The sequence below is a fragment of the Cryptomeria japonica genome, chromosome 9 (genome assembly GCF_030272615.1).
Source record: "Cryptomeria japonica chromosome 9, Sugi_1.0, whole genome shotgun sequence".
In the NCBI taxonomy this organism is placed as follows: Eukaryota; Viridiplantae; Streptophyta; class Pinopsida; order Cupressales; family Cupressaceae; genus Cryptomeria; species Cryptomeria japonica.
The window spans coordinates 282,848,170-282,992,348 of NC_081413.1; the positions used below are offsets into that span (position 1 = coordinate 282,848,170).

General features: G+C 35.6%; 1 protein-coding gene across 7 annotated transcripts; it reads right to left on the reverse strand.

The window, feature by feature from the left end:
• Window positions 1–58,691: 58,691 nt before the first annotated feature.
• LOC131042148 (TNF receptor-associated factor homolog 1a) lies at window positions 58,692–117,508 on the reverse strand. Of its 7 annotated transcripts, none has more exons than XM_057975474.2 (13): window positions 117,318–117,505; window positions 116,990–117,175; window positions 111,315–111,426; window positions 111,125–111,213; window positions 110,912–110,980; window positions 110,692–110,821; window positions 110,181–110,339; window positions 109,603–109,954; window positions 95,882–95,994; window positions 89,208–89,358; window positions 60,943–61,430; window positions 60,671–60,851; window positions 58,692–60,499 (listed from the first exon to the last, which is right to left on the reverse strand). In XM_057975474.2, exons 1-13 carry the CDS (start codon window positions 117,349–117,351, stop codon window positions 58,769–58,771), a joined length of 3,795 nt encoding a protein of 1,264 aa, XP_057831457.2. In that variant the 5' UTR covers window positions 117,352–117,505; the 3' UTR covers window positions 58,692–58,768. The 7 variants fall into 7 exon arrangements, 5 of the variants coding, with proteins under 5 accessions (XP_057831457.2, XP_057831459.2, XP_057831458.2 ...); XM_057975476.2 differs by having other exon boundaries at window positions 58,692–60,325; window positions 60,943–61,433; XM_057975475.2 differs by having other exon boundaries at window positions 60,943–61,433; window positions 116,990–117,150; window positions 117,318–117,504.
• Window positions 117,509–144,179: the final 26,671 nt, after the last annotated feature.

Genomic DNA, 144,179 nt, shown 5'->3' on the forward strand with positions numbered 1-144,179 from the left:
GTTGAAACCCACAAGATCCAATCCCACGCAATGCAATATTGGATGCTAGATGAGTTTCAAGGGTTAAGACAGCAAGGCTACCCTCTTTTGTAAAGAATGTGCATAGAAGAATTAAGCTAGGAATGCATAGAAAGTGACAAAGATTCGCTTATAAACTGAGATAGGAATACAGTATGAAGCTGCAGACCTGGAATTAGCAGTAAAATGTTGATACGGCGCTATCCTACAAATTTGAGCAAAATTTGTTGGGACGATGGCGCCCGGCGCCACGGTCCTCCGAAAAATCTGCGAAACGAAGGGGGATCTGTTCATCTCTGCACAAGGATTCCAGATCTTCAATCTCAGCCGCGTACCTGCAACCTACACACAGAAAAGTGAAGATGATTGGGGGGTTAGGGATTAGGGGTTTGCCTTTAGGTCAAACCCTGGTTTTGGAATTAACCAAGAAATGAGCAAGAGCTGTAAATGTAAATGACTGTAAAACAACTACTAATACCTTGTTCTAAGGATGTTTGTATCCTTATGTGCGAAGGTTTAGATGTTGTATGTTGTATGTTGTAGTAGTATGTGATCTCCTCTTCAATGGTTGAATCCTTGTCTTGAATGCAACACTTAGCCTTGAATGGAGACTTAGAAGGAATGCTTGAATGCTTGAGTATAGTTTCCACGCTTTGTACACATATCCTCTTCATATCTCAAATGAGAGAGAAAAATGTAGTTTATATACTTGTCAATTAGGGCTGATAGACTGATTTTCCCGACCTTAGGCCGACCAGGAAAGTTAATTTCTAAATTGCAAACAAAAAGACCCGAGACCCCTTAGGAGACCGGGCCCAAGATAGGACCCAGGGACCAGGGCACTGGGCGCTCTAGTCCCACCTCCCGAGACATCAGGGTGCAAGGAGGTTTAGGCCAGGGTACTTGAAAAATCTAGTTTTTGGTGTCGTGAGCAAGTTTCAGGGTCTCCATTCAGGTTGCGTGTTGCGTCGCCATCGTGAAGACCGAAATGCTGTCGAAATTGCAAGTGTCACAATTTTAGGACGCTACAGGTTGATCGCCATTTTTTTGTGGGTGACAAGGTGTTTTTGAGAGTACGTCCATGAAAGAGTCCTATCCATTATGGAAAAGGCTCTAAGTTGGTGCCTCGCTTTATCGGACCATTCAAGATTTTGGAGAGGATTGGTCCAATAGCTTATCATCTAGCCTCCCCACCCAACTTGTCTCGCATCCATGATGTGTTTCATATATAGGTTTTGAGGCCTTATTTCCCTAATGTGACACATGTTTTGGATTGGCATTCATTGCAGGTAGAGGATGGGCAGATTTATCTAGAGCCTGTATGCATTATTTAGCATCGGGGGCTGACCCTTAGGTATCGAGACATAGAGCAGGTAAGGGTCCAATGGGACCCAAACAATTATTCTTCAGTGACTTGGGAGAATATTGTGTGGATGAGAGAGCTATACCCCTATTTTTTCTCAGGCTTCCAGGAGTAAGCCTAGGCAAAGGGGGGGAGGATGTAGTGTCCCTCCTAGACTTGCATTTTATTTTTCATATCGATAGACTTATTTAGACTTATGATGGATGCTTGGATGGTTATTTATGACTCTTTTGCTATCTTAGATGGTAAAATTGATACTAGGAATCTATGTGGATTTATGATTACTCGATATGACTCATCATGTTTTTGAGATTTATGTGATTGATGATGCTAGATCTATTATATGATATGTGGCATTTTGATGATTCCTATGGGTGTTGGTATATAATATCACCTTGATGGATGGATTTATGTTATTCATGGATTTATATGCGATCATTGATCATGTGGATTATATGACTTATGATGATACTAATCCTATTTCATGATTATGATTCTATGTGATGTTTTGATTTTATTATGTGTGACTGTCTTTGTGAGTAGAGACAATGTCATATCTCTCATTGTGAGCATGATATGTCATTGCGATTCTCTATTACATGTTTGTTTATCATGATGTATATGTATCGTATATGTTATATTTAGTGTTAATGCAGGTTTGCAGGTACCAGACATCTACTCCACCTAGCTCCACAAGTCTTAGTGAGTCTTTATCCCAATGGCAAGTTGTCAGAGATGACATAGTTTCCCTCACACACTCTAGTTCTAAGTTGCGTACCTTGTTGATTGTGCCATGGCGCAAGTTGAGGTTAGGGTCTTCTATTGAGTTTGTTCCATTGGCGTAAGATGAATTATTTATTTAGTGTAGTGTGGTTATTGTTTATTTATTTGATTATTTTATTATGAGATTATATTTTACCAATGAGATTAATTTAATTGGTTATTGATTATTAATTGATTTAATCATTAAGCATCGGTAAATTATTAATTATTTATTTGTTTATTTATCGATGGTTTATTTATTTAATTAATTAATGTTGTTAATGAATTATGTTGATACAATTTTTAATGTTTATTTATTTATTTGATGAATTATCAATTATTTGATATTATTTATTTATTGTTGTTGAGTTTTATTTAATTGATAGTTATTATTGATTTTTTATTTAATGACTTTATTAAATTATTTATTGTTATTAATGATTTGATTTTATATTTTTATTTGGGGATCCTATTTTTAAGGCTTTATCCATTTAATTTCTTTAATTGATTTTATTAGATGAGGAATTTTTATTTAATGTGTTTTTATAAATGTTATATTATCGGTAATAGCATGTAATATAGTTTACCTACCATTCTGTGTGATTGGTTGATTTTTTTTGTGAGGAAAATTATATTGGGAGAATAATATATTTCTTGAAACTATACAAGTTAGGTAAATTATATAGTTTTTGGGAATTTTTTGATTGGTCGGCCATATATTATAGTTATATGTTTAATTTTTATTTATTCGGCTCTGTGCAATTTTTGTCAGGTTGAACATCCGACAACTTTCTGGATTTTTTATTTCATTTGGAATTTCGTTGAGGATTGGATTGAAGCTTGGATTGTTGAGACGATTTATACTTCAGATTTCCTACCAATTTTTGGATTGTGATTGCAGGTCAATGGAATTTTCCTTGAAGTTTTGTTTTCTAGAAAGATTGTCTTCCCTGTGACTATTATATTTGATATCTAAATAAAGTTTGGGAATTGGATTAAGAAATTTTAATTGCGTTGCTATATTTGGATTTTTTTTTGGTAATGAATCTCGAAAGGGAAAAGTTGCAGATTATTATTAGTTTTGAAATGGTTATTTGTCGAATATGTTTCCTGTGCATCCTTGTGAATGTCATTTTCTTAAATTTCTCTTCTTGCATTGGGTTTATTACTCATTAAAGGCTTGGAAATCCTTTTTTATGTCCTTGGTATCTTCTTTGTTTCATTTTTACATCGTCATTATGATTCCTTTTGGAATTGTGATAGTTAGGTTATTTTATGTGCATTCTGTGTGTATGATCGATCATGTAACCTTTCTTAAATCCCATAGGAGGCTATTTTATTTGTTTATATGATTTGTATGTGATTTTTTACTTTTTTGTACCTTCTAGGAATGATATTTAGTCAACTTGTGAGCCAGGGGACCAAACTGGGCATTTTTGACAAGTTGTCTCTATTTTAAGTCATATTTGCTTTCTGTTTCATATGCGATAAAATAATGATAATATGCACCACATAATAACTCATATGCAATAAAATAATTATCATATGCCCTAATTTTTGTGTCATATGTGCCAATTCGGGTTTTGTATGCATCATTCTGAGTATTTTGTAGTTTATGAAGTTTTCATCATATGGGTTTTTGTAGGCTGATTTTGGGGTCCTTCCAGAGGCTAAGTATGATTGTTTTGAGATTCTTAGAGTTGTTTATAATTTAATTTTTATGTTACTAATTTCTATTTATGCTCAGGTAAGAGGGTTCATACCTTTCCATTGAGGTGTTTATATGCGATGTTTCACTCCGGCAAGAGGATGTATGCCTTGCTGTTGAGGGTTGTTTTATTGCTCCAGTGAAATGTGTTTTGCCTCAATGTAGAGGATTTGACATGGATTTTTATTCATCATTGGATTATATTTATTCTTGGCTCTTCATTTGCATTGATTTGGTGAAGGTTCTTTCCATGTATGTGCTCATATGTGCTTCATTATGTTCAATTTGTTCTCATTATCGTGTGATTGGTTCTATATCTTTTGTGAGCCTTCATGATGTTGTTCTATTATATTTGGATGTGTATTTTACCATATGGTTATGGTTCATGGCTGGGGGAGTGGGCTCTTTCATGTGTAGGACCAGGGTCGTGAGCAATAGACTGCTTGTTTAGGGTCTAGACCGGTTGGAAGCACATGAAGAGTTTTCTATATGTAAATACAAATGATAACATTAATAATAATTGATTAGTGAGTTTGAGTAATTATGAATTAACCTAATCAAGATAATTAAATTTAGGATTATGATCTTGTGCCCCAATGATGCCCCGGGAGGTGGTTTTTGGATCTTGTATTGGGAAGACCGCTGAAGCGGTGTATCATTTTCTCTTGATTGGCTCCAAGATTGAGGCAAATTCCACATGAGGAAAGTACATGATGAAACTCTACCCCACCTTATGTGTCCATTAACCATAAGCCCTTGTTGATTTTTCCTCTGGACGTTATTTGCTTTGATTTAACCATATGATGCATTTTGATGTTGTATTTTCTTGTTTGAATCTTGTGAATTCATGTTGTATCCTTTGGTTGTTAGGTGTCAACTTAGGTCCTGAGTGTGAGTTGGAAACCTATATCATCTCCTAGTTCAGGGGGTAGTTTCTATTTGGTTCCACATGGTCGAGTGGTTTGATGCCTTCTTCCATTGGGATGTCTTAATTGGATGCTAGCGTGCGTGGATATGGTTTCTTGGATTCTTCTTCAGTTTAATACTCTTGAAGCTGATTTCTCTGTACATGGGAAAGAAGACATTGTATCATGGTGATTTGTATATGTAAAATATATGATGTATCTTGTACAAAGTATCTTTATGCATTTAGAAATGATATTGTAATAGGACTTGATGTAGAGATTAGGGAAAAGTACCTTGATTATTCCTTGATGTAAAGGATATTCGTTATGTAATAAAAATTATGAATCCTATGTGGAAAAGAAATGAAATAGCTTATGTGCACTTGTGTTGCATTTGTATTGATGAAAATATTTGTGCAATTTGAACCTATGGAATTAATGGTAGAAAATAATAGAGTGGTTGTCTTGATTTTATTTGAATAAATAGGTGTTATTTAGAAGGAATAGTATAGTCAACATAAGATGCTTTTTATAGGAAGAAATATGTGAATGAGTTATACATACATCTTAATGTTGATTGGATAATAGAATATGCTCATTTAGATGGATAAGTGTTAGGTGAAGATGATGTCAAGTGGTGACGTTAAGATACCCTAGGGAGTGGTTATGTTTGCAATACTATATTTGGAAAAATATGGTGATGTTTTAAATGCTTTATTTCCTCTTGAGTAATATAGATCTATGGTCATGTGCATATCGTTTTATGTGAATTCTCAATTAGTTGAGTTGCATTGATGTATTGTTAATGATAACTTAGAGTAATGAATGTTTTAAAAGAAATTATCTCCTTTTTGTTAGTAGATTTTAGTTTATTTTTCTAGGGTATTTTGGCGGGCATTACAGTTGCGCCCTTAGACTTGTGTGGTGTGTTAAAGTGCTTTTTTCCTTGTGCTTGTTCTTTGATATTTATGTTTTGAAAAGTTAATTAGGGCCTTTGAGGTTTTATATGTTTATGCTCTCTCTCTCTCTCTCTCTCTCTCTCTCTCTCTCTCTCTCTCTCTCTCTCTCTCTCTCTCTCTCTCTCTCTCTCTCTCTCTCTCTCTCTCTCTCTCTCTCTCTCTCTCTCTCTCTCTCTCTCTCTCTCTCTCTCTCTCTCTCTCTTCCCTTCTAAAATCATAAATTTTGTGCATCATGTGTGTATTCATTTCTAGAGCATACCTTCTTGATGTAACTATTTTTTATATGATGCTATGTGCCCTTGATTTACCTTGTAATTACTAGTGCTTACTCAAATGCTAAAGGTGGATTAGGTGTGTATAATTGATAATGTTATAGAGGAAATTGTGTGTATCTCCCTTAACTGATGCTATGTTCTTGTGACTAGCTGATTTCGTTGGAATAATGCATTGCTTTATTTATGAAAAGTAAGATGAAGTTCTTGTGTTCTTCATATGAATTTGACTTATTATAGATCATGACACATATGTGAATAAATTGCATGGAATGTATCTATATACATCTATTTAATGGTTGAATTATATTTCTCTCCCCTTCTTCTCCCAGCTTGATATGAAATAGAAGGATATTAACTAATGATGTATTTATATCGATTAGAACTATTTAGTGTTTATATATGTGATCATGAATGTAATAAAAAGATTGTTCATATAGATCTAACCTTTCGGTAAGGATTTAAGACTTCTAGTTGCATTTGTAATGTTAAGAGACCTTACGAAAGGTTGGATTTGCATGTTTCAAAGTACATTGTAAGTAACTACATTGTACAATTAAGATGATGTGTTGAGAAAATTTAATCATCCTTGCATGACCTTGCGTGATCTAGTGTGTGTGTGTGTGTGTGTGTGTGTGTGTGTCTATATATATATATATATATATATATATATATATATATATATATATATATATATATATATATATATATATATATATATATATATATATATATATATATATATATATATATATATATATATATATATATATATATATATATATATAAGTACATTGTAAGTAACTACATTGTACAATTAAGATGATGTGTTGAGAAAATTTAATCATCCTTGCATGACCTTGCGTGATCTAGTATATATATATATATATATGCATATAATGATTGATTGGGGACTCTCTCCTTCTTCTCTCTATTTGGATATAAGATTCATAGGGATTTTCTTAGGAGTGTAGATGATATCAAATAGAAGTATTGAATGCTTATTTATGAATTTGATTTGGCATGTATAAAAGGAAATTTTTTGGTTATAATTTATTTTGCATTAAAGGCCTAAATTAATGTATTACATCTATGACCCCATTTAAAAATAAGTTATGTAGAATATCTCTTGAAAATATTAGATTAATAGATGATGTTATAGTATGTGTTGAAAAAAAAAGTTGGTGCAATGCATGTAAAGTGTGCATAAGAAATTTCAAACCATTCCTTTGTGTTCCTATGTGATTTGAAAAGATAAAACTCTTTAGCTTTGTGAAAGATTTGCATGGTTTTGACGAAATGTTGTGTTTGATCAAATGAATGGGTTAAGCAATGGTGTTATCTCCTTACTGTATTTGAATTTCAAAAAGAATGTGCTTGCTCAAAGAATTTTAGTAGAATAGAATAATAATGAGATGAATGATGTTATAACATGTTAATAACTGACAATTTTCCATGAGTTGCAAAAAATATTAAGTTTATGAATGATCATTTTAAAGTGTTGATGGGAGGTGAGTTTGATAAGAATGTGTGTGTGTGTGTGTGCACGCGCGCATGCGTGCATGTGCTTGTATGAAAATGAAATTGTTACAAGTAAGGTCGTGGTAATTACTTCCATGATTAAATAAGCAGACTGATTGGTTAGTGATTTGTTAGGAAAATTATCATAGATGATAGGAGTGATTGTTATTGAAATTTAATATTAAATTTTGTTTAGCATTAAAGTAATGAGATTTGTCTCTTAAAATTAATGAGGTGATGTATGCATGAGTATTTAAATGACTTCATGAATGGTATTATAATTACCTGCATGCTATTCATTGTGCATTGTGAGCAATGGTATATAATCTGATGGTTAATTTTGAATCCAATATCTATTTTTCATTATAGCCATAATCTAGTGAATGTGATGCTCTTGTGTATTTGATATCCCAAATTAGCATTGGTCATGTATTGAGTGTACTCCTCATCTGTGTATGAGACACTATATCTCTGCTTTAAATATTTCTTCTTACATAAAGGATGATTTCATAAATTCTCATGTATAAGGAAAAGGATTGCATTGCATTATTGATGATAAATGGTTGCAAGTAAATAGAAACCATGATTGTTTTTATTGTTGCATAAAATTTTCTTAAGAAATATATATATAAATATGGCCTAATGTGTCTAGTGTACATTCTCTAATGCATTTAGGGCATTGTGTCTATAGGTGTTGTGCAACAATTACTCCATCTAGAGTGGTTGATATTGGTCACCTTGTTATGTAGTTATGGATGTGTTGGTTGTCTTTCCTTGAGTTATTAGTGATTTTTACCTTATGTAGGACTAGCCACCAAACTCTTCTTTCTATCTATTTTGTGGCACTTGTCACACTTTATTTATTGTTGATATTGTTAGCAATTTTTGTGATTTAATGTTGAACTTGATAATTTCCCCATTTTATTTTTTTGTTTTGATGTCTATGGTGGTCATTCTGAATGTTTAGTATTTTGGACCCGGGTTATGTGTTAAGTGTTATTTCTATCATGTTTATTTTTGAACCTCTGATAGTGATTCTAAGGGAGAACATTGCGAAGAAGCGCACTAGGCATGGTGGGCAATCAAATAATAAAAATAATAGTTGAGGAAATGAAGTATGTTTTTAGGGATGAAGTGAATTCATAATTTTTCTAGAGTATATGAAATATTAGAGAGAAGTGTGTTTATATTAAAGAAGTTTGAATAATATGCTATAGTTAAATGTTATTGGAATGCAAGTTTTCTATGAATGGTTATGTATGTTTCATGTATAATTGTTGAATAAGGATTCCTATGAAACATCTATTGGGTGAGGAATGCATTGAGTGTCTGTAACATGTATTGAAATTCTCTCCTCTTTAGATGAGACTATGTTGTGCTTCATTCTTAGCACTTTTGGTGTGGATGTTGAGATGTTTTATACGTCATGAATCTTGTTTTATTTTATGAGCATGGAGTATGGATTTTGGATATTGTATGATATCTTAATTGCAATAAAATTTGAGAAACTTATTCCGAGAAACATTTCACTCACATAGATGTGTGATGTGACTTCTTTGGTAATATAGAGGAGTTTTTACGTGTTAAATGGCATATAAAATGTATATCTATCCTCCTTATTGTGTATATAGATGTTCAAGGAATATTGCCATGCTTGCAAAGTATGATTTGTTGTGTTCTATGTTTTACAATTACCAACCTAGTGATTGGAATTATGATTGAACATTATATCCTACTAGAATGTTGTAGAAACGATGGTCTCTTGAAGGTATTTGAGTAAATTAGTATGCTTATTGTAGTTAGTGAAAAGTGATGTATCTTATTTCATCTATTATGCCATGCACTAAATTTGATCAATTGAATAATGTTAAGGAGAACTCTTATTGTTACTATCTTTCTTTGAGCTAAGAAAATGATTGGACTAAGATGTTTTTACATGTTGATGAATCCTGTAACAAGGAGATTAGTTATGATTCTTGTATTTATCCTAAAGGTATACTTTGGTAACATTCAAATAAAGTTTTAAGACTAACATGTGCATGTTTTCATATTAGCCTTGCAACTTCCAGGAGTAAGTCGAATCTTGGGGGGGAGGATGTAGCGCCCTTCCATGATTCATACTCTACAGTGGTTATGATCGATACTAACAGACTCTTCTCATGTCTTGATACTCCTTTTTTCATGCTTTGTCCTTTCATATTTTGAGATACTTCCTCGTATCAGTGGATACATTGTGATATTTAGGATGATTATATATTTACGGTTACTAGATGATGTTAGAGTTTACTATTTGCTGGACTTGGTGATAATGCATCTCTTAGATGATATGGTTTATGTTTTCTATCTATTATGTTATATCTTGTGCTAACCTTGATTATGATAATTCTATTGGATATGAGAGATGGTTGTTTGATTATAATATATCTATGTTTGCGGTGTTTACTATCTGAAAGTGTGTAAGGGATGATACCACATCACTCATCATGAGAAGGATGTGATGTTATAATTCTCTTTCACCTGACTATGTTGCTGCTAGGATATGTTGTTGTCATTGATGTCAACATGTTCCTGTGATTTTCTCACATGTTTGCAGATTGGGAAGATCTTATGATCGGGTTTTGCAGTGTTGTTTTGTTAATTATTGTTCTGCAGAGTTCAATATTTCCTTTGGTATATTTTGATTGATCATATATTGTGCTAATAATTTGGGATATTGTTTGGGATGGTCTTGTGTATCTTCACTTCATATGGATCATGATTTGGTGCTCTGCAATTTATCTTTCTTCGTGACAGTTGTTGATTGGTTGTGTTCTTGAGTTTCAGACGTTGACAGATGAATATTTGATAAGTGGTGTTGGCGGAATTGTTCCTAGTGATTCTAACATGCTTGTTGGTGTTTCCTAGTCATTTCCTATTTGTTCTGGTGATCTGCGTTGATCGTTGTGCAATATTTTATGGTTTCTATGAACCGATGATGATTTTTGTGTTATGCGATATTTTTGGTGGTGTAGCGTGTTGCGGTTGATCTTGGCATGTTTTTTCGGTGGAGTTGAGTGTTTGGGAATTTGAATTAGGTCCATGTTATGTCATGTAAATCATTATATTGTTCTAGTGGTCAATCTTTGTATCGTGTGATGTAATTTTGTAATTGTTAGTTGAGGGTTTAGCCGACCTTGTTGTCAAGGTTGATGAATTGTATAAATAGGTGATACATTCATGTAATTTAGGTGTCAAGGTAGTGTCTACATTATTAGTGATTTTTTTATGTGCGAACGAGTGATTCATCCTTTGGTGTTGTGATTGAGGAGAGATTGGTGTTGTTGGGAAGACATTTGTGCTTAACTGGAACTATAATCAGACATTTGGAGATGTTATTCTTTCAGTTCATTCCCTATGGATTGTAGTCTGAATCTTGTTGTAAGTCAATGAGACTTCTCTGAGGGTTGTAGCCTTCCAGTCTATTATCTTTTGAGCAGTGAGCTCTAGGCAGTGTGCCTAAATGCAGGTGAATTCCCTATTGTAATATTTTCACATACTACTGCAGAGTATCATCTTACTGTGGATAGGTTCCCACTGTGGTTTTTCCCTTAACCGATTTTTCCACGTCAAAATCTTGGTATTATGTCTAGTAATTTCATTTTGCTTATCTTTGTTGTTATTGAAATGTGATTAATTTTGTGAATCCGATGAAAATTGATTCACCCCCCCCCCTCTCAGTCTTCCTTATTTGTTGTTGCTAACAATTGGTATCAGAACTAGATCCTTTGGAAGAAGCTTAACCACTTGAGGAGATCTGGGATGGCAACTCAAGGTGTTATCTTTAAGAACAACCCAAGATTTTATGGAAGTAATTATTCTATATGGAAGAATTGGATGGAAGTGCACTTGAAATGTCTTCGAGAAGATTACTGGAAGATTACAAAGAATGCCTATATTGTTCCTCTGAATGGACCGACTACTCCTGATGAGATCAAAGAAGTTGAACATAATATTAAAGCTAAGGAAGAATTGCTTACTTCCCTGACTAATTATGAGATGACAAATGTAATGGGACTTCAGACTACACATGAGATCTAGGAGAAGCTTGAGATCCTGTATGAAGGAGACAAACAAGTGAAAGTTGCTAAGTTACAAAGTTTGAAAGGAAAATATGAGATCTTGAATATGGGAGATGATGAGTACACTCTTTCATGGCTAAGGTGAATGATTTGGTCCTAGGTATCAAATGTGTCGGTGGAACCCTTGAATAAGATGAAATTGTTGCTAAGGTGTTGAGTGTTACTACTTATCAAGTTGTCATTAGTTTTATATCCAAAGTCATTCTATATACTCTAGTTCATTACCTCTACCGAAACATTTAGTCGGTATGCACAGAACAGACGGTTATAAAAGAAAGTAGTCACAGAGCCTAGTATACACCGAGCTATCTTCCGAGTAACATTCCATGTCTACCAAGCAGAAATAATGATACACTGAGTTGATATACACCGAGTGAAATGTGTTACCAATTCATTGAATCTAGACACACATGGGAAAACGTGTTACAAGATCGAGGAACATAGAACCGTTATCACATTGGAAAATGCACTTAAAGATTGTGTATGATTTTGAGGTCATCTAACCAATGAAATATTTTATATAGTTATTCATTCGATAAATCATGTTTGTAAGATCAAAGCAATGAATCAGATCACTGACATAAGAGATCTATTTATACAGCATGGATTAAGGATAAAAGTATGACAGAGAGAGAGACATAGAGGTGTATGAAAGAAGACATGTGTGATACATAAGAAAGCACTAAGTGTTATGAGTGTTATAGAGACACAGAGGTCACCGAGAAGGATTTCAAAGAACAGTCAAAGAACAGAGTAAACAGAAGGGTTTACCAAGTTATTCTATGGGTTACTAAGGTATGCTATAAGCAAGGTAATCTCATTTTGAGAACATAGAATCTGCTATAACATTCCAGATGTAAAGTTGTAGATATTTGTAAAGATTTTATTGCAATATTTTGAAGTTGTAAGAGAAACCTTTAACAGGGTAAAAGACTCTAACAAAGAGTATAAATTGTAAAGCCTTTAACCAGTTGCAGCATTTAGTTTAAGTGTTGTAAAATCCTTTAGCAAGGTAGATCTAACGATCTTGATACTCCTAATAGGGTAAGCTATCAGAAATAGTTGAACATGTAGCTCTAACCGAGCAACCTTTATTATTGCAGTAGTGAAGTTGTGGGTACCATCCCCGCCGCAGTTTTTCTCTCTAACCAAGAGTTTCTGCGTAACCAAAATATATGTGTTATGGAGTGAATCATGTATGATTGTTATTTATTTGTTTTAACTTTATGTTATGTTGCAGTAGTTTTTGGTTTATGCATAACAGTAAAGATATTGGTGTTAAAAGGATTTGAAGTACTGATTCACCCCTCCCCTCTCAGTACATTATCTTTCCATATTGGGTCTAACATTGAGATCTTTTCATCCTGCTTATAAACATAAGGTTGGTGCTATTGATGAGATATGGAGTGTGACTATAGTGACAATAGATATGTTGGTTGGAATTATTGTTGCATTTGACCTGAGCGAGTTTGGAGAATCACATGGAAAGTCTGTGACAACATTTAGAGCATCAGCATTTGTATCTGGAAAGGAAAAGTATGATCCAAATGAGTGCAGAATATATAGGTATAAAAGAGAGAGAAGAGAGATGGAAGAGTAAGAAAAGGAGTTGGATGAGCTTGAAGCATTGATTGCCCAAAGATTACCTAAAGGAGTCGGTAAGTATAATGGAAAAGTGCCTTTGAAATGTTTCTCTCGCAATAAGATAGGATACTTTGCTTCTATATGTTTGGAAAGAATGACTAAGTATGAAAAGCATGATAATTTTGATAAGCATGATAGACATGAGAAGCATGAGAAATATGACAAACCTTACAAGTATAACCGAAAGTATAGGAATCAAAAGAACTATTATTATGTTGTTGATGAAGGTGTCACAGATGATGAATCTGGAGGAGATGAAGTTGTATTTCTTTCCATTAAGGAAGATGGACCTGTACCTATTGATTCCACAAGATGCACTATTGATGTCTTGTATGTTGAAGGTTTGAAGCATTATCTGTTGAGTGTTGGACAGATGGTTGATAAAGGCTATGGTCTACAATTCAAGAATGGAAAATGCAAAATCCTAAATGCCTTTGGTATATAGATTGCATCTAGCACTAAGACTGAAGGTAACATTTTTTATTTGAATGTCAGTGAGAAAAATTGTTTGATTGCTCAGATTGATGAAAGTTGGTTGTGGCATAGGAGAATGTGTCATGTAAATTTTGATTCAATAATTAAGATCTACTCTACACAAATCGTTAGAGATCTGCCTAAGATTGTTAAGTCGGCTAATCCTGTATGTAAGGAATGTCAGTTGGGTAAGCAAACAAGAATTTATTTCAAGAGCAAGCAGTATACATCTGATGGATTATTACATCTTGTGTATACTAACCTATGTGGACATACAAATGTTAGAAGTGTGCAGGGTGATAGATATTTTATGCTGCTAATTGATGATTATTCCAGGATGATGTGGGTTGTCTTTTTGAAGGAGAAATCAAAAGCATTGGATAAGTTCAAGATATTCAAAGCAAAGGTGGAAACTGAGTTTGGTTTGAAGGTAAAGTTTCTGAGATCCGGTAGAGGTGGAGAATTATATTCTAGTGAGTTGAATTCATTTTGTGAGAAGCATCGAATTAGAAGACAATTATTTTCTCCTAGAACCCCTCAGCAAAATAGAGTTGTTGAGAGGAAGAACGGAATTGTCTTGTATGTTACAAGGACTATGCTAATTGAAGGGAATGTTCCAAAGATCTACTAGAGAGAGGCTATTAGTATTGTTTCTTACACTTTCAATGGATTTCATATTAAAGGTGATATCATTAAGACTCCTTATGAGTTATGGTTTCGTCATGTTCCTACTATGAGATATTTCAGAGTATTTGGTGGCAAATGTTATATCAAAGGAGATGAGGATATAGGAAAGTTTGATGCTAGAAGTGATTAAGGAATTTTATTGGGATATTCTACAAAGAGAAAATCCTACAGGTGCTACAATAAGAGATTGAGAAAGATAGTAGAAAGTGCAAATGTGAAGGTGGATGAGAACCATGTTAAAGAAATTGGAGCATGTGGTTATGATGATGGTCAGCATGTTGTTTTAACCCTTGTTCATACTGGAGAACCTAAGTAGAATGATCTGGTAGAGACAGTTAACCCGGATGTTGTTGTTGTCAATGAAGGGGTGCAGGAACCTAATAATCCGAACAATCTGAAGACTCTAAGGTATGTAAGATTGAATCATTCTGAAAATCAGATTTTTGGTGATAAGAATAAAGGTGTGATGACTAGAAGAAGGCTAGCTACTGAAGAAGTATGTTTGATTTCTAAAGTTGAACCTAAATATGTTGCTAAAACTTGAAAAGATGAAAATTGGATGAGAGATATGGAAGAAGAATTAGATCAGACTGAAAAGAATAACACATGGGAACTTGTGCCTAGACCCAAGAATAAGAATGTTATTGGTACTAAATGGGTATTCAAGAACAAATTGAATGAAGTTGGTGAAGTTGTCAGAAATAAAGCTAGACTTGTTTGCAAAGGATATTCTCATAAAGAAGGAATTGATTATGAGGAGACTTTTGCTTTGGTGGCCAGACTTGAAGATGTTAGACTGTTGCTTGCATATGTTGCTTATAAAGATTTCAAGGTATATTGGATGGATGTCAAATCTTCCTTTTTGAATGGTGATCTTGAGGAAGAAGTCTACATTGAGCAACCTGATGGATTTTCATTGTCAGATGATGGAGACATGGTATGTAAACTAAAGAAAACTCTTTATGGATTGAAACAAGCCCCTAGAGCCCGGTATGCTAGACTAGATAAGTATTTATTGAAATTGGGATTTAGTAAAGGTGTTGCTGATAGTAATTTGTACTTTAAGATAGAAAATGATAACGTCCTGATTGTTGAAGTCTTTTTTGATGATATTATCTTTCGCGTTGATGATGACTTGAGTATGAAGTTTGCCGGTGATATGTAGAAAGAATTTGAGATGTCTATGATTGGTGAGATAAAAATATTCTTAGGTTTGCAGATTTTACAGACTGGAAAAGGTATATTTATATCTCAAACTAAATATGTGAAGGAATTGCTAAAGAAATTTGGGTTATATGACTCCAAACCGGTTGGAACTCCTATGGTGACTGGTTGTAAATTGTCTAAGAATGATGAATCTCTGAAAGCTAATCAGAGTTTGTACAGATCTATGGTTGGTGGACTGCTATATCCTACTCAGACTAGACCAGAAATTATGCATATTGTGTGCATGGCTGCTAGATATCAAGTTGAGTCGAAAGAGAGTCATGTTACTGTTGTGAAGAGGATATTCAGATACCTGAAGGAGACTGTGGATTATGGTTTGTGGTATCTGTAGACACCTAAAATTGTCCTATCTAATTAAATAAATATCTCTACTTATTTAATTACTTTAGCCTGATTCTTTTATTAATTAAATAAATCTTTATTTATTTAATTAATTCATTTATCCTCTTCTAGCCTTATTTCTCATTTAAATAAATACTTTTATTTATTTAAATTATCCTTTTCCTAAATTAAATAAATATCTTATTTATTTAGTTGATCCCACTTCTTCTATTAATTAAATAAATCTTTATTTATTTAATTAATTCATTAACCTTTTCCACCCATGACACATGTCATTCATCTCTTAATTCCTACACTACCTACCCTCTCATTATTTTATTATTTCTTTTACCTACCCTCTAATCATAGCCGACCATTTATCTTTTACACCTCTCAATCTTATCCCTCCATTTCTTATAGTTTCTTCTATATAAGGATATGCTTTCTTCATTATCAAACCCCTCAACTATGCACCCCGATGATTACTCGACTACACTATGCTTTTGAACTTTCATATGCGATCCTACTTGCAACCACATTTCCATTCTTTGTTGAGCTCTTGTGCACATAAAATCTGAGAGCAAATATATCAAGCAAGATCAATGGAGATAGGAAGAATGGAGATTCAAACCCAATTGGACATGTGATTGTATAATCTTTGTGATTTCATTTGATTTGCATTGTCTTAGGTAATCTTCATATGTTATGGTTAATCTTTGTTGTTGTTAGGCTAGGGTTTTGTGGTTGAATCCATTTAGTCTTTCAATGTTGTTGTTATCCATTTTCACCATAAACATTTTGGCATGCCCGATGGGACATGGATTTTTGTTAGATCTGTGTTTTTTGCAAGTTTTCCTAACCATATATTGTTGTTTTGTAAAACAATTTGGAGAAGAACCTTGTGCAGCTAGGGTTTTGGACACAAAATCAAGATCTTGGAGAGATTCAATCATATCTCACAAATGGCTTGGACATTTTTTTTTGCAGGTTGAAGACAGTATCAAAAGCTCTCAAAGAAAAATTCATATCTATTGGAGCATATTTTAATGTTCTATGATTTTTTTATGAATTTTCATAAAAATTTAATTTTGAGAGCAAATGAGCAAATTTTTTGGATTCTCTTAAATTTTTGGAAATCTCTCATAATTATACATAGGATCTATTCTTTGTGATTTTAATTTTGATGCAAAATATTTCCTTAAAAATTGGATCTTTAAAAATTAGGGTTTTTCATTGTTTTGATCAGATCTCACAAACGGCTTTAAATTTTGGCATCAAATTATTTTTGCAGGACAACAACATTCTTAGAAATCGGCAGTAAAACATTTAGAGTTTTTGGAGAATATTTGAAATTTCTATGATTTTTTTATGTATTTTCATAAAAAATTAATTTTGAGAGTCAATTAGCGAATTTTTTGGATTTTCTTATATTTTTGGAAATCCCTCTGATTTATACATAGACTCTATTTTTTTTTATTTTAAATTTGATGCAAAATCATTCCTCAAAAATTGGATCTTTGAAAATTAGGTTTTTGCATTATTTTGCTCATATCTCACAAACTGTTTAGATTTGTTGCAGGAATTTTTTTATACAGGTTTGGAAGACCCTCGGAACTGTCTAGTAAAAATTTTAGATTTTTTGGATCAATTTTGCATTTTATATGAATTTTTTATGATTTTTCATAAAAAAAATTAATTTTTGGAGCAAATTAGCAATTTTTTTGGATTTTCTTACATTTCTGAAAATTTCTTGAAATTTTACAAGTGGTCTTTTTTAATGACGAATCATATCTTTGAATTGGTCAAAAAAATGCATTGTTGAAGGCCCCTATTTCACAAAGTCTTTTGGATCTAAAATTTACCTAACTTGTGTGCTTACAGGAGGGGTATTATTGCAAAACTACTAACAAATCTTTGTTGCAAAATTTTGGCAAGGGTTTTTGATCTTTATTGCGTGCCTTATTTTCATAGACTAGCAAACACTTCAATTGGTGCACTAAAATTGAACTAGTGTCTTTTGTGTCTTGAGCAATAGGCTCTTTTTGTTTAATCTTTAGAGGGCCTATCTCCCCGTGTGGTCATTAGGACTACTAGTGAGGAGAGAACAACCCAAGTGGTAGTGAGGAAAACCCACCTCTTTTGAACCATTATAAACAATTGTATCCATGGTGAAAACTATGGATAACGTGTGTTGATTGGTTCATACCGACATTATGTCTCCCCATAAACCCGTTTGATCAAATTTATTTGATCAGTTGAAGGGCGTAACCCCTACCAACTGGGAGCCTTCTGTATTTATAGAGTTGAAAGTGTTGCATGTATGACCACACAAGTGGATGCCCTTACTAGCACCTTTTTATTTTAGAAGCCAAAATCCTTCTAGTTGTTGGGGTAGGAGGTCGAACCTCTGGAGTGGCCCACACACATACAGTTCTTAGTAGAGATACAAAGTTCACCACAGGGAGTTTTTGTGGGGACTGATGCTTGGTTTCCCCAAGAAGTGAGTGTTGAGGGTGGAGCCAGTGGGCTCAAGCATCTAAGTATCCACTTTGAATAGCGTAGCCTCATGTGGGAATCAACAACTATTGTCGTGGCCAGCCATAAGAATTGTGCTTGACTTATTTTAAACAATCAAACATTCAAGACCAAACATTAAAACATTGTGTCTTTTGTGTCTTCAAGTGTATGCAAAACAATTTTACATCAAACAACACACTTTCTTTTGAGTCATTTTGAGTCTAAACACTTGCAAACATTGAGTCCTCATCAACATTGGGTCCTCTTGTCATGAAAAACAGTCAAAAATTCAGATTTGGTCACAACAAAACAACTTCACAAATTGGAAAAATTTACAGTCCAACAAACAAGAGCAGTCAGTTTCAGACTTATTGAGCTTCCTAGGTTATCTCTCAGGTTTTCATCTAGCATTCAACCTATCTTTGGGTCTCACAAATTCCATCATTGCTTTACACCTTGCATTACATTCACATTTGTCTAAACATGAGTCAAAAGGTCACTTGCTTGTCCTCATCTTGCTTTGTCAACATACTACATACAACAACATTTTGCTAAGTGGTCCCTCATCAAGGTCTCTCACCTTTGGGTCTCATTTGGTCTTAATTAGAGTCAAGGTCAACTTACCTCATCAAGAGAAACTATCATCTCTTTGGAAGTCACACCTACTCTACTACATAGATACTTGGTCTTACACTTTGGACATTGCAAGTACACCTCAGATTCATTTACATTCCATCCAACTCTTCATCTTCCATACTCTTTCCATTTTCATCTAGTCTCACACATCTTGGTCAAGACCTAGTTCATGGTTGAAACCCGTTCCCAAAAATCTAGGAGAGAAACTAAAGAGGCTCAAGAGTCTGCAAACATGAGTTCCTATGAATATGACAATGATATCTTTTTCAATTCTGATTATACTAAATTACCTGACATGGATGCTTATAGAAACATTCCAAATGTTGAGCACTTGGACACTACAAACAACAATGACACACACAATGACAATATGGACAACTTTTCTGTACATTCAGCAGAAGTGGAAGACACCATTATGGATCCCCGTTTTAATCGATTGGTTGAGGAAATAATGAGGAGAGATAGACAATACTTCTTTAAAGTGATGGCATGAAGTGGAGCCAAGATCCTTCATGATTTTAACATGTCTCAAATAATGGAAAATCAACCTTTGCAAAAAACTCACTCCAACATGGATCAAAGGAGGCCTAATAGTGGAGGCAATAGAGGACCACATATGGTGCTTGAATCACCATCATCTTTGTTTAAAAAACCAGAGGTCCCATACACACATGGTCAAGCATATGATACTCACCTTCGCAGACCATTATGGAAGTCTTATGCAGAAAAATATGCTCAATCACATACCAAAGCTAAGGATCAACCACCAAAGCAATTGGATATTCAAAGGCATGCTCAAAATTTGGACACAAGGAAACCCCGCATCAAATTTGGGGGCAACACACTAGAACAAACTCGTGACATGGCTATAGAGTATGTTATACATGGACAAAGTAGATATTCCATTCCTCACCATGACTCTATACCAAGTGGTCCATATACGCAACATCATTATATACCTCCTCCATATGAACACGTGCATGATCAATACCATCCATATATGCAACATGCTCCTCCACCCGGTGGTTCAGGAATGGGGTATGGTCCAAGAAGAGGTCTCCACCTAAGAACAATTTGGAATAGCAAATCAAGGACTTAAAAAAGAAAATGGAGGACATAAATACACCAAAGCCAACTTACACAATGAGAGACATATGTCCCTATCCATTTGACAAAAGCATTCCAATGCCTCCATTTCCTACACACTTTGTGACACCTAAGTTTGATAAGTACAGAGGAAAAGGGGATCCTAAGGCACACATAAGATAGTTTTTCATAGCTTGCATTGAAGTAGCAGCAGAAGAGACATATTTGATGAGATTATTCCCACAAAGCTTAGGTGATCAAGCTATGGAATGGTTCTCCCAACTTCCACCTAGAATTAAATCATGGGGTGACTTAGCAAAGGCTTTTATCCAACATTTCTCATACAACATAGAGACAGATATATCAGTCACCACTTTGTGTAACACCAAACAAAAGGATGGAGAATCTTTTTCATCATTTTTACAAAGATGGAGAAATCTAGCCAGCAGATGCTCTTGTGAAATTCCACAAAAACAAATGGTAGAGATGTTCACCGAAAATGTTAACAAAGACATTGGTTATGACTTAAGAAAATCTTGTTTGTCCACCTTCAAAGACGTCATTCAAAAAGGCTGAGCAACAGAGAAGGTCCTAATTGAACAAGGAGTCATTAAGATATTCAAGGAAAACAAAGATGACTTTAAAGGAAAAGATAAGCCAAGATTTTGGAATAAAAACAAGAACACAGTCAATGATGGTGTTGTGGATGCCAATACAGTATGACCCAAAATCTTTTTTTCTGGATCAAGCTCTACAAACAATCAAGTGAATCCTCAAACAACTTCAAAGTCATGAAGGAAGTACACTCCATTGGGAGAACCACTAGAATCAGTTTTCAAGAAGCTAGTGGCAAACACAATAATAACCATTCCAGATTTGCCTCCATATGAGCCAAAGGTTAAACCAAATAGGTGGAATGATGATGAATATTGTGAATTTCATAAGAGAAAAGGTCATAAAACAAGTAATTGTCATCGAATGAAGAACATCATACAAGATCTTATTGATAGAGGTGACATTGAGATTAAAGGACACTCATCCAATCAAGAACATGAGATGTTTATGATGCTCTGCAAAAAGGATTAGAAAATCTGTTTGATGGCAACACACACAAGAGCACAAGAAACAAACGTTAGTGTTAGCAACAAAAGATTATCCTAAACAGGCATATCAAGAGAGATATTAAGCATGAAATAGAAAGCATATAAACATAGAATAAAATAGCTAATCAAGATGCTCATAGTTGCTCCTCCCTTGTTCCTCTCCTCTCCAAGTTCCACATGAGTGTAGCTCTCAGCTTTTAGCACTAGCCATGGATGCCATATGGAGATTCAAGATGGTTGAATATGATAAGCAAATGCTATGCAAGTGTAGATAGTGATGCTATGAGAAAGCTCTATGCTAATGCCAGTATAACAACAATACTCTAATGCTTCTTCTTTTTTTTGCTTGAGGAGAAGGGTTCTATTTATAGAAGAAATGGGGAAATGAAGGGTTAAGATTGAATGGTTTAATCAAGGGCCAAGTTTGAAAGTTGGGGATCCATGTGCACAATTGGCACCAATAAAATGGTGACAAGTGTCAACACAGGATTGGGTTTAGAGAAGAGGTTGGAGGCATTAAAGGCCTGAGAAGACCTCATGGTTATCTAGAGGCTAAGGGTCAAGTCCAAATTAAGATTACCCACTGGATTAAGAGTTAATCCAAGGATAAACCTTTGTGCAAATGTTTAAGAGATAATCATGGTCAAAGCATTAATGGCCTGATGAGACCTTTGGGTTGGGTAGAGGTTGAGTCAAAACAAATGTTTTAACCATGTGGGAGGGTTTGAGGTAACCATTAATGGTTATTGGAGACTTTGGGGATTAAGTGGTTGAAGGTTGAAAGCCTTCAATGGTTATCAAAGACTTTGAGGGTTTGAGAAGTGACTTCCCTTTTGCTTAGGAATGTGACAAAGTTTAGAGAAGGGGTTAGGTTATTTAGAAGTGATTAGAAAATTCTAGAAGGGGTTTAGGCATGCAAGTGGATTTTGTAGGAAAATGCAAGTGGGAGAAATTTTGGTATTTTCAATTAAAATAAAACCATTTATTTCAATTAAATGGTGTAATTTGCATTTGGATAAATATTCAAATAAATATTAATTTATTTAAATGAGAAAAATGAAGATAAAGCATTAAAATGCTTGAAGACTTTGAGGGAAACCATTAAAGGCTTGAAGACTTTAAGGAAAACCATTAAAGTCTTAAGAAGACTATAGAAGGAAGCCATCAAGTTTGAAGACTTTAAAGCCATCAAGTTTGAATACTTTAAGGGAAACCATTAAAGGTTTCAAGTGGGTGAGGATAAATAGGATTTTAAATAAATAATTTATTTAAAATAGTTGTGCAACTTGCTTTTGTAGGAAAATACAAGTGGGTGGAGGATAAAGGTGATTTAAATAAATTATTTATTTAAAATAATTGTGCAACTTGCTTTTGTAGGAAAATACAAGTGGGTAGAGGATAAAGGTGATTTAAATAAATGTTAATTTATTTAAATGTGAGAGGTGGGATTTTGGGGGATTTAAATAAATATTAATTTATTTAAATGTGAGAGAAGATTTAATTAAACAAATATGATTTATTTATTTAATTAATGGTTTGAATTTGGTTAAGTGAATTAAATCAAATAAATTGAATAATTTATTTAATTAATAGGAGAAGAGGGTTAAGATGAATTAATTAAATATTAATTTAATTAATTCATTAATTGATGGTTAAATAATCAAATAAATACTAAGTATTCATTTAATTAAGTGGATAGATTTATGTGACTACAGTTTAAAGAACCATTCCCAAAATGTGACAAGGGAAAAGCTAAAGCCACAGATGACCAAACCAACTATACCAGAGCATCTTATAACTATGATTCAACTATTAATCACATTTCAATGGACAATTATGTCTCTACCATTATCATCAAGGACAAAATGCTTGATAATTCTACCCAAAGACCCAAAATCATCCTAAAAGGAATTGGATCTTCTTCCGAACCTACCTCTGAATGTAATGTTACAACTCATCGAGGTAAATTCACTTTGCAAGGTGCTCCAGCTAAAAACACTACTTCCTCATCAACCAAACCTGAGTATGACCTTGTAGAACAGTTAGGGAAGACACATGTGCTCATCTCCATCCTTGAGCTCTTACGCATATCCCCCACACATAAAGCCATTCTTAACAAAATCTTGATAGACACTTCCATCCCTACTGATCTGAACATGGACCAGTTTCAAGCCATGGTGGGATACCTTTCTGTTTCATATTCTCTTACATTCATAGAAGCTAACGATGCCTCCGTGAGCCAACCACATAATTCACCTTTACACATTGAAGCCTTCCTACATAAACATCAAATAAAACGAGTCCTGATAGATAGAGGAGAAGGTCTAAACATTTGTACATTGAACACTATTAAACAATTGGGATATTCAGATAAAGCTGTGAATTCTACAAACAAAATTACCATCAAACCATATGATGATGAAGAGAGTTAATCCAAAGGTACAATTACCTTGCATCTTAGAGTTGGGCCAATTACTAAAGATGTGGTTTGTCAAGTCCTAGACCTCGATCTCACATACAATATATTACTAGGATGTCCATGGATTCATGAGATGAACGCAGTACCATCTACATATCATCGATGTATCAAGTTTCCACACAATGGAGTTGAAGTGACTGTCAAAGCTGACCCAAATCCATTCCTATATTGCAACAATCTGCAACCTAGATCAGAAATAACAATTCCAGCCAATTGAGAGGCTATTCCTTCATCGGCATATGTGGATCTAGAATCCTTGAAAGCTTTTACATCAAAAGAAGCAGAGATCAAAGAAAAGTTCAAATTTAAAGACATGGGATGTGGTGAGTATATATTTCATGTTGATCAACTCCCACTATCTCCTAAGGTATTCAGTCAACAAGAACAACCTAAAAAAAAATTCAATGCCAAGGAATTGGGTATGAACCACCTAGTGTTGTGGCTACTAATTATGAATGCAAATCTCCTCTAGTGGTGCAAGCATCTCTTGATATCAATAGTCCTAAGAGTGGTTCCTGCAAAGAATCTATTGAGTGTATCACTAGCCCTCTTGAGAACTCATATAGCCTTACCATTTCATCCACTCATTCCATTTCCACTCCACTTCCAGACTTGGATCAACAAAAATTACAAAAACCCTTACTCATTGGGGATCAAAAATCAAGCCTTGAAAAGAAAAATATAAAAGTCAAAAATAAAGAAAAGTCCTTGACTACAAATCAAAATCAAAATCTATTGGACTCTGAAAAAATCAAGGTCAAAGATAAAAATCCTATGAAAGAAAAAGAGCAAGAGATGATATCTCCTAATATCAAAATAACTGGGGGAAAAAGTTCTAATATTTTAAGTCAAAAAGCATACTTGTTGATCCTAAGTCTCCATCATGTTATCCTACTTTCACTTCTTTTCACAATCATAAGCCTTCATTCCTCATCCACTTGTTCCACACATCTTTTCCCTTCTGGTGATACATCATGGACCTTTAATGGAGCTTCCTCAAGGGACTTTGTTATCAAGGACGCCCAAATCTCCTCAGGTGACATGCATACGAACCTATGTAGTCCACACACTAGTAATTCTATCGCAGTTCCTTCATCAAGGAAGACATACACTCAAGCTACACATCATTCAGTCAAGGAACAATGCAGTTAAAATCATAAAGTCAAGCCTCGCACATTTGAGGTAGGTAATTTGGTTCTCAGAGAAAATCCTAAAAATCAACAAGATAGAGAGAAGAAGGGCAAGTTTGAACCAAACTGGCTTGGTCCTTACATCATCACAGCAACATATGGATCGGGTGCATATCAGCTCTCAACCATAGAGGGTGAACCTTTGGAGGATCCTATCAACAACATGCAACTTCGCAGGTTTTACACATATCTCTTCAGAGTATCCTAATTCAAAAATACAAAAAAAAATCAAAAAAAATTCAAAAATACAAAAAAATCATAAAACATAAAAAAATCATTACTTGGTGAAAACATGGAAAGTAGGCGCCTTGTGACACAAAAAAAATTGAAAAAAATAGAAAAACATTTTGTCCAACAATGAAAACCACTACGGTGGCACCCTGGGCAAGTACCATGGTGAAAACTGGGTCACCAGTGCCATGCGTAGAGACATTACTCCCCCCTCCTTCAGGATTCCATCTCATCCTTTCACTTTGCACACACTCACAACCTATCCATCCATAATAAACATACCTATTTCCATCATGGCTTATTATTGATCTACCTAAGATTGTTAGCCATCCATAATAATCCTTCCTTTTCACCCCTTTTCATCCATAATAAATCAGCTCCTATCTATGGCTAAGGCAAATCCTACATCTAGTGATGGGTGTGGAACTAAGAGCATCACATGTTTCGAGGATTACAGTTTCTTCCAATTTTCTTCAGTCTATCCGCACACAATCCACAATAAAGCAACATTTGCATCACCAATCCACAATAAAGTTCCATCTTCTCTGCAATAAAGTATCAGTTTCATGGATTCAATCAGTTTCAGATGAGACAGCAGCAACAATGGGCTTCAACAAATCAAATATTTCAGTAGACTCAGACAACATTATGGTTCAGTGTTATCTATCCTTTTTGTGAAAGTAAACATTGTGACCACAATCAAATAGACTTATACAAGTGACAAGAGACACTGAACTTGAGGACTACAGTGGATGTTGGGTGTTGGGTCTTGGTTTTCTTTTGATTTTATCTTTCTGACGACATGTCTTTTAGCTTTTCCAGGATGTCTCTTACTAGAGATTTTATCTCCAAGATGTCTTTGACTAGAAAGGCGAGGATGGGGTATCATCACCTCTTTTTCTTTGTTGTCTGTAGATTGTCTCTTAGTAATGCTATGACTTGTCCAAGGATATGAGGACATTGTGAGTCTAGTATGAACTGGGGCATTCCTTGTTTGCAATTGTCTTATCTCCATGCAAATAGGTACAATGACTTTCTAGGTCAAACATATGCCTCGATTGTCATAACCTATTTTGCCATAATAAATCTCAATGATGATAATGTACAAGAAGCTCTTTCACTTTCATATATTTTATCTTCCATCCCCCTTTCTTGATTGACCTCCATCATCCTTCTTGAGTCCATGTAGCTTGCTATCACATGACTGAGTATAATGACACACCAAAAATATTTGCATTTCATGTAGTTTGCACCTGCATTACCACATATCTCATTTCATACATACATATATATATCACAATTGCATCACATCCTGCACACAACACATGTTAGCACATTTTACATTCTCATCATGTAAATAGTTATTTGTATTATCATATTCATCTGCATTTCATACATTCACATTTGCATTGGCATAACATATAAAAACATAAAAAATCAAAAATATTGCATTTCATTATGTACATATTTACATCCATATCATAACCATCACATAGAAACATACATCATGAAACATACATAACATAGGTACACATGCATATAGCTGCCACAAGGATGAATCATCTCATATATATATCAAAATCATAAGTGTCATGATACAATGATGTCAAAATCATATGACTACAATCACCCGAAGGTGTCTACATCATCATACAAAATGGTACAAAACTAATACATAGGGAGCCCTCTAAGGCTATGATGAACTCCCTCCCTTGGAGTTGTCTGGCCTCGATGGAGTTTGAGCCCTAGAAGGACCTGCCCTAGGATCATCTCTCCTACCCCCTCTATCTAGTGGTGGTAGAGGACCCATGACCCCACCGCTAGATGCCTATCTCCTATCTCTCCCTCCAGTGGTCATCGTAGTCTGCTATGGTCTCTGAAAGATCCTAGCCCATTGATCTATGGCACCACTCCATAGTACAGGTCTCTCCAGTAGGTTATCTCCTCCCCTGCCTACAGAATATAGGCATATCCGGCCCCTGTGTCCTCTATTGCCTACCTCCCTGCCCTCAATGCTATCTCAGCCTTTGTATAGCACTGAATAGTCCTCCCCCATCCCACAGCCAATCCTCGTGTCATCCTATTCGGATAGAAGAACCCACTGATCACTCCTACCAGTACTACTGGTAGTGCTAATCTTGTCTGTGTCATGGTATCCCAAGCCACATGTCTAGCCCTCATCTCCAATCCAGGATCCTGGAACACTCATCTCAATGCATCCTTGTCTCTATCCCGATCGTAAGGAACCAACTCCCCATCGATCGGTATCATCAGAATCCTATATACATCCTCTAAGGTGATTGTCATCTCACCCATCAGCAAATGAAAACTGCAAGTCTCTGAGTGCTATCTCTCAGCTAAAGTAGTCGGCAATCCCATGTTTGCCCAAAACTCAGGCACATACAGAATGAATCGCAAACCCATAACCTCAATGGCAGCTCGATCCTCAAATGTTAGCTCTGGTCATAACCTCTGAGTTGATAGGAATCTCTCCCATGACTCCAGCATAGGTAGGTACTCCTGCAGTCAAGCAAATCAACTGTGTCAGTTAAAGTGGCATTCACTGTTCATCACAAAATGTTTCTTATCATCCTAGTGCTTATATCTATCATATGATACTCTATCCTAATGAAACTCATTGTTCATCACAAAGTGTTGCTTCTATCCTAATGATACTCACTATTCATCACAAAGTGTTGCTTCTATCCTAGTGGTACTCCTTGCTCATCACAAAGTACTACATGTTCTTGCACTCCATGTTCATCACAAATTGTTGCTCATATTTGTACTCCCTATTCATCACAAAGTCCTGCTCTTTTTAGTACTCCCTGTTCATCACAAAGTATTATGTCTTGGTACTCCCTATTCATCACAAAGTGCCTTGATCTATCTTATCCTAGGGCCTCTGCTTGAGTGTATCCTCTTGAGTAGTTTCTTCATTGGCAACGTATGTTCTATCATAGAATTATCAATCCTAGCCCTATCTGCTATTCTGGTCTTCCCTAGAGGATCTTCTTAAGTGTATCCTCTCAGCAGCGTATCCAATCGACGGCGTATGTTCATCATAGAACTGTCGATTCGACCTAGAAGACATAAACGTGCCTTCATGACATAAATGTGCTTACACATTGCATAAACGTGCCTGCTCTGCACAGACATGCCTGAAATACACAGACGTGCCTATGCTCTGCACAGACATGCCCACATAGCACAAACGCTCCTGCCCAACGCAGATGCTCTCACATTTGACATAAATGCATTTTCCTGCACAGACGCGCCTGGCACAAACACAGACGTGCCTGGAACCAGCACAGACGTGCCTCAGCATTTTCTGACATTGTTTGACATACCTAAACACGCATTTATTGAAACAAAATACAAGGAGGTTTTGTGGTACTTACCGGCTCTCCCGCATCTACTGGCCTCTGAAATCGGTGAACGTGATCAAATTTGTGAACCAATGCCATCGCTGCTAACTATTGCTGCTCTATTCTCTCTCTGCACTCTGATCTCTTGGATGTGTGGATGACAATGAGGATGTTTTCCCCTCATGGTCTATCTTATAGACTACCCTATCCCTAGCCCTAGCCCTAGCCCTCATTTCCCAAGTTAGTCTTTGTTATCCTGTGACTTTGTCATTCTATCTAGTCAGTTCATTCTACCCTTTCTTTCTTATCGAAAGATTGTCTGTGATCTTTGTAGACATTTTCATCCAATCTCTCGAGGGGGCATATCATTACCAGCTTGGGGCAACTTTGTATCAGTTCATATTATCTTCTTTGAAACAACGCAACAAGTTGCATTGTCTCAAAGAGGGGCAAAATGTAGACACCTAAAATTGTCCTATCTAATTAAATAAATATCTTTATTTATTTAATTACTTTAGCCTAATTCTTCTATTAATTAAATAAATCTTTATTTATTTAATTAATTCATTTATCCTCTTCTAGCCTTATTTCTCATTTAAATAAATACTTTTATTTATTTAAATTATCCTTTTCCTAAATTAAATAAATATCTTATTTATTTAGTTGATCCCACTTCTTCTATTAATTAAATAAATCTTTATTTACTTAATTAATTCATTAACCTTTTCCACCCATGACACATGGCATTCATCTCTTAATTCCTACACTACCTACCCTCTCATTATTTTATTATTTCTTTTACCTACCCTCTAATCATAGCCGACCATTTATCTTTTACACCTCTCAATCTTATCCCTCCATTTCTTATAGTTTCTTCTATATAAGGAGATGCTTTCTTCATTATCAAACCCCTCAACTATGCACCCCGATAATTACTCGACTACACTATGCTTTTGAACTTTCATATGTGATCCTACTTGCAAACATATTTTCGTTCTTTGTTGATCTCTTGTGCACATAAAATCTGAGAGCAAATATATCAATCAAGATCAATGGAGATAGGAAGAATGGAGATTCAAACCCTATTGGACATGTGATGGTATAATCTTTGTGATTTCATTTGATTTGCATTGTCTTAGGTAATCTTCATATGTTATGGTGGATCTTTGTTGTTATTAGGCTAGGGTTTTGTGGTTGAATCCATTTAGTCTTTCAATGTTGTTGTTATCCATTTTCACCATAAACAGTATCCAAGGAATGATGACTTCATGTTATGTGCCTACACTAATGTCGATTGGGCTAGTGATGTTGATGACTGGAAGAGCACTACGGGTGGAGAATTCTTTTTGGGAAAGAAGTTGGTTTCATGGGCTAATAAGAAACAAGATTCAATGTCGTTATCTACTTCTGAAGCTGAGTACATTGCTACTGTTAGCAATTGCACTCGGGTAGTTTAGATGAAGCAAATGTTGAAAGATATCAAAATTATCTATGATGAGCCTACTGTCATATACATGTGATAATTCCAGTGCTATTAACATGTCAAAGAATCTGGTGTAATATTCAAAGACTAAGCATGTGCCAATCAAATATCATTCTTGAGACAATAAGTCAATGAAGTGAAGGTGAAGCTAGTGTATGTATTTACAAAGGAACAAATAGTTGATATTTTCACTAATCCTTTGTCTACAGATACATTTTCCTATTTGAGAGACAAGTTGGGAATATCTACCCCTCCTGATGAGAACTAGATGCATTGAGTTGCATCAATCTGATGGACTTCAAAGCCTTTATCTTTTTATCTGGATTTGTGAGTTGGTGTTGCTCCTCTGATGGAGTAGTCTTTGTTTTAGGGGGAGAGATTCCTCATATTCATGTTTCTATTTTGGCAGAGAGATTTTGGTTTTTTGTTTTGAGATATTTGGCATTGTTGTCAAAGGGGGAGAGAGATCATGTGAAAAACTGCTTTATCTTAGGGGGAGTTTGTTGGAGATGTCTTCTTTCTTTGCATTGATTGTTTTTCACATTCATATGTTGCCATCATGTCAAAGGGAGAGATTGTTAGATATTGTCAATCATTGTTGCTGCTAGGATATGTTGTTGTCATTGATGTCAACATATTCCTATGATTTGCTCTAGTGTTTGCATATTGGGAAGATCTTATGATCTGGTTTTGCAGTTTTGTTTTGCTAATCATCAATGTTCTTTAGAGTTCAATATTTCCTCTGGTATATTCTGATGTGATCAGATCTCAACACATTGTTTGGGATGGTCTTGTGTGTCTTCACTTTAGATTGATCATGATTTGGTGCTCTGCAAGTTATCTTTCTTCGTGACAGTTGTTGATTGGTTGTGTTATTGAGTTTCAGACATTGACAGATGAAGATTTGATAAGTGGTGTTGGCGCAGTTGTCCCTGATGATTCTAATGTGCTTGTTGGTGTTTCCTAGTCATTTCCTATTTGTTCTGATGATTCTGAATTGATCGTTGTGCGAGCTTTTGATGGTTTCTATGAACCGGTGATGATTTTCGTGTTATGCGGTATTTTTGGTGGTGTAGCATGTTGCAGTTGATCTTGGCATGATTTTCGGTGGAGTTGAGTGTTTGGGAATTTGAATTAGGTCCATGTTATGTCATGTAAATCATTATATTTATTTGGTGGTCGATCTTTGTATCATGTGATGTAATTTTATAATTGTGAGTTGAGGTTTTAACCAACCTTGTTGTCAAGGTTGATGAATTGTATAAATAGGTGATACATTCATGTAATTTAGGTGTCAAGGTAGTGTCTGCATTATTAGTGAGTGGTTTATGTGTGAACAAGTGATTCATCCTTTGGTGTTGTGATTGAGGAGAGATTGGTGTTGTTGAGCAGACATTTGTGCTTAACCGGAACTGTAATCAAGCATTTGGAGATGTTATTCTTTCAGTTCTTTCCTTCCGGATTGTAGTTTGAATCTTGTTGTAAGTCAATGAGACTTCCCTGAGGGTTGCAGCCTTCTGGGCCATTCTCTTTTGAGCAGTGAGCTCTAGGCAGTGTGCCTGAATGCATCTGCATTCCCCATTGTAATATTTTCACATACTACTGCAGAGTATCATCTTACTGTGGGTAGGTTCCCAACGTGGTTTTTCCCTTAACCGTATTTTCCATGTCAAAATCTTGGTGTTATGTGTTGTTCTTTCATTTTGCTTATCTTTGTTGTTACTGTAGTTTATCATTTGTGATTAACTTTGTGAATCTGGTGAAGACTGATTCACCCCCCCCCCCCTCTCAATCTTCACCAGATTCACAAACTTAATCACAAATGATATATACATACATGTTTATTTCTTGATGATGTACAAGATTGCAAGTACTAGACACCAACTCCAGCTGGTCCCATGGGTTTGAGCACATGCCTCCTTTCCCAATGGTAGTAGATCGAAGGTGACACTAAAGCCCTACCACACCTAACCCTAATATGTGTCTTGGATTTGACCATTGCCTTGATTTCTTTGTCTTTGGTTTAATCTTCATTTTGGTTATGTGCTCTTATGGATGGTTATGCGAGTAATTGTGATTTATCTCTTTAATTCTATTTTATTTAATTTGAATTATTAATGATTTATTTTGGTATATGGATAAATATTATTAATATTAATTTATAAATTAGATGTCTATTTTATAAGTTTGGGTGCAATTACTATTATGTCACCCTTTGCATTTAATTTGTGAGTAGTTGTGCTTTATTTTTCTTTTATTCTATTTTAATTTATTTAATTTATTTAAGATTTATTATGTTATTAGGTTAATTATTATTAATATTTATTTATTCAATTAATTAAATATTATTTATATTAGATAAGGTGTAAATTGTGATAATATTATCCTTATATTATTTTTGTGTGTGTTTTAAGTGGGATTAAATAATTAAGGTAATTGTTTTCCCTATTTTTTCCTTCCTACTTTCTAGGAGGAATTATTTGGTTAATAACTAGGCTTTATTGGTGACAAATGAATATTGATATGCATTAAATAATTCTAAATGGGATATTATAATACATGTTCATTATTTAATGAGTTTGGTTTATATAATTAATCTTTAGTTTTTATTGGTTTTTGTTTGGGATTATGGTCGTTTCTCATACAAACAATAACTTAATGGTTTTGTATAGGAAATGAGAGGGTTTCTAAAGCGAAAGGGTTGATTTTTTCATGGTGAATTTCTGGTAGGAGTTTTGGGAATGGAAAGGGTTTGAGAGTGCTTGGGAGAAGGATTTTTGCATTGCATTTGGGAGTTATTTTTTAGAGAGAGGTTGTGAAGCTTTTGTGAGAGTTTATATGTGATTTTTTGGAGTTTATTTTTGTTGTGGATTGGTGTTCGATTGTTGTTATTTCTTGGATTGGAAGTGCAGATCCTGAGGAGTTAATTTTGCAAGATTTTCTTCTACCTTTCTTCTACACTTTCCAGGTTGTATTTGAATGCCACTTGCTATTCTATAGTTTTAAATGTTCTTTTAATTTGAAAAGATTGTATTCTTTGGTATTGTTTTTATTTTTTTCCATACTGAAAGTTATTTACATTCATTGTTTGTTGTGTGTTCAAACAATGCAAATAGGTGTATTCTTCATTTTTTTTTTTTGAACAATTTTTATGGTTTCCTCTCATGTGAATTTAATTTTGATCATGGGGATGTGATATAGTAGGTAGGGCTCAACTCAACACAAATTATGCATATTTCACAACAATGGGCTCATGTCTTCTATACAACCCAAACAAACAATCATATTAGGTACTTTTCCCTCTCAAGGATAGACTCTTGGAAATTCAAGACTTAAAAATAAATACATAAACTCATCATAGAATGGTTCCCAACTAAATATCCATTATCACTCAGCGCAAACCCAAGTTACCTCAAGCAAACTAATGCCCTTACAAGGCTACAAGACCATAATAAGGCTTCTTGACTTCAAAGGTTTAATATAACTGTGGGAACATCTTAAATAAAATAAATACAACATGTATAAACCACTGGAAACCCCCAATAACACTAGTTACTCCAACTTCTATAGTCTACACAACCAAGGCCTAGACCCTAATAGTCCTCCAAAATGACTATTTTGGTCATAACTTTTGGCCTAGACTTGATATCAAAATGGTAAGAATATTTTTGGATACCATTTTGGAAGATACAAAACATTTTTTACTTGATCATAGGTTTTATTTGAAACATGTAAACAAACACTTGACTGGTAATCTGATCATGAGGGCTAATTACAACAGCAAATTGGGTTTGTTTAGTTTAGCGTTCACTATAGGATTCATATCAGAAATATAAAACCACTTTTAGATACCCATTTTCAATTTATACAATAATATCTCAAAATATTGTAAGGTTTATTTGGAACATAACCCTCAAAAATGGACTGCTATGCTGAAAAAACCTAGTTTTTAAATTGGGTAACTGGATATATTCGACCATTAGACAACTAAAACAAAAATTTTCTTTTGACCTAGTAAGAATGAAAAATTTCCATAATCCAATTATGTTTCCAATCATATAATTTTCATACCGTAATCACTTCCGGACAGGTCGTACTGAACAAAAGAGAAGTTGCAGGAAAAAAAAGAGAAAAAAGAGGTTTCTTATTCATTTCATTTTCCAACCATCCTCGCCACCTTCCTCCACACTTAACCACATACAAATGATTCACAAGGTGACTATTTATAACTTTCTACACCCTTTCTAACTTCTCAAACTACCCCTTTATGACTTTGTCTTTTCAACTTCCCATTTTGCACTTTTACAATGACAATTTTGTTTTGTCAATCATGACAACTTTTACAAAACTTGCTAAAAGGACCTTAACCAATAATAATGGCTTAAAACCATTAAAAATATGTTTTAAGAGACCTAATAGACCCTAATACAATGATAGAATTCTATTGGACACATATTGACAACATTTTGCCTCCTCGTGACAATATTGACAATTTTCCAACAACTTTGCGTCATGGACTCAAAAGGGTTTCCAATTACATTGATTGACTACAAATCATTACAAAATGGTTCATAGAACATTATTTGACACAACAAAAAAAACATAATTTGAAAATTTTCCTCATGGAAGCATGAAGGACATTGGGTGCCCCTTGATTAGGATGAAAAGATTGCATTTATGGAAAGGGGATTCACACCTCTCAAATGGTTATTTGATACATTTTTCCTTAAATGATGTGGTTTCATGGTTGTTTTCTAAGCCCAAAGTCAGCCCTATTTTTCAATCCTGATTTTGGGGATTTTGATCTAGAAACCCCATTTGCCTTCCCGAATTGGTTTTTTGGACTCGTACCAATCCATGTCAGTCTTACGGCCAATTTTTTCAGTTTGAAAATTTAGTCATGTATTTACCATAGGCTGATTGATCTTTTTGGGATGGACCCATGTGTTTCCTTTCATTCCATGTATTTTGAAATGAGGGTTTGCTTATTTTGCATTCATATTGATGCCTTGAGTGCATATGATCAAGAGATGGATATGTGGATTAGATTATCAGACATGGATCAGATTTTTTTATGATTTTCAATATGATATGAGTTATGTGTTTTAATATATGATCCCATATGCTTTCATTTCATGTTATGTTAATTTGAAAATAAGTTATGGCTCATACTTTGATGCCATGTAATGTGAGATATATGGTGCTTATGAGATAGTATTTGTAAGGTTTAATTTATGTATGGATACATGTATTTGGATTGGTGATCATAGACCCAATCTCATTCTTGATGATTATGAATTAGTAGATTCAGGATTTGACCCTTTTGTTGATTGGGGTATTACGGAATTCGTGTTTTAATATATGAGATCTTTATCTATGAGATAGAATGTGATGAATCATTGTATATAACTTGGATATGGATGAGGTTGTTGTGATTCTTTTTTGTACTCATAGGTTAGTGGTGTCTAGGTGCAAGCTAGGGGGAGTGGCTCTCAAGTGGGTGTCAGGGCCCAAAAGTAGTTGCTAGGGAATCTCATTGAGAGTTGGTTAATCAAGTGATAATATTAAATTAAATGAACTGGGTTGGGTCAAATAAACATTAATAAGATAATTGTTGGTGCCTCGGTCATGCCTTGTGTTCTTGTATAGATAGAGGATGAGATCTCATAACTTGGAGTGTTTGTTTAGACTCGGGATGAGATTGGGAAGGCCTATATGGCATATCGAACTTCCTTGCCTCTATGGAAGGATTGTTTGGCTCCACATCTGTAGTCAAATGGGCACCGACATCTAGAGTTTGGAGAGGGTCAGAATGCCAAGGAAACCCATGTTGATGTCATGTGATGATACTCTTCCCTAGTTGTAGCCTGGTACCCTATCCTATACGGTGTTGTGTAGAAGCCTCTAGTAGTTTATGTTATGTTTTTTTCTAGTCCTTATGATTTTTGCATTCCTGTATTCATTGCATTTCCATGGTTATGTTAGTATCAGCCTTAGTCGTTGTTTGGTGTGTGGGGATTTATGTCATTCTCTTAAGCATGGGAGGTGGCCCTTAGGGTTCCACATGGTCAAGTGGTTGATGCTTTCTTCCATTGGGATTTTTGGTGTTATGTTCGTGAAATTCTTGGATGTACTATGTCTTCTTCATTGTAAAAAAATTTGGATTCAAGATGTAGTTGTATTCTCTTATGTAATGTTTCATTTATGTATCTAGAATAGATTTTCATTTATATTCATCATGTTATATGAACACTCTCCTTGAGAGGAAGATATAATGTAAATTTAATGTAATAATGTTAACTATGTGGTTGTTTTGTGAGTTTAGATAGTACGATGTTGGTACCATCTATCCCTTATGAATGATTGGGTTCTTAGTGAGCAGATGTTAGTTGTAATACATAAAATGATACTTCATGAGCATAGTTTCATTTATCTAATTTTAGTTGCTATGTTTATATGATAATGTGGAAAGTAATCTTAGGAACATTTGCTTTTGGGATTTAAAATGAACCTAGTTTCTAGGGTAATCATATTGTTTCTATGTGAAGATTCATCTATTTATGTTAACACATTTTGTTATGCAATGGTTAGTTTATATTTGCTTCTTATACCTTAGTAAGAATTAATGTTGCCTTGTAGCGACATTAGGGGACCTTAGAGGATGTAGGTGTTATTGTTTTAATTTGTTTCCACTTGTAGTTAGATAAGTTGTTCTAATGTTAACTATTATGTTAATTAATTATTATAGTTTAATGAGTTAATGTATCTCTTTAGAAAAAAATGTGTTGTCTCCTTGAGGTTGGTTAGTTAGTTTTGTTGTCCTCTGGGGTTCTCTAGTGGGGCGTTACAAATTCTATGGCTTTTGGAGAGTACTCTTCCTCCATAATAGATTGGAATCAATACATAGAAAACACTAGAGCAAAATGACAAAAAAAAATGTAGACTAGTTAGGCCTCAACACATCAGACCATGGAAATTTATAGTGACCAGTAAAATGCATACTAAAACATATTTGATAACACAAGAAAGTTCATATTGGTCAAAGGAAAGACTGGATAGCGCAAAACCCTAAATAGATTTGGCAGGGTATCGGGGGATAACATAATAAAATATACCATCAAAACTATCATCTTTGTAACATATTACGACATTGTACAAATATTATATATTAAATGCTAGCAAAAATTAGGTGCTAATGGCTAAAAAAAGCTAGCCATAGTGACTAATTATAAAAATACAACGATAAAATGGAGGTAGTGGCTACAAGACTTAAGACTATTACCAAGAAGAAATTATAAAGGGATTATTCCCCTACTTTAAACACCTTACATGCTCTCTCCTAGCTCATACTAATCTTAAAATATCAATATTCTCATGCTCTCAAGCTCTACAACACTCGTACGCAAAACCCTAGCTCCAAATTACATTATTCTAGCTACATAGACTTCTCATGGCCTCTTCTACTACTCCTACCTTGATTGTTGCCTCTGCTATACCCTACTCCATTGATTCAAAATTCGCATGCAAAGCCCTACAGACCAACCTAGCTAGAGCTTTCTTGAAGTACCAACTGACGTAAATTGCATTGAGGACATCTAGAGATATGTTCATGTACCATTGGAAGAGATCAACCATACTACCTTTGAAACAATATGGGCACGACTACTGAAAAGGAGCAATGAGTATAAGACAGAGTATGCATAGATAGCATAAAAGAAACTAGATGTGTTCAAATATTTCTTGGATTTCACACATAAGTACGAATGGGTTTGACTTGCCTTAAGTCAGTTGCATGATATTTTTTTTAACTTGAAAAAGCCTCATTGGATCAACAAACAGACAATTCAAGAAATTATCAAGTTGGTGGGAGAAGGAGCTCTACCCCCCAAGAAAGGTATAAAAACACAAAGGTGGAAAATCTTACAAAAGAAACTTTTGATGGTCAAAGCCTAACAATTAATAGCATCACAAACAAGGGAGTTTTATATGTCATAAGGTCATTGCATACAAAGTCTATTTCAATAACCAAGAAATATTTGCAATAGTTGTAGCAGTTCACATGGCATATATAGTGGCAATGGGAGGTAAAGTCTTCAATTTATGTGAATTCCTTAGGCAAGAACTCTTAGAGAATGCAGCACAAATGAAGTAGACCAATTACCCATTCTGGTATAGTACCATATTGATCTACCTTACAATTTACTTCCTTGAACAACTACCCCTATATAGAGATATTAAATGGACCCATGATAAACCGATATATGCATAGATCCTACACTATGTCAAGGCATTCCTAGACCCCCACACCTATATCAAAGTGTTTGACAACTATTTTAAAAGTTTCCAAAAGAATATGCAAGATAGACATTGGATCTCCCACCAGATTGTCCAAAAATATATTGATAGCATAAAATACATGTTGATAAATATTTAATTCTCATAAATACTTTAGAGCCTCGCACATCATGGGTCCCACCTCTTTTGTATGAACTATTTGATACAAAAGTAGAGGCTTATGCACAAATCGTTCTAAAGCTACCAACAGATCTGGTAGAACCCCACAATCAAATATCGAAAGAATTATTTGAGTCCTTAGCTTAGGAGAAAGTAGTGGCCAAAGAGAAAATGAAAAAGGAGGAACTAGAAGAAGAGAAACCAATTAAACTAATTGACTAGAAAAGGTCAAGAAGACTATAGACTTCAGATGCACAACCTACAACCACAAAAGAAAAAGGAACTCGATTCATTAGGAGAAAGATGGAAACTACTCCAACAAAAGAAGAACAACTAGAGAAACAACCATAGAGGTTTTTGTAAGAATTGTCTCAAAAAGGAGAAGTTGGAGGAAGCATCAGGAACATAAACCACCATTGTCCTAGGTCACAACAAGTGAAGAAGAAGAAGCACTAGTTGAGGAAGGGTCCGTCCTCAAATCCATTTTTCTCACCCCTCAAGCTCTACTCCTCATTGAAGATCAACTCTATTGAAACCTATTCATTCCACAAACCTTCACCAAAACCCTAGCCAAACATCCCCACATGCCCTTCCTTAATAAGCAAACCACCAAGTGAGCCCTTATCCACTACATGATAGCCCAAGACTATATTGTAGAAAAATTTATCTATAACTTTCTTTTTCCCCTATTTGTAGCAATCAGAGACTAGAGGTCAAGGGCACAATAAGAAGAGGAGAACCTGAAGAAAATAGCTATTGACACATTAGCCCAACTCTCACTGCAAAAGGTATGACAGAATTTAAGCACAAAACTATGAAACAAACAAAGGTTGGATATAATTATGCTAGATAAATTAGAGGAGGTTCAAAATCCACAAATGGATATTCACTAAGGTAGCCACCCAGGCATACAAATCATTGTGTGAGGAGGAGAATGTTGGGATCCAAGAACACTGCGAGGGGGGGTTGAATCAGTGTTCTACCGAAATGAAAAGTTTTTTAACTTTCTAGACCATGCATATATATACCAATAAACAAATAAACATATAACAAGAAGCAAATGAACCATCCACATAAATGAACACCATAACACAGTGAATTTATATATGGAAAACCTCAATGAGGAAAAACCATGGTGGGATTTGTGACCCACAATATCAGTTCACTGGCCATATGAAAAGATATTACATATAATAGGGGCTTGCACTTGCAAGAAGGCACACTACCTAGAGCATACTGCTCATCACTAAACAGCCTCACTGACTACAAGCTTTCTGCCAAAGTAAATTACTGAAAATGAACTCAACAATGCATCTACTATGCCAAATAGAGTTATGGTTCTGGTTATGCTCTGTACCAGTTCATAAACTTTGAACTGCTACCGATATCTCTTCTCCTCCGGGAATGTTTTCCAAGCTATCTACAGATCATTGCATGATATAGCATTCACATACAAAATGATCTCCATACATATATTTTGCATCATACAGGTTTGCTATATTCTCCTATATCCACACATTTTATATCTTTCATCACTTACAAAAAAAACCTAGTAGATTGACCTGTGTACCTATTACAAATGATATGCCTTATGTCGGCTTACAATACATTTACAAAAGATATCAATGTCGACCTTGACAATAATAATTACAAAATGATTTAAGTAAATCCTCCTTGATGTCAGCTTCAAAAGAAGTATTGATGTCGGTGTCGGTGTAGCCTTGAATGCTCCAAAGCCGGTATCTATCGGTATATGCTTCCTAGTGTCGGTTTATGACTTCCATCATATCTTGTTGCCATCAATGACAACAAAATGAATCCAATGAGTGTCAGTTGCCAACAATCTCCCCCTTCGGCATTGATGGCAACACTCATGTGAAAAATGGATTCCCTGTCGATATGCTCCCCCTGAGCAATACACTCCATTTGAAATGTGTTTCCCTGATATTTTTCACATATGAACATACTCCCCCTTTTAATGCCAAAGACCAGTGAAATAATTGAAAGAATAAAAAAATATTGTTAGTTTCACTGGAGCTTAGTCATCTTCAGGATTTTCGGGTATGCCTTCTGCAATAACTGAAGATATGTATCCCAATTGGATTTGAAAGAATCAGAAATAGATGCAAGTCCACTTAGTAAGTGGGCAAGTGTTTCTTTCTCTTGGATATCTGTTGGTGTGGGTTTAGCTATCATATCCATGTGCTCTTGCTTGTGAACACCCAATGAATCTAGTCTAGGACTTACCAATCCTCTTAGATTTCTTGCTCTTCTCATGATTTATCTCTCTCCTCAAAAACAAAAATTTGGTTCTCCAATGACAAAATTTGTCCATCAACAGATGTGGTTAGTGTAGTCAATCCATCAAAAGAGTTAGCAATTTTAGTCATCTTATCATATAACTCCTTCAATCTGCTATCTACATTAGTTGTAAGACATTCTATGTTACAACACACTCTGTAGATATTTGTACATTGTTTTAAACAAACCTCAATAGGGATAAGTTTGTCCTCAATTTTCTTCTTCCCTATTCCTATAAGCTTATCAAAAGTTGTTATTTTTGCTGTTGTGAAATTGTCCAAAGCCTGTCGGTCTGCTATCTGCCTCAGAGATTGAAAATTGTTGGATATGTACTTTGTTAGAGTCTTGAGCTTATCGGAAGGGCTTGCTCCATCTTCAATCTGACAGTCAGGTAATAATTTGTGCAACACAGAGACTGATTGATCAATTGATCCTTTATCTACAGTACCTTCCTTCAGTAACTTTTGAGTAGCCATCATTATTAATTCAGTTGGACTCAACTCAAAGACTGATTTCTTCTCAACCTGAGAAGTGTCAATTTCCAAAACCTTTTCCTGGGAATCAGTTTTACCTGCCGATATGGACTCAGTGGCTTTTACCTTGTCCATCTCAACCTCTATTGCACCGGTGGCTTCACCACTTGGTGCAATGTCAGTTACTGTCGGTGGAGTATTGTCCACAGAATGTTCAGTGTCTTGTATACTGTCTTGCTCAAAAATGGTATGTGTCGGTACAGACTGTACACTCTCCTTAGTTGCCGGTTGTGTTTGAGTATCTATAGTTACTGTCGATTGTGTCAAAACTAGAGTTGAACTACCCAAAATACCTTTCCCTTTTGATTTGTCAGGAACGGTGGAAGTTGTTGCCTTTGCAAATTATTCTTGATATGTGAGAAAGTCTGGGTTTTTCTAAAAGAATTTGGTCCATCCCTTACTTGTCTCATTTACCACCTCATTTATTCTTCCAATCATAAGGCTTATCTGTTGGGATTTACTACTAAAGATTGTCCTATTTGCAGTGTCTATACATCTTTTCATTTCCTCATTATTTATAGTACCACATAATTCCAAAAGTGCTCCTTCTTTGATCTCCCTATCTCTCTTGACAGCGTCAAGCCTCCTAGCCTCAAGTTTATTATACAAGGATAAAGGTATCTCCTTCAAATTTCCAATTAAAGCTTTCTTATAAATGTCTATATACAACATAATAGCCTCTTCTAATTCACTTTGCTCATTCTCTTCTAAATATTCATAATACTTTGACATATTTTCAAAATTCCATCTTTTGTAATTTCATCAATAAGCTTAGCAGAGGTCATTGTGGTCTTACCAGTTCTAGTATCATCACCCTTCTGCTTTTTGCTTGTGGTTGTCAGTGTGATTGGTTTCCTCTTCTGCATAGGCTTCCTTGCCGATGGTGGAGGTGTAGTAGGTTTAGTTTCATTTCTCCTAGGCTCTGCCTTCTTCTACTCTACCGGTGGTTTTACCACATTCTTCCTTTGTACCCTTCTGAAAGCCAGAGGTTCATTATCCTCAGGATCAGAGTCTGAAGTGATAGGGGAAATGTGAACTTGTGGCTTCTTCACTTCTGCAGTACCAACCTCTATTGGTTTAGCAGCCAGTTTTGATTTAGAACCCAGTTGAGTGTCTATCTTATACATCACATCTTGTACATATGTAGACATCTTTTCTATTTTCTTCTCTCTTCTCTTCTTGTTAAAACTGATTTTCAATTCAAGAGCCTTCTCTCCTGTTGTACCAAAATGTTTTGTCTTATCATCTAATGGCCATCTAATAGCATCTTTGCATAGAGTTCAAAAATTCTATCATCCACCTCATATCCAAGCTCAGTAATCCAGATTTGCCTAGGTTCAACTACTTCCATAAGAGTTTCATTAGTTCTTACCATGAAACAGATATCAATGGAATACTTCTCCACAATGTTCTTTGAAATTCTCTCCCTTTGCCTCATGTTTTATTGAAAAGATTTAAAATACCCCCAAAGTTTCTCATCTTTGTCAGTACCAAGACTGATGATAGCTTCCTTGATCTGCATACCTATCGGTATATCATGAGCCCAATGCTTCTTCCCTAGACTGAGTAGCTCATTTAGGAAGTAAAGCATTAAACAAACAATCAAGTTTCCATATCTAAAGTTGTCTTTCTTGATTCCTTTGATCTTTCCAAGGTTTAACATCAACTCACTCCTCATCCACTCACATAAATCATACTTCACATTATTCCTCAACATCTGATATGTAGCATGAATGCATGAACTAGCAACATAATTCAATCGGTTGGATTGAGTTACCTTGTAACCTATGATCTTGCTTGCAAACTTTATATCAGTGTCGGTGATTGTGCTTATCCTCATTGATCTGCTATCAGGTGTAGCACCGGTGAATTTTTCGACCTCTGTGTTGGAAATTTTCTTGCCAAGTTCTTGTCCGACCTTGGGCAAGCTGGTGACAGCTTGAATTGCCTCCTTCGTGATCATGTAAGGCCTATCTAGCCAAATAAATTCATTGCAAACCCTGATCAGAACATATCTGATCACTTCATCTTTGAATTCTAGTATGTACAGAATACTTGTTAACCCTAGATCCTCAATTGCTTTGAATTCTAGTTTGATGGTTCCGGAGTCTCCCAATATCATGGATTGATACATGCTTTTGATGTCTTCAGTGCCCAAATCCTCAAGGGTGCAGTGAATGTATGCCCTCACATCTTCAACATACATTATGTTGTCAGGAACCCTAGAAAATGCTCCCATAGAGTCTTCCTTTTTAGCAATTTTGGGAACTTCCTTAAATACTAGCCTTAACATATCCTTGATTTCAACAATGGTGGGATTTGTAATAAAAGTAGGAGCTGAAGATCCAGATTCCATGTCGAAAAATACCTGAAATTAAATGTGGGTGGAAGATTGATAACTGCTCGAAAGATTTCACAATGCTTCTTCTTGCTCTTGAGTCACCTTTACTTCGCTCTGAATGCTTGAATGCTCGGTGAGTGAAAATGAATTCACTTTCCCTCTTTTATCAGTGAATAAAACCCTAATTTTCTGTAATAAATGCTTCACCAACAACCCTACGGATGTCGGTTTCATAGTTGTGTGTCGGGTGAACCTTCATCGAAGATGAACACAATTCTCTCTTCCAGGGTAATATGCAAAATTTAGCAATGACTTTTTTAACCCCTAAGGCTTATGCCTCAGTTACCAGTGGAATTTCCTGTTGGTGCAGGAATACTCTGTTCTAATCTCGACTTGGTTCTTCAGATTTTCTAACCCATTTCTTGGTGTGATCTTGTTGTATTTCATCTACCTTTTGCTTTCCTTTCTCATTATCTTTATCATTATTAACTGGTTGAGTCTTGCTTCTGCAATACTTAGCAATATGACCTATTTTGTTGCATGCATAACATGTAACATTGTTCTTTTGAATTGCTTTGACATGTCCAGTATCATTTCTTGACCTAAAATGATTAGCAAAATGTCCAAACTTTCCACATGCATGACATTTAACATTCAATCTGCAATCTTCTAATCTATGACCATATTTCTTGCAGTTTGTGCATTGACCGGGAACAGAATTGTAGTTTTGATTTGCCTTATTTCTACATTGCTTAGCCATATGCCCAAATTTATTGCAAACAAAAAATCTACCATTGAATTTATAAGCATTAGATTGCCTTACCAGTTTCCTCTGCTCTGATGAGTTCTGCATTCCAATTGTCTGGTCTTCATTTGCAGTATCGGAGCTTTCACCTTGTTCAAATCCAAGTCCTCTAGAATCATCAATTTGTCTTTGTATTTTCAATAAGTCATCCAATTGTACAGCATTGGTCCTAAACTTTTCTTTAGACTCACTTGCAGTAGTCAAATCATCTCTCAAAGTGGTTACTTGTCTTTCAAGTTCTTGTTCATTGTTCCGAGAGTGTGCCAAATCAGTTCTCAACAGATTATTCTCATGAGTCAATCTGCCACATTCATCAAATTTGTTCTTCAGAGATATAATAAGATTATCTTCCTTCTTCTTTCTACCCTCAATATCTTTTAAACACCTCATAGTTAGATCTTGCATTTCATTCTTCATGAGCATGTTTGCTTGACTTAGTTTCTGACATTGTTCCTTAAGAGCATTCTTCTCCTCATCATCCAGTTTCTGCAAAATTTCTTTTTTCTTGGCTTGAGCAGATGATAACCTTTCTTGCGAGATAAGAATGAATTCATTTGTTGAATCCAATTCTTCTTGCAATTTCAAGTTCTTCATCCTTTCAACATCATAATCCTCAAGAGCCATCTCAAGTTGCTTCTCCATAGCCATGTTCAAAGATTCTGGTTTCAGGATCTTCCTCAAGTTGTTAAACTTATTCTGAGGTACCAAGCTCTGATACCAATTGTTGGGATCCAAGAACACTGAGAGGGGAGGTGATTCTGTGTTTAGATAGAATGAACAGTTTTTAACTTTCTAGACCATGCATATATATACCGGTAAAAAAATAAACATATAACAAGAAGCAAATGAACCATCCACATAAATGAACACCATAACACACAGAATTTATACGTGGAAAACCTCAATGAGGAAAAACCACAGTGGGATTTGTGACCCACAATATCAGTTCACTGGCCATATGAAAAGATATTACATATAATAGGGGCATGCACTTGCAGGAAGGCACACTTCCTAGAGCATATTGCTCATCACTAAAGAGCCTCAATGACTACAAGCTTTCTGCCAAAGTAAATTACTGAAAATGAACTCAGGAATGCATCTACTATGCCAAATAGAGTTTTGATTCTGGTTCTGCTCTGTACCAGTTCATAAACTTTGAACTGCTACCAATATCTCTTCTCCTTCAAGAATGCTTTCCAAGCTATCTATAGATCATTTCATGATATAGCATTCGCATACAAAATGATCTCCATACATGTATTTTGCATCATACAGTTCTGCTATATTCTCCTATATCCACACATTTTATATCTTTCATCACTTACAAAAATAACCTAGTAGACTAACCTATATACCTATTACAAATGATATGCCTTATGTCATCTTACAATACATTTACAAAAGATATTCAATGTCGGCCTTGACAATAATAATTACAAAATGATTTAAGTAAATCCTCCTTGATGTCGGCTTCCAAAGAAGTATTTATGTTGGTGTCGGTGTAGCCCTAAATGCTCCAAAGCCGATATCTGCTGGTATATGCTTCCTAGTGTCGGTTTATGACTTCCATCATATCTTGTTGCCATCAATGACAACAAAATGAATCCAATGAGTGTCAATTGCCAACAGAGAAGACACAAAATTTGAAGGAGCCCCTCATGATCCCTCCTCCACCACTGTATAACGGAGCTTCTAGAATACATGGCATCATCTGGTGACACCTCTACAAAGGCACACATCTGATAGTACTTGACACATACACAACAAGAACTGGAGACAGTAGCACAACTTTTTAAGAATCTAGTGTTTGGGGATTGAATGGATGTCGGAGGAATTATACCACTCCAAAAAAATTAATTGGGAGACATGATACAACAAATAACAACAAAATTTCTCAAAGAAAATCTATAGATGATCAACAAGATGGATGAAATCGTAGAGGATATATAGAGCAAGTATCCACATATCAAGGGGGGGCTCTTAGAAAACTTCGAAGCACCTCTGGCTTTTGATTGATGAGCTTCTTTAGGATCTGGGAGTGCAAAAAGATAGCCTAAGGCAAGAACTCAAAAAATAATTTGAGAAGACAAAAGAAGATGAGGCTAGACATTGGTGTGTCAAAACTCAAAACCACCTTGGAGACACAATTGGCCACCACTAAGAAGATTTTAATAGAAGTTAATGAGATCTACCAGTACTTCCTACAATGGCTTGACCTGCTCAAGCTTATTAAGGATAAAGTAGAACAATTTGAGATACTAATATCTTAGAATTTTAAATAGTATGATATCATGCAAGACTTGGATGAGATGACAAGAGTAAATATAAAAATTCTATATGACTAGCATCAGCAGTAGTAGGAGTAGACTGATAAGGAAAGAAGTAAAGTTCACCAACTTGGGGAGTTGTTAGTCTAAGATTGGCACATATTACCAGGCTAATTTATGAAGCACATCTCTTTTTCCTTCACATAAAAAATCGCAGCATCACTCCCGAAAGAAGAATCACAATTGCTACACCTACATATTCACATTAATCAACTATAGATAGTCAAGAAACAATGGGATGATTCGTTCTAAAAACTACAACTCATCTAAAAATATATTCTACCATAGAAGAGTTGACTTGAGGACAAGTCAAAGTTTTTCGTGGGGATGATGTTGACCGAAAAATGGGTTATAGACACCAGTCTAGAGAGATAAGGATGTAATCAGGTAACAAAATTTCGGAATATGTAACTTAGGAAATAGATTGGTCTTTAGGGATATTATCTAAGGGTTACATCCCTAATAGGAGATATAAGTAGAGATAAGATATCTAGTTACCAAGTGATAGGATAGATGAGTGAGAAGAGAAAGTGAATAGAAGAAACGTGATTGAAGATAGAAATTATAAAGGAGATATAAGGATTGTAAGTAACATATTGAGATATTAATACAAGAGATCTGATTATCAAGCCTAAAGTTATCTATGATTTTTTATTTTTGTTTAAGTTACTAGATTACATTTAGATTAAATTTTTTTACTACCTCAATAGGGTTGAGTCTAAGGCTATTAGATAAAACTAGCATAAAACCTTTGGGAATAAACTTCAATATGGCTCCTTCAAATTTCTTGCTAATAGACAACTTAGCAGATTTGGTAGTTTTACTATTTTTCAAAATTGTGTGTTTGTAGATCTAGGGTATTTTCATTGATTCAAATGGCATTTATTGATGGGAATGTCTAGAATTTGAAGTGTATTTTAGATTTATAGAGATATTTTTGTAGGTTTTACATGTTAACCAAAAACTATGGTATGTAGATCTATGATAAAACTACATTTAAGGTGTTCTAGGTGAAGAAAATTGTAGGTTTGCATGGCTGCTTGGAGGGTTCTTATTGATCAATAGTTACTCTTATGTGGGTTTGTTTAGAAAATCAAGTCTAACGTTGATCCTAGTGTTTGAATCTTGTGAATCCATATGTTATTCTTGATTATTTTTGTTTTTATTATTAAAGCAGTGAGAACAAGGGCACTGACCCTTTACATAGCATAACTATTAAAAATCATAGTGCAGAAACAGCACTATAACAGCATTAACAGCAACTATCAGCAAAAAGGGACCAAGTCTTTAGAAATCAGAAACAACAGTAGAAAACATAAAAACAAAGTACAGGGGAGCCTTGCACACCGCAGTGGCATCCATGGCATTGTTCCATTCATTGGATAGGAACTTGTAAAGGTCCCTAGCCTCCTGCTTGTCCTCCTCCATGTTCGCAGTACGTTCCCTCAACAAAGAGAGGGTGAGCATCGAGTTGTGTAACACCAGCAAATGAAATTTGTTAAGGCCCACCATTTGGGCATCCCAAGCCTCCATCTTTCTCTTGAGCCAGTTGACGCTGTCCTTGATAGCCTGCCATTCAAGCACGGGACCGAGGTTCTCAATCCTCTGTGTGATGTCCAACACATCCGTGCTCACCTTTTCCATTTGCTGCAGAGTAAGGACACCCTGAGGGTTCACAGAAACCATGTCATCAATAGTCTCTTCAATCTCTTTGGGCACATCTCCAGTAGGGGAGTTATCAATGTCATTACCCAGGCCCATTCTTGATTATTTTTGTTATGCATCTTACTAATGTGAGATTCAATCTTGTTCATTTATGAGATTGGAGCACTGATTATGGATTTCTTCCATGAGATGTTGCATATGTGAAAATCTTGTAAAATTGTCTAATGTGGATTTTATTTTGTAGGTAGGTCTTATTATTCATCATCATTATATTGGCATGTTGATTATAGAAAAAAAAAATGATTTATTGTGAGTACTTGATATAGTTGTTCATTTGAATGTATAGCATTAGTTTATCGTGCATAAGAGAATTTGTTCACTTTCAGTGGATTTTTGGCAATGATATTAGTCATCATGTCATGTATAAATCAATATCACCTTCAATGGGAGCTTTTTGTTGTTAAATAATGTGTTTTATCTTCTTTGTTTCAAGAATTTGGTTCTATGTTGTTGCAATGTGTAGTTTGTCATGGATAATCTTAGAACATAAAATGGATTTTGTTTGCATGTTTATTGGTGTCACGGATGGGCTCTTGGATCTTGTTTCATCTACATTAAAATTTCATTGACATCTTGAATTTCATTGATGGGATATGGCAATCACGATTCCTAGAGAACTTGGTTACATACTTTAGTGGGAGCTTTGACAATAATGTGAATTCATCATTTGATGATGGATGGTTATCTTCATGTGATTGTAGATGATGACATGTTGGTTTGCAATGGAAGACTGTTGAGTCTTTGGTGAGGTGTCAGTTTATGATATGTTCTTTGGAGCATATGATCTTCTTGTAATGAGATTATAGAACATGATGTCATGTTTGCATTTCGATTTCATGGTTGTAAATTTAATAGTGGTATTGTTGTTTCCCGTTGGTTTTGAGCATTAATCATTTGCTTAGAGCTTCAAGATTTTACATGGTCATATTTGAAGTTGCAATGGATTGATTAGTGGATGCTCATGGATACTAGATAGATATGGGTGAGACTAAGAGATCTCTTATTTATGGAGATCATGCGTTGAGATGATTACTCTTGGATAAGGATTTCAATAGACATATTGATTAGCCTACACCTCGTAGTATACGTGAGTCCATTATGGACCTAAAAAGAAGATCTTTGTGTAATGTGGCCAATGTGTATTGGTGGGCGAAACATGTGTGAATGAGAGACCAAGAGGAAAACTACCCTTTCCCTCCAAGGAAAAATGAGAGTTTCACTAGGATTTCCCTTCAAACACTTTTCACTCAATTACATTGGAGGAGGAGAGGAGAATTCACTAGATTCAACCTTCAAAGAAGAAGATAGAATTCTGAGTGAAATGGGAATGATAAGTTAATCCCCTCTTCCTATTTGAAATGAAAAGGAATTGATTGAATTATGTAGTGAAAAAGTGACAAAGAACTGATTATAACTTGAGATCGGAATATGGGATGAAGCTATGCACCTGGATCTGGCAATAATATGTCGAGACGAAGTCGCCCTGCGAATTTGAGGAAAAGTTGCCCAGACTGTGGCGGGAACGTACACGGTCCTCCGAAAAATCCGCAAAACGAAAAGGGTTTTTCCACCTCTGCAAATAGAACCCGAATCTGAAAGTATAGTTGCACCTGCAACCTACACCACAGAAAAGAGAGGAAAATGGGTTAGGATTGGGGGTTTGCCTTTAGGTCAAACCCCAATTTTGGAATTAACCAAGTAATGAAAGAAAGTACTAAAATGTAAATCACCTCAAGGGAGGTTGTGATAGCAATGTTGATAGAAATGCTTGTGTGGAATTGAATGTTAGAATCAACCTCCTCTTCAAAGGTTGAATCCTTGACTTGAATGCCTTGAAGGGAGACTTGAGAATGCTCAATGCTGGAAAGGAATGCTTTGAATGCTTGATCGCAATTTTATCCAACTTGACCAACTTACAACTTACCCAAATGAGAGGGCAAATGCAACTTAAATACATGTCAATTAGGGTTAATGATACTGATTTTCGTCATAGGCCGACATCGGGGAAGTTTCCCGCTCACTACACAACCTACAATGCATGTTCTAGGAAAGGTCTTGCCCCAAAATAGGGCAGGGACAGGGGCGCCACACCCCTTTCCTACCCCTTTCTCCAGGGCAGAGTGTAGACAGGTGGTGTGGAGACCAACGAAGAAGCAGATTCCGAGGGTTGCACAGTCTTTAGTCTCTGATCAAGCTAGTGGATTTCATCTCGTGTGCGTGAGGACCCTAATGCAGTCGAAAATTTCTAGGGTCACAATTTTATCACACTACACTTTGTTGCTTGATGTTTTGTGCACATGAAATTTTGTATCCTAATATTAATCTGCTTGGCAAGTGAATGGTCTGAGAGGTATTTCCCATCTATATATTAGATTCATTCTTTATTTTGTATCATGTCTTCTCATATGAGTTAGTCTCGAATATATAAATTCTAAGGACTTGTTAAGAAGAAGCATGGTTATATAGATTTTCTTTGTTTTTTTTTTCTTGACCTATAAATCTAGTTCTAATGACTTATTTTTAGAGGTATGGGAAATGGTGTGTGGCTTTGGGCATATTTTCATTTATTATGAGAATGATTGGTTAGTTTGATATACCTTTAGTATGAGAAGTTTGCATCTATTGTTGTCCTATTTTCATCATGTTTTGATTGTTCGATGTTGATATCCTTTCAGTTTTGGAATGGTGAAGGAGATCTTACTCTACGCATCTCGGTACATGTTAGTGTGGAACAAGGGTATGGTTTGACTTGAAAGTTATCTCTTTGGTCATGTCCTTCCTAAATGTTTGTATTCACATGGTTGAGTGTCAAAAAATTGGGAGAGTTATGGAGACTAGTAGTGAGAGAGGTATTGAAATTTATTTGTTTGCAATATTTGTGTATCATTATATGTTTTGTTAACACTATATACTAGAGGATCTAGCCGCATCCTTTATGTGGTATGTCATATCTATTTTTAGATTTCGCATTACTCATGTAGTGAGAATTTTTGGATATATATGAGTGCGTTGACTTGGATGTGGATCGTCTATATCCATGAATTGATTTGATGTTTGATGCAAAATTCGCTAGTTGGCCTTTTTTGTGGTCATTTGTGTCTTAGTATTATACATTTGAGATGGGAGGACAGATATATGAAGACTTGTTACAATTTTGGATTGGTATGTTGACGGCATGAAGTTCTATCTATGATGGTATACCCTAGTTATGGTTACCTTGGATGAGTTGCATTTTGTTGCAGTTGTTATTCCAAATAGTATGAGTAAGCCAAGTATGTAGAACCTTTTGTTATCATTTAAATTTGATGCTTGTGTTCATTTATAAGTTGGTGCAAGATTCAATGACAGTTCGTATGCTTCACCTTGGCATGTTCATTTTCTTCCATGGGTGGCATGTTGGAGGATGTGAGAAGTTCTTGCTTGATAATGGTTAACTTGGTTGCTATTGTAAGTATCTAGATGGATTTCTTTCCCTTATTGGTGCAAGAAGACCTTGAGCCTTGTTTATTGTACTTAATTATTTATGCATTCATGGATGGAGCAATGTATAATGTCAAGTGGGAGAATGTTAAGATTGGTGGCATGAACCTTGCATTCATATGTCATTCTCATGTGTCTCCACATTCTTTAGAAAGTGTTTTTTATATTAAAAGCAGCCAAAACAAGGGGGTTGACCCAGGTACAGACCAAGAAACAGTGGCAAGCCAACTGTCAACAAAGCAGCAGCAAAATTACAACCCCCTTAACTTTCCTCTATCAAAAACAATTATCATTCTACGCATGTCCACCAGATATATAAAAGTCTTAATAAACATTTTAAGCATTTTTCACACAGGGCAACAGGTTCAAACATAAACAGAAATTAAAACTGTAAGCCCAAAGGCTACTGGGGCCGAGCAAAAAACCAAAGGTCCGAGACATAGGAGCGAACTAATTCTTTTTTCCATGGCTCCTCTTGGGGAGGAGCTTCCGAGCCCATTCCTTGGTGAGGAATTTGAAGAGGACCCTATAGTCATCGTCCTCCTTGCCTTTGCCTTTAGTAGTACTTCCTGCAAAAGACATAAAGTGGTCGCTGAGCAATGCATAACATTTTTCCAAAGAGGTAAACTTATGTCGCCGAGACACAAATTCCTTAGAAAGTGTTATAAGGGACATGAGATTCAAACAAAAAAAATTATGACAAATTGTAATTGCATTCCAAAGAGGTGGACTTATGTTCACAGTTGTTACAAAGCACAATGGAGGAAAATTTTACTTAGGCATCCACTTTAGGGAGTGAGAGAATCTTGTGTTATATGTTAATGCATATTGGATATTTTAATTTGCATGTTTTCTTTAGTGAGGCACCAAGTGTGCATATTATTGCATGTTCTATTTGTGGAGCAATTAGAGCCATCAATGACTTATGGAGCACTTGGGTTGAACCAAATTTGATTGGCTATAGGTTAGGCACCTATGTGAAGGTTATGTGATTATTATTATTTTTTGCTAATTTTACAAGTTGTCCATTGAGGAAGGCATATGACATTTCGCTTTTTTGAGTTTGCTAGTAAAAATAAAAGACCCTACCTATATTGGAAAGGGGAAAAGAGAATTTTCTTCATTGAGAAGCCCCTAAACCCCTCTTCTTCTAATGTCCATAGCATTGAGTATCTTATGTGACCTTGTCTACCCTTGCATCCAAAAGAAAGAAGTCCCTTGTAGGGACTGAAGGTGCTAAAAAAAAAAAAAAAAAACCTAATGAGTATGAGCTTGGAAATATTCTATTGTCCCTCAAAAACAAGGGTAAAGCTAAAGTTTCTCCTTCTCTTAAGAGTAAGAATACTTGAAAGAAGGGCCTTGTCAATATTTTTGATGTCACTTTTGACATTTCTATTGATATTTCCAATGGTGAGAATACTAGGGAAGAGAAGGTTGCTTCCTTATGGGAAAGGAGTTCAATCAGACACTAAACTTTTTGGTGTTAAAAATTCTATTGAACAAAAGACTGTTCAACAAGATGATGATAAGGATACTAATCCCCTACCTGACTATGGTAAAGTTGATCATTTCGGTGACTATGCATCCCACTCTCTTAATAATGTTGTGGATGATTCCCTCTTGATTTCCTCCTCCTATGTGATGTCTTTTGATGTCGACTAGAAAGATAGCCTTAGTTGTGGCAAGAAAGATCATGGGATTTCTATGAAACTAACAATTCACTCATGAGGATGAGTGAAAAAGATTATAATGATGCTTGTAAAGACCCTTTGTAGACTTATTACACGAAGATTAAGGATTTATAGATCAAAGTTGAGAATTTGGAGAAAATCTAGGAAGATTCTAACAACTACCCAAGCTCTAACAAAAAGTGGAAGAACATGCATAGAGTAGATTTGAGACATCCATGAATCAACTGGTAAAAGTTATGGATGGGCTTATGAAAAAAGTAGTTGGTGTGGTTAACATTCAATAGAAGCTGGAAAAAAAGAAATAAGTAACAAAAGTAGATTTGAGTTAGAGGAAGCCAATAAGGAGAAGAAGAATTAGTATATAGGAGTTATTGATTAGGATAAGAATCTAGGTGCTTTGACTTCAGATTGAGTTCTTTCTTCTAGTCCTTGTGTTGTGTTTTGTTGTTTTATTGTTTCCTACTATCTAGGTGTGTTATCTAACCTACTAGCTAGCCTTTATATGTTGTTATTTTTCTTATTATGTTTAACTTGTGTTATGGAAGAATTGGGGGCCTTTCCCTTATTCATATAATCAAAAACAAATAACATAAACAAAATTATGTGCCAAAACTTCTAGAAGATTCACAAATGAAATCACAAACATACATTTACATATATTATTAACAATATAAATTTCCTTGTGATTTACAAACATCTATTACTCTAATAAAAATTGAATTTTCGAGAGTTGAAACCCTAGATGCTCCTTCGGCTTGTAGTCACATCAAAACATTCAATTATCAACATTTTATGGAAAACGAACTAGCATATATGATGCTCTGTCAATTGCCCTATCACTTTGGGATTCGATGAGGAACTGATAGTTAATGGATGAGGCATGCAAGGCAACCTTAGCTCCTACAAAATCTACTAAAATGATGCCCTGGAGCTTGTGTAAAAACCATCTCTGTCAAAAATCTAGTCATAACATTAATGGCAATAGTGTTTTTTATCCTTTATTGCTTGAAGTACATTTAAATCCCTACTCTAAGATGGACAATTATTTGAGTAGGAAAATCCTATTAGAGTGGTTGCAACATCAAATTGGGTCATTAATGGCAGTTTGGATCATTCGGGTAGGTGGATGGGAGTGAATAATGCAAGATGTTAAACTTTCAAAGTTTTAGAGATCAAGGGTCAAGAATGTCTCATAACCAATACCATTAGAGTGATACAAGCATTGACAGAAACCAAAATTTCATCCCTTAAGGCATGCAAATAAGGATAAGTCCAAAGTAACAATCCTAATGAGATGCATGGTGAAAAGTCAGGGATTGAGATTCGGGGAAACCAAAAATAAGTACCCATGTAAAGGGATGGCCCAAATCACTACTTCAAAAGATAACTTAGTGTAAAAGATTACGGAGTTGACATTCTAATGAAAGCCGTGCCAATGTGGAAAGTACAAAACAATGACAAAGGAAAAAGAAAGTGGAGGTTGGCAGAAATAGATGTCGAGGAAAAACTCTCAAATACTCATAAGAAAAAGGCATGGAGGCAAGGAATGGATGGTAAAAGTTCTAGTAATAATGCACATGCCAAAACTCAGAATACGAATTGAACAGGCACTTGTACAACATCTATCAATGGTTGCAATCCTTCTTAGGCCTAGGAGGACTCTATTGTCATAGGAGTTATATATAGAGGCTTATAGTGGTTCGTAGAAGGGATGGGAGAACAACTATGTGTTGAGTTTTCCCAAATTGATAGAGGAACAATTAGATAGTAGAACAATTGTGTGTTGTATTTCTAAGAGATGAGAGGCAGAAGAAATGTGTTGTATTTCTAAGAGATGAGAGGCAGAAGGAAAAGAGAAAAGAAACTTTGGCAAACAATAGAAAGATGTAGCTAAGGAAGCAAAGAAAAGATTGCATCCATAGGCAAGCTGTTATCGGACCGAAGATGGTACAAATTGTGTATTTGCACACTCATTGTATGTGTCAAATTACTACATAATATAGGTAGAAAGCAATTGACATTGGGACAGTTCGATTTTTCTTTCTTTGGAGGATTTAAATTCTTGAACTTTTCGTGAAATTCATTTTACTGCAACATGTTTTATTCTTTCTTTGGGTAACAATTCTTTCTAATAACTATTATTTGAATTACAAGTAACATACTATGTTAGCCTATAATTCTCGATTTGTAAATGCTAAATTTAAGAGTCGCAATTCTTCTATGAGATGATAATTCTTAGAAAGCTTTTCTTCTAGGCTAACATAATAATCGAGAATTATAGGCTAACATTCTCGATTATTTGTTTTGCCATTATAACTACGAAGCTTTTCTGAGGTGCCATGCTCTCTTTGTTCTTTTCCATTGATTAGAATCTGTAATTTGTTTCCCTCCCATGGTTTTGAGGTGACCTTACATTTCATGATATCCATCTTCTTGCCTTACACCTGATTAAAGTTTTGACTGCAACATGATAGAAGTTTAGAATCAATCAAGAAGATATTTACACTAAGCATGGATAGCTATCGGGCAGATGGCAAATACAAACATTAAATTGCGTCACATTGTGACTGCGATCATAATGGTCATGCCATCATAAGCAATTATTGTGAATCTCAATGGTCAAACAAATTAAATAATTTAACAGTTTCTTGTAATCTAAAATGAAATAGAATACAAATCATGTAACTCGCTTACAAATGAAAAGTTCAAGGCCAGATCAATCCTTTTCTGAAGGTCTCTTGAAACTTGAAAGAATCTCAACTTTCACAAAGTGTTTGCCTTGGAATTACCCATGCCTACAACAAAAATGGATGTTATAAAGCATTTAGTGGTAGGCAATCAGTTCATTAATTTGACCCTAAATATCAAGGATTCAGGTCAATTTGGAAAAATTTGCAGCTTGAATGATAAACATCTTGTCAATACGAGTCGTAGCTCAGTTAAGTAACAGTATGATAAAAGAATTAAAAATTTTGCAGATGGGATTGGTAATATGAAATGGATGACAGGGACTAGCTTGAAGAGAATCTACATGCTGCCTATTCAACGATAAAATGTATTCTATGTTGATTAATTGCTTGACAACTCTCTCTGCCAGAATCGGTATGCACTTTGAGATTGAAAAATTTCAACACTCTGCACTAGATCAAGAACCCTCTGTTGCCTGAAAGCTCCACCACATAGCTGTATGACAAACTAGCTTGCTACCCTGAAATTTTTCTTTCAGTCATGTTCCAAGCAGCGGACATGCTCTAAATAACTATCAGATAAGTATGGGTCTGCTAATATTATATTGATGTCTGCACGTCTGTAATAGCAAGGAAAACCTGCAACCTTAAGTGGCCAGATAAGAATGGTAGTGCCATCACATCCTTGAAGGTCTATATAGCAGTATCAGGACTGGTACTAATGCATAAAAGGGAGCAAACAAGAAATATCTGGAGCAGATGAAAATTTAATAAGATTTGTGCAGGAGAGAAAGCAATTGCTGAGGTTACAGAAATAATTTGAGTGAGGATCTACAAGCCCTTAGTGCAGGCTTAATAAAAAGCCTGTGTAGTTGATTAAGAAAGTGAAACAAAGTTTCTTTATGTTAATGAAGAGGGATGGGGAAGGTGAAAAGAAATGAACCAAAAACTTTGACTATTTACATTTTTTATGCATCCCTATCAAAAATACAAAGAAGAAAATCCTAATGGAATTTAAAGATGATAGCAACCAAGGGAAAGCATCGATATTACATGCAGATCATTTTATCAGAAAATGTGTTATTCCAGTCAGGTTGGCAGCAACTGAGAATTGATTGGACTCCAAATTTTGCGACATTGCAGTGTGTACAAGAATTTGTAACTACTGATTTTGTCAGCAAAGCCAAATTCCACCAAAAAGAAAGGTCCACTACACAGCTAACTAAAACAGTTTTTCTAATGTCAATCATTTTGATTTTGTTTCCTGTAACTATCCTATTTAAGTTGCTCCTGCTATGAAAAATTGGAACAGTCACAGACACCTACTAAGAGTAGTATTTTGAGTTTTTTTTAAAGTACTTTGAGCAGACACTGATGTTGATTTACCCTAACTACAGGACTTCTTTGTAAATTTTTTACTTCAATTCAAATATTGTTTAAAAAGCCAGAAGAGTTGTACAATGAAACTAGCCCATATAGGCATTACAGGCAAAACTGACAAGCGCTTGAAGCCAAAGAGAAAACTACCAAAAAACGAAAAATAAGCTAGTCGAGACCAGGTCTCAACCCAGCCAAACAAGAGGAGACTTAGAGTGACAAACTCTCTAGATGATTTGTTAATTATATAACACAGGAGCATCCCATAATGATCCGAAAATATATTGAGCACATAAAATGCCAATTTATTTCAAGCTACGATATATGTGTCTTATAGGCTAACTTTAATTTAGGTATCAAAGTTTTTAGGTGTTGTGCATTTAAAAGAGAAGCATATGTTTATTAGTATTGAAAACAAACATACCCTACATCGCTCTTTTATAATATTGATACGATTTATACAGTTAGCATGAATATTGAACAAAATCGTAAAAGAAAAAAGCAAAAGAAACTTCTAAATGTCGATCGGAGTTAAAACTGTAAGAAAGAGAAATGGATGAACACAAAACAGATATTTAACCACATTTTTTCTCTATTGAAAATTTAACTTACGAAAAGAAAACCAAAAAACATTAGTGGTAGTTTTTACAGAATAATTTCTAAAGCTGATGACACCCATTGACACATACTGATCATAGACGTTTCCAAATGTTCAGTCAATTAGCAAATAAAGCCAATTCTGCATTGTAACCCTCTTTTTCACTTCTCTGAGATATTTTGGATAAAATAAACACTGCATGTTATAATGCGACAAATCATTTTCAAACATCGGCTCCTTGATGTTCTTTAGGGATTTAAAAAAATTATTTGAGAAGCAGAATATTAATCAACACAATAATAAGAAGAAATATGTAGTCACCAATGAATTTAAATAAGTTGAAAATTTATCCAATCTGTCAAAGACGATTATTGGATCTAATAAAAGGCATAACCATTTGAAAATTCAGCTGAGTAATGATGCCCTTGGATAGAATTCCCCATTGGAGAAGCAATAGGACCATGTCCATTGTTTATGAAACTTTTTGGAGGCATATCAGCACTATACATGGACCAGTTGTGAGATGGAACTTCTTCAAGTTGACCACTATACTGATCATAATACTGACTAGGTGAAGAATGAGGATAAGGAGGAAGCACTTGCATGCTCTCACTTAGTCCACTACTACACCAATCTGACGGGCAAGCCATCTGCAAGGTACTATCTTCCTCAGGCATGTATCTATCAAATCCACTGCCGTTATGAAGATCAATATTGGGACCGTGGAATCCTGGCAAATAAAACTGCCCATTCAATATCTGCTCTCCCGGATTTTGGAGTTTAGTACTGAGTGCCACCTTACCCCGGCTTTGTTCTTCATCAAGCAAATAGTCAATCATGTCTAAATGTGGGAAGTCTTCTCCCATCACAGCACCAGCACGTCTAGTTACATTTCGAGAATTCATACTCTTGAATAATCCTTGGCTTGCAAGATCGTCTGGACATGACTGTGGAAATCTTATGCCAAGATTATCCTGCACAGATTGAAATTGATTAATTTGAAGACTCTGTAACTTCCTTTGTTGTTGATGTACACAGTGCTCCAAGAATCTTTGCTGTTGTTGGCGATGATCTTCTACTCCTGACATTGTCACATCAACATCCTGTAGTTCCTGAGGTCGATTTCTATGCAGCAGTTCTGGCATAATTGTGCCAAAGGTGAATCCCATATGAGATGCACTTTTCTCAACTCCACAGATTGGAGACTGATCTTTTGTAAATCCATTCAACATAGTAGTCTGTGGTGTGGAAATATGGGAAGGGATACACGTTGATGAGGATGAGGATGCATCCTCCCTTACACGACCCAATGACTCTGGACAAGATATATGAACTTTATAAGGATTTGAAGGAGAGGACACCATGCACAGCGAAGATGGAGGACTTTGAGTGACACAAACACCAGTATGTGCCACACTTGATGCCACGGGAGGATAATGCCCACTTGAAGTTCCTTTCATTTTCCCAGCAGCAGCATTCCTGTATGATGGGCTCACAGAAGGACTGCGGGATAATGAAGAGCTGCTAGATGGCATTGGATCAACACCGCCATCCAATCTTCCAGCTGCACTAACTGAGCGTGCCAACGATTGCACAGATGAAGTTAATGCAGCAGGAATATTCGATCTTGGAACAGCCGGAATTAAAGGAGCACTGGATGGCCGCAACATTTCATCAGATTCAATTTGCAATGGAGCAGTGGTGGCACACTTTGCATGCTGATCAATTTCTCTGCTACGACTATTAGGTGGCATTGTCTTCTGCAAATGCTGTTTGAATGAGACAGAATGTGTCAGTGTATTAGTCTTCTTAAGAGTTAAATTGCTGCCTTCCATGTTACTACTTTCAGCAGGTAGATCTTTTGATAAAGAACATTTAACTTGAAGCTCTCCTGGACTACATGAGCTGCCACCTTTCAAGCTTGAGTCATCTGCCTGCACACAAGATGATTTATGTTCATCATCATCCACACTTCTCAAGCTTGATAACCCTGCATTTCTTGTATGACAGTGATTTGCAGTCATATCTTGTTGCTTAGAGGGCTTGTCACAATCTATCTGATGTTGGTAAGAATTAAGCTTGTTTTTCAAAAGTGTAATTTCATCATCCTGATAAATAGTGCAGTTTAACTAGTGAGAAGTTATCCCAAGGAAACAACACAATAAGAATTTCTTTAGCAAATAACAAGCTGACAGGAAATCCTTGTGCCTGACAAAATATAATATATTACAAAGTAAACACTCAAGAATTCAAAAAACAAGTGTAATGGTGAACCATACCTTCTCCACTATTCTATGCTCAAGCCACTGCACACGTTGTTTCAACGTAAGTACCTCTTCATTAGAGTTGGATTTACTAATACTATTATTAACTTCAAGTGCAGAAATTGAAGCCACATTAGCACCAGCTCTGGTGCCATTAGTTGTGTCATACCGTTCACTGTTGCTTTTATTTTTTCCCCTGTTCCAAAAACATTTAGATTGTATTTAGTTTAAAATGTCTTGCAGTCAAAAAAATCATAAAATGCAATACGAAACTATAACACCCCTACCTGGTTGACAATGATTCACACTTGTTGGAGAATAAAGAATTGCCCTTGAAGGAGCCATTATTCATCGCAACAGATGCAAGAGAATCTGTTGAGCATGTTGATGAGCTGTCATCCAGTGCAGGCCTCTGTTTTCTGCCCATTCGAACACTTTCTACTGAAACAGAGACAGACCCACTGAAGCTGGCTTCCATATCCTGCTGCATTTCTGAACTATCCCTGTCCCAATCTACACGGCTTACATCCCCATCCTCTGTTTCTAGTCTAATTATACCCACGACATTATCTGTTTTATCCAATCCACTCAAATCACCTTCATCTGGAGTGCCCAATATTTCCAGGACAGGCAATGGAGACCCCTTTGAGGAGCTTGCATCTACATTTCTAATGACAGAAAGGATTTCTTGGTGGTGTTGGTGTTGGGCATTAATATCACCATTATCATTCCTCACTCTGTCTTTTTCTTTGCGGGTGCTTCGCCTTTGTTTTGCCTGCTAACATATTGATGAAAATGGATAAGAATCCTAAAGAGGTGAACTCAGAATCAATATTTTCAATATCATTCAAAACATTAACCTCTTTGAAGTACTAACACATCTAAGAGTTCAACGTTTGCATAGAAAACAAGACATCTCTATATGAACTCTTTAACAAAAAGAACAAAACAAACAAAAAATATTTCATTTTTCTTAAACAAAACAAGACATCTCTATATTGCATAGAAAACAAGACATCTCTATATGCATTCACCTCTGTGAAGCATAGAAAAAAAAGGCCTCTCTATATGAACTCTAAAAGAAAAGAATAAATGAACAAATCATATTTCATTTGCCTTATCTTGATATGGCAAATGGAGCTTCTGAAAGACTTCAAAATAAAAGAGAAGTGAACATTGACCTAGTTGAAGTACATGCACATCTAAGAGTAAAATGCTTGCATAGAAAACAAGACCTCCTTATATCAACTCTTTAAGGAAATAAATAAACAATACTCCATTTTACTTAACTTGCAATTAAAATAAATAAATAAACATCACTTCCTTTCCACAACAATTCACACAGCAATTTCACCAGTCCAACATTGAAGATAACATTAGGCTACCAGCCAAACTACAAATGTTGCTTCAATGAAAGATATGACATGCAACCCCAAAAATAATATATAAGCTAAAATTAAAAAGACTTCCAAAACGATTCACCAACCTTCTAGTCACCCTTAAATGCCTGAAAGTTTTTTAACACTTCGACTTTGCCCAGAACTGAAATCTTCTGAACCGAATACATTTCATGTCATTGCCAATATCAGTTAACAGTGTCAAAAACATTAACGGGCAAAATAACGTTTCCAAATGTTTTATAATTTCATTGTGTGGCCCAACTTAGAGGAGAGAAGCAACTGAAAAGCCATACTCAGTAACAGATATATGGTTTGCATTAAGCAAGTGCAAAGTTATCAATTTTGTCTGCTCCTGATTTGTGAAGCTGCAGGATGCATACCTAAACCATATCTGGAACATCTTACAGTTGTATCTGATGACCGAGGAGAGACCACATCCAAATTCAAATAAAAAAGCTGGAGTTCAGCACCCAAAAAAACTAAAAAGAAAAAGCTGCTGTCATTGCAACATAAATTAATAAATATATCTGATTATCTTCTATTTTCTTCCTTCTGTTTGTGTGTATGCAGAATAAGATGAAGAAGAAAGAGATACTAAAGAGGGCATCATTTTATCATCAGTTGTCGATTTGGCCTTTGCATCAAAATGTTCCTCTTAATGCTACATGCTTACCAAGCATTATGGGAAGATAGCTCTCTTGGTTCAGATTCATGCTTGAATTTGGCCAAATAAAATTTAATATTAAATCACTGGTTCAAAAAGGTTATTAAAAGTTGCAGTTAGTATAAAAACAGAACATAGTGGGATAAGGCTCTGTTAGGTACGTAGCAGCAAAAATCTTTCTTGGGACTGACTAAGCATTCTAAAAGATAAAAATTTCGTCAATTAATCAAAAATTTAATCAGGGAATTAAGTAGAACTGTAAAATTCGTAAAATACAAAAAAAAAAAAAAGTTCTTTAATTTCATGTCAAATCATGATTTTGCAGATAAAATTTAGGTTTAATCACAACAGCATGGATAAAATTGTGATTTAATCACATTATTTGCCAATTCTTTGTGCCTCAGGGTGTGTGCCAGAGTACAGAAAAAAATCGGTAATCCAATTTGGATTGGAATTCCTAACCTTCCAAGTGAGATTACTCATGACTAATTACAATTTTTCGCACAGTTTTCCTACGTTAGTTGATTTGATATTGAGGATGACTTGAGATCCCTTTATCTCAGAAGTTTTCAGTTCCTGGCCAAGTCAATTGTATTAAAAAATCAAATTATTACATATTTTTGGATATTTTTATTAGAATAATTAATTCTTTTAGTTAGTTACCTTCTTTTGTGGTTCTATTAATGGTCATTTACTTAGTCATTAGTCAACTATTGCTTCTTTTATAAGAACGCATAGCTTGCTTTTTGGTTTTAAGCTTTTCAGCTTTATTTAGCTTCTTAGTTTTCACTTAAAACGACTAGTTCTTAATTTAGAACGTCGTCTTGTAAACTCTTTATATCAGTTGTATATCGTTGAATAATTAATCCGATTATTTTGAGCAATCAATTTTTCTTGGTATCAGAGTGGGTCGATGGGATTCTTTAAAGTTTGGCGAATTTTTTTTAAAAAATTTGTCAACTTCTTTCTGGAATTTTTTCCAGATTTTTTTTAAATTGTTTTTTTATGAAAAAAACGATTCTGCTTTTTCAAAGGCTTTTGTTCGAAGGTTTCGAGGGTTTCTGGTTCGTGGGATTTTTTTCTAGAGATTTCACTTTTTTGCAGTCGTGTTTGTGTTTTTTGGGTGAGTTCACGATTTTGTGCAGATTTTCTGGCTTTTTCGGTGTGAAGTTTCTGCTCCGGCCGCGTTTAGGGCATCGCAATTTTATTGACTGCCGAAATTTGTTTTGTTCGGCCTGAGATTGTGTTACCGATGGCGGTTTGTTGTGCCCACGTCTGTTATTTTCCTATGGAATTTCGTGATTTTTGCAACACTGGTTTTCTGCATTTAGCACGCGATTTTCATGGCGGCTGCGTCTATTATTCCCACACGATTTTTCCGCGACCTGCAGATTTTTTGTTCCCCAAACATCGCAATTTCCTTCAACTGCGCTAGGGTTTTCCCGCGAATCCGCGATTTTTTTCACGATTTTCAAGCTCGGGCGTCATCATTTTTTCCCGCAGTTTTCTGCCCGCGATTTTTGTGAAGGGTTTCAGTTTTTATTTATGCGATCTCGATTTTTGTGAAGGGTTTCAGTTTTTATTTGTGCGATCGCGATTTTTGTGAAGGGTTTCAGTTTTTATTTGTGCAATTTTTGTGAAGGGTTTCGTTTTTATTTGTGCAATCTTGTGCGTCAGGGTTTCTAGAAACCCTCAATTTGTCTCTGGCCTCATCAAGCCCGCATTCTGCCTGCAACAGTGGCAGCTAGGGTTTCAACCAGTTGGCTACTAGGATTTTTTCCTTATTCTTTTTCAACGTTTTTTTATCAAAAAAAAAATCCGTCCTTTTTACTGTTTTTTTTTTTAAAACATTATTTTCTGCATAATATTATTTTTCTGATTTTTTTCAGAAAAATTTCCAGTTTTAAATTTGCAAAAAAATTTAATTTCTAAATTTTTCAACAAACCTTGAAACTCGTGCATTGGGATTTGTGCCTCAAATTCTACTCCAAGGTTTCAGATCTTTTGCGCAGCTGCTTCTATCCTGATTTTTAATCAGCTTCTTCTGTCTCCTGCCTTCACTTGGTTGACCACGTTCAACCTCGGTTTCCATGATGGCATTTTTGACCAACATCATGTTGGAACCTAAGTTACCAAATCGTGGGAAAATAAGGCCAATTTCAGGTACGAAATGTCTCAGAATCGAAGGCGGCTTGGAATCGGTGAAAATACGACCAGGATTCATTGATTCAGTTTTGCCCACTTTACGACCTCTGAAAACCCTAAACAGAAATTTTTTTACTCCCGAAAAACAATAAATGCGTTTCCCAAACTCGAGTCCAAGGGCATGACGGCTATTTCCATATGCTGGCTCAGCTCAACGCCAGGGAATTTTTCATGGAAAGCTCTTTGCAGGTCGGGGGCGAGAGGAGCAGTGGCCGGCATGATAGCTTTAAGCTGCAAGCGACTAAGATCATATTCCTCATCGATGGGATTCTTCACCAAGGCCATAATAACAGTCATGGAAGCCATGAATTCCAGGTTGCAGAGCTTATAAAAACAGAGGAAACAGTGTCAAGGAATTTTGCCAGATAGCTGATTCCAGATAGCTGCGTCCAAACTATATTCTCTGCCTGAACGGAAATGTTTTAGACGAATATAGTCTGCCTGAACGATAATGTTTCAGACCGAAATTATAACCATGACAAAATCCGAATGCGTTAGGAATCTTCACAGTTAATAATGGAATATATAAGATAGATTTTTAAAAGGTATCGTACATTATATTAATAAATTGTCCGGTAAACTATATATTAATAGTTATATGATAAGATTATAAATTTAAAATAATATAGAATTAATAAGATATATATTTAATAATTAATTTATAATTCATATATTTAATTTTTAATAATGAGATATATTATATATAAAATAGTTTATTTTAAAATTTTAATGTACATATTTATGATTTTTATATGTTTTTTATACAGACATACCCAAACGTACCCAAACGTACCCAACCCCCTCAAAATAATTTTGTCCTACCGACATACCGTACCCACGTACCCGATTCCGATTCGGTCACTTAGGTTGGAACACAATCAGAAGTTCAACAGCTGCAACAACACCTGGAAACAGCACATGTTAACGATATTTGAATATCGTTGCCTTGATCAGATTGATTTAGGTTAGACCTCTTGTCCTACAGGTCCCAGGGTTTTCACGATTTTTCCCTAAAAAATTGTGTCGGTTCTCTGATTTTTTCCACAAAAAATCATGGGAAGGTTTTGCTTGATTTTTTCCTCACAAATCAGGGCTTTGCTACGTGATGTTTGGTGTTTGCTGTGCGACATTTGCAGGGTTTCACGATATTTTCCTCACAAATTGTTCAGGGTTTTTTCAATTTTTTCCTCAAAAATCATCTGTAATACGCGAAGTTCGAGTGAGATTTTGTGATTCGCAAAGTTCTCAAGGTTTGACAGTTTTTTTCCTCAAATATTGTGCTTTGTTGCAGTCAAGTTTGGGTCGCACATGGAGTTGTCGGGGCGAACCTCTGCAACCATGGTATCTTGCAATCTGTCTGTTTTGGAGTTGCTGCAGCAAACAGTGCTCAGTACTCTTCTGCAAAAGGGTTTCAGGATTTTTCCTCAAAATCATGTCTCGGGCTTCTGTATTTCGCGTGTGCCAGTTCTATAATTCACATGTGAGGGTTACATCAGTCATCCAGAATCAGCTATTCTTGGTCATTAACACTTTGCAGATTTTGGGAAGGTCTTCGTAGCAGCAGAGTGTTCTTTGCATTGCATTTGTGATCAAAAGATCTGCAGTGTCTTTTGTCAGGTACTTAGTTGATACAATGACCATTAAGGGAGGGTATTAGAATAATTAATTATTTTAGTCAATTACCTTCTTTTGTGGTTCTATTAATGGTCATTTAGTTAGTCATTAGTCAGCTAATGCTTCTTTTATAAGAATGCATAGTTTACTTTTTAGTTTTAAGCTTTTTAGCTTTTTAGTTTTCACTTAAAACGACTAGTTTTCAATTTAGAACGTCGTCTTGTAATCTCAGTTGTATATTGTTGAATAATTAATCTGATTATTTTGAGCAATCAATTTTAACATTTTATGAAATGAAAATATCATCATTATTCTGTGAGCTCTGCCAAGATTTGGGTGCATGTATAGCAAGGCTGAGAAGGTAAGAAGTTTCTGAAACTACCTACAGTACAATGGAGTGGGACAAACAGACTCTCCATGACGTTCTTTCTGATGTACATTAATGGGAGAAATCTCAGAGACGACAAAATGTGGCAATGGCACCAATAATGGTGGCAGAGAAAGAGAAAATGGCACAGGTCCAAAAACTTTTAAAGCCATGTTTAAAGACCGTGGAAGATGATCCACAGTATTGAAGCTGGATATGTAAAAGTCAGCATATCCAGGAATGTTTGGGGAACGTCCCCAGGCCCCAGGGCATCCCCCTTCTGCTGAAACTTTTTGGGAGACCTGCTGTCCAGTGTCGCTGTGATGTCCCAGGGATGTCTGGATGTCCTCTGCCCATCAAAGTCCAGTTTTCATGAGAAAAACACTTGAAACAAAAGACACAAAAGCTTATAACCAAGGTTACCAAGAGACAGGGTACTTGGAGACTTTGGAGACTGGTACAGGCACTGGTACAGCTAATTTTCAAAAAATAGGAGACGGAGTACTTGGAGATGCCAATTTTTTTTAATATAATTTAATCACTTCAAAACAATATCATGACAGAAGTTTAGAACTTTGAAAACAAGAACATTGGTAAAGTTTAACATTGGGAGATGTTTATTGTTCTTATTTTATTGTGCCTAAAAATAATAAATAAAGAATAAACTTAGTTTAACATAGAATTTTGAAACCATATATATATAGCCTAAAAATAGAAACTAAATTCATAAACATATATTATTATATTAATCAATTTAAAACATTATATCAGATTAAAAAAATTACATAAAAGTATTATATCATATTTAAATATTACATTAAAGTATTAATCAATATTATAAATATTATATCATTTGAATTATTGTTTTTAGGAAAATCAGTCAAAATTAAAATATTATGGTTTGCCGTTTGTCCCATGTCTATCCCACATCCATTTGCAGCAGGAGACAGCAGGAGACAGCAGGAAACTTCACGCTGAGTGTCCAAACGTTTGACGAAGTCTCCAGAAACGTTTCCCTTATAACTCTTTATGGGGCACCCACAACGCCTCCAACATAAAATATTATAATTCAATTCCCAAAACCCTAGCCTACATTCATTTTTGTATTTTCATCATTTGTCATTTGCATTGTTACAGTTTATTTTTGTAAGCAAACAGGAAGAGGAAAAAAGGAGGAAGACCAAGGTACAAAAGCAATATAAAAGACTTCCAAAAAAAATTAAAACACTGACCTTTATGGAGAGCCCACAAGTCCCCCTACTCTATCGCTAAAAGCCCCCACAACTCAGACATTTGCACACCCATAAACAGAAAGCATCTGAAGATCCTTGCAGCTTTTAGGGCTTTAAATTGGGCTTTGTCCCAGACCCTGTAAGGAGTTTTGCCCCTCAACTCTTGTAATGCCCCTTTCCGAATGTCAATAATTGAAGATGAGTTTTCTAGCCTTCTTCATTCCCGGGGTTAGGAAAAATTAAATGAATAAGAGGGAATAAGTGGAAAATTGAAGAATGAGCCCAAAAAGCTAAAGTTTGAGTGCAAATTTATCTAATTATTTAATAAGTTTTAACAATGGGGCCATATTACGTTATGACTTCATTTCTTCTAGGCAAAATTACATGGGGGTCATTTAATAATTATTGTAAACCTTGTATTTATTGCCTAAGTCACCAATGTTGAGACTTCTAGATGAATCGATAGCTTTATTGGTGATGCTGAAGTTAATATTTAAGGGGGGTCAATGCTTGAAGAAAGGATCATTCATTCAACTCTTTCATTTGGATTTTCATTCTCTGCGAGTTTAAGCAAAGAAACATGACGGAAACCCTATCTTAGCAGTTCTCGACGTAGCCCCAGATCTGCAACGGCATTCTACTCTAGTTTGGAAGCAGTAATCTCATCAAAAATACCTATCGCTGGAATCCTTGGTGGTCTTTTGGCAATCTGAGAGAGCTTATTTCAGACTGAAGCAGTTTGTGGGTTCCATACAGCGATCTACAATTGATACAGAGCCTTTTCTTCAACCAGATCACAAACAGGCGGCCAGAATACATATCGCAGCACCCCTATATGAAAATCGCAGCTCCTTGAGGTTTTGGACACCAAAAAGCTTCCAGTTTATGGTCTACAAATTATTCCTTTGACAGCAAATCAGGCTTATTGATTGGTATGTGTGATCTATAAATTCGATTATTGAAAAAATCCAGTCTATGAACCAAATTTTCAGAATTTCAATAAAAAAAACTTGTTATTCAATGTCGCTTCTTATTAGTTTGGAGTTGAAATTCAAATAATTACTGCTGTTATCAATTTCTTTAAAATAAACAAACATATATTGCATAAGTTTCTGAAGGGCGTAGGAGAGAATATTTCAACTCTGCTGGGGACCGAAATCCCCAGACCCCTACTCTAATTTTGAAGAACAAAAAATAAAATTAGTTGTGTTGCACCAGGTGGAAAACAGTGTTTTTTCAATAGTTTTCCCCATTTAAATCCCGAGTAATTGATTTTACTTTAATGTTTTGTATGCCAAGTGAATCTCAATTATGTGTAGTGCATCTCTGATATAAACCGTTTTAATTCATAAATAACTTGGCAATTGACATTGAATTATCAATTATCAGCTATGTTCTCAATTTGGTATTTAATTTTGTACCATTTTGTACAAATTATGGTGGCTGTTATTATTTTTAATGCCCCATCTAAGATTGGGATCTTATAAATACATAAATAGCACTAAACCTACGGCCGACCTGGATTTAATCTCTTAAGAAGCCGACCCAGGGTTTTGATAAGACGAATGCAACAGAATAGAAGTTCAAATAAGGGCGTTCAGGCCAACCTGGGTAAGAAGATCACCAATTAGATAAACAGAATTAATATGAAAAAGAACCCTGGCCGACTTCCCTCTTAATAAAACAATTTGTATATATAAATAGAGGCAGCGATCATTGATTTAGAGCAGCAAGGATTAGAACATAAGTTATAAGCAGCAGTTAATAAATATTCAAGATCCCTTGAGGCAGTATTACGTCGTCTACAAAATCAGCCATCTCATTAATTATAAAACAGCAATCCATAACAGGGAGAAATTGTTAACAACAAAAAACATTATTTAATACCATGCTTAATCAAATCGATAGGCAAGAATAGATTATGCTAGCAGCAGGCCACTGATTATAAAGAAGAAGCATGAATTAATCAAATTTGCTTGTCCTTATTGAGGAGTGTAACTCTTAATAAAGAGTATGTGTTGACTCTCAATAAAGGTATCCCTCTTAAAAGGGACGTACCCCTTCATAAGGGAGAGGAGGATATAAATTGAACAGGAGAGAAGAAAATACATTGACGGTTAAAAGAAAGGGATAGACACCAAGTCTCAGCAGTATCAAACTAAGACAGCAGTATACATATATATATACTGGTCTGAGTATTTTGGTATGAATATGAGATAGCATCAAAGGAACAGAGTATTAATTACTGGCAGATCATCTATATTACTGCAATCATTGTTGTGACAGCAGATTGGTATGCTGTATCTCTACTATAAACTAAATGCTTATTACAGAATATTATATTTAAGTTCTATTAGGAATGAAGGACAGATATACAGCCTATAGCATAAACTGTTACACTTATTCTTATATAAACATAAGAGAAATAATAAGATTTATATTTGTTAATCAGATTTATATAACAATTATGCTTAATTTCATTTGTTTACATATATATTCATAATATATGAGAGAATAGTATACTCAGCCTAATCCTTGATCATTCTCTATTGCTCCTCATAAGGATAGGTTGGTTTTGTTAGGGAAGGTGGTTGTAATACCTCCCAAAATAGGTGGTATGGACGGGTGTTCCTGAAACCCTTGGGCCTATTTGTGGAGAATGGGTTTCCTGGCGCCCTAACAAGTAATTCCCCATCCTCCATTATAGTTGATGATTAGGAAAGAAGGAAGGATTGGGACTTCAGTATAGTGACTATCAAGTGTATTATGAATGCTAATTGTTCTCTAGTTTAGTGTTCTGATTTAAGGCATATGATGTATGTTAATTATACAGGCAGCATCCTAGTAGGGGACATTACATTATTATTATTAAGATTAACTGTCCCCAAAACTTCATCCCATAAACTGGGAGAGACTGGTAAAAGTTGGAACATAATTTCCACAACCCTGTCTCTAGAGGTTTGATATATAGGTTTCAAGGCATGCAACCATTTGTTGAAGAAATTTAGTAGGAGGCCAATAAAAACTAGAAAATCTAGGGAGACTATAAAGTCCAATCATTCCCAAGGGTAGTTAGTAGTTGTATTAACAAATCAGTCAAAGATGAAGAGATATACCAGGAAATATCCTGCTTATTTATAGAAGTGGACCTTTTTGTGACACGTTAGGGCACTACATTTAAAGTTTAAAATCAATGAGGATATGCCATCCAAGGATCACATCTGTATGGGCAAAATACAACTATTTGCCAAATAACTCTACAAATGGGTCAAGGAAAACAGGAAAATGTACAGAGACTACAAAATCCAATCATGCACCAGGTACTTGATAGTTGTCTTGGCAAATTAGTCAGATATAAAGTGAGTCTCCTAATGCCAGATCAGTATATTGGATTTACAATTTCCGAGATGTCATTTAAGGCCTCACTCTAGGATATAATTGTATGCTTTTCCACACAAACTTTGAATTAAGTTTCAAGATGGTGTAATATGTTTTTGTTTCCACATCAAATTTTAAAAAAGGAGCATCAATTTATGCATAAATATATGTTGGCATGCAAGAATGCACCCCTTTCCCATGCAGGGTGTGGCATCAAAGCAGACATCTAACAAGTGAGTGTCCATTAGATGAAAAACCATAAGCTCCTGGGCCCAACATAAATCAAGACCCAAACAATAAAGAAGGTTTTTATGAACCAAGAAAAAGCATACCATAAAAACTGAGTTATGAAAAGTTAGTTGAGCAACCAAAGCACAACTGAAAAGTTAGTGCAACCAAAGCGCAACGACAATGAATGAAAGTAATGAGATCTCAGAGTTGGATTCCAAAGAAATCACATGTGACAAGCAGTGAATTATTGAGATGAGAAAAAAGAAGTAATGGATTAAAATACCTTTATAGGCAGCATATTAAGTATTCGCAAAAGATTTGGAGCAAAGTAAGCACTCAGAAGAATGACCAGAGGATTTGGAATAAAAAGAGACACAGAAACAGGGTATGGAGGCCATTGCTGAGCAGCACGTCATGCCCCTGCCATTAAAGAAAGTAAAATAAGTTCGGGCATGCAGAACATTGTCTTAAGACGTCACAACAATCTAATATTCAAACCAGCAACCATTCAAAGGGACTAATAACTCATTCCCTTGGTCGGCGAACTCTTGAGTCTTAACAAAATCAGTAAACAAAACCATTTCTAGAGCCACAATGGATAGGCACTAATCCCTCACCATTTACACAGCAAGAGTATCACCGTTTATAGCAAAGGAATCAAGTGGATGGCAGCGATAGCAAGTCAAAAGGTATCGGTTATTAACATAAACACAAATCAATAAATCATTAAACAGCAGTGATTTATTAATGAAAAGGCAACAGATGGCTTACAAGAGACGCCTATTTTGGGAAGGGGTATCCTTGGCAAAGGTTATGACTATCCGTCCTTTCTTGAGGATATATATATGGCAGACCACCAATTGCATTGAGGGATCAGATCAGATTGGATATAAGATATTGAGATTCAGGCAAAACAAAAGACTTGTGAATTAAATAGTATTTGGTATGCAATGTGGATAAATGTTATTATACATCTATACTCTTTAATAAATCTTTACCCAAGATATTAATAAGCTTTGTCAATCTATTATGTTTCTTTAATTAATGAGTTAATCTATTCCTTATCCCCACAAGTAATGAAAGGAAATATGTTAGGTAGAGGTAGTAGACTGATTCCCTCGAATTAAGGAGGCCAAGTGGATAGAATTGCCTTAGTTGGATGTTCCTGCCATTTGTGGGCTAAGGGGCAAGTTGTCTTAGTTGAATGCTCCGTGTTCTTGGGCTTAATTGGGCTGAACAGTCTCCAGGTGCCCTTTCATGGTTTTCCTCTCCAAACTCTACTAAGGTTGGTTACAAGGAATAAGCTAGGGTTTAGGTTCTAGTATCAAACTTATTTATCATTTCATATAATGTTAATTGTTCATTTGCTCTCAATCTCAAAAACTTTTAAATGAGTTAACTTTAGAACTATTGGTGAAATGAATTATATTGTTGGAATTGATAATTTTGGGCAAAAACAGGACTATTCCAATTTGTGGACATCACGCAGCAACCAGACCTAGAAGAGAATGCAGGAAAAATTAATGAATGTGGCTGGCAAGAGAAACTGTTATCATACCCTGAAGCAATTAGAAAAGACAGACAGATACAGGACAGACCAAAAGAGGGAGTGAAAATATGCACATATAACTGCAGAAGCCAAATAGTTAAAAAGGTGATTGGATCCCAAACCCTCCTGGCAGAAGTGCTCAATAATAGCAATAACCACAAAAGCAAACTAATGAAGATCATCTCTTGTAACATTCAGTGTATGCATGCCCTAACCAAGAAGCGTGCAATAAATGGTATGACTAACAGAGAACTGGAGGTACTGATGCCATAATAGATGAATTTGGAATATGGAATAAAACCAAATTTGCAAGAGCAGAAGTTAAAGTGAAAACTGGAGTTGCTGGCTAGTGTCATGTCAAATCCTGCTCATCCAGAGATCAGATTTTTAATGTCTTCAAGCTTCCACAGTCTGCTACTGTTTAACATAGTTTCACGGAGTTCTCTGCTGCAGGGGTGCGAGAACGGGTTGCAGGATGTATTAGAATATTTAATTATATTTTAGTCACCTATATTTAGTTCCTTGTTTAATGGTCATTTAGCTTTTTAGTTAATTAGCTTTTAAGCTTTATTTAGCGTTTAGCTTTTTAGTAGTCCACTTTAAACGGCTTGTTCTTAATTTAGAGCGTCGTCTTGTATTCTTTATATATACGCTTGTATATTTTTAAAGTAGATTATCCAATTATTTTGAGTAATAATTTTTCATGGTATCAGAGCGGGATTTAAAAATTTTTGGAAAATTTATAATTCTAAAATAATTTCTTATTGAAAATTTTTAGTGAAATTTTTCTAAAGTTTTTTTTTTTGGAGGTCCTGTTTTTCCTTTCCAGAAATCACGTTTGTTTTTTTGGCGGAGTTTTTGCAATTTTCGGCCCTCCAAGGGAACGTGACAGATGGCGCCGTTCTTTTGTGCCTCTGCTTGCGATTTTCTAGAAGAAATTTTTTTTTGGCAGGGGGAATTTTTTTCCGCGTTATTCTGTTTCGCGGGATTTCGTCTGCAGCGACGTTTTTTTCTGTCAGATGTTTCATCCTGTACGACCACTCTGGTTCTGCTGTATTATTTTCACGGTTTTTTGCCCGCAATTTTTGTGGGTATTCTTCGGCGTTTTTTTTTTTGCAGTGTTTACATCGCGTTTTTGGCGCCATTCTATTTGTATGATTTTTTTGGGCGGAATTGGTATTTTTCGCAATGCCTCTATGCCGGGTTTTCTACGCTTTGCATTCTTTTTGGCACCTTTTCCGTGTTTTGTCTATGCGTGTCGGGTCTGAATTTTTCTGCGTTTTTTACTGCAATGGCTTTCCGACCCCTGTTTTCTGGGATTTTAATATATTTTTCCTAAAAAAATATTTTGGGCTTTATTAATTATTTATGGGTTTTGATAAATTTTTCCTAAAAAAATATTTTTGGGTTTTATTAATTTTTCCACAAAAATTACTTTTTGGGGTTTTCTGATTTTTTGCCATAAAAAATCATGGGAGGGTTTTGCTTGATTTTTTCCTCAAAAATCATGGTTTTATCACGTGATGTCTGGTATTTTACCACGTGATGTTGGTTCCTTACCACGTGATGTTCTGGGTCTTGCCATGCGAAGTTTCAAGGTTTTGTTCGATTTTTTCCTCAAAAATCGATTTACGGTTTTTTACCATTTTTTCCACAAAAATGATGATTTGTATCTTCAGTTTTGGAGGGTTTGCCAATTTTTCCTCAAAATCATGGTTTCAAGTTTCAGTTTGGTTACCCAACATCAGGTTGGATGGATTCTGGTATTCTTGGTCATTGACACGTTGCAGATCCAGGGAGGGTCTCTGCAACAGAGTGTTCTTTCCATTTGTGATCAAAAGACCTGCAGTGTTGTCTGTAGGGTAGTTAGTAGATAGAATGACCATTAAGGGAGGGTATTAGAATATTTAATTATATTTTAGTCACCTATATTTAGTTCCTTGTTTAATGGTCATTTACCTTTTTAGTTAATTAGCTTTTAAACTTTATTTAACGTTTAGCTTTTTAGTAGTTCACTTTAAACAACTTGTTCTTAATTTAGAACGTCATCTTGTAATCTCTATATATACGCTTGTATATTTTTTAATAGATTATCCAATTATTTTGAGCAATAATTTTTAAAGATGGAGGGATGTGGGAACAGGTTTCAGGGACAGGGGACCAAGGGCCTAAGTTTGGGAACGGTGGAAGGATGATAGGGGGGCAGCAATGAAATACATATAGTAGTTGACAAAATAGTTATAAAGATGTATAAAAATTACAAATGAAACTTTGGCAAACTAGTAAAACTTAGAAAATACTAAACATTTTAGTAAGCATTAAAATTTTAACATTGAACAATGAAAATGTCAAATTCAAAATTTATATTATATTCAATTTCATAATGATGATTACAATGAGTACGATGATGATTACAAATGTTTAAAATAACAAAATGGAGTGAAGTCCGCTTGCATTTCACTCTCACTCTTTCAACTTGCACTTGCAGCTCTCTCTCAAACTCACACTTATCAGCTTTTTGTTGATTTGTTTTTATGAGTAGAGATTTGAGGGTGTTTTATATGGCTTGTGGGATTTAGGTACCACCCATAGGCCATTAGAGTTCAGCATTAAGTAAGGCTCAACAAAAATTGAGTTTTTTAAAAAATCGCCTTTTTGGCCATTCGGCTGCAAGAGACTCTTGGGAGCCCCCAAACATCCCAGTGGCATCTCCAAGGCAGTGGCGTGGGGATATTTCCCCCAAGTCTCGAAAAAATCCACATCCGAGAAATGCAATTTTTGGGGAGGATGCATCCCCATGGAACACTGCTGTTTAGCCAAAAAGAACTTTTTGAATGACCTATTTTACACACACACACACACACACATGTAGTTGTTCCACCCTGTGAGGAGAAGAATTAATAAATGATTAATTTATTAAAATTCAAGGTGATTTAAAAAATATCCAAAAAAGTGTCATGTTGGCAATTTTAAAAAAACTAATTAGTCATTGAAAATGACTAATTAATTAATTACAATAGAAAATCATGTTGCGATTATCCCGGAATCTATGTACTCCACCTACTTTAGTGATTCTGCTTCACAATGATCTTTGCTTTTGCCAAGCAAATACAGCATGAAGAGGAAGATAAATGGTCCACCAAAATTCATATAAGCTAATATAGACTGATTTTCCTTTTTGCAGCCTTCCACAAGTACAGGAATTACCACAATATATTTGCTGGACTCCACCAAGCTCAACATCTCTTTTAGCATTTTTTTGTGGATATCATTGGGCAGAGATTGTTTTAACTTTTGGCATTCCCTTCTGTAAAATTTACTGTTATCTTATTTGAGATTCCTTTAATGTTTAAGGAATGAAAGCTTAAAAATTGTCATCCAAACCTGAGATTCTGTAACAAGTTCTTAGCATCTGAAAACAGCTGTAAATTCACCCATCCGTGAAAGCCTTTATAATTCAAAAACCATGGTTAAAAGCGCTCCTCCAGCCAAAAAATTCCATCATCTGAAAACATTAAGGTCATTATGCCAAGTGATGATGGGACGAGTCCTACACATAAAGGTTTGTATGAATCAATTTACTTAATGCTTGTCTCCCAACAAGCCATCACTTTGTCATTTAAGTTCAACATTCAAGAATAATAAGCAAACATCATTCCTAATTCCATTGTAAATGATATGCTCTTCAAAAAACTGTTCAGGTGAATTCAGAAGGCCTCAAGTTTCTCTGTACCATATCTCTTCAATCATTTAGGTTTCTTGAGAAAACTTCCAAGTGCTCTTTCCTCGAGTTTCTCCATAAGAAATCTCAAAAAACTGGGTACACGGAAGGACCAATAGAAATACCTAATAGCAAAAAACTCAAATTGTTTAAAATTGCCTCAAAAGCCCAAAAAAGGAAAGGTCAAAAGAAGTTTAAGGTCATCATATTTCACAATGTCATCATTACAATGTCCTCAATACCCTCAACCACATCAAAGCAATTATCTCTTTGTGTTAAGTGACAAACACCAAGCAATAATCTGTGTTATCTGACATCATAACCGACAAGCAGATCAGCTTCAACTTTGTTGTCCTTGAAAAAATCAACACTCACATGAATCCTTCAACACAGAAGAAAAAATTCCCACAAATGGCTTGAACCGCTTGGGAGTCAAAAGAAGATAAGGAAGAAAAGGTATCCCAAGAGCTTTACTAAACAATATTTGATACCCCTTTTGTTTGAAACGCTCTCACACTACCTGCCAAGGTCATAAATAAAGATTTCAAGTTCCTTCTTTTAATTGTCCATCCTGACCTGACTTTGTGGGATAGAGGAATGTGGGGCCTGAGGATATGGTTTCAACTTTCAAGGATGACAAAATTTTACTGAATTTTGGGGATTAACAGGATGACTATCTAAACAAACTAAAAGCAGCCAAGATTTTAGAAAGTAAAAGCTATATGGTGAATTTCCAATGGCAATCCTCCCCCTGTTACATTATTAGGGTTTTTTAACATTGCTTTCCATTAAAAGTTACCTTTCAATATTTTTATGCACCAAATATAACAGTCTGTCCAGTTCTCCAAAAGGGGAAGATCCCTCCAAGTTCCTACGACCCTGGGATGTCCAGGGCACCACCTGGACCTTCTGGGACAGACTTCAAGTGGAATACTGGGATAACCACTTTGATGATGTATATCCTCATGAAGTTCACTCTATGAAACCATTGTATCACTCACAAATATATGCAGATAAGAATGTAACAGGTCACCTAGTCTAAATCCCAAAACAATTGAAGAAATATTTAGGAGATATGTTCACTAGCACTGAAAATTTTGGTGTTGCATCACATTCCTTCACCCATGTTACACAATTTTCAAAAAATCCAAATGTTACAATTCTTTAATGTTCTGGCACATGCTAAGATATGCCTTAAAAGATATTCAATTTCGGCAACATCTCTTTCCTGCCGCTTGGGGCCACAAAGCATATGACCTTGTGGATTATTGCTAAACCATCAAGACTCTTTACCCTCTCACAATTGCACCTGGCTCCTAAGAATTGGTTTGTGGAAGAAGGGGTTTCAAATTTCAACGTATTTTCCATGACTTTTGATACAATCTATCTTAAGAGAGAGAGAGAGATATAAAACATGGGTTTAAATGCCCCATGATACCAGGGCGTGAATGGGAGACCTATTTCCCTGGCACACCTTGTTGCATGCTTCTTGAGAGTTGGCCAGAAGATCCTGGGTCATCACTGTGATAAGAAGCCCTTACTACCACTCAGGCTAAACCTGTTGGTTAACTTCTCATACAATCTTATACACAATGTGGCAAAAAATTATTGGAATTTAATTTTTCAATATTTGAGCATACTTACTTTTAGTAGTAAGCGCTATGAAGTGATGCCTAAATATTTTAAAATCTTCTGTAAGAGCTGTTTTCTCCCCAACTAAACCTTGTATTCGTAGATGATTTATATGGATAAAGTTGGTTGAGGCAACATCTTGGGAGTGAAAAATCTTGATCCTGAATCTATTGTAGATAGGTCTAAGGGGGTCGCTCTATGTGCTTTAATCTTGATAAATATTTTTCAAGCTTTTAAAAGGATTAAAAGCTTGAAATATTAATACATGGGTCAAATGGTGGCCAATCTATTGTGTCTGATACCGCTTTTCTAAGGAAAGCTGTAAAGTAGCCTTTGGATGAGACTAGTTGAGAAATACCTAGCGGATCGAGAAGAAAATGATCAAAGTGGTTATCTTCGATCAATCAATCAATATTTTTGAAGTCAATTGTCTAATTGATACTGACCTACCAGCCCTTTGTTTTATAAATGCCAAAGATGATCATAAAGGAGATGGGCAATATTATGTGTTTAAACTTATAGTAAGGTGCAGGAGAGCAGAGAAAGTTTCCTAAGTTGCATTGAAGATATCTTTCCTTTAGAACCAGTGGAGCTTGGGACAAAACTGTGTAATGTCCTGTTTTATAAATGCCCTAGCTTTTGCTAGAATAAGGTGACTTAATCATAAGATATCTCTAATTTATTGGAGAAATTCAACCATAGGGAAGCTAGAATAAGGTGACTTGATAAGGTGCCCCAGAGATCCTCTACCCTAGGCCCAAGGGCAGATATACCATCTCTCTTGGCCTCATGTGGCTTGTGCCATTAATATGAGGTGGTGTACCTAGTGAATTGTCCTGTAACCGTTCCCCTTCATCATGTCATCCAATTCCACTTCCTATGATTAGACTCCTTAGTATGTTATCCACCATGACAAAAGGTTGAGGTGTATTTACAATAGGATGCCCCAAAAGTCCATCCCTTCTAACTCCAAAGCCAGTTTCCCTTGTACCTGTCCCCTTTTATAAATGCCCTAGTTTTTGCCCTAAAATCCTACTAGGTTTAGAAACATTAACTTAATCATAAGATATCTCTACTTTATTGGAGAAATTCAACCATAGGGAAGCTAGAATAAGGTGACTTGATAGGGTGCCCTAGAGATCCTCTACCCTAGGCCCAAGAGCAGATATACCATCCTTCTTGGTCTCATGTGGCCCATGCCATCCAATTCAAGTGGTGTACCTAGTGAGGTATCCTATAACATTATTCTCCAAATTGATCTCCCTTCCATCTCTACATCAGATGAACCTTCTTCCCTTTATATATTCTCATGTGAGGGAGAGGTTACATCTCTTCATCATGCCTGCCCCTTGGCAAGAGACACAACCTTTCACAATTAGCACCCTTTGAAATAGTACAACCCTTCATAATTTCTGCCCTTTGAAAGAGACACAACGTTACCTACTTCCCATTCCTTTCTTCGTCCATTAATCCTTCCTTGATTCCCATTCTTCATTCATTTCTTCCATCCTCCTTATCCCTTTTCAAAAGATCTCCTCTCTCTTGTATCTCATGCTTTAGAGAGTCACGACTCTTCATTCCATGCCTTTTGACCATTCATTAACTTAATTACAATTTAATTATATTATATTATATTTTTATTTATTTATGTCTATAATTATTTATTATTAAATCCTATTTCAAAATGGGGACATTACAAACTGTGACAGGGAAAAACTGACCTTGATAAATACTTTTCAAGCTTCTAAAAGGAACAGTGGCAGATTGGAGTTGCTTGATTGGAATGAACAAATAAGAAATGGAGACAGGATGCCACCCACCTGACACACTATGTTCCACCATATTTCCAGGATGGAGACAGCAGAGAACCGGGGGATACATTTTCTATGGTCTAATATTTTATTCCATATGCTTAATTCAAAAAAGATAAGTCTAATGTTCCACAATTACATGCCTTAAAGATACAAGCAACTGTGATCGATTGTAATCCACATAAGATTATTTTTAGGCCATTCACAAATTCGTCATATGCATTATACAATCAAACAACATTAGAGTTGAATTGAAAGTTCACATGAGAGTTGAAGAAATATTTATCTCTAATTATGCCCCAAACAGATGATGTGGTCTAATATTTTATTCCATATGCTTAATTCAAAAAAGATTAAGTCTAATGTTCCACAATTACATGCCTTAAAGATACAAGCAACTGTGATCGATTATAATCCACATAAGTTTTACACAATTTCATTCCTTAAACATGCAATTAAAGGATGCCACCCACCTGACACATTATGTTCCACCATATTTCCAGGATGGAGACAGCAGAGAACCAGGGGATACATTTTCAGAAAAGATTATTTTTAGGCCTTTCACAAATTCGTCATATGCATTATACAATCAAACAACATTAGAGTTGATTTGAAAGTTCACATGAGAGTTGAAGAAATATTTATCTCTAATTATGCCCCAAACAGATGATGTGGTCTAATATTTTATTCCATATGCTTAATTCAAAAAAGATAAGTCTAATGTTCCACAATTACATGCCTTAAAGATACAAGCAACTGTGATCGATTATGATCCACATAAGTTTTACACAATTTCTCTCCTGTGAGATGCAAGTGCCCTTTCAAAATAAAGCCCCACCTGTAATTTATAACAGACTGACAGAAATATTCAACCTTTTTATTAAATGATAAATGCTTAAAAACTTGCACACGATCAAATCCTGAAGCTGTTTACTTAATTATCATGGATTGTGGAAATCTGATAGAATTGATAAATGCTTGCGCAGGTTAGGGGATGGCAGGCTGTCCCTAAGACAGTCACGAGACGCCTAACACATCCCCAGCTGTCTCGGGGATCTCCAGCTGTCCTCTATCCATCCCCCTGTTTCCAGTACATGTAGAGCATACATAGTAAAAAGATTATGTGTAAATACTTTGAACAGTAAAAAGATTATGTCTAACTACTTTCATGTGTATAAATGGATGCAAGAAATTCCATCACCCTCAAGGAAGGGAGGGAGAGCATCATCAAGGAGGGGCAAAAACATGGGAAATGGTCAAAGTTGCCATCATTGCCAAGATTGTTGAGATAAGTAACATTTTAGGGTTTGGCTGGTTGCCCTAGATTTGGTAGGATAGAGTCAATGTATTATTGTTAGTGTCGAGACCTTGTTTACCAGACGGTCAGGTCAAGATCGTCTCCCCTATGTGTGTGTGTGTGTGTGTAGTACTGAATACTAACATTTATAATTTAAATTGATATATGTAAATGAACTCAAGCATGGGAGTATCTCAATTCATATATATGCATATTTATATAATTACTGATGTAATTAATTTTTAAATAATACAAATTTAAATCTAGGGAGACATTATGGAAACGGCTTTTAAAGACGAAGTCTCCATATAATGCATATTTAATTGTCGAGCATATTCTCTAGCTTGGGTGTTACTTGCCAAGGCATCCATTACTTGCGAGTGATGGAGGTGATCGAATTCATGGTATTTAGGAATGCAAGAAACATTGAATGTCAAGCGAAACCGTGGCATTAGAGATAACTATCTCTTGATTGTGCTATCAATTAATCTATTTTTGAATCCGACCATATGGTATAGCGGATTCCAGGAAAAAGCATTCATTATGTTGTTTGGAAGGAATGCTGAAAAGATAGTAGAATAGAGAATAGCAGAATAGCAGATGTCGAGATTCGAAAGCTGGTTCGTGAGTGAACAGCTCTTAGCCGAGAAAAATCGGCTTATCTTCTATTGCATTGTCGAGCTAAACAGGCATGAAACATTACCTTTCTTTCTATGCTCTGTCGAGCTTTCATATGACCTCATAGCAGTAGATATACATCAATCTGTAGAATTAATACTATTTGCATTTGAATATAGCATTGGAAACATTTGCAGCCAGCCATATAGACTGTTAGCTATAAGTGTTTGCTTACCATAGAGCAATTAAGAGAATCTCATGCATACAAAAGTAAATCTAACCTTTCTAAGAATTGTTCTGATTCAATAACTTTTGCAGTCTCTATTTCTCCTAAGCATATTATATGTTGTATCAATCCCTTAGACTGCAAGTTAATAGTAGCAATCGATCAAAACCATGATATCAAACTCGAATATAAAGATTTGAAATGAAATATTTTTCCTTTTATACTGAGCTGTAGTTAAGCCAATAATGACATTTTTGTAGTTTGTCATAATTGATAAAGACACTTATGTGGTTGAACTGAGATTTGAGGTAGGTAGAACCTTTGTTCTACATAATCAAATCATTGTAATTAAATCTAAGAGGTTGATAAACCAAATCTATTTGAAGTCAAGGAGCCATAATTGGCTCATATACCATTGTAATTCCTTGGGTATGTTTAACCCGGCCAATAATGGTCATTTGAGAGTGCGTGGAGATTAAGTTAAAATGTAAAAGCACAATGTTGTGGGGAAAGAGACATACATGTATGTATGTATGTGCAAGAGATGCACATACATGTACACATGCAATGTGCCAGACGTACACATCTGCATACATAGTAAAATAATGTGAATGATTAACATGAATCATGATGAGAGTAGTAACTCTCGAGAAGATCTATACATGTAATAAGAAATATATTGAAGTTGAAGCCATAAGTTAATCTAGAGGTGTAAGAAATCCAACTGAGTCTTGTGTAACCTTCAAGCAGTTGACACAATGCAGTGTTAGCATATCATAGCGGCTAAGTCCACCTGGTCAAGTCAACTAGAACTTGAGTAATGATGTAACAAGTCGAATGGGGTAGTCAACAATGATTGCGTGCTAAACGTGTTTTGCAACTATATAAAACCTTTGGCTAAGGTGGCGCAGTGTTCTGCATGTGCCTGTCAGTTCACTAGATGCAAATGCACTTACTAGGCCAATGGCCATACTAGTTAGAAGGCACCTATGGTGTGTGACCGACTAGAGTCATGTAGAGTCTAAACCATAGTTACAAGACTCGGACTCGGTACCCAGACTCAGCAAATTGAAAAACCCAAGAAATTCAAAGATTTTTAAGGATTTAAAACCTGTTTCATGCATCCTTTAATAAATAAACCTTAAAGACACAATAATCCTATGTTACCCCGAGTTTCCGGGATGGGGATGGCAGGGAACGGGGGTACGCGTTTCCAACACGGTGAATTTTTGTGCCAATTTTGGGGACAGCTAGGGGACGGCAAAGGTGACAGCTATATAAAAATAGGGAAAATTAAAATATACAGGGGAATTTAAAATATTCATATGAAAACATGGATAAAGAATGCACATATAAATTATAGAACCTTAACATATAAGAACTAGCAAAGTTCTTACGCGAAATTTGTGTTAAATTGAAAGTAAAAGTCAAATTGCTTATAGAATTCACTGTCAATATGCAGAATATATGGGGACGTCCCCTAGGAGTCCCTTGTCCCCAAGACGGGGACGCCTGAAAAAAATACCGTAGCAATAATCTCATCAAATAGAAGCTACTTTGAACACATACACAAGTTTACATTCATCACATAAGTATAAATGCAAATTTTAGCCTTGACTTGAAGGAAATAATCTAAACTAAATAACACATTAGAAATACAAATAGTGTCAAATGTCTACAAAATTCATGGAATATGAAATCCATGTCATCAAATATTCGAAACATATATCAACATAAAAGCCAGAGCCTAGAAGTCTAAGGCTCGGAGGAGCCAATATCATTGATTACTCGACCCCGCAACCGTTCTACGTGTGCGCCTAAGTTAGGTCCTGGAACATTCTCCAGCCATGATCTCTGCCTGTGTCTCAGCCTTTACCTATACTCAGCTAGCTACAGCAGTGACTAAGGATAACACATTTGCCTTGATAGTGACTAATCTAGTGGTATCTCAGTCTACAAATCTGTTTCAAGTACTTAGATGGTGCTTGTTTTCCATTTCGAGGTGCATTATAGTCCTATCGCTTCCTTAGAAGGGGTTGTTTCATGCCAAAAAGGTGCTACATTGTTGCTGTTACTGACTGTCCACAAATCTGAGTTTGCATCAGGTCCGCAACTTCCAAATTAGCTGCTCAATCAACATATTTTGGTGCCTTTAAAATTACTAGACAGTTGTTAAGTCATCTCATATTGTTATCTTCAAGTTTAGCAATGACTATACTCCAAAAGTAATGTGAAAAAGCATTATGAATTAATGTGAAAACACTGTTCAAACTTATCAGGATATAAACTTAATTGGTGTTGTCAAGAAAACTCTTTCTATTCGGCAAAATCTTTCAAAAAATAAAAATAATCAGGGGTTTACACTACAATTTACCAAGAAAATATCAAATATTTTGTAACTATTCATTCTAATCCAACTAATCCAAGAAAAATGACTTTTTAGGGCAAAAGAGAAAAGATGTGCACCTTTTATTGCACTTAAAACTAGACCTTTTTATTTATTTTTTGCTTTTGTCATGTGCTGGCACAGCAGAGTCCAGGGTCGGGACTCGCGAGTTTGCTGAGTCTGACAGACTTGGCCAGACTTGGCCGAGTCCAAGTCCCAGGGTCCTCTGGTCTCGGCAGAGGTGACCCGCCTCAGGACTCGCCGAGTCTGAGCCAGACTCTGCGAGGCCTGTCTAAACACCAGGCTCAGATGGCAATGAGACCTAGTCGTGTGTCTACACCCTCATGAAGGGTAGGGCCACTTCTGCATGGAAGGTGTGCTGGGGACTGCCAGGTCTATGGTTGGAGGTAAAGCACCTTGATTATGCTCTCCCTCCTGCAGAATAAGTCTCTAAGATTCCGGATTGGAAAGCAAACAACAATAAACTCTAACTCTTCTCATTTACTTGTTGCATATTTATATATGTTAGATTTAAAGTAGAAGTTATCTACTTCCTTATTTAAATGCATTCAGTTGATGCTTGATTACATTCATCTCTTGATTCTATTTCGTTAGAAAAAATTATAAAATTGATTAATGTAAAGTTGGCAATTCTTTTTATGAAAATAAAAAGAGTTTTCCTTATGTTTTCTTTATGAATTAGTTAGAATATTACAAATTTAGTCTAAAACCAAGATAAACATCACAATTATTTTAACAAATCTGGCAATTATATTGTCTCGGCAAGTTATTTCACTCAAGTTGAAGTAATTTTCTTGCTTTTAGGATACAGATACAGAAAAGGATTTTGCAATCAAACGCACCAAATGCATGATTGTTCTTATGGATAGGAATCCAAAAAGTATTTTAGCACACTAACATCTACAAAGAAGGCGGTTTCAAGGACCATTGAGATGTGTGATGTCTTTCAATAATGAAGAAGTCTCCCAAAAGACTGTTACAAGTATCTTGCTGTAAATACTAAAATTTTAACCACATTTCAATCCCTAAGATTTAAATCTATCTGGAAATTAGTTCCATCCATGGTCAGCCAGGGCTTATAGTTGAGAGGAATCATATGATTTTCCAGAATCATCCAAAAGTTGTAGAGAATGTGGAGAAATGTCCAAAACCAAGTATGAAAAGAAAGGGGAATCAAGGCTAATCTGCAACAGTTACCAAGGATTACAAAACATAAAAGGAGTATAAAATAGACATCTCCACAGGATAGTTGGAACATGGATCACTTAGAATTTAATTGTGCATTGAAAGGGAATTTAAGATTATCTGAAAAATGATTAGAAGCTCAAATGGTGAAGTCATTTCCTTTGAAGCTTGGTTTGCTGGCAAAAGAAAATATAATGTGGGAGAGGTAAACAGATTAGTGGAAACTGGAACTCATCAAGACGGACCAAAACAAAGAATAAAATACTCAACTTTTAATCTTCTAGTTCTAGTTGATGAATTCAATTAAGGTGTTATTAGCATGGAAAGATAAGGCCTATTTTATAAAAAATAGAAAAAAAAAAAGATAGTAAGACTTACAACATCAGAAGAATTTTCTAGAGAACAAACAGACTGGTATAGAAGAAACAGAAATTTATAAAGAAAAAATGTTGGATGCATAAAAACAATGTATAAGAATACTCAAATATCTGATATTTTAATTTTGGAGCATCTTATGCATCAACATCTAAAGCGTTTATTGCTGGTTAAGGCTGGACATACTTTATAGAACAAAAAAGAAGATTTCCAAATGTTTTTTGACAAACACTAATAAGAATATACAGTAGCAGTCAATACAATTTAACAAGCAAAGTCAATCATACTTTTTTCTGACAAATGATGTATTGGAACTCATCCAAAATCCAGTGGACTCACACTATACATTTAGTATCATCACCATTATTTGAAAAAACTTGTTAAAGAAAAGAAAACTGAAATTCAGTATTGTACAACATAGATGTAGACTGTAGAACATACCCTACAGTTTGCTATGGACAAATTAATCATGACCTGACAAACTTATAAACTTTACTGAGACAAGCCTTGACTAATGATAAATACAATGCTCATATTTGCACTTGTAGTTATGACATTAGAATATTTGTTGTTACCATTAATAAATGTTGATACAAAAAAAGTAGGTTACATAAACATAGGAAGACATTTCATCCACACATACAAACATTCTAATAAATGGCAGATGCATCCATAAATACAAACACTGAACATAACATAGTTAATACAATTATATATCAGGCCCTCTCTATCTTCCTAAGAGCTCTGATCCTTTTCATTATTCTTCAGAAAAAAGCTCATAAGAGTCCAAGACACATCCCAAATTCACTACATAAAGGATAGTTCAATGTTTTCAAGCAAAACTTTGCCTCCAGCAACCTTCTTCATTCTTTTATGTCAAAATTGATAGGATGTCTCCTACAAGAAGAGGAATCAGAAAATGCACATTTTAAAAAAATAAAGGGAAAAAACTAATTCCCTTGAGAATAAATTTGATAATGTATAAGCACAGAGAATTGAAAAATCAATATAATGAAAGAGGCCATCAAACTTCCAGTCATCTATGCCTCCTCCAAACCAATCTGATCGCATGTCCCAACACACTAATCTTGCTTGTTCAATACTAATTGAGGTCTCGATGTGAGTTTATGTAACACTGAATAACCACCTTAATGTATCAAAGAGACATATTATTATTTTGCCTTTGTTATGTACAAGGTTGGTTCCATTTAAAGGATAGAATAGCAAGAATTGTGGGTATGTATGCATGCAAGCACACACACCACATACAATGACAGAAACATGAACATACCACACAGAGACATATCCAGAAATGGACATACATGCACCTGCAGACAGAAATGGACATGCATACGCATGCACAAATGCTCAGACACAGACACAAACAAACGTGCACAAACAGACACAGAAGCACATGCTCGTGCAAACACATGTATGTTGACAGAGTGGTTCTGTTGCCTTTTAAGGCTTCTGAAAACAAATTTAAGGATTTAGTATAGATACAGCTATAGTTTTCCTTGTGTACACTTCCTTAAAGGCTACATAATACAGAAGAGTCTAAGATTCTTGCAATCACTCGTTTGGATTTATTTTGCTCTTTATCCTTTTCTCTTGCATATTATGAAATTAAGAAAGCAAATGCTGTTTTAAGTATATATTGCATAATCCAGTCAGCAACATATCAGGCGCATTTAACAGGTGGTGTATTTGTAAACCCAAGCGATTCTTTATATATCAACTTCCATAGCCAGAGTCAAGGTTACTTGCCCAAATTTAATATGTCATTAACCCAGTTTCGGCAGCTCGTTGTACTACAAATCTAGCATATCAGGTGCATTTAACAGGTGGTGTATTTGTAAACCCAAGCGATTCTTTATATATCAACTTCCATAGCCAGAGTCAAGGTTACTTGGGGAAATTTAATGTCATTAACTCAGATTCGGCAACTCATTGTACTACAAATCTAACATATATTTACTGAAATCCTTAGAGTTCAACTGGAAACCATTATAGTCTACCTGCACACCAATAATATACATCTAAGAGAACATCTTACATGTTTAAACAGCCATTTGAAAATGATTTTTCCTTCAAACATACTGAAGACCTTTTTACCAGAAGATCAGTTACAAGTTACCATGAAGGAGGCCTGGAAAAGAATTGCAACTTGTATAAATCCCAATTAAGAAACAGATAAGGTCACTAAATATGGGTAGTAATTCAAATGATTTCGGTGGACACTTCAAAAGACAAAACAAATTGTTAATAAAAGCTAGAACATCAAGTAGTAGAGTCTAATCAAAAGCTAAAAACATGAGGTATCATCCCAAAGCACATATTCCATACTACACGGTTTTGACTATTTGCAAATATATTTATTCAAAGCAAGCTCAAAAAATGCAAGCAGTAGAATCTCGAAAGACATAAATGGAGATCCTTGAATACAATCACTTGTTAGAACATAAGATTGAACCAAAACAAAGGCTGAAACATAGAGTAACTCCCAAACTGATTTTTCCTTTAATAGAGAACAAGCATCATCACCCAACATAATACAGAGAACCTTTCAAATACAATCTATTCTTTAAATTAGAGCATGTGAGAGAACTCAAAAGTTGAACCATTTAATAAACAACCAACCTGTTTTTTCTTAGATCGTTTTTCTTTGTCGGCTGCTTCACGCTTTGCCCTCTGTTCAATTTCAGCATGGCTCGCTGCCTCCTCTTCACGAATGAGTTCTTCTTGCATTTTTATAGAAACATCTCTCTGATAAGCCATTTCAACATGATTGCTGACACCAATGAAAGTACTTCATAAGTTCATATTTAAAAACACCACACACACGTTACTAAAACTTAACTGAAGTGTCTACATTTATTAGATTTCTCATTTTACAAACTCTACATTTAACAGCATAGGTGATATGAAAACCATCAGATACTGTAGATCAAATGTTAAGAGTGCAACTGCTTAATGATCATAATCAGCTGGTGCCCAACTCAATTCTAATTACAATATCTTACTCATTCAAGATAGGCATTTCCCATTAAAAAATCCTAATTACAGCAGAATACTGATGGCCGAACAACAAACAAGATACAACCAACGGAGTTCACGGTAGAGCGCATTATTGCAGCAAAAGGATGAAATTGATTTTCTGAATTCATCTATAATGGTGAACTTTTTAGCAACCATTAATGAGCTTCTTATCAAAAACTTATGAGGCCCAAATAAAATTTGTTCTTTTAGAACATTCAGCATAGTTTTCATAAAAAGTGAGGAAAATATTAAATCAATGTCATTCAAGTTCAGGCAGCTTATTTGAAGTGGTCCAAAAGAAAACCAGAGATAATGAAAAATACATTTAAAGAACAGCCCAGAATATCAGAAAAATCCCACTTGCATAACTACAAACAGTCCTACCATGATTTAGATCTTAGTGCATAAGAAAAAGGAAAGTTAAGCCTATGGGTATTTGTTGAATTGGGCAGCCTTTGTCTGAACAAAGGTTTGACCCTTCGTTTCTTAGCTTGAAAAATATTTGTAAAATACACAAAACTTGAGATACAAGTAGATAGATTGTCATGATGATGAAGATCTTCTCAAGTTTCAAAAAGGCCATTAGAGTAAGACTGCAGGGGTGGGGCATCCCATCAAGCTGAGTTAGATCCATATTTGTCCTTCTGTTTGAGCATGTTTGCCACCAACCAACTGTGAAATGCTTGACTTGGTTGGGATTTGTGCAAAGGTACATGTCCACCACCATTTTGAGAGCTTTATGCAATGCTGGGCTCTTTGCAGCAGGCTAAAAGTGTTTATGTGCAACCACATCCCCACTCTGTATACTCAATACATCTCAATCCTCAACTTACAAGGACATGCACCGTGATAACAAACAGTATGATCAGAAAAGGAGCAACTATATGAAGTAGGTATGGCGTTGGGTAAGATGGAAGTTTAAATTTAGAAAGAAAAAAATACATAAACTATATTAATGTCCACAGGTGACCAATATTAGGTCAATGGAACTCAACAGTACATAATACAATAGAAAGTTCAAGGAGCAGAATTTTTTTGAGAAGCCCAAAAAGGGGAAGGAATAAAAACAAAAAATAATACTACTGCAGCCCACAACCACATATGGTCAAGAAGCCAATGCAAATAGCCAAATAGGGGGACAAGATCCCCAAAGAGCACAAGATGAAGAACAGTAAAGAGATAGGAGACAAGTCTCATCAAATATCTCTATCCAGACCTGAAATGAAAGCCATTGATGTCATCCTCAATCACTGTGAGAGGACCGATACAAGATCAGATAGTGCTTGTTGGGGAGTGTTGAAGACCAGGAGGTTTGAGCTAGGGTATTCAATGAGGAAGCAAGGCACTCCCTCTAGAATCACTACTAACATCAAAGGCCAATGTAAGCCCTGTAGTAGTGAAGAATCTGATTATATGCATCCATTCCAGTGACTGTAGAGGACTAGACAAATGTCATTGAGAAGGAGCAAAGTCTTGCTGCCAGAAAGAAGCAGAACACACTACCGAAAGGGAACATGCTGGAGTGTCTGAATGAAAATGATAAGTTCTGTAAGTAAGAAACTGTCCAAGTGTTTTTTAAATCTCTATGAATAGAAGCATTCTCTATCACTGCATGGAGTGTGGAAATATCATGTCTCTTATTAGATTTAAACTTTTCAAATAGCAAAGATAGAATGTTTGAGTTATATATCAAAGCAATACTGTGCTTGCCAATGTTAGAAAATAATAAGAAACAAAGCTATTATGGACATACATGGTATACATGGAGAACAGTTTAAGCAACAAGAGTTGCCATTATGATAAAAGACGCAATAGAACACTTGTATCTGATGGGAACCCCATCATTTATTTGGAAAAACCTTGAATTTAAAAAACCAAATACGTTCATTTTTTGGCTGCCATGTTTTTGGTACAACTGTCTATCAAACCACATAAAATAATTCCCAATGTGTGATGATGTGATATTTATTGTAGATATGGTTTTCCGAGAAGAAGATCAAGAAACATAAATGATTATAATTGTAAGGATTTTCCTTAAAATTTGAAGGCAAGATTTGCTTAAGCCTTCATAATTTTGGATATTCCCTATTCAAGGAAGCAGCTTGAAATAATTGCACTCTCAGAATCAATCAATTCACCAAAATATCTACCTAAACCATTTGCTACAACAAAAAATCCCATTAACCGTTGATGATAAACATCTTGGCAGTTTTAGCGCACTACTATTGTCCATGTGAAGATGACATGTTTAACAAGAGAGATGGTTAAATTTTGGTCTTTCATTAAACATAGATCTTTTGCAAAGGTGGATTTTGTATTTTTCAATTTATGCCTGTGTATAAAGATTCCTCACAAAGAGAAATATGCTTTAGAATTGCATTCATTAATCAAGGCCCAAGGGTGTTGGTTCACCCTCTCCAACCAATCCTATCCCTATTTGTCCTTTCTTGTCACGTTCTAGTCTGACATATATTGTAGCATGTGACTAGTTTTCACATTAGTTCACAGCCCTGCTATAGTATGATATTTGCATCCCAGGTTGCACGGTTAAGATAGAATATAGATATAGCATTGGGAAAAATATTTGAACAATTAAGTGCATATTTCAATCCATTCACAAAAGTTTCAGCCATCAAAAGCAACTAGTAGTTTTTATAAATTATTTTGTTCTCTTCTTTGAGTAATTTTATTTTCTTTCAATTATTTTCATATTCATAATATAGGTTGAAAACCAGGAGGTTTGAGCTAGGGTATTCTATGAGGAAGCAAGGCATTCCCTCTAGAATCACTACTAACATCGAAGGCCACTTTAAGCCCTGTAGTAGTGAAGAAGCTCATAATATGCATCCATTCCAGTGGCTGGAGAGAAGTAGATAAATGTCATTGAGAAGGAGCCAAGTCATGCTGCCAGAAAGAAGTAGAACCACATTACCAAAAGGAAACATGATAATAATAAAGTAAAAACTACTAAAATTATAATGTTGTACTTGTGTTGATATTTAAGTTTACAGATATGTATTTTTTCTGTTTTAACTGTTTTTATAATGAATATTCATTATTCAGTAGACTTTTTGTCCAGCATTCTAACATGAACAATAACAAAAAAAAACATATTACAATTTCAGTCTTTACAAGATCCTCAAATAAAAACCTGTCTCAGTCTTTAGAAAAGAATTCAGATTTCCAATTTCTCCTGTTGCTTTCCCTATTTTCCATTAGTTTTAGAGTTGGCACACACTGCCATTAAATATTTGCCTCACCATTAAAGGTGTTTCGTTAAAATCTACCTTCTTGAAGTTCAAAAGAACACAAAAGCTTTCAATGCAAAACAAAAGTTTTACAGAGATTTAACAATGTCACAAAGCAGAGGAAGGTAAGAAATTTTATAGTGGAATATGACACTGGAATAGTAATCAAAAAGCATGGATAAGATTGAAGGTTTGAATTTGAAACTTAAGACTGATTTCTCAATTTTCCTTCTCTTGATGTCTCTGGAATTCAAATAAATAAGCTGATTTATTGGCCGAGAGGGAATCAATTTAACAAGCAGAACAGGGGCTAAACCTGTTAAATTTTGAAGTTTGTTATTGTATTATGGACCTAGGACGAGTATAAGGTAATTTAAATGAAGAGAAACCCAATCCATAAACCAAGCTCAAGTATTCTGTTTCAAAATTTTATTCTCTTAATGTATTTTACTTTATATTTCATGAATATGTTTTCCCTTCAGCCTTTTGGATAAGAGATATGTTGCAGATGGAGAGTGGTGTATTTGATGTAACTAGCTTGACATGGGATTTTCTACCATTGCGATTAATATTTGCAAATCCTATCAACAAAAGATCATATAGTTAAAATGGGATTGCTTGTACAACAAATTACAATTGCATTTCTCTGAGCAAGTATTATTAGATAGTACTAGAGGTTCATAATTCAATAATGGGATATGGAGGAACAAACTATTATTATAAAAATCTGCCAGTGACCGACCATAACTAGTGCCATGTTTTAAGGCATGCAGAGAAAATGCAGAAAAACAATTGAAGACACATAGAGAGGAACACTGGGGAGCAAGAGCATTTAAGAAATCCAACAAGAGGAGAGAAAGAAGAGGGAAGGTGGAGATACCCCAAGAAAGAAAAGCAAGGAGGGCAAACAGAAAGAGAACAGCAGCAGCAGTGTGTAAAGATGATCTAAGAGAAATTTTAAAAACAAGATTGAAGTCCAAGCCATTTATAATTTTGTCAGAAAAAATAATGGGACTGGACTTCAATGAGAAAATTCTTACTTTCTACAGAGAACAGAAAATGCCTCTGTTACTGGGTCCATAAAAAATGAGCAATGTCGCTATAGCTGACCCACTGTCGTACCAAAAGGGACAGGAGTGGCAGTGGTTTTGGGGTTGCCCTTCCGTCAGTTCTTAAAAAAATCTTCAGATTACTAAAACAGTTGATAAGATAAAATAATTTGAGCCAGTCTGAAATTTCTGAAACAGTCAATAAATTAACTTATAAGCCTTTCATTATCACATTGCATTGAAAACCAGAACGCCTGGAAGAACAGGGCAACATATCCTAATCATCATGGCTTTTTGAAGTTTCAGGGTCCTTTCATCTCACCAAAAAATGCTTCCTGTAAATGAATTTTTCAATGTTTTCCTGCCAGGGAATATATTCATTTATATTTAATATTTATATGGAATATTTTCTCAATTCATTTCTTTTAATAGTCTAAGTTATTAAACCAATCAATAAAAAAAATCTAAGTCATTAGGTTTTTAATTATATAATATATGTATTTTATATTTATAAATTCTATTTATTAAGTTGAAATGTTTAATATAGTTATATAGTTATTATAAAAGTTTATATATATCAGCTGTACCAAACCCAGAGTAATAAAAAAAAATTGTCATACCAGCATACCCAAACTCCAAACCTGTATCCAAACCAGTAACTTTGAAAAAAGCCTGCAACGCTGAGAAATTGAGGATGGATACAGGAACCGCCTGCTCTATATAAAATGTACAGAAGATGAAAAGGAGGCTTATCAATAAATTGAAGAAGGTACATCTTTTAAATCAAAGCAGATGGTTAATGAAGACCACAAGACCACATGATGAGCTAATGACAGTGATGGAAGGTCACAAGGCCTTCATAGAGAAGATAAAACAAAAGAGCAAATAATAGTTGCAATATTGAACCACTGGAGTTGAACTCAAATAGACATTTCAGAGCAAACAATATTGAACCACTGGAGTTGAACTCGAATAGACATTCCAAGTTTTGGGTCAATGGTTTGTGGTATGAATTTCTGATCTCCTCAAAGCAGTTTGCAAAGCAAAGAAAGGCAGCATAAAGGAATTTTATCTTTAGAAAAACCCATGAACGTAATTTCAAATCTATGATGCCTCAATTGAACAATTCTGAAGAATGTTCAATCAAATTGCAAGCCTGCAATTTGCATTTAAGAGGACAGCGCTGCTATATGGAATTTTTATATTTCCACTTATAGTCTTCAAAAAATTATGGAGAACCATCCAGCTCAGATTTTATGTACAGCTGTGTTATCTCCAAGTTTCACTGAGAGTTCCAAGTCAAGTTTGATTAGATTATGTACTTCGCTATACTAAGATAGTATGGGTAAACCTCTCTACATGTTATGCAATTTACACTTACAGGATAAATTGAGTTTTCAATAGTTATTTATCATGTAATTTAGGTTTCAACAGTTATCTGTTATATGAGTTGCCTTTAAAGTAAAAATGCCAAGAGAATATTAGAAATGCATGGGAGTTTTCCCCCATCTATAACCCTAAAGCAGACATATTCAACTCAAATTTCACGATTCTAATCTGTGTGGTGTTCTTGTTGGCTACACTATCTCATCTTTTAATTGGAGAAGTGTGGACCAGTTGTAAAGTTTGATGATCAAAACATATAAAGCGGGTGCTGCCTATAATTACAATGTACATTATCTGCAGTGTGGTATAACTGTTTAATCCTATTTAAACGATATATTCACTTATAGCAGGAATCTATTACAGATGGAAAAACAGAAACTTTCATGTTATAGAGCTCAAAGCTGCAAGTATCAACAGGAACGCTTGATTTTGCCAATAACCAAAGATTAAAGCACTAGTAGAAAGTGAGAGCTGCACAACTATGCAACAAAATCAAAGCAATTTCTATGAGCACAACTGTTTTATGTTTCTAATACAAGTAATTAAGTTCAAAAGCGGGTATCTTATAAATTTGAAATTAAAGCTGAAATACCTGTAGAGGTGTGCTAGCACAAACATTTCAACAGTTCTCCTCCCTAGCTCTGTGAGACATTTTTCATCACAATCAACAGAATCCCTACCGAAATCGTCACCTGAACCTCCATCCTGCAAGTGATACAAATAAGAATATTAACAACATACTAATTAAAAAGGCATTACATATCCCAAAAACTTTTTCAATGGAGAAAGAGACCAGAGAATGAGAAGCCCAAAGAAGTGAATTGCATTCACCATTCATCCCCTACTCATGCGCCCCATCCACCCTACTAACAATTACTATGAGGTGCTTGGGCGCTAAGTGTGCAACATACTCAAGAAAAATGTCATAGTGTAATGAATAATCATTGAGGTAATCTTTTAATGACTTAATCATACACGGGTAAAGATTAAATCTAACTAAAAATGCCCATGGATAAATAAATCACTTAAAATATTACTTGTACAAACAACTATTCCCTTAAAAAAAAATAAAGCAACACAAAAAATATAAAGAACTGTCAAAGCCCTTGTACATTGGGATTATTAACATTCTAGGTGAAGTGAAACAAAGAGACAAAGTATTGACTACGGAATGTTAAAATCCACCAAAAGAGTGCAAGTGACATTTTGGAACGTTAAATGCAGAGAAAAAAGCATATACAAATTGAAAAATGCCATATATTAAAATATTCAGTACCACATCACATAAAAATAATTAGTAACAAATCACAATATGCTATGTTTGCAAAGTAAAACAAGTTCACATGAGTTGGCCCTTAGCATAAATCCAGCAGACATTTGATAAGAACAACAATACAAGAATCCATGTGAGATAAATCCATATTACTTTTCAATCACTTTCATTTCATTAAATACATCTTTAAAAACCAGACATTCAATGGGCAAACTTGGCTCGATGGACATGTAATATTTGATTCAGAGTTCTCCGATTTTGCAGCTACAGGTAGCACACATGTTTTAGCAAATCCATGTACATAAATATATTAAAAATAACATTTAAAAAAATATAAAACTACTGTAAGTGTACGAGAAAAAGGCATGCAAAAGGCAATACTACATCCCAAGTGCTTTTTTTTTTCAAATTTTGAGACCATGGGTACAACTTTAACTCGGTATTTAACATAAGTTGAACTAATAAGTGTTGACCTGGAGTGAAATGATGTTCACAAAATTGTTCCAAGTGCAATTTGATAAGAAGACAATATTAAAAGAATCATGTCTGATCAAGGATACTGAAACTCAGGCAGCATATTATAGAAAGTGATTGCAAAAGTGTTGACTTGGTGGTCAGCACCACCTTGGGGACTCATGACATGGCTTAACGGCCTCTCGTGGGTCGGGTTAAATCTAGCGTTTGTATCGGGCGTTGAAAGTTCGAGCTTTTGGCATAACGGCAAACAATTCCAACAATTGGTATCAAAGCCCTGGGTCACGGGTTTGAGTCCCCCTTCAATGGGTGTTGAAGGCTTAGTTAGTGTTGGGGGGGGGAGATTGTTGACTTGGTGGTCAGCACTTCCTTGGGGACTCGTGACATGGCTCAACCGCCTCCTATGGGTCTGGTTAAATCTAGTGTTTCTATCAAGCGTTGATAGTTCAAATTTTGGCGTAACAGCAAACAATGCCAACCATAGTTGGACTACTCGTTGAATTTTCGGCGAGTTTTAAAAAACTCGCTGAGTATTTTTCCCTGTCGAGTTTTTGCGACTTTAACTCGCCAGGTTTTTGGCAAAAACTCGCCCGCCAGTGAATAAAGGCAAAAAACGGCAAAAATGAGTTTCATTTCATCATTTTTTGTCATGTATTTTGCTGAGAAGGGGAAAAGCACACTCCCAAACACTTGCAAACTGATTTCCATCTATTATTTTTTCAAGTCAGTCTCATTCTCTTCATTAGAATATATACATTCTTATACTTTAAGTTATATTTCATATAAATGTTGGCAAGATGTTTGAGAGTGGTTTCAGATCTCTAGGGGTTATAATGCAAATTCTAGGTTTTAGAAGATCTTTTAAGTTTTCAAACTTAGTCCAATTTTAGTAATCGGTATGCTCCTATCAGCATTCTCTCACTCTCTCTATATCACTCACTTTATCTGCCCCAAATTTTAGACCTATCTATCTCCCTATCACTCTTCCTCTATCCCCCTCTCTACCACTCTCCATCTCACTCCCCCAAGATCTAGGCCTATCCCTCTACCCGTCTCTTTCTCACCCTCAGACCCCTGTGAGGGGTACTACCCTCAACCTAATTTTATTTTGCCGATGCTTGGTGGCAAAGTTGGGGTGGAAATACCCAAAATCTCAAAAAAATTGCCCTCAAAATCCTATATCAGCCTTGTAGTCCATCCAGTTGTGAGTGCAATTGGAGCTTGTTTGAGGCCATCCACACGAAGAAGAGGAGCAAGTTAGCTAAAAAAACGCCTCAATGACCTTGTCTTTGTGCAATATAATCTTCAATTGCGCATAAGGAAGGTAGAGGAAGCACCAACTGTTCCAATTGATTTGGATGATATAGATCCTTACAATGATTGGACATCGCAGGAGCAGCCTCCATTGTTTACAAAGGATGACATCAATGATTTGGAGAGGGAGGCTACGGAGGAGGGGGATGGATTTGGTTTCACACTAGATGACATTAAGGAGGATGAGGAGTCATTGTTAGTGTCAGGTGCAGCAAGAAGCTGAGCTACATCCAAGATGGAGGACGAGCCACAGCCTAAGCCAATCATACTGAGCGAGGAGGCACGATCAAGCCTACAACAGACTTCTAGGACTAGACCCTCTAGGTCTACCTCTCCTCTAGTTTTTACTAGAGCTGGGAAGATGAAGATGTCATTGTATATATTTATTTACTTTTAGTTCTACAAAAACTATTTACTATTTTGCTTCCAGCCATTAGCTTTCCTCATGAGGATGCGATTTTGCACCCACTTTGCATTTAAAATATATCTAGACTCGGCTTGTTTTTTTGTGTTCTCATTTATTGACTCATGGGATGCATCTTCTCATTGAATTTTGCTATAAAAAATGCATTTCTAACTAAATTTAAGCCTTGGCCGAGTTTTTTACCGAGTATTGGCTATGTTTTTTCCAAGTTTTTTTTTCGGGCTTTGGCAAGTTTTTGGTTTTGGCAAGTAGTTCAACTATGATGCCAACAAAAAGCAACTAAAAACCCAGCAATTTAACTCAACGGAGAAAGGAATTTAATATGGATGACCATATAAGTACATGAAATGTACCAAACCCTCCAAAACTTAAAATTAATCGAAGTATTGCCTGGGTAATTCTCTCCATATGCAAAAATATGTATTAGAAAACATTGTTCTAACTTCTAAGAAATATTTGTGGGATAGTAAACCCACACCTAGATAGATATCTTGACTTTGATTATATGAAGCTCAAATTATAGAAAAGATCCATCTACCAATGCATTGTCAGCTTTTATTCTTCTCACATTTCAGCTAACCAAAATTGCTTTTGAAGGAGGAGACTGATACATCCAACAAGCATATCCCTTGTGTGTTCCAATGGAATCCTACTCCTTAAAGAGAGAAAAACACTAGTTGTTCTAATCCCAATCCCTACATTAAGATTAGTGGTGATGACATCACAATCTTGATTGTCTATGCTAATAAACTCGGTATCATTGAAAACAAGGCCAATAGTATTCAACAAGGGAAAACTAATACTTGTTCTATTTTTATTTTACAGATCTTGGCCTCTAACATTACAGCTTAGGTGCAAAGTTTTCACAACTTGATCGTGATATTTTTGTATTACAAAAGAAGTATTCCAAACCAATTCTACAAGAGTCATGATTTTTCCATAATCCATATTAATGAGCAAAGTATATTTCAAAAAATTACTGTCATTTTATTTTGCATAGTTATTTATATAGACATGATATGCTCACTCTTTTAGAAAAGTTTAGGATGACAAAATGTAATCCAATATCAACCCCTATGGAAGTTGAGATTAGACACTCAACTTACACCAATTTGCCACACCAACCACTAAATTCATTTATCATCAATTGGTAGGTGGTTTGACTTATCTTACTACCGCTCAATTGGATGTGTTTTGCAATGAGTTATCTTTATCCAATTCATGTCCAAGCCTCAACAAGACATTGGGAAGCTACAAAATGAATGCTTTGATATGTCAAAGGGACCCTAAACTCTAGCATTCAACACCAACAATCTATAGATTTCACCCTATCAAAATATACTATATCTGATTGGGTTGCATCAGTGAATACTTGAAAATCGACAACCAAATATGTTTTTACTCTTGAATATGAAGTAGTTTCTTGGTAGAACAAGCTACAACATACGGAGTAGTTTCTTGGTAGAACATTTGAAAATCGACAACCAAATATGTTTTTACTCTTGGATACGAAGTAGTTTCTTGGTAGAACAAGCTACAACATACGGACTAGTTTCTTGGTAGAACACTTGAAAATCGCCAACCAAATATGTTTTTTTTACTCTTGGATACGGAGTAGTTTCTTGGTAGAACAAGCTACATCATACAATTGCTTTATCTTTCACCAAAGAGGAATATAAGACAGACATCAATATAGGTTGTGATGCAATATAGCTGCATTGAATACTGGTTGATCTTAAACTAGACCAAACAACATGAAACTCACTTTCATGTGACAACCAGATTGTGCTCAAGACAGTGAAGAATCCAGTCTATCATGCCAAAACAAATTGTATTTCAGTTCAATGCCATTACATCTAGTCAAAGTAGTCGAATGCTCCTCTACCCCTCCCAGGCACGTGTATCCCCATATCTGTATCAGATACAGATACGATGTGGCATGGATATACATCAAATACCATTCACACACGTGCCCAAAAATCCTTGATATTCCAACCATTTCGGATACTGTGTGATTTAATTTTTTTCTAAATTTGCCATAAATCTTCATAAACTTAATTTATAAAAACTTCATGCGAAATTTTTTTTGGTATAAACAAAACCTACACCAAATGTGTTACATCCATCTTTCATGAGCAATTTTATTTTTGCTTAATTGGAGATATGATAATGTTATGTGAAGTTAATTGAGAACATCAGTTTGATGAATTTGAAGAATAATTAAATATTAATTTGAGCAGTTAATGCTTTGTTTCATGGATACCTTGAAGAGTAAAAAGATTATGTCTAGCTACTTTCGTGTGTCTAAGTGGATGCAGTAAATTCCATCACCCTCTCTAAGTTGCCATCATTGCCAAGATTCTTGAGATAAGAGTTACCCTTTTGGGTTTGTCTGGTTGCCCTAGAATCATTAGTCACGAAAAAATTGTTGACCAATTGTGACCCAGTTTTCAGCGATTTTTTGCATTCAAGTCATGTTAAAATCATGTTAAGAACCCCAAAAAATGGCAAAAAGTGAAAAGATCATTGTAAAAACTCTCAAAACCCTGGAAAAACTCGTGAAATTACTGAATTGACCAAAAATAGGGCCAATCCGAGATGAAATCAAAGTCAATGTGGAATCTACATTGAAACAATTTGTTATTTTGTCCCTTAGTTTTCTTTCCAACCTCAAAAAATCTCTAAATAAAGGAGTGGGAGGAGCAATGGCAATCATCAACTGAATTTGAATCTCGTTTTCTGATGTAAGCAAGTATATAATTAATATTGTACACTAGCTTTAAAATTAATACTATTATGCACTATTATAGATGGCACTTTAACGAGGAAGGAGAGACCCCCATAGTTTATTATTAGTACAATAAAGTATTTTTAAAATTTAAACTATGATAGAGTACGATTATGAATGTTTCCTGAGTCACTCCCAACCATTCCTTGAGGTGTGCATCTGCATTGGCCCCAATTAAGATCTAAGTGAGTGCAACCAACAGCATAATCTGTTGGGCAGGCAAAACTTATTTAAATTTAGCCTTCTTTAGCTGTTTTCTCTTGGAAAAATGTTTGCTTCCTCCCTCGTGCTCCTTTTTTGCAGCAGGCTACTGACTTCTCTCTGCCTTCTGTGAGTTCATTCCAGTCCTATATTGCAGATAAGTGTGCCCATGACAAACACTGCCTGTTCCTTGATAAGAAATGTGCGTCAATATTATTTTGCTTCATCACAGCTTTTGAGGTTTCTTAATTTATTGCTCGGCAATTAAACTCCAGATTTGAAAGAGCATTTAACTTGGTCTTCCAAGCTCCAGACCAGCAACTGTTTTATTTTTCTACACTCAGTGTGGCTGTTTCTCTTTAATTTTCTCCGAGTGACTCTGTGGGGCACAGAAATCTTTGCTACATCCTGCTAATGTTTGTCTATATTTTGCTCCTTATCATTTAAGCCATTAATATCGAGAATGAGACAAGCCCCAACAAGGAGGAATAGGTTTTTTTTCCGTTTACGTGGAAGGTTATTAAAGGTCATCCAGGAGGAATGCAGCATTCTTAACAAATGTGGTGGTAATGGAAGCATAATAAGATTGGAGCCTTAAAAAGACAAAAAGGAATTTCATACTTCAGGCAATATAAAAGTAACAAGCAATTGCAGTCTTACCATCTTTGTATGATCCTAATATGCAGTAATGTAGTTGAAAGCAGTAAAGAGATTATTATCAAAGTCACAACAACAATATTATGGGAATAAGCAAAGCAACTACAGTAATAATATAGAGTTGTTGAGATGCATGAGAACTGATATCATAAAAACAAATCAGCCAGAGACTTGGAAAGTGAAATATCTCCTTTGGATATTAGTGTCAGCTCTACCCTTCACCCTTCCTCGTCCAAAAAGTTACTTTGTGATTAGGAAGACCAATTGGAAAGAGAAAGAACCCACTGAACACATGAGGAACAATGAACTCTTGAAAGGACACCCAGCTGTACAAGAGTCTTAAAGTTGCTTGCCTGAAGATTTCCAAAAATGAAGAAATGATAGGATTTCAAAATTATCTGGCCATAGAAATCAATATGATGGAAATGAAATAATTTTAAAAAAATTAGTATGAGAATGGTTAACCTTGGCAAATTTTTGCCCAAAAACTTCATCATGCTTTTCTACAGTGTTGAGGCAAAAAATATGTATAATGTCCCTAACAAAGAAGATATCCATATTTTTAATCCAAAGCCAATGGAGGACAATCATGTTTTGAGAATTAATCACTTTCTTCATTTATGATCTGATGTAGAATTGTAACAAGGTGGTCAGAAGCTTAGACCCGGCCCCTCAGTATTTGTCTGGTATTTCTGCCTTGATATTGTTTACAATTTTGTTGTTCTGGTAGGATTCTGTCCTCTTCTATTTTAATAATATTAAATATAATCACAAAAAAGGTATACTAATCACATCTACAATTTCATACTGGGTCTGCACTGATTGAAGGTTTGTTCTCTCGAGAAGAAATCATAAAGAAATCAGGCTTTCTGAGTGTTTGCATTGCTCTTAAGCGCACTTTATATTTACAAAAAGAGGAGATTCTAACAACAGCGATCAAAAACCACAAGAATGAAATTGGTGTGCTGACATGTGATAAGGTGGCAAAGTGTGCAGGGCTCTCGCACTTGTGAAGAACCATGTTGTCCATCCTCCCTGTAAGCATCGCAGAACTGCTTTAACTCAAAATGAAGGTCACTCAACCAACTAATGCATTGCTAAGTTTACGGCTCTCTGTAGCAGCTTATGTAAGTAATTTTTGGCTTATGTTCTGTCATATGTTCATAGTTTGTGTAAGTCGGAATTTTTGCTTACTGAATTCTGTTTTGTATGTAAAAGTCCTCTGGACAAGCTCAGGCTCAAATACTTCTGGACGTCATGTTTATAGCAATGTAATGGCAGTATTATCTGTCAGGTGTAGGGTCCTGTTGATGTGTATTTTGTACACGACCAAACACAGAATAAAATACCCAGAGGTATCTTATCCTCTCTTGAATAAAGTCTCCGAATGCTGAAGATGTCGCAAAAGGATCAATCGGGATAACTTCAAGGTTCTGCTTTGTAGGATCTCTACTTGTGTATAAGCACCAGTGGTCGTTGTGTTTGCTGTTTCTTCAAGGGGCCTTACGTACTTTCAAAGAAAGCTTGTCCGTGCTACTTTCTTTCAAATGAGGGAACAGGATTTTCCTAATGCTGACAAATTTTCAAAAATATCAAAAGATAAGGGTTTCAAGGAAGAGATACTTAAACTAATCCTAAGGATGACTCCATGAAGGCTAGACTTGATAAGATCCTACCAATTTCAGTATCGCCAAGAGATTACAACTCTACTGGAATTGATGCGATCTTCTAAGGGGATTCAATAACTTTCAAATCATCAAGGATATAGATACTATCAAGGAGATACATATCAATACTTCTAATGATGATTGAATTCTTAATCAATCTCAATGTTTCCAGTTGACCACAAAAGGCGTTCTTACAATCAGTAAGAAGCTAGTGGTTTGGAATGTGAATCTTATCAAAGATCAAGCACAACACTTCGTCCTTCAAACTTAGAACTTAAATGCTAGTTCAATTGAAAGTGATTCAAGAAAATAAACAATCATGAAGATAGCCACAAGTATTGCAATAAAATACCATAACTTCAATATTTTATTGATCTCATAACCAAATGGACAACAATTGTTCAAATTTCTCTCTTCACTACTCAATTTTCCTACAACAATAATTTATTTCTCTCCAACTTTCTAACTTTTTTACTCTAAACTCTCTCTCTAACCCCTAAAAATGAAATGAGTGAGGGCATATATAGCATCCTCAAATACAATAAACGGCTCAGATCGAAAGAAGATCAATGGCTGAGATTATGACACCTAAACCCTAATTAGGGTTTGTTACAAAAAAGTCCCCATTTAGATAAACATCATTAAACCATAGCCAATAAAAATTTGGCACAAAAATCAAGGAGACATAGACCAATAGGAATTAAACTGCCACATCCTTTCATAACCACTTTTCATCTAGGACTTTGTTCCCTTTCCTGTGCTCTTTTCTAGCATATTCAATGAATCTGGACACAATTCCTTCAATCTCAACAATAGGAATCTCAGGAAGATTCTTCATTCGTTCTTCCAAGTGAAGGACTTGATCAAAAGCGGTGAGAAGAGTTGTCTCCCAACTAGGCTCAAATTATTTGGTCTTCTCAATCAGGAACATAGTAGCATACATCTGATCTCGCTGTCTTTCTGTGACGATGTTTTCTTCCTTGCAAAAGCTGACCTTGATTCTGTCTTCCAACTCTTGAATGTCCACTTCTGTCTCAACTTCAATTCGTCGATCAAGGATGGTACACAACACCTCAAATACCTTGTCTTGGACTGGCTGGATGGCGCCTTCAACTTGACTGCATCTTGCATTGACATCTTCAAACAGAACTTCCTTCATTTGGAGCAAAGCTGACCACTCCAGGAGATTATGAGTTCCTCCTTCCATTATCTTTTCTTGTGCTAGAATCCGTCTTGGTGCTCCTCTTATCACTTGCAAGACTAGAATGATAACATCTCTAGTGTGAGTGAATGCATCTACAGTTATCATCAGATTATGGATGATCTCAAGGACTTGGATAGATCGATTAACTGTCTTCATCATCCTTGTTGCAAATTCAATAGCTACTTTGTAAGATTCATCAATCCAAGAACTCATAAGTTGAACCAAGCTCTTCACCCTTTCTGCCTCACCTATTGATTCAAGAGGGAGTGCATGTAAAGGAGATACTGCTGGATCCTGACGTCTCAAGGGCTGATTAAGATGACTAAAATAGTTCCTGCAAGCACTGACCTCTCTCTCAAGCTTCTTATTCTTTTCCATTTCTTCTTTAAGTTTGTCTTTAAGTGCTTCAAATGAATCAGTTGCTTCTTCCATTGCTTGCTCGGAGGTAAGTGGACCAAGCTCAAATGTTTCTAAGTCATACTCTTCTGCAAGAATCTCATCCTCATACTTATCCACCACTGGTGTAGCCACCTGTACTTTTCTGGATCCTGCCTCATCTCGAATTACCTTTGACATCTTTGTGGCCTTCTTCTTTTCCACCACCTCCTGAGAATTCCCTATAAGGCTCTCCAAGTCAATTGTATGATCTTCTTCTTCGACCACAACCACCTTTGTCAACCTCTCCTTTAGCCAATCTGGAATAATAAATCTTCTTTCCCTTACTTGTATTTCTTTAGGTAGAGGTCCATCTTCCCTGAAAGGAGATGTTGCTTCATCATCATTCTTTTCTCCTTGTTGCTCATTATTCTGTACCATGGATTCCATAGACTCATCAATTCCATACACTATCTGCCTCTGATCTTCTCCTTGACTTGCTTGCTTCTCATGCCTAGAAGATGTGCTTGGTGGACAATCAGGATTCACTTTCTGCTTCTTCTTGGAAGACTCTCTTTTCTCAGGTCCTTCTTTCCTCTTCGATCCTTTGGAATGAGAACCATTCTCACTCACACTCGCCTCTCCTTCTTCTGGTCTTGTTTCCAAGGTGAATGTCATGGATACATTCTTCTCCTTTAATTTCTAATGTTGTACATCCACCCATCTGCGAGTGCAAGCTAAAGCAAGAGCCATTAAAACTCTTAAGTCTAGAACCTCTGGCTCATTCCAATTTACCTTCACTCCTTTATCTTCCTTCTCATAGGATGATTGGAGGTATTTACCACTATCTTGGGCTTGATCAGCAACTCTATAAATCTTGCATTTCCTGATGAAATCTAAGGGTAGCCTGGAATGCATCTTTCTTTTGACCTCTAAATCGTCTGGGACATTCATCCAAAAGTCATCCACCTGAAACTCATGCTTGTACTTCTTGCCGACTGTCTCCTCCATATAACCATGAGGATCAAAATTCTCTCTCGAGGCAAAGGATGTGAATGAGTATAGAGATAATTCCTTTTCTGCATCTTCCGCGGCTTGAGTATTAGGGCACACTTCAACTGAATTCCCTAGTATGATGGGCACGGGAATTCCATTTCCATGCTTGTGTCTGGATGCCTTCGCATAAGCTGCCAACTGTCTAGTCACCTCAAGTAGTACTATCTTGTCTGTTGGATATCTTGGCAACATGTAGGGAGGTGAAGGACACCCATGAACTCTGATGTATGTGAATTTTGGAAACTGAATGAACCATGCACCATGCTTCTTCACAAGCTCTTGTGCGTCCAGAGACAGTCGATTGTGAATCCCACCTTGCAATATCCTGGTAATATTCATAGTGAAGGTGTCATTGACTAACTTGTAGTCACTTCTAGGTGGATAATGCAGTTGAACATAAGAATCACAAACTCTTATTTCTCCGAGTCCTCTTCCAATCACTCCTCTGTGAGGTAGCCCTGCATACTCGAAACTCCTGACTAAGGCATATATAACATATGAGCTCATGTGGAATGATTTGGTGGGTCTTAGCCTTCTCAACTGCACAAGAAGAGCTTTTTGAAATTTCGCTTTGGACCCTCTGGAAGGGTCAGGAGCGAAATTTCCCTTCTTGTCCAAAATTCTTCATTTTGCACACTTCCAAATCTTCAAAGGTGACAAGAATGTTTGATCCTCCCTCCAAGATACCCTGCACATCAAAATTTAGCCAAAGTTAGGAAGAAATAAGCTTCAAGATGATTTTCACTCTGGACCCTTTGGAAGGGTCAAGAGCGAATTTCTTCATTCTAGGCTAGATTGCTCAGTTTTCATGCAAGGATTTTCGCCCTAGACCCTCTGGAAGGGTCAGGGGCGAAAATTTTATCTTAAGCTTGATTCTGGACGTTTTGAACTCCAATTTTCTTTGAAATGCAAACATAGACTTTCCTCATGTATCTCCATCAAGATCCTGCTTTTCACTAGGCAAAAATGAGAACCTTTCAAAATTTCGCTCTAGACCCTTTGGAAGGGTCAGGAGCGAAATTTCCCTTTCCAGGCTAGATGTTACCTTGATTCACTTCATTCTCCATTAAACTTGACCAAATCAACTCCCTTGTCTCATTGACTCAGACCGGAAGACAAACAGGACTCTGACAAGAAAACTCTCAATCTAGACCTAACCTGACCTGAGACCTATTCACCCTGTTCCTTGATCTAACCAACTTGACTCTCCTGAAAGGCATAAACTTGAGGTTTCCGGCAGACGATCAACAACTTCCCAAAACTAGGCTAGACTCAGCTTGAAAGAAACCCTAAAATGAGCTTCCAAGGATTAGCCCTAATCTAGCCAACCCAGGCCAAACCACTCACTCACTCAAAAACCTAAAAAGCAGAGAGAAAAACAAGCAAAAAAGAAAGCAAAACCCAAAGCAAGAAGAGGGGGTCCCCATTCTAATGGGGCGATGTGTGAAATGGTCACAACAGGTCCTGTAATTGAAACCCTGTGTAGCTAATGTAATCTTTTTACTATATATAATGAAAGTATAGGCTTCGAACTTTTACCCTCAAAAAAATACTAATCATGCAACTCGGTAATTAGCCATTTGAATTTACACCTTAGTGTCAATGTTGCACCTACGTTGCAAATGGAAATTCCAGATCATCCTAATAAATTGCTGTAAATATTGTAATACTGTGATATTGAAAGCATATATATAATATTTGACTGTAATCATTAACATGTCAGGATATTATTTATCAATTTATAAGCTGAATCTATAAATAATCCACTCCAAATAGAGTAATACAATAGAACGGTAATCAATGCTTACATTTAGCAGGAAAAAGATGTCCTACCACAGTGCATCAAATAAAAGAGATATATTAACAGCACAACTGACTCCTTTTCGAAATCATATATTCAATTGGAATCCCCGCTTTTTGCAGAAGCCAAACATAGATCTGAGATGAATAAGGATCTGTCCAAAGTTCCAAATTCTATTAAAAATTAATAAGTAATGATCTTAAACATTCTCAAGACCCTACCACTATCTTTGTGGTAAAAACTCAATTAGGATCTAACGTAGAATTGAATAACTGGGAATCAAATTTTGCACTTGACCATACTGTGCCTTAGTCACAGACACAGATTACTATGGCACTGATGACTCGCTATAAAAGTTGTCTCGCTATGAAAATAAGAGTAATTTCCCATTGACAGTTGCATAACACATTGTGTATGACATTCTTAGAGAAGACAAAACTGTGCATAAATATGAAAAAAGGACTTAATCTTTCCTGCAGGCCAACAAAAATTCAGTCGTATAGAAAATTATTAGGTTCTATAAATACAAATCTGATGTATTAAACACCCAAATAATGATGGTCAGAGTACTTTTGAATTTGCATTCCAGGTGATGAAAATCAAAAACATTGACAGGTTGACAAAATCTGAATCTGTCCAAAAAATACTAAACTTGAGCTTCCTGTGTCCATTTGAATTAACCGCTTAGGTAAGAGAAAGATATGTAAAAGCTTGACAACTATGTATATCTTAACCAGGCAAAAAAGGCAAGGAGAGGGGAAAGAGAAAATCATTCTTTTCCACAAGTTGCATGAAACACTTACCACTGACTTAGTTTGTAAATGTCTTAAATATTTGATGCTAAAGCCCAGCAATCATTAAACCATTCATGCCACAGAATTACAGTTTGAAATATAGACTCGATTAAATGTCAGTGTGTCAAAGAGATTACGCCTAGCAAACAGTTCTTTCATTGGTGAAGTTAGGTGCTATAAATTGGTCCTAGTTATTAAGAAAAAAAATGGAACAAATTACTTAAGCTTTCTCACCATCCATGATATATCACCTACAAAACCACTTCCCAAAACTCTTTCCCTCACCTTTGTACGATTCTGAGGGCCCTTGTCATCCTTCAATGGTGGCAATGGTTCAGTTGCAGCCCTTTCAAGCAAAGACAGCACATCATCAGCCAGCACAAACACATCTTTCTCCACACAAACAACAGGTGGTGATATATCCTCCAGGTCCATGCTTCTACTTTTTCCCTTATTGTTTGCACTCTGATACTCAAGAGCTTTGTAGCCACTATAGAGAGCATCCATAACTAAGGTAGATGTAACTTCTTTTTCATTGAAAAAGCGCTTGACAACCTGTTTAAGGATGACATCTGTTTTCTCTCTTGACATGCGGCGCTGCTCATCTTCATCAACCGCTAACCAAAAAGTGCAAAAACTGCAAAAATCTCAAGCCAAACTAGCAGCTCTTTAGAGAAAAGAGAAAAAACAAACTTAAAACAAAGTAGAAATTGATATACAAAAATGTTGAAGTAAGTTTCTATGCTATTAATTTTTTGCCTACCAGACAACAGTATTTACAGTTACCCAAACGACAACATCTCTTATGCTAACTTTTTTGGCATCATAATGCTATATAACTAACAGTAATAAATTAATAGTACCTTGACCATTTCGCTGTGTCCTCTCTCAATTTCCCAAGCTTTTCCCGCTTCTCCTCCACAAACCGTCTACAAATTGCTTCAACATTGGTTATATATACACGAACTAACTCTCTTCTATATTGGCAATCAAGGCAACGAAAAGGACGGTGTGGATTTTCCCTGCATCATGTAAGAATGAAAATACTTAAATAGCAAAAAAATTGTTAAACTGCACAAGGAACCCAAGTAAAAACACAAGAAAAAGTTCATTACTCATATCTACTCCTTGACTGTATCATGATTTCTATATTTATGGGCAAAGCTAGAATATTTCCAAAAGGTTAATTGGTACATCTAGTTAATTCAAGATATATCACTACTTAGAAAAATTTATGACAATCCCCTCTCTATTCTCAAGTTAATTGATAGGAAACAGTAGTAGGAAACTATATGGTTAACAGAAAAGAAAGAATAATGGTTATCATAACCTATAAATGGTGAATTAACATGATTACACCAACAATGTGCAAACCTGATAACCTGAACTTGTGCCTTGATAACAAGTGTATCAGCCATTGTAAAACCATCTAAAACTTTTGACACCTCCATAAATTTTTTCCACCCCCAGTCATGTTCCTTCTTACAAAAGCGATGCAATGTATCTGTGAATATCCATTTATGGACACTGTCAGAGTAAAATGAGTCTATGTAGTCTTTTACACTAAAAATGTTCATATAGGCATGAAACACACCTGAGTATTTTGATTTCTTTGGATCTTTGTTTACAACAGAAATTGTGAATTGTGCAAAATGACTCCATCCTGCAAACCGAGCAGCCATAGTTAAAAAACATTTCTCGATCAAACTAGAGGAATAACATTCATGATTTAAAACCATTCAAAAACAAGAACTCCAAAATCCAGAAAAGACTACAGAGCTTCCAAGAAGAAGATTGGATTCAAGACCTGGCAGGAGTTTGTCATAATCAGCAACACAGAGGAAAAGTGAGAGATGATTACAGACATCACAGCCCTGGGGATACACTAAAATGTACCTGCATTTATAGAAAAACAAATAAATTAAAGAATAAATTGCTTCCTTATTTGTTAATAAAGGTGAAATTTATTTGAAGATACCTAAGGAAAATAAACTTACCATTTATAACCACCAACTTCAAAAACATTACTCCGGAGCTCTCTTTTGCTAATTTGAGAGAAATTCTCAATTCTCCATGTAAATTTGCCATACAATTGCGAAGGTCTTAGACCTGTATGAATGAAATAAATAAGAATACACAGCCATAATGCATAAAAAGGCCACATTGACTTGTGTTTGCGGCCAAATCTAAAAGAACAAACACATGAAACTACAATTCCCAATATTATTTTACAAGATAATTTAATGTAAATATTAAGCTTAAGAAAAAATTCAGCATGCCAAATCATTGAACATATTATAATGCAGGTTAATCGTAAACTCAATTAGGCTAAGTATTGGAATCTGTCGTTCCACTTTGATTAAACTGAGTTTAAGCTTCTCTCCTTGAGAATTCACAACATCTGCATGTTGCCATTTTATCCATACATTGTTGGAAGTGATTAGCAAGCAACTGGACAAGATACAAAGCTGTGTCAATGTCTTAATTATTGGGGTTTAGTTTGCACTTTGCACAGGTTTTCTTACCAATTAAGTGGCATGCACATGCTGGGTGTTTTGGCTTTAACTACTAACATCCTCATCACTCTTGCATATGATTTTGTATTATGGGATTGCTAAGAACTACTTCACACATTTCTCTTCTCACCATGAATTAAAGTTCACTCATAAGACATGCAGTATGCATTAATAATGACCCTATAGGAAGCCAGCTATTTAAGATCATAGTGGCATAAGACACAGAAGAAACCAAAACAACAACCTAGTCACACTGAAGTCAGTTTCATTCAATAGCAAACACTCAAATGCATCACTGGGGCATATGCTGATGAAATCATTGGGCATCTTGCATGAATAAATGTAGACACACAAAAATTGACCATACCCACTCATTGTAGCTCAACCAATAGACTTCATAAAGTAACTATACAAAAGACTGTCATTATGTAAACGGTGAGGACAACTGAAGATCAACTTTTGAAGGAGAGAAGGAGATCAGCGTTCCTTGCCTTGTTTATGCAATGTATGGAAGTACCAAGTTCAGGAATGAGGTAATAATTATAAATATATTCTTGAAGACATCAATTTTCAATAAGTGGGCTACAGCAAAAAATTATGTTATGCATCTTGCTGAGTCCAAGTTTTTCAACTATGCTAAGTAATAACCCTTGATAACAACCTTGATTGCATTGGTTTAATAGACAGGTAATGCTATGCTCACTATGTTCGGGGCAACATCATACTCAACTACCTTGTCTGTTGCCTTTGACATTTGTTTATAATTTTATAGTCTAAAATGCTTTGCTCTTACGGTAAATTCCAAAGTGTGTCTTAGACAGAATTTGCCAATCAATTTTGGCATCCCCATCTTTTCCGTGTTCTCACCATTACTCAGCATTTGCGGACCCAATGCTCACACGATTAGGAGATGGGCAAAGATTTGACAAAAATTGTTTACAAGTCATGCTCGGCATCTGATTATCTACATACTATTAAACATTTTGTTCAAGACTTCATTTGTGGGTAATAAGTAATAGGAAAGGATCACAAAATCATTCTTTGGCTAATACAAACAAAACTCACATTTCTAAAAGAAAAACAGTTATGAGAGATTCCTCTATAAATGAGAAAATAGACTTCATTTGTGGGTAATAAGTAATAGGAAAGGATCACAAAATCATTCTTTGGCTAATACAAACAAAACTCACATTTCTAAAAGAAAAACAGTTATGAGAGATTCCTCTATAAAAGAGAAAAATCACAATAACACCAAAAGAAAGATTATAATGCTCAAGTGATTAGGAGATGGGCAAAGATTTAACAAAAAATGCTTACAAGTCATGCTCAGCATTTTGATTGTCTTCATACTATTAGTGCAGTTCCATGGAGGAAGAAAACCCATAAGATTATAGGGGGGTGTAATAAAGAACATATCTCGGACAATGTATAAAGAAAATGTATCAATAAATTCTCCTATCTTTTTCATAAGTCTCACCACAATCGCCATCAACAATTATAATTGTTAATCATCCCGAAAACTCTGAATAGCACTACATTGTATAATATGTTTCTTATCCAGATTTTCATAGTCCAAGTAAGATGATGAAACAAGAAAATGGGAAAAAAACTTATGTTGAATAACAAACATTTAGCAGACATTAATATACAACCAGAAAGGATTGATTATTGTAAAGTAAACTTTGTTATTCAAATGTAGTAGCATACATATGCAGATCATTCTCTAAACCATGGTAGAATTTCTGCCCACTTGAACTTTGAGAAAATGAACACCTTCCACATTTTCAGCAATCAATGTACAAAACTGTTGAAAAATAAGAAAAGGCTGGCAGATGTTTGCCAGTAAATTAGTAATTACCTGCAAATCTTGGTCATTAACATTATTAAACTGATAAATATTTATCAAGCCTTCATATTGCTATTCAAATTTTGTTGGCTAACATATTTTGTAACAACTTCTTCACATTATTAGTCATGTAATGTACACATTGAATTGACTGTGGAACTCATAATGAGAAAGATCTTGTACTATTTTCTACTTCAAATCTAGGTGCGTGGTCAAGGAGACCATGGGTCATATTGGGTCTCAGTGTGTTTTCACGCCACCCAATAAGAGCCAACTCCAGCTGAGGTCTGACACATTTAAATGAAAGTGAACAAAAGAGGTGAGATTATGTGCAAGTTTCAGGTAACCTCAGCAGACATCCACTAATCTTGGCATTTGATCCAAAAGGAAATTTGTCTAGTACATTTATTCCTGTCAAGGTGTGTGTTTTAAGAAAAGTTTTACTGGGTCAGAAAATTAACAGCTGCAATGCCGCCTGTGACAAGACATATATTTCTCTTTTGATTAAATAGCAAGGGATATATTGGGACACTTGCTTATAATTGAATGATAATGATTACAAAAACAAACACCTATAGATCACAAAATGCAAAGCAAACAAAAAACTCAAAAAACAACAAATGGAGATTAGCCTCCACAAAACAACCTTCCACCTAGATACTATAGAAATGGACTCCAGCTCCGAACGCCTTGTGCAGAGAGTACACCCCAGCCGACCACTTCCTTCACTCCCACCTTCTCCTGCCCACCCTAACTGCATCCAGCCTCATTGCCACTACAAGGCACGTCAAGTGCAAGAAACTTCACTCCATGGTAAACCTCTGCATGCTTCAGGGATCTCACAAATTTCCCAAAGTCAAAGGAGGGCTAAGCAAAAATGCACTGGACACCTGCAAATGCCTGACAGAATGAATCGCCATCAGATTCTCTACTGTTTTGCCCAAATCAGAGCAAAAAGCCCTTAATTCCCATAACTTCCTATAATTGTAAGGGTTTCCTATTCTAGCCAGACAGACATCCACCATGGTCTCACTAAAAAGAAACTGGCCTCCTTAACAACTACATCTCTTAGCTCCTTTGTCAACATAGTATTAGACAAGGTCCAGCAGAAGAATCCTCAAAACCACATCCAGCATGGCAATGCTAATGCTGATTTCTGCACAAAATCCTCCCAGATGGAAGCCTTCAACCTCAGAGGACTAAAATTTCCAACAACTGTCTTTCCCAATAATAATTTAACAAACCCAATTGTAGTCATATCCTTGCAAAAGAAGGTAGCTCCCAAACCATTCAATGCAGATAGGGATCACGAGGGCCACGAAAATCTACAGATTTAGCCATTGAAATACTAAATCACACCAGAAGAAATCCACCTAAACTGAACGATTCCTACACCAGCCAACACCATTGCCAAAGCATGAAACAAAACAATGGAGAAACGAAGCTCAGAGCTACCCACAAATAAAAGCCCCATCCACCAGCTCCTATATTAAATTCACAGGCTTAATATTCATTAAATTCACCAGCTCCTATGTTAAATTCACATGCCTAATATTCACTAAAATATAAACATTGTATGGGGACACAAGGAAAAAAATGTGTTTTATCTACACAGTTTTTCACATACTAACAATGATAAATCCAAAAAAGAAAAGAAGAAAAACAGAACAGCAACAAGATAAATAAAGAATTATCCACAAAAGATTGATGCTGTACACTAATCATTATCATGGTGAAATAGGTTTGCAACAGTGAAGATGTGTTCCAGCTGTGAAGCCATGCATGTGCAAACTGCACCAGAGCTGGGAATGCAAAACACCTCAATTGGCATAATTTACATGCAGTAAGGCTCTAGTGAACTATAATCCTCCTCAGCTAGCATAACTTGTTTGCAGGGATTGAGGCTTTGAAGCACTGGGCCAGCTGTACATATACAATAACTATATTATGCTACAGATAATTACAAGAGCGGAGATAACCCGAAAGGTGATTCTCATCACATACTCCCTAATGTAGGAAGAGTGCGTTTTAGACCAACAAGGTGATCAGTTGTTGGTTTTTCTTCTTGTTCTCTTTTTTTAACATATCTAAGATTAGACAGAAACTTGTCAGTAAAAACATGGAATAACCTGAACTAGAAAGGGCTGGTAGCTCAAGTGGAACAGTGCCCCAAATTCATGGGCATAGTCATGGGAGGTTCTAAAATCAAGTCCATAAAAAATATCCAAATTTCAAACTGATGGATGCAGTCTGTAAAGGCGCTTTGATAGCCTAAATCTTTTGAAAAATTAAATTAACGTGTTCCAGTAAATAGCCAGAAAAACTGTCCAGCTTCTACCTGTTCTATCAGTTCAGTGACATAAAATTGTGCTATTCTGCCTGATGAATTAGGATATCATAGACTTGTGGTAACAATAGAGTCTGTTCCATTTTGAACAAACTAACAAAGCAAGGAGAGACTGAAATATTATGTTCTCAATGAGGGAAACTAATATATGAAATTATCAGGGCAGCAATCAGACAAACACCGTTAGCATGTCAATCGTCCGTTCCCATGTTCAAGCCAAGAACATTTTGCAAATAACAAAGGTCATTAGAAAGCAACTACTGGTAAAATTTTGGCAATGGTTGTTGAATGTAATATAACCAATTTCATCAATCAAATGCATATTCAATTTGTTGATCAATTCAATACTCTTCAATTTTCTGCCCACATTTACTTTGATTCATTGTTGTTGTTGTATTCTGGTTACTCCTACAGCAGTTTCAAAGGGCACATACAGGCTGCTGCCCTCGCCAGGTTGGATCATGAAATTCGACATCGAAAAAAAAATCTGGTTGAGCGCATAATAACCTCAGTATCTGGAATAAAAAGGGAACGAAACAATTTCTGGAAAAATTGCAATCTGGTTAAGTATACTCTGGCAAATTGTAGTATTTCATAAAATGGAAACATTTATTTTCTTATATCGATATCGAACTGCGTAGTTTGAAGTCAATGTCGCCCAAAACTGAGCATAGGTTAATGAAGATTGACTTGAAACTAGGCAGCTCAATCTACATAAATCATCACATAAACTGCAATATCTTAATTAAAAATAATAACATCACAAATAAGTTCTGCAGAAGACATCACAACCCAATGTCATCACATCAGGCTGTCAGCGAACAAGGGAGCTCTAAGACCACAAATGACCCTAAGTCCTCGGGACCACACACATCCATAAATTCGTGACAAAAGCAAGAAAAAAAACACCATGGAATTTTAAAAACCCTAGAAGCAAAAGTCGAAAGATGAGAAAAGAAGTACCAGGATCATCTTCGTCAGAGGTGGATGGGCAGGGGCACTGCTCGTGCTCGTGTTCGTGCTCATGCTCGTGCTCGTGTTCGTCTTCCTTCTCGCCCGATCTCCTTTCCGCCATGCCCATTGATGTGCCGTTTTCCCCCTTCAATTTGCCTACTCCCATTACACTGAAAAAGCAAAAGTAAAAACAATCTTTGCAGAAAAACCTGGTTATCCGTGCTATATTTAGCAAAATCTAATCTCTGGCAAAAGCTGCAAGCCGGCCAAATTGTGGTTTCGTTAAGCTGGAAATTGAAGCAACTCAATTTGACCTAAACAAAAATATATGCCTCACCAGTTGGGAGAGAGATGCAGCACGGTTCAATCATGGAATAGTAAATCAGTGTGTAAGGCTCAAAGCGAAGAAGCGTTTTTTGTTTTCCTTCCCTTATATCTTGTTAAAAGCTATATTTCCCTGACGCGTTAGGGATAGGGAAGGGAAAATTTAGCGGAATTGGAAACTAATTTAATTCCCTCAGCGTTCGCGTCCAATTGAGCTCAAGGTCAACAAGACATGAAGCTAATGTCGCTTCTTGTGGTTTTTTCTTGTCAAAAAAATTACTGATTTTATTTTTCAAACTAGGAATTAATAGTTAGTATTGTGAAAATTGTAAAAAAAAATATTTTGATCAAAGTGAGCTTAAAAATGCCATGGTCAAAATATTTTGATCAAAGTGAGCTTAAAAATGCCATGGTCTTTAGATCTAATTAGATCAAGTTTGTTGATAGGGAATTGGATCAAGATCATTTTTGCAATCACAAATTTGAATCTAAATTTTTTAAATCTTAAAATCCAAAATCAAACCTTCACTTAAAAATTGATTAGAGCCAACCTAACAAACATTTTTTTTTATTTATTGTTATATTATTATTTTAAACATTCACTTAAAATTTCTGAGAGCAATGAATAAAGAACATATGCATGAGAGCATTGCGGCAACACTTCTTAGAGCATATGTCCACATATATCACCATATGCATCATTGAATCCTTGCTTGTTGTCTCTAATCTTAGTTCATGGTTCTTGAATTAGTTTGTTTAAAGGCCTAAATGAGGTCTCAAACATGACCATTACAAATCAATAGATTCCCCAAAGCTATTGTAAACATTGTCAATTTAATTGGCAAATAGATTCCAACATTTAACTTCTTCTTGATGATTCTTCTAGGTACAAGTTCAAGTTAGCATTTAATTCGCTTTCGTAGTCATATATGTGAACGGGCTAATTTGCATACTTCAAAGCAATCTCTAATTAGACCCTAAGTCCAACATAGAAATAAGTTAATCTAAACATCTTTAGCATCTTTTACCCACCTTCAAAATACTACTAAGTATTCAGTTAAATTCTACATTTAATTTCATTATTTATCCCCACCCTTTTATCTAGATTAATTGTTTATTCAATTGTATTAATTGTTTAATTATCATAGATATTTGTGTAAGTAGTATATTTTTCCTTATAGTTCTACTAAACCCAATATTCCTATATGGTGGTTTTGACCTTAGGGTTTATCCTCCTACATTGAGGTTTCTTAACTAATTTTTTTAGTTGTATACCTTTCATTCTAATTTATTTGGGATTTACATGCACACTCATTTGTGCTTGATTATTTTATCTTGCTTGGAGTTTGGGCTATTATTGTTTGTTACTTATTTGATCCTAATCTCACCTACCATCCTCTAAGCCCTTTCATTGTTAGAATCGCATCCCTTCCTATGTCACCAACCTTTGTGATTATACCTCTTTTGTGGCCTATGAAGGTAACTTAGCTATTCTTTCAACCTTGTATTCATTTGATACAACTAAGGATATTGATTTATGTGGTTTTGTTACATGTAGTGAACGTATCATTTATGCATCTCATGATAGCTCCCCTTCATGTGCCTCTCTTGATCAATCCTTCCTTGACGAGCCTACTGATGTGTGCTTCATAAATATGCATGTTTTCCTTCGCTTGCAAGTGATGATGGTGCACCTTCTTCCAGGCCTAGTGGTGTACTTGTTGATTTGAGAATTATATAATGAATGGTTATAAGTAATACACCATGTTTATGTTCACCTACATATTAGGTTGTTACCCCCATGTAACACATTATAATTATTCTTTATCTCATGGCTCGCACAATCTCTTAATGATATTTTTAATGATGAATGTAGCATAATGATATTTATCTTCTAATGTTGAGGTTGATGACTCTATGTTTTATGATGATTTAATTTATGATGTGTGTCTTTTGATATACTTGTGATAAAATCATTTAGTGGCAATGACAGTGAAAATTTAAATGTTAAATCATTCTTACCAAGTCATATTATGCTTATATGTTGGCAGTAATAAATTGGTACATTCATTTGGTGATACCTTCATTGATAGAGCTTAATAATGGTTTAATTAATGACATCCTTATTGTAGTGTCTTGAATTGTATCCGCTTGCAATTTTGTTCTCACCTGGGCCTCGCTTCGGTGTTTCAACTTTCGATGCATAATTACTGTGTTGATTCTACTCACGCCTTGTTCTAATCTTGCATTTCATCATATGTCCAGTTCCCTCCCCATTCTAGAGTCCTAATTTTCTAAACTAGGGCGTGATACGCCCTGGTCCTAAATCAGGACTAGGTTAGGACCAGTGCAGACCACGCCCTGGTCTTAAATCAAGATGAGGGCATACCATGCCATGGTCCTCTTAATCAAGCCCTAAATTGGGGTCTCACAACAGTCATCTCAATTAAGTGGGAAATTTGATCTCATGTCGGCTTATTCCAAGAAATTCAATTTGTTTTTCGGACATACAAGTATAAAAGGAGGTCTACCCCTCTCATTTGAAATCCTAATCCGACGCTAAGCAATCACCTAAGAAAATTGAAGATCTCAATTGCATTCAAGTGAGCAAGCAATCAATCATTCATCAAGCATTGGAGCAGAAGTGAGGTCAAGTTCAATTATTAAAGATGGCATCCATGATCAATGTTTTATGAAGACAACCTGCATGAAACCCTAAATCCTTTGTGTGAAGGTCAAACAAAACTTCATCAAGATATACATTATTGTTTCAAGCATTTTCAGTTTTTCCCTCAAAAGGAAAGTATTTCATTACAGTCTTTCATTGCATTTATCAATTCAATTTCATGGTTAATTCCAAATTTGGGGTTTGACCTAAAGCAAACCCTTATTCCCAACATCTTTCCCTCTCTTTCTATGTGCACGAAATAGGTACAAGAGATGTACTAAAGGAATCTGGCAATGTTGATAGGGATGAACAAGTGCAGGATCTATACTTAGGGAATCCAAAAGTGATGAATAGGTTCAGCTTTTGACAACGGAAAATTCAAAGGACCAAGGTGGATCTATGCTACCTGGTCCTGAAAAAACAAGCCAATCTTTTGGGAACAGGTTCTAAACGTCTTTTTTTGCCCATATTTCAGTTGGTGGCTCCATGGGACATCTGTAGCTTACTGTTTCTATTAGTTTGTTTCAATTATTCATGGTTTTTCCCTAATTTCATAATTACATTACAAATTCAACTAAGAAAGAGGATAATCAATACAAACCAGTCGAATCCAATCAAAATCTCATACCTTTCCCTAGTGGGATTGAGCCTAGATCTATTGAGTTCAACCCTCTTTTAATGTAATAGTGTCAATTGGGTTATTTAGTGGATTTACTTGGTGAAACCCTAATTCCCAATTTTTCATACATTACATTTTGATGAACCCGACATCCTTCATGCTTAATTTTGATTTTTTATCTCATATCTAATTTTGTATACATTTTAAATTTCAAATTTGCTCTCACAAAACTTTTATTTTTAATTGAATTACATAAATTTAGAGGTTTAATTCACAAAAACGCTAATTTATTATTCTAAAATTAACTTGTGGGTTGCATAATTTTTTAAGTGTATTTTTAGATTTGATTATTATGACATGTTATGTTATGATTTAAAGGCCTTTATTGTTTAAATTCACAATTCACAGTGTTTAAATTCTTGGTTAATCAATCATTGTTATAACAAATTGCATTGCTTAGTCATAGTTTTAAATTTTTTCATTCAAATTTTCCTCCTTTGTGCATGAGTTTTGTTGCCATTAGTCCTAGATATAATATTCTCGTGAGAAGAAGTTGCAGACTTAAGGATTACCAAGGTTTAACCACTAAGGATATGGAACCTCAATTAGATCACATGTTCCATGAGAATGTTGGTGCTTCCTCTAATCCAACAAATGACATCATTTATCCCCATTCTCCTTATAATTCTCATGATGTGGATGAATCACTAACTAGGGATACCATTGACCAATTGGAGAAGATTGACAATGAATTTTAAAATCTTCAACAATGGATGAGTCAACAATGTCTGGAAAGTGAGGCAATCCCTTTACTTGAAGGATTAAAAAGAATAGTGCAAAGTGATAAAATTGATGTTGATTTGTTGCATGGCCTTGCTCATATTGTTGACACTAATATCATGCCAATCAAAAGTTGTGTCGAACTCCTTGGTTACTCTCAACCCACTAGTCAAGTTAATCATTCCATTCATATGCCTACGTCCTTGCCTAGTTTGCCTATATTTACATCTTTTATCATGACTACTTCCACACAAAATGGTAATCCTACACATGTTAGTCATAGGGGCAATCTCATTAATTGATATTATTGCATACCTCCTTATGTGAGTCTTCCATTTGTTTCCCGATAATCTCCCATACCCACACACCACAATGTTCCACCTCCTTATTCTCAACCTCCACCTACATATAACAATGCTACTCCTCCATCACAATCCAACATGTCCAATTTCAATCCATCCACTGAAGCAACCATCAATGACTTAGCCCAAACTGCTACATCCTTACAACATCAATAGGCTTACATTACTCAATCCAAGTTCAATGTTCCCACATTTAATGTAGCAAGCCCACTATCTGATGACATTGTTCATGTAGTTCCACCCAAACATATGAAATTCCCTCAATTGGATTTGTATAATGAAAAGGTGAACCCTTGACTTATGTGAAGGCATTTCAAACTTTGTGTAGTGATTTTGCTCATGACTAAAGACATGGCTAAATTGTTTACTATAACCTTTAGGGATAAAGGTTTGCAATGGTATTGTTCTTTGTCTCCTTTATTCTATTACTTCATTTCAACAATTGGCTAATGCTTTAATTCAACAATTTCAAAATAATATTGGTCCTAAAATTACTTTGACTAATTTGATTGATTGTAAGCAAGGAGTTAAAGAAAAAGTGACTAATTTTATTGGTAGATATAAACATTTGTATTTTCAAGTTGCTTATCAAGTGCCTAATCATGATGTTCAAAGAATTTATATTACTAATTTACAAAAAGACATTAGAGATAAGTTTCTATTTTCTGAGTTTACTTCCTTTACACAATTGTGTGTAGCGCTTCATCATTATCAACTTCAAGTGAGTCAAATTGAATTATCCTCTTTAATGGGTTGGGTTGATAAGAATGAGGGTGCTCAATAATTGTTTATGAATTTTAAACCCAACAAAGGTTACATTAAGATAAACGACAACATCAATGCTCAAGTGGCAACCATGACATCAAGTGTGGCCCCTTTATGCAAATACTTTAGAAAATAATTAACTCCTCTTTTTTAGTCTTTGCATAGTATAATGTTGAGGTTGATAAATGCTAATGTGTCGAAACTTCCTCCCATCAATCCAGTTGACACTTCTAAACCATTGCCACCCTATCATGATCCCAAAGCCTTTTGTCAATATCATCATCAACCTAGCCCTAATATTGAGAAATGCTATACATTGAGGAGTAAAATTCAATACTTCATTAATAATAATACTATATTTGTAGCTGGTGTGAATGACGAGGGAAATAAATTCGTAGCTCCTCCTAATCAAAACCTTCAAATCTTCACTAATCCTTTATCTTCTCAGTCTACTAATGTTGTTGAGTTTGAGCCTCTTGCCTTTTCTCTTTATGACCTTGGTATGGAATCCAATAATGTTGTGAACCCTGTGGATAAACCTACACCTCCTAAAGACATATGCATTACTTTTGATCCTAGTGAGACTATTGTTGCACCTGATGGCCCATTGTATATTACTACAAAGATCAAAGACAAACTCTCACGAGGGGTGCTCATTGATCCAATGTGAATGGTGAATGTGATTGCTGAAGAATATCTTTATATCTTACAATTGCGTCAAGTTACATATGATGAATCTAATGTTGTGGTCAAGGTGTATGATGGTTTTTCATGTCCCACTATTAGTTTTATTATTATCCATGTTGAGGTTGGTACCAAGTGCTTAGCCATGTCATTTGTTATTATTCCTACATCGGATCAATTTCGTGTGAATTTGGGACATCCATGGCTCTCTTCCATGAAATTTATCCCTTATACAATCCACAAATGTTTGAAATTCCCCCATCATTAGCACTATCATAAAAATTAATCATAGCCTTTACCAACCCACAACGAAGTGTGGTAATTTCACCCTTGATTACTTTTAGCCTCAACAACCTGAACCTCTCAAACCCTTAAGTAAAATCATTTTCTTATCTTATCAAAAGTGTAAAAATGAGATAATCACGTCCTTGAGTAAGCCTGGAGATGCTATACCTATGGATATTTCTCCTCCTCACAATGGACCTAGTATTTTTCCTACTCCTCCTATTCTTCCTATATATGCCTGAGTCCCACCTCCTACATCTTACAAAGGAAAACACCTGGCATCTTCTATGTCTCAACCTAGTAGGGTTTCTCTCATTCGTCCCCCTTTAAAAGAAGAAAAGAAGCCTATGTCCATTGATCCTCAACCTTCACAAGTTTCACCTAAAACTAAAAGGAACCATTGTGCGAGAGAATGCCAACGAAGACGTCGTGCCAAGTCTCGTGAGCTTGCTTCCCAAACCATTTCCTCCCTAAAGAAACAAAATGTTGACTTGATCCCATTTGTCTAGCCTTCGCCCAACCCTAGGGGGGAAGTTCAATCTAAATCACCAAGATTAAAAATGCTTAAGAACAATTATTGTTCAAGTTCTTTTTGCATTAGAGATCCTATTTTCATTAATCTAGATGATGATATGGATGATGATGTTGTTCATGCTAAGAAGTTTGATTCCAATGATTATGATGATATATATGAGCTTATTGATGTTAATCGTGATTTATCTTCACATTTTTCAAAAGCATTAACCCTAGCTCCCAGTGACAAACAAAGTGACTCATCATTGGAGAATGGTCTTGTTGTGACGTTTTCACAATATCAACCCATTGCAAATGGGGACCCCCCAATTTTTTATTTATAGGGTAGTTGTCTTAGTCTAATCATCTAGTCTAGTAGTAGTTTTAAAGAGTTTAACCTCTTGCTTGAGAGGGGATGCAATGCAATCTCTAGGTCATGTGAAGGCATGAATTCCACAGTGGAGGCTCAATGTTAATACTCAAACAAATTTGTATCTCAACAAAGGATGATAAGTGATAGGTGAGGGATGTGAGAAAGAATGAAACTAGGAATATCAGTTGCTTTATTTGGATTTTCGAAAGAAAATTCAAGGATAAAATCTTCACCAAAGGGACAAAATAAGTTTACCAAGCAAATGGGCAAGTGATGAGGAACGAAGAGAGCATCATATTGGAGGTGAAATGCATGGATCAACTAAGTGCTTAAAAGAAGACATGATTTGGAGGATTAAAGTGATTCATATTCCTCACCCTCCTCAATCCCCAACCTACCATATCTATCATGCCTCTAAACCCACGGCATATCCCTCATGCCTCCAAATCCATGACTTAGCTAGATGAATTAAAAATTGTTGAAAGTTTAGATTTCATTGCTTTGGTGAATAGAGGAATAATTTTGTTTGAAGATGACTGAGTGAGAGAGTTTCTAATGATGAAGGGAAAATAATCAAAACTGCAATATCCTTCATGCCTCCCATTCCATGGCATATCCTTAACAATATCCTTCATGTCTTTCATCCCATGGCATATCCTTGGCAAACATCCCTTGCACCCTCAAATTCATGGCATATGCTTCATCCCCCCAAAGCTCCAATTATTCCTTGGAAAACATCCCTTGCACCCTCAAATTCATGGCATGTGCTTCATCCCCCTAAATCTCTAATCATTCCTTAACAACATCCCTTACTACCTTCTCCCCACAACATCCCTTACCACCTTCTCCCCATGGGATATCCCTCACCACCTTCCATCCCATGATACATCATATGACTCACCCCATAAATCCCAAGGCATATGCTTCACATACCGAAATCCCTCATCAATAACATGCCTCACTACCTCGAAACCTTGGCACATTCTTTGTCATCTGAAACCCACAACACATGCCCAACCCATCAAGATCCACGACATATGCTCCCCCCCCCCCCCAAATACATGACATGAAGAGAGTATGTTTGGAACCCAAGGAAAGGATAGTTCAACTAGAGAAGACAAGGAAATTTGCACCCAAGGCAAGTCAGACATAAAATTCACCTAAAGTAGACCTAAAGAGAAAAACATTGCAGGGGCAGTCTTAAATCTGACCTAAACTGTGAACCATACCAAGTGCAGAGTAGAATAAATATTATTACTAGCTTGAATTGCATTTTGAGAATGAAGTAGCTGACCTTTATTTATATGCATCGTTGCAAGGAGATATTCGTACACAAAGAAGGACAACCTGAGTGGAAAAACATAAATTTCCCTCCAAAATAATTCATTTTTTTAGGTGCAAAGTTCATGAAGGACAACCTTATATGAAGGGATGAAATTTTGAATTTTAAAAGAAAAATTAAATTAAAAAACAACCTAAGGTCAACTTCCCTCATGAGATGAGCTCAATATCATATAAATACAAGGTGGATAATCATATATCGAACATAATTAAATCTGATTTAAAGAGCAGATCATAAGATGTGAATTGTAGGTAGACCTAAAGTAAATCAACAACAAGTTTGAGTGATTAAGGGTAGGCCAGTAGTAGGTCAAGGTGGAATTTTTAGCAGAAGGAACAAGTTGTGTGTAAGAGCAGTCATTTTCCTCCATCAGTTCCAAGTGTTAACAGGCAGGGATGTGCGAATTCAATCACAATAGAAAGTCAATATTTTTAAATTAGGAGTATCCTACAAATTCTGGTCAAAATCAAACCTAAGTAGTATCAAATTGCAACAACAAATCAACAAAGTGAATTATAGAGGTTGATTCCAAAACAGAGGCATGATTTAGATTAGAAAGTAGAGATCATAAATCTGACCTAAACACTAGAAGAAATCAATTCTCGAGTATATCAAAAGCATATCAAAATATAGAGACAATCAGATCGCAATAGAAAATAAATCAGACCTATAGCAACATGCAAGTATTGAAGGTGATTTTATCAGGTTTTGAAGTGACTTAGAGACTGAAGACAATGTTATTTGTGGGCCTAGGTTTTGAATTGCTTCAATCTATAGGGAAAATTTATAATTAAGCATAGGAGCAAACTTACCTAGGTTTGACTCAATACAAATTTAGGACATTTTGATCAAAATAAAAAACTAAGCAAGGGAGGAATCAAACCTTAAAAGACAACAAAATTAGGCTCATAAATAGAAATCAGACTCGTGGAATATCATATCCTAATCCTAAAAATTTCATATTCCTAGCAAAATCACCATGTTCGGTTTGGAAGGGGTTTGATTTCATGTATGGATTAGAATTTTACCTCATTGCTCTTAATCTTTAATGTTTTCTTTTCAAGATTGATGCAAGGAGGAAGTGCATGAGAGTGGAGATAAGACTTCACAATAGGAGTTATCAAGCTAAGCAAAAAGGTAGATTTCTCTACACGAGGAACACTCCAACATTCATCAACATTGCAAGGGAAGGATAAGAATCATCATCATATGATGAAGATCAACATCAATATAGAGCAATGAAGAGAAGGGTTTCCCAAGCACATCAAGGCATTTGCTATGGCGCGAAAGGTGAGGCTAAGGAGAGAGGTCCAAGGTATGCAAAAACTCAACAACAAATGATGAGGATCGACTCCAATATGACAACAAGTCAAAGACAAGTGGGATAGGGGGCAAGGAGGATTAAACAATGCAAGAGAGATATTTCACCATATAGAAGAGATCAAGGGCAATATTAAGGACTTGAATAATGTGACATAGGACAGGTCTCGATGTAACAAGTATGAAGGTCAACACAAGAAAGGAAAATTTGACAACCTTGTATTTCCTTTAGAAATCCAAGGAAATTACCAATATAGGAGGTGGATTCTTGAATAAGGATTACTTCTCAAGGAGACACTTTACATGTAAATTCACCACACATACAAGGAGATACTTCCCCAAATCAAGGTGAGCTATCCAAGAATATCATAAACAAAGGGGGGATCTAGCATGGATATCACAAAGTCTACATCAACATCATGAAGGAGAGAAGGGGAGAGGAGTTCTCGAGTATGAAGAAGGATAGGCGAAAGGGATCAAGTCAAAAGAGATGATGCAATTTGGGAGTAATTTCCACCATCATCCCATTCCCTCCATCATCATTGTAGGCATTTGGATAATGTTGAGTATCAAGAGATATGACAAAATCAAAAATATCTGTGATGAGGTACAAGGAACAAGCTGAGGTGGTGCCTAGTCACCACATATCCAATCATGTCATTCCAAGTCAGGGTGTCTAGATTCAATGCACTTGACTCATCCAATGAGAAGGACAATTACCACATGTGGGCACAAAGTTCGATGTAACTAACCTCATCACTCATTGGTCAGAATTTAATGAAGGACATGTGTCCTATAAAATGTAATTTTATCATTGGTCAAGCATTAAATTTTATTATAGACACCTAAAATTGTCCCATGACTGCAAACACCAATTTTACTAATTATTCCTCTATATTAATTAAACAGTTTTAATTATTTAATTAATCTAATTTTATTTTTTAAAATTTATAATCTTTTTTTTCATCACAAACTAATTATTCAATTTCTATTCTAATCATTTAACCTTCCCCTCTTAAAATTAATTAAATAATTTTATTTAATTAATTATGATTTATTTACCTTAATTAAATAATCCTTATTATTTAATTAAGTCCAATTTCTAGTTTCCCATAATTAAATAATTTCTTCAAAATATTTAATTATCTAATTTATTATTTTCTAATTAATTTTAATTTTCAAAATTCAAATTTCCTCAAATTATAATTTCAATTAATTTCTAATTAATTTCATGTGCATGACATTTCATGTTTTTGAAAATCAAAATTAAAATTAAATGCAAATTCATGCCAATTTCTTACAACACATACTAAATTTATAACTGTCATTGACTCTAAGTTCCAAATCCAATCAACTTTTTCTAACTAATTAATCAATTCAGTTAACTAATCAGTTAAATTACTTAACTCTCCAAACACCTTTTCTAACTCCCAATCAACTTTTTCGAACAAATCCATCCCCAATCAATTTTCTCATCAATCAACCTTGTTCAATTGATCAATCAAGTCAATCATCTCTCAATCAATTATGCCATGCAGCTAGTTCTCGTCATAATCTTCTCCAATCAATTATATCTCAATCAATCTCAATTATTGATCAAATCAGTTTCCATATCAATCTCCACATTCGAATTTCCTTCTAAATTCTATAAATTCTACATCAATCTCCCATTTTCAACAACCACTATCTTTGAATTCTTGTGCTAACATTCTACAGGTTTTCAAGTGCAACTTTGAGAGCCAACATTCCACAAGGAGGAGAAGAGCAATAGGAGACTCAATGTTATTGATCAATGATGGATTATGTTCAATTTGATTAATCTTTTATTGTTGATTTCAACATTTCTCTTATTGTTTGTATTTCCAAATCTGTTAATTAGATAGGTTTGGTGGTTACCTGTTAAATTTTTTATTAACTATGATGATTTCAGGCATACAATAATTATGTAATGGGTGTAACAAACCTTAATTAGGGTTTCTATCTTTCAATCTTGGCCATTGATGTGGATTTCATCCTGGCCATTCAATTATATTGAAAGCACTGTAAAAAGCTCCACTCTCTCATTTGTAAAGCTTAATGGTCAATAGTCAATAATTAGCAGGTAGCAAGCAAATAGCTAGAGTAGAGTAAGAGAAAAGGAGATTGTTGCTAAGACTTTGTTGCAATAAACATATTATTTTCATTGAAAATATGGAGAACTTCATGTGTTGATTCACCATTTGCATGATATCTACTTCTTATTTATTTTCATGTTGGTTAGATGGATGGAAGCTATTGTGGATGATTAATGGTGAAATTCTTATGTTCATACTACTAGTATTTCATTGACTGTGAAGTATCTTGCATGATCAACTAAACTTTTATAAGCTTAACTTCAATTGCTACTCACCCATTGATATGCATCCCACTGATGGTGTTTAAATGTTGAATGTGGTGATTTGAACATCATACAATTACCTTTGAAGGTCCTACTATATTTGTGGCGTTATTGCCTTGCATGGCAAAGCAAAGTCTAGTAGAATTCCACTAAGTCATTCACAGTTTCTTACATTCATAGGATTAGATTAATTTTCTAAATACTATCTCTTTTGCCTTCTATTTTAAAGTCAAGTTAGTTTCCACATTCCAACAACATTCAAACATTCAAGTTCAGTGTAAGTCCCTCTTGTGATTCCAAAAATATCACAATCACAATCACAGAGTCTATCCATGTATAAAGTCAAGACTTGACTATTGGAACCTTGGAGTCATCTCGTTTGATCACATAGTTTAGCATTTGAGAAGCCTTTGTTCAAGAGATGATAGAATACTTAGTATTTTTTTTGTATTGTATAGTGCATTAAAAAAACGTCAACAAGACCTTGTTTGGAACTTGTAGTGGCTCCATCTGTCGTGCTCGAAGTGGCTCCTCTTGCATCTTTTCCACCATCCCTAAATGATGTTCAACAATATTGGGAGGTAGATGATTTGCTTGATTAAATTTATTCATTCCATGGATCCTCTCTTGTATGTTTCCTTGTTCGTAATGTGCTTCCTTCGTGATGTACTACTTGATATATTTTTGTGAAATTATGTTAAGCCCCCTTTGGATGACTCTTGTTACTCCATTGGTGCAAGGTAGTAAAGAGGCCTAATCCATTATGAAATTCTTCTATATGTTGTGCCTTGTGTTTTCTACTTAGGGATGATGTAAAGCATTGAGATCTCTTTTTGGTCTCTTCCATGTTGACTCAAAAAGACACATGTCCTCTTCTTCCATTTTATTTGTAGTTAAACTAACTTTGGAGGATGAGGTCAATTCAATACAAATATTATTGATATACATTATTTATCATAACAACATACTGACCCTAGAGTTAGTGGATCTCTTATGTGATTTTTCATGTATGTTTTGTGATTGTTATTCTTTGATTAGTCCTTTCTTGGGGGCATCTCATTACAGTAACATGCTTGTATTTTGGATGCATGCTACCTTAAAGCAATTTGTCCTGATAAGGCATATGCAATCTCTTTAACGCGGGGGCATACACTCCGCTCAATGTTACACTTTTTGCACACAACATGACATGTTTTCAATACTCACTTTACTTTTCAAATTGAGCCTTTTGCTTTGTAATTTAGCATTTTTCTTTTTCATGAATCATAGCAAGCAAATCTTACCAGGCTAGTGCAATTATGTTCTCTCTCTTTCTCCTTTCTTGTGATGTCCTTTTTATCTCTATAAAGGAGAAAATTTGATTTGGCAATTTGTAACATAGAAGGAGAAATCACCAAATCAATTTTCGCTTTTAGGGGAGAGGAATTTCTTTATATTCAAAAGAGGGGAGGAATCCACTAGATTCAATCACAAATCAGATAAGGACTGAATACCAAGTGGATTGATTGATTATGATGCGTCTCTCCCTCTTTTGTAAGTTGAAATGTTGAATTAGGGTAAAGTACTGAAATTAAAGACAAAAATAAGAAAATAATGAGCTATAGGTTCAGGATTTTGTCATGCACATGGATTTGAGTAATATAAGCTGATTCAGATCTACCCTGTGAAAATGCCCCGAAAAAGGAGGGACTGTGACGCAACAACATGGTCCTCCAAATTTTACGCACACAAAAAAGGGTTGTTTTGTCTCTGTGTCTGAAGCTTATTTCTAGAAGTATAGTCACGCACCTGTTTCTTAGACACAGAAAGTAAGGGAAATAGGTTGGGAATAGGGGCTTGCCTTAGGTTAAACCTCGGTTTTGAAATTAACCATGAAATTAATATAAATGTAATTGAAATGACTGAAAGGAAAGGTTCTCCTTTTGAGGGAGATGTTGAATTATGATTGAAAATGAAATGATTATACCTCCTTGTGAATTTTTTCTTGCCTCCACACAAAATTAGGGTTTCATGAAATAAGATGTAAATCTCCACTTCAATGCTTGAATCTTGACTTTATTGCTTCTTCGAGGCTTGAAGGAAGACCGAAGATGCTCAATTACTCTTGAATGCTTGATTGCTTGATCTCTTGTGTGCTCAATACTTGTTCATGTGATTAATAGATAATTGTGTATGTCCAAATGAGAGGGGAAATCATTTTTATATACTTGACTATCATGTTAATTGACTAATTTTCCAACACGAGCCAACACAGAGAGGGAAATCCCACTCAAATTTGAAATGGGAAAAAGTGTTTTGAGGGGCCCTATTTTAGGGAGGATCATGGCGCCATGACTTGGTCCTGCCCTATTTTAGGCTAGGATCAAGGTGTATGTCAAGTGCGAAATCAAAGTTTTTAATTTTTGTGATGTGTACGAGCATAATCAGGTCTTCAATCGTGCCAAGGGGCACAAACACTAAGATGAAGACCCAAATGCGATCGAAATTGCAAGGGGTGCAATTTTAGGACCCTACATTTAGCCCCCACTTTAGCAGGAGCATGAAGTCAATCACACTCTCGGTAAAGTACAAGGGGTTCACATTGAAAGACTTTCACCATGTTGTCAAGGAGGCAAGATACACCAAGCCCCCAGTGGACTTTAGGATCTCACAACTTCAATGACAAAGGTAAAAGGGAAAATCATGAGAGAGAGAAAGAGATAACCACGACTACAACTAGTAAGGTTCTCTTACTATGAGTCATGAAAAGAAAAATATCAAAAATTACAAGAAAAAGCTAGGTAACTTTAAGTATCACGATATGTAAGACAAAGAATCATTGAGCGAAGTATATGCCCCCATGTTAAAGTGATTGCGTACGCCTTATTGAGAGAAATTGCTTTAAGGTAGGATACACCCAAAAAGACAAGCACATTATCACAACAATTTAGCCCCCAAGAGAGGACAAATCAAAGGATAATGATCACAAAACACAAAACATGTGGTGGTTTCACGTAACTTTGGAGACAGTATGCTTTTTATGATAACTCATGTATATCATGTATATATATGCATAGAATTGTACTCATCCCCCAAAGAAAGGAAATCACCATGGAAGAAGGGAACACGTGTGTCTTTTGAGTCAACATAGGAGAGATCAAAAGAGATCTCAATGCTTTGCATCGTCTTCAAGTAGACAACCCTAGGGACAACAAATAGAACAATGGAGAGACAAGCAGAAGAAAGTTACAAACAAGCGAGACAAGAGAGGGAGAGAGAATCTACGATGCTAATGAAGTTGATCAAGCATCTTATCCATCTCTCGATCTTGCTCATCATTATTTCGGGAAGGTGGACAATATGCAAGAGGAGCCACATCAAGCACAATAGATGGAGCTATTGTTGTAAAAAAAGTTGCACCCTGTGATGATCAACATTGTGAAACATGGAAACAACCTCCCAAGCGTGCGACTTGCAAAAGTGAGGTTGAGTCTCTAGAGAAGGCCAACTTCCTCTTCAATCTGAGTGTAATAGGACCTAATCTAATGATTTTGAGATGAGAAAAGGGAGAAGGAGGAATTATTGAAAGGGGAAAAAGGTTCGCACTTGGATGAAATGTATGATCTTCCTACCTATGACTACACAAAATATCAATAGAACTACCTCAGATATCCACAAAATCCTATCCAAATTAGGGTCCTAAGGAAATTTTAAGGTTAGGATTCTTGTTGATGGCAAGACGAGCTGTACTTAGTTCACAAATGACATTCAAAGAGGAGAATAACATAGTCACATATGACCTAAGATAACCAAAGAGGATGCATTCACACAAGAAGGTAAAGGATTACACAATTTGTGAAAATTGAAAGAAGGCAAGATAGGCAAACTTATTCATATGAAGGCAAGGCCACTTTACAAATCACTGAAAACATGTATTCAACTGATAAGAAAGAAAAGAAGACCCTGATAGGAGATATAAAATTTTCCTTCATAGTTGGGGCATAACTCAAAATAAACTCGGCTAGAAACCCTAACCCTCACCTAGGGTTAGGTTACAAAAACATCAAAAGGAAGATCAAATCAGAGAATGGTTGGATGGCACGCAAGTACAGTCTAAGAAAAGTCCATCATCTCAGGGAAAAGCAAAATATCCCTGCAAAAGGGGAAATCTCTACGAATGAAGCATTTGAGATGACATCTACAGGAGCAAAAAGTCTTCATTCCGCACTGAATGAGCATGGGAGACATCAAAATAATCTTGCAAGGTCATCTCTAGAGTAATGGCAAAAATCTTAGTGGTTGAATTCAAAAAAAGGATCAGAGGTCAGGCACCGACTAAGATAGAAGAACGGTCTCGACCCTTGTGTCGACAACCACCACTGCAGGGAATTAAATTCTAATAGTCATTGTAGGTTCAAAAGCTAGCTGTCGATCAAGAGATCTCACGCGTAGATGGATGCACGATATCTCGCTATGTGCACACCCAAAGGGCCCAATGAAAGATTAAGTCATCACCATTCGATTGGATTTCAAGTGATCATCGATAGTGGAGATCGTGCTCGAGGAAAAGGTTGGGCCCACCACACCTGTCACCCGCAAGGAACTCAACATAACACAAAGAGCTTGAGGAGCTCAACACTCGACCAAGCCAAGAACCTCACCCTACCGAGCCCTAATCACCTACCACGATAGCATCAACCTATCCACGGGGGCACACACAAAAGGATCTTGGCACTTGGAGGGAGAGGGAAGCTCATCCTGTTGAGTCTTGAGTAGCTGACCACTACAACCACCCACCAACCAGTGAAAGGGATGCTGATGTATCATCCAAGTCATTGTCACTTGGCCCACGGGCAGACAGAAAAGTACATTCAGTCGATTCTCAAGAAGATCCATCGCGAGGGCCACGTCAGACCGCATATCCACTTGGAAGAGCTCAACAGTCGCCCAGGCACAAAAGTTCCCCTTGACGAGCCCCAAGTAAAAAGCCGTAGACCTCCATGTCACCTGGGCCCCACCACATCCTTCACACTTGCTAACTCGCAACATAGAACCGCATCGTTGAAAAAACAGGCAGGGAAGTGAGGATCCGTCAATCGGTGGAAACAAAGAGGAAACCGCCTACCAATGACCTCGTCGGCCTTGAGTCGATAAAACTGGCCAACTCAAAAATAGAATCCTAGAGCCCCGAAAAGATGAAAAGACTCCCTCCTGGTGCTACTCCACTATGATCACTAACATGACATGTTAGACACAGATGCACATAACACGATGCGACTAACACTATGCGCATAACATGCAGGTTATGTGAGAAGATTTCTCAAGCCTGATCTGTAGCTAAGTTGACACATAAATAGTCAACAGCTATCACAAGTTCTAAAAAGGACCATGCTCTAATGATGAGTCACTTTGTCCATTACTAGGAGCTAGGATTAATGCTTTTGAAAATTGTTTAGATAAATCATTGTCAACATCAACATATTCATATTCATCATGAGAAATATTAGGATCAAAATTTTCATCATTAACAACATTCTCACCTATTTCTCCATCAAGATTAACAAAAATAGGATCTCAAATAGGAATAGAACTTGAACCATCATTTGTCTCAAGCATTTTACATCTCTGAGAATTAGGTTGAACATCCTCACTAGGAGAAAATGGAATTATGTCAATAGTTGGTGTTGTAGGAGAAGAAATGGGTTGGGAAGCAAGTTCATGAGCTCTAGTACGACATCTCCATTAGCATTCTCTCACACAACGATTTCACTTAGTTTTAGTTGAAAGGTTGTGAAGGTTTAGGTTCATCGGGTATAGGCTTGTTTTCTTCTTTTAAGGAAGGATGCATAGGAGGAGGTCTTTTAGGTTGAACAATAGGGGAGGCCTATTGCTTCCCTTTATAAGATGTAGGAAGCGGAACTACACCATATAAAGGAGGAATGGGAGGTGTAGGAAGGAGATCGGGTCCATCATGAAGAGGAGGAATTGGTCTACCATTAGGAGGAATAGATTGACACTTGGGAGTAGGAGCATTTCTATCCTTGGGAGGAAGAATGGACTCATCCTTAGGAGAAGGAATGGATTTTTCCTTAGGAAAAAGAATATCGTTTTCTTTAGGAGGAAGGATAGTCTTATCTTTAGGAGAAGAAATAGATTTCTCTTTGGGAAGAAGATTATTTCTTTCCTTAGGAGGAAGAATAATCTTGTCCTCAAGAAGAGGTATATGATGATTAGTTGAGGGAAGACTAAGTGTTAGATTTCTTGGTTTACTCAATGACAAAATCATCTCATTTTTCAAATTTTTATATGATTTAAAGAGAGCATCACTTCTAGGGTGAAGAGGTTGGAATTGTTCAGATAAAAAATAATCAAGACAAACATCTCCATGCCTCACCGTAGGTTGATATAAGATATGATTAACAGATATTATTTCATCATTATGAGGAAATTTCAAACACTTATGAATAGTAGAAGCGAATTTTTTCATCGAAGAGAGCCAAGGATGTCCCAACTTCACACGAAATTGATCGCATGTAGGAATGATAGCAAATTTAACATCTAAGCATTTAGTGCCAACATCAATAAGAAGTGTGATAGAATTAATAGCAGGACAAGAGAAGCCATCAAAAACTTTATTAATATCATCACATATCACTTTATGCAATTGCAAAGTATAAATAAATTCTTTAGTTATCACATTAATCGTGCAAGATGGATCAATAAGCACTCCTCGAGAAGGTATGCCTTTGATTTTTTTAGTTATATATAATGGGTCGTCAGGTGCTTCAATAGTCTCACTAGGATCAAATGTAATGCACAAGTCCTTAGGAGGTTCTTTTTGATCTATAAGGCTCACCGCATTATTAGACACAAGGCCAACATCATTGGGAGAGAAGGCAAGATGATCGATCTGAATCACATTAGTGGAATGGGAAGGTAAAGGATCAGTAAAAATTTGAAGGTTATGATTAGGAGGAGCCACTGATTTGTTTCCCTTATCATTCACTTCAACCACATATATGGTATTGCTATCAATTAAGTCTTGAATCTTACTTCTCAAAGAATAACACTTTTTAGTGTCATGACTAAGTTAACGATGGTATTGGCAAAATGATTTAGAATCAAAGTAAGGTGAGGATATATTAGATGGATCAATTGGCTTGATAGGGGGAAGTTTCAACACATTCCTTTGTAACAATTGAGACATAATGCTATACAAATATTCATTAAGAGGAGTGAATTCTTTTCTAAAGTATTTGGACAAGGAGGCACACTTGTTGTGGCTATCACTTGAGTGTTGTTGTTGTCATTGAATTTGATGAATCCCTCATTTGGTTTGAACTTCACAAAATGTTATTGAGAACTTTCATCCTTATCACTCAAAGCCATTGAGAATGATTGTTCCAATTGACTCATGGTAAGATGATAGTTGTGAAGTACTCTGCACAACTGCGTAAAGGGAGTAAACTCAAAAAAGAGAAGTTTATCCCTAATATTTTTTTCTAAATTAGAAATAAAAATCTTTTGAATATCTTGACCAAGTAGAGGAAAAGAAATTTAAGAATACGAATGCTTATATCTACCAATAAAAGTAGTCACCTTTTCTTACACACCTTGCTTACAATGCATCAAGTTAGTCAATGTGATCTTAGGACCAATATTATTATAAAATTGTTGAATAAAAGAATTAGCCAATTGTTGAAAAGAAGTAATAGAATAAGGAGGCAAAGAACAATACCATTGCAAAGCTTTATCCCTTAATGTTCTAGTAAACAATTTAGCCAACAATCTTTGGTCATGAGCAAAGTCACTACACAAAGTTTGAAATATTTTAACATGAGTCGAGGGATCACATAATTTTCCATTATAAAGATCTAATTGAGGGACTTCCACATGTTAACTCGGACAATGTCATTGGATAATGGGCTTGCTACATCAAATGTGGGTACATTATACTTAGATTGATTCACAGAAGCTATTTGTTGTTGCAAGGAAGACGTTGTTTGGGCTAGACTATTGATTGTAGCTTCGTTAGAAGGATTTAAATTAGACGTGTTGGATTGAGAAGGATGAGTAACATTGTTGAATGAAGAAAGGGGTTGAGAATAAGGAGGGATATTATTATAGGAAGGTGGGGGTTGAGAATAAGGAGGTGGAAAATTATGATAGGTAGGTACGGGAGAGGATTGGGTAACAAATGGAAGACTCATAATAGGAGGAATGAAAGAAGAGGAGTTGCCCCCTTGACTAACATTTGTGGGCATAGGAGAAGATTGGACAACAAATGGAAGGCTCATGGTAGGACGAATGAAAGAAGAGGAGTTGCCCCCTTCACTAACATTTGTAGGTATGACATTTTGTGTAGAGGTAGCCATGATGCTTGATGTAAATGTGGGAACACCAACCATAGGACTAGTCAAAGGAATAAAATGTTTAACTTGACTAGGAGGTTGTGTATAACCTAGGGCTTCAACACAACTCTTCATGGGCATAATATTAGAATCAATAATATGAGAAATACCACACAAGATATCAACACCAAATTTATCACTTTGAACCATTCTTTTTAATCCTTTAATCAATGGGAGAGCTTCACTTTCCAGGTATTGTTGACTCATCCATTGTTGAAGATTTTCAAATTGATTGTCAATCTTCTCCAATTGGTCACTGGAAACCCTAGTTAGTGATTCCTCCACACCATGAGAATTATCTACAGAATGAGGATAAACAGGGACATTCATAGGGTTTGAAGAACCACCAATATCCTTGTTGAAAAAGTTATCCAAATTAGGCTCCATCTCCTTGGTAATTAAACCTTGGGAAGCCTTAATTCTACAACTTCTCACAAGGATATTGTAGGTTGGACTAATAGTAGTAAAACTCATGCACCAAGGGAGGGAAACTTGAAATTTGAAATTTGAAATTTGAAATTTGAATTTTGGAATCTAAGTTGCAACACCGAGAAGGAACACTGACAGGGGTGGTACTGGTAGCACCCATGCAGGACTGTCAGTACCCTGCATGGTGGTACCACCGCTTGCAAGGTACTTACCCCCCTTCAAAAAGTTTTTTTGAAAAAACTAAATTTTTTCATAAAGTTTTCGATATTTTTTTATATGATTTTTTTTTTTGGAGAAAATTAAAACTAGAAAGAGAAAGAAAAAAATACCTATTTTTTTTCTTGAAGTGAGTGCAGGTGGTACAACCTTACAGACAATTTTTTTTGCCTTAGAGGTCAACGATTCCCAAACTGGTCTAATTATATATCAAAATTCATGGAATTGACCTCTCGAGGCCAACCGTGAGGTCCTTTTGGGCCCATATTGCTCTGAAAAATGAGTGCCCCCTGGATCAGAAAGAAAAGTTGAATCTTCAAACACTCACAGATCTGGCCCCGTGAATAAAAAATTGACAAACAAAAGGTCAATCTTGACTATTTGCACATGCTGGATTAAATGGTAAGGTTCAAATCAACCCAAATTGCACAAAAAACCTGCTATAGGTAGAATCTCCCAATCATAAAAATAGGAAAGCCTCAGGTCTGAAGCTCTGATACCATGTTCAAGTTGAGAAATACAACCTCACAAAACCTAGTGAACACCTGTATGCAAATAATCTATCACAGTAATGGAAGATTCACACAAAACACAAAGATTTCTTTAAAAACCCAGAGCAAGAATATGCAATAATAATAATTAGATTGGTAAGGATTACAAAGGGATCAATCCTTATAAAAGGAGATCAAAACCTTAAAACATTAACCCTAAAAGGCAATTAATAATTAATAATGAATTAATTATTAATATTCCTAGTTTAGCTTAAGTGAAATAGAGAAAAGGTGACTTAATTATTAAATCAATATGATTTAATTAATTAAGTAAACTAATAACTTTTACTCTAACAAATTAACCACTTAATTTTAAAAATTTGAAATCTAATCTTGGAAGTGAAAATTTGAATTTTGAAATTGAAACAAGAGGCTCAAATTTGAAATGATTAATTCAAAATTTAGACAATCCATAAGTTCGATTTTAAAATTTAAAATTAGGGTTTTTGAAACTAACCACTTAATTTTAAAAATTTGATTGCAAATTGAACATGTAAATGAAAATTCGAATTGTAAAATTGAAGAGTACTCAGTTTTGAAATAATTAATCCAATTTAGAGAAATCACAAGCTCAATTTTGAATTTAAAAATTAGGGTTTTAGTGAATTTAACCTCTGAATTTTTAAAATTTGCAAGGAAATTAAACTTGTAAATGAAAATTTGAATTATAAATTACATACACACTCAGATCTGAAAACAAAAATCAGAATTAAAGGTGTAAGGAGGTGGGTTCACCAAAATGTAAAGGTGAACACTAGCTATGAAAGTGATGTAACAATTAAGTGCATAAGCTATATTTCTAAAAATGATTGCAAATATGAATTAATTAATTGCATATGAATCAAATATGAAAATGAAAATAAAAAGTAAGCATAAGACATGTCAGATTCACCAAATGTAAAGGAGAAAATTTGATTGGGCAATTTCCAACATAGAAGGAGAAATAACCAAATCAATTTTCACTTTTAGGGGAGAGGAATTCCTTTACATTCAAAAGAGGGGAGGAATCCACTAGATTCAATCACGAATCAGATAAGGACTAAATACTAAGTGGGTTGATTGATTATGATGTATCTTTCCCTCTTTTGTAAGTTGAAATGCTGAGTTAGGGTAAAGTGTTGAAATTGAAGACAAAACTAAGAAAATAATGAGCTACAGATTCAAGATTTTGTCATGCACCTAGGTTTGAGTAATATAAACTGATTCGAATCTGCCTCGTGAAATGCCCCAAAAAATCAGGGACTGTGATGCGGCAACACGATCCTCTAAATTTTCCGCACTCTAAAAAGGGTTGATCTGTCTCTGTGTCTGAAGCTTATTTCCAAGTGTACAGCTGTGCACCTGTTTCTTGCTCATAGAAAGAAAGGGAAATAGGTTGGGAATAGGGGCTTGCCTTAGGTCAAACCCCGGTTTTGGAATTAACCATGAAATTGAGATAAATGTAATTGAAATGACTGAAAGGAAAGGTTCTCATTTGAGGGAGATGCTGAATTATGACTAAAAATGAAATGATTATACCTCCTTGTGAAGTTTTTCCTGCCTCCACACGGAATTAAGGTTTCATGAAATAGGATGTAGATCTCCACTTCAATGCTTGAATCTTGACTATATTGTTGCTCCAAGGCTTGAAGGAAGATTGGAGATGCTCAATTTCTCTTGAATGCTTGATTTCTTGATCTCTTGTGTGCTCAATACTTGTTCATGTGATTGATAGATAATTATGTATGTCCAAATGAGAGGGGAAATCCTCTTTATATACTTGCATGTCGGGTTAATTGAATAATTTTTTGACACGAGCCAACACGGAGAGGGAAATCCTGCTCAAATTTGAAATGGGAAAAAGGGTTTTGAGGGGCCCCATTTTAGGGAGGACCATGCGCCATGACCTGGTCTTGTCCTATTTTAGGCCAGGATCAAGGTGTATGTCAAGTGCAAAATCAAAGTTTTTGATGTTTGTGACGTGTATGGGCATAATCAAGTCTTCAATCGGGCCAAGGGGTGCAAACACTAAGGTGAAGACCCAAATGCGGTTGAAATTGCAAGGGGTGCAATTTTGGGACACTACAATCTCAATATTAGAGTAGTGAGATCCTAAAGTCCTTGGGAGCTTAATGTGTCTTGTCTCTTTGATATCTTGGTGAAAGTTTTTCAATGCAACTGTGTACTTTACCATGAGTATGCTTAGTCTCATACTCCTGCTAAAGTGGGGGCTAAATGTAACATCCTAAAATGTACTCACTTACAATTCTATCCTCACCCAGGCCTCACATTGGCATTCCAGCTTTCAATGCCTAATTATAATGTTGATTCTACTCGCACCTCATTCCAATCTTGCATTTTCATCAATCCAATTCCCTCCTCATTTTGGAGCATGGATTTAGGACCAAGGTGGCCCACACGCTGGTCCTAAATTAGGACCAAGGCATAACATACCTTGGTTCTAAATCAGGACCAATGCATACCACACCCTAGTCCTCTTAATTAGGCTCTAAATTGTGGTCTCACAATAGTCATCTCAAATAAGGGAAATTCTATCTTGCATTGGCCTATTCCAAAAATTTAATTTATTTTTCGAACATACAAGTATAAAAGGAGCTCTACCCCGCTCATTTGAAATCCTAATCCGAAGCTAAGAAATCGCCTAAGCAAAGTCAAGATTTGAATTACATTCAAGTGACCAAGCAATCAATCATTCATCAAGAATTTGAGTAGAAGTGAAGTTAAGTTCAAGTATTGAAGATGCAATCCACGATCAATGTTTTATGGTGACATCCTACATGAAACCCTAAAACCTTTGTGTGAAGGTCAAACAAAACTTCATCAAGGTATACATATTGTTTCATGCATTTTCAACCTTTCCCTCAAAAGTAAAGTATTTCATCATAGTTTTTTATTACATTTATTAATTCAATTTCATGGTTAATTCCAAAACCGAGGTTTGGCCTAAGGTAAACCACTATTCGCAACATCTTTCCCTCTCTTTTTGTGTGTAGGAAACAAGTGCAAGAGCTATACTCAAGAGAATCCAGTGGTGTCGATAGTGAAAAATAGGTTCATATTTCAACGGTGGAAAATTCGGAGGACCAGGGTGGATCCGTGCTACCCGATCTTGAAAAATCAGGCTGAGCTTCTTAGAATAGGTTCTAAACATCTTCTTTTGCCTAGATTTTAGTTGGTGGCTTTGTGGGACATCTGTAGCTTATTGTTTCTATTAGTTTACTTCAATTATTCGTGGTTTTTCCCTTATTTCACAATTACATTACAAACTCAACTAAGAAAGAGGATAATCAATACAAACCAGTTGAATCAAAGATCAAAATCTCAAACCTTTCCCCATCGGGATTGAGCCTAGATCTATTGGTTTCAACCCTCTTTCAATGTAATGGTGTTAATTGGGTTATTTAGTGGATTTACTTAGTGAAACCCTGATTCCTAATTTTCCATACATTACACTTATTACACATCCCTCTATGATTTTTTATGCACCTTCATATATTACTTCATTATTAGCTCTAGATAATGTTTATTCATGGTTCTTATTCTTCTCCTTTTAGTGGCTATTAGTGGATCTAGTAGATTTATAAATGTATCATGACCATATACCACTTTTTTATGAAGACCCTCCTTTATATCATTTTGTGTTTTCTTATTGTGTGTCCAAGAGTTATTGTGGAGTGCATTATTCTACACCTTCAATGCAAAATTATGTACTACTTAAACAAACACAAGGAGCTTTTATAGTTTTTACTTGGTGTATATAAGGACAATGTGCCACTAGTTGATAATACACATTTCTCAATCTCTCCAACTATTACATGTGGCATGTATACACATATGGATATGATACATATTGAGAATGATATTTCACTTTATTTGAGCTTTGTCGATAATAAGATTAACCATATAGAAAAGTGTGTTGTTGTTTACGAGCAAATATTTAAGAAAGAAGATATCAGTGAGATATGGCATAATCCTTTAGAATATGACATTTTGACTTATACTTCACCAAAAATATTTGTGGCACCTTATTTTGAAAAATATGATGGTATAGGTGATCCATGACTTCATCTAAGGACTTTCCAAGCTATATGCTACACATATTTTCACAGGGATAACTTTGAAAGGAAGTCGAGGTATGGAAGGATTTCCATACACTGAGCTAGAGAAGAGGTACATGTTCAAATAAATCAAATATTTGTAGTTGCAAGGAAAAATACAAAACAAAAATAATATACCATAACACAATAATTTGGTTGGGAAATTTTTTATGAGGCCATGCAATGCACCATTTTTTAAATTATTACTTACTTTTTTTTTTATCGGTAAATTTATTTATTTATTTTTTGATCGATAAGAGGCCGAAGCCAAGAATTTTATTAATCATTTTGAAATTTTACATTACTCCACTCGTGCGGGCGCTGGTAGGAAAGAGTGGAGGCGAGAAAACCTCCGGCCTTGCCCGGGACCGTAGTCCAGATAATATTACATCAGTATACAGTGGTTTTTTATCTTAATAACACAACATCACCCCGGGCTAGGGTGGGCAGGTGGGAGGGTATATTTATATATTTTTTCCCCTCCCTTACAAACCCTTGATTACAAATATCAATTATCAATAATCCCAGACTTCATGAGGTATGGCCTTGAAGTTGACCTCAGATTACAAATAGTATCCGATAATTGCCAAGAGATAGTCCTGTTTGTCCTACATGATTAGTTTCTCAAACACTTGGCAAAATTGTTTGTACCCTTTAGTCAACTTATAAAATTTTCACAGCCAAATAACCTTTAAGGCCCATCCTTCTAGATCTTATGCAAAGATATATAAACATAACCTTAAACGCAGATGGATAATCCTCATTATCCTAATTTGAAGACGATGTTGCATTCATGAGCTGAGTTTTCAAGAAAATGTATCTCTCTTAATCAAAATTTGACCCTTCCTATTAATGAGTCTCCAATTTACCATCTCTTGTTTGTGCTCCTGGATGCTATCACTAGTAATGGTTAAAATCCAGGCTACAAAAACAAGAGTAGGTAAATGAGAATTTGTCATGCCAGGAATCAGCATACCCATCCTCCCCTGTAAATTAATAACATAGAAGGTAACAAAATATATAATATGTTCAAAGCAAGATGAAACCTCACTCCACAAATATTTTGCATGTGTGCCACATCTAAGCCATAGTCTAAGAATTTGT

Excerpts from the sequence above, each read along its gene's own strand:
- LOC131042148 (XM_057975473.2), bottom strand. The coding sequence starts at position 117,351 with ATGATTGAACCGTGCTGCATCTCTCTCCCAACTG. Across the intron at positions 111,427-116,989 it reads CTCTGACGAAGATGATCCTG|GTCTAAGACCTTCGCAATTG; the intron begins GTACTTCTTTTC and ends TCATTCATACAG. Across the intron at positions 60,852-60,942 it reads TGTGAATCATTGTCAACCAG|GGGAAAAAATAAAAGCAACA; the intron begins GTAGGGGTGTTA and ends TTTTTGGAACAG.